Here is a 142,369-nt window from a genome sequence, read left to right on the forward strand (position 1 = left end):
ATTGGGAGAATGTCATATGGGCAGATGAAACCAAAATATAACTTTGGTAAAAACTCAACTCGCGTGTTTGGAGGACAAAGAATGCTAGGTTGCATCCAAAGAACACATACCTCACGTGAAGCATGGGGGTGGAAACATCATGCTTTGGCGGTGTTTTCTGCAAAGGGACCAGGACGACTGATCCGTGTAAAGGAAAGAATGAATGGGCCATGTACGTGAGATTTCGAGTGAAACCTCCTCTCCATCAGCAAGGGCATTGAAGATGAAACGTGGCTGGGTCTTTCAGCATGACAATGATTCCAAACACACCGCCCGGCAACGAAGAGTGCTTCATAAGAAGCATTTCAAGGTCCTGGAGTGGCTAGCCATCTCCAGATCTCAAACCCCATAGAAACCTTTGGAGGGAGTTGAAAGTCCGTGTTGCCCAGCAACAGCCCCCAAACATCCACTGCTCTAGAGGAGATCTGCATGGAGGAATGGGCCAAAAATACCCAGAACGTTGTGTGAAAACCTTGTGAAGACTTACAGAAAACCTTTGACCTCTGTCATTGCCAACAAAGGGTATATAACAAAGTATTGAGATAAACTTTGTTATTGACCAAATACTTATTTTCCACCATAATTTGCAAATAAATTCATTAAAAATCCTACAATGTGATTTTCTGGAGAGAAAAAATCTCATTTTGTCGGTCATAGTTGAAGTGTACCTATGATGAAAATTACAGGCCTCTCTCATCTTTTTAAGTGGGAGAACTTGCACAATTGGTGGCTGACTAAATACTTTTTTGCCCCACTGTATGTGACATAACAGTGTGACATAACCACCGATGTCAAATGTGACATAACCCACTATGTCAAATATAACATAAACCTGTGCTTTACAAAGGGTGGAATAAGCACCGCTTATACATCATATTAAATTGAGGCTTCAAAAAGCATTTATAACCTTGTCATGTATCTTGATATTTAACCTTTATTTGACGAGGCAAGTCAGTTAAAAACAAATTCTTACTTACAATGACGACCTACCCCAGACGACGCTGGGCCAATTGTGCACCATCCTATGGGACTCCCAATCACGGCCGGTTGTGATACAGCTTGGAATCGAACCAGGGTCTCTAGTGACGCCTCTAGCACTGAGATGCAGTACCTTAGACCGCTGCACCACTCGGGAGGCCATTGCAACTCCAGGATAGTGGGTTCGATTCCCGGGACCACCCATACGTAAACATTTATTCACGCATGACTGTTAGTCACTTTGGATAAAAGCGTCTTTAAATGTTATGTATTATATTATATTAATCCAAAATATTTCTAGGATGGCCAAACCTCTTTTTCTCTTGGGTGCATAGTTAATATTGGACCTGACCACAACCTTCCCCAAAATGCTGTGCAGCAGGATGACACATACTCTAAAGTGCAGTCATACACAATAAAAAACAATGGTAGGGACTTTTAAAATCCATTTAAATTCTTTGCCTACTTCTGTTGTTTTTTTCCCAAAAATTTTCCCAGAACTCTGGACCACCTATACTCCACACACAGAGATGCATGCAAAGCTATCCCTCGCCCTCCATTTGGCAAATCTGACCATTATTCCATCCTCCTGATTCCTGATTACATGCTAAACTTAAAGCAGGAAGCACCAGTGACTAGATCAATAAAAAAGTGGTCAGATGAAGCAGATGCTAAGCTACAGGACTGTTTTGCTAGAACAGACTGGAACGTGTTCTTGGATTCCTCCAATGACATTGAGGAGTACACCACATCTGTCATTGGCTTCATCAATAAATGCATCGATGACGTCGTCCCCACAGTGACCGTACGTACATACCCCAACCAGAAGCCATGGATTACAGGCAGCATCCACACTTAGCTAAAAGCTAGAGCTGCCGCTTTCAAGGAGCGGGACCCTAACCTGGAAGCTTATAAGAAATCCCGCTATGCCCTCCGATGAACCGTCAAACAGCCAAAGAGTCAATACAGGACTAAGATCGAGTCGTACTACACCGGCTCTGATGCTCGTCGGATGTGGCAGGGCCTGCAAACCGTTACAGACTACAAAGGGAAGCACAGTCGAGAGCTGCCCAGTGACACAAGCCTACCGGACGAGCTAAACTACTTCTATGCTCGCTTTGACGCAAATAACACTGAAACATGCTTGAGAGCACCAGCTGTACCGGAAGACTGTGTGATCACACTCTCCGCAGCCGATGTGAGTAAGACCTTTAGACAGGTCAACATTCACAAGGCCGCAGGGCCAGACGGATTACCAGGACGTGTACTGTGAGCATGCGCTGACCAACTAGCAAATGTCTTCACTGACATTTTCAACCTCTCCCTGTCCGAGTCTGTAATAGCAACATGTTTTAAGCAGACCACCATAGTGTCTGTGCCCAAGAACACTAAGGTAACCTGTCTAAATGACAACCTACCTGTAGCACTCACATCTGTAGCCATGAAGTGCTTTGAAAGGCTGGTCATGGCTCACATCAACACCATCATCCCAGAAACCCTAGTCCAGCTCCAATTTGCATACCGCTCCAACAGATCCACAGATGATGCAGTATCTATTGCACTCCACACTGCCCTTTCCCAACTGGACAAAAGGAACACCCTTGTGAGAATGCTATTCATTGACTACAGCTCAGCGTTCAACACCATAGTGCCCTCAAAGCTCATCAATAAGCTAAGGATCCTGGGACTAAACACCTCCCTCTGCAACTGGATCCTGGACTTCCTGACGGGCCGCCCCAGGTGGTAAGGGTAGGTAACAACACATCCGCCATGCTGATCCTCAACACAGGGGCCGCTCAGGGGTGTGTGCTCAGCCCCATCCTGTACTCCCTGTTCACTCATGACTGCACGGCCAGGCACGACTCCAACACCATCATTAAATTTGCCGATGACACAACAGTGGCAGGCCTGATCACCAACAACAATGAGACAGCCTATAGGGAGGAGGTCAGAGATCTGGCCGTGTGGTGCCAGGACAACAACCTCTCCCTCAACGTGATCAAGACAAAGGAGATGATTGTGGACTACAGGAAAAATAGGACCCGAGCACACCCCTATTCTCATCGACGGGGCTGCAGAAAGCACACCATGACAGTCATGAAGCGGGCACGACAAAACCTATTCCCCCTCAGGAGACTGAAAAGATTTGGCATGGGTCCTCAGATCTTCAAAAGGTTCTACAGCTGAACCATCGAGAGCATCCTGACTGGTTGCATCACGGCCTGGTATGGCAACTTCTCGGCCTCCGTCCGCAAGGCACTACAGAGGGTAGTGCGAGCGGCCCAGTACATCACTGGGGCCAAGCTTCCTGCCATCCAGGACCTCTATACCAGGCGGTGTCAGAGGAAGGCCCTAAAACTTGTCTGACTCCAGCCACCCTAGTCATAGACTGTTCTCTCTGCTACCACACGGCAAGCGGTACTGGAGCGCCAATTCTAGGTCCAATAGGCTTCTAAACAGCTTCTACCCCCAAGTCATAAGACTCCTGAACGTCTAGTCAAATGGCTACCTAGACTATTTGCAATCCCACCCTCCACACCACTGCCACTCTCTGTTGTCATCTATGCATAGTCACTTTAATTAACTCTACCTACATGTACATACTACCTCAACTAACCGGTGCCCCCGCACATTGACTCTGTACCGGCACCCCCCTGTATATATTGTTATTTTTTACTGCTGTTCTTTAATTACTTGTTATATTTATCTCTTCTTCTTATCCGTATCTTTTGAAACTGCATTGTTGGTTAGGGGCTCGTAAGTAAGCATTTCACTCTAAGGTCTACACCTGTTGTATTCGGCGCATGTGATTAATACAATTTGATTTGATTTGATGTACTGTATGCGTTATGAATGACCGAAGGTGTCTTACTTTACAGTAAGTACAGCATGATACGATACAATGCATTTATGTATGTGTCATAAATGACCAAAGGGATCTGACTTTAAATTAAGTACAGTGTTATGCGATATAGAGTCTTTATTGATGTGTTATGAATGACCGAAGGTGTCTCACTTCAAACTAAGTATTACAGGATAGTACATAAAGTGTCAATAAATAGGTTCATATTGTTTTGCTGATTTATGAAGGTTCTCTCATGATCCACAATTACTGTAGGGTGTGAGAGGTATTTAAATAGGTTGATGGACCTGCAAAGCTTGCGTTTGTGTGTATGTGTCAGAACCAAGATGATTTGGAGTAGTCCAGCCTGAGACTACCGCACCAAGTATTCCTCTTTCATTCCCATGCTGGAGACCAGGGCTTGATTACAACCTGTTACAGTGGTGCCAACATGTTGTGGCTGATCTTTCAGTGGGGGAGAGGGTGAATGTGTCAAAGACCTGACTGGGCCCAGCACCGCACAGTATGGCTGGTTTTTGTTGTGTCAAAGACCTGACTGGGCCCAGCACCGCACAGTATGGCTGGTTTTTGTTGTGTCAAAGACCTGACTGGGCCCAGCACCGCACAGTATGGCTGGTTTTTGTTGTGTGCTTGTTTGTGTACTGAGGAACATGTAACTTGGTACCAGAAGAAAGCCACTTTCAATGTGTTTAGGTCGGGGGCTTTCATGAAGGTAAGTGTTTCTTTGTGTAACGTCGTCTCCAGGCTATTGCACATATAAGCCTGGGATATCAACCATTCAGAGTTGGCCTTAGTGGGAGTGACCATATAATTCTATATGAGTGACCTTACTAAAGTATTTGTCATCATCACTAGTTAAGACAGTCAAAAAGTCACACTTATGGTTAAACCCTGCCCATTTCCACAATTTATCTTCTTAAAATTGTATTTTAAACCTAACCTTAACTAATGAAGGCCAAGTTGGGCAGAAGTGTCTGGGAATGAGATTAGGTGTAATGTGACTAACATGACTTTACTTTAGAGAGTATGCCGTCCTTCAGCATAACAGTTCACCCTTTATAAAGCACATGTTTATATCATATTCAACATGGTGGGTTATGTCACTTTTGACATAGGTGATTATGTCGCACACTTATGCCACATTTATGAACCCTTTATAAAGCATGACATATGGTTATAGAGGCTTTGTAACACTTATGTAGTCCTTATGAAAGTATTATGAAGGCTTTATGAAGCCTTTATAAGCTGAACGTCATTTAAAGCGGGACCAAGATATATGCATATTGTACAGAAAAACACATTTGAGAATGTCTATAGGAGCTGGACCAGGTTATTCAATGGCTCCTTTAATTATGGTGGTTTGCGTTTTGTGTGGCTGACAACTAAAATGTAAAAGGTCTTTTTTTCCCCCCTTGCTCTAATCTGCTTGTCTATGCTTATGTATTTAATAAGTCCATTTACAGTATGTGATGTGAACGCCTTGTACAAACACTGCACAAACTGCTTCCAGATGTCCAAACAAAGGCCAGTGTTCCCCTGGGACTCTCCTCTCTGCAATATGATAGCAATTAGGTCATTAAATTATATGGAGGCTTCTGGAGGAATAGCATGTTGTTGCATTAAAAAGCGAACCTCGATTGTTAATAACAAGACTCTGGTAGAACGTGCAAAAGGGTGGTGGGGACTCCTTTGAGGTTTGTCCCCTTGACCAGAGTCCTTTCTGGTGCCTGACAGTATCGTAATGAGAGCTATAAAAAATACCAGAGGTTATTAGAAGGTTGATAGTAAATGTATACATGGTGGCAAGTAGCATAGCGGTTAAGAGCTTTGGGGCAGTAACCAAAAGGTTGCTGGTTCAATTCCCTGAGCTGACTAGGTGCAAAAACTGTTCATCTGTCCTTGAGCAAGGCACTTAACCCTAATTTCTCCTGTAAATTGCTCTGGATAAGACTGTCTGCTAAATTACTAAACTGTAAAATATGTATGTCTAGTGTAAAGCAATAGATTGAGCTTTTCAGGACTTTAAAATGCTTCATGATTGTCATTATCTCATTGCTTCAGAGGTCAAAGCAGAGTGTTTACTATGTTGAAATTCACCCATACGTACATTGGCACTGTTGAGCCTGACATACGTACATTGGCACTGTTGAGTCTGAATAAAAGGGAAACTTTGCCATGGCCAAATGCAGAAACCTGTCATGCTGCCACTCTGTTTAATGTCCCGAGGAGGCCCAGCCAAGATTCACAACTCAAACCAGTCAAGGCTGGAAAACATTTAGCAAGGATTCTGTTAGCCTTGCTTGAGCCATAAAAAGCAGCACTAAAGTCGAAGGCAGAAGAAATGTTCAACTAAAAGTTGATCCTCTTGGACCATTTTTGTAATCGTTTGATTTAGACCCTGTTTCTTTCCGTTGGACGTACTGGTCTAAATGAGAGCAGACGAGTAACCCCTCTGCTTCACTGATGTTGATAATGCATCCCATCCCAGCCACAAGTTCTGGATCTCCAGGCCTTCCCTTGCTGTATCCTCATGCTCTGTGGTTGAGGGCTAGCCCAACGCGTGACAAGTCAAAATTTGACATGGACTCCTGGCTCAGATGTTGCTCTAAATGGGTCTATTCGTGAACGCTTCTATTTCAAGCTGTCTCCTGTCTTCTCTCTGGCCACTGGAGTGCTGCTAGCTGTCTGGAAAAGGAGGAAAAGCTAGGATTTCTCTTTTTCCTCCTCAGAGGGATCAATTTAATACTGAAGTCAACCAGGAATTAAAAACAAGAATGAAAGAAAGGTTTGACTAAGACTAAAATAAGACTAAAATAAGTATGAACTTTAAGAGAGTATCAAGTCTTACCGCCAATCACATGCTTTAAAAAAAAGTGTGTTCTGAGAAATGTTTTTAATTCTTTACTTTAAATGTTGTGCTGAGCATCCTATAGCTGTTGTGTCTACTGTAGTGGCCTTGTGAATGAAGTTTAATTTTCTATCTATCGTCTAACTTTTAAGTTGATCTTTACAGACTGCTGCCATTACACATTTGGAGCAGTGTGATTGACTCACACCTATGGTGAGAAATTGTAACCACTATAACGTCGTTATCTCACCATGCAATCAAATTTTACAGTTACTTTTGGTCAGAAGGTTACATAAATACAATTTGCACAAATATACATGAAAAAGTATTTGAGACTCCGCAATCAAGCTATCTGCAATCACCAACAATATACAAGCCATCATGAAATGAGTTTGTGGCGCGAATTTTCACTGTAGGGTGCAGATGGTCTTGTTACGATGATTATCATGCAATTATAAAATGGATTTAACCCTTAATGTTGCCTAAAATTGCTTATATTTGAAGGGAAAGGCATCATCAAACTATACTCATACCATATATCTAGGGGGTTTTCACATGCAGTTAACCCCAGAATGAGTAATCAGAGACTGGGAATTGATTGTGTGCCTCTCTCAAAGTCAACAGGCTCAATTTAAACAGAGAAACAGCCTATGGATTTGTTTCCAGGACAAACATCTACTTTCAAAGGTCTTTTTAATCTTACAAAATGACCAAGTTGCAGATTTATGTTGATATCAAAGGAATCAGTTTTATTGGCCAAAGATCTATGCATTCCCAGCCCGGGTATTTGGATGGTTGGAAACCTGATAACAAATATAAAATGAGAAAAATCACAAAAAACAGAATATATTACATCACTGTGCTGGAACCATTTAAGCTGTCAGTGCTGTCATTCAAAATGAGTAATCTACCTCTTACTGTAGGGCAGTTTTGCATTTATACATATACATGCAGATTTCAAAGTTGTAATATAATGCAAAGCCCAGATAATCAATCCATTCTGGCATGGTTCAGACTTGGACGCAAGCCCAGCAAATGTACCAACTAAATTAAACAAGCCATTTCCTACAATACACAGGATCCAGGGGAAAGACTGCCAGTGACCCAATATAAATACCCTCTGCACTGTGGAGGTTCTTTGGGACAAAATGAGACACCCTGAACTCTGGAACAGAAAGCCTAAATATGCTGAATACTATTTAAGCTACCAGGCAAGAAACTTTTTATATCCCCTGTTCAGCAATTTGAGGGGATGGCTGAGTTGACCTCATTTAATTTCCTCCAATAATTTGCCTTCATGGACACCAATATTGCCATCCCATACTGGGGTACTGCCTTAGCAGTGAGGGAAAGATGGGTATTCTTTCCCTCATTGAGGTCAGGGTTATGCGAAGATTAACATTAGGATTATGCCAAATTCGGGGTAGGGTTATGTCAAGATTAGGGTAAATGTTATGCCAAATCAGGGTTAGGGTTAGTGTTATGGTTAGGGTTATGGCTAGCGTGTCTGCTGTAAGTGTAATGTACAACCAATCTAGGGTTAGGGTTAGGGATAGTGGACCGCTCTTCGCCACCATTCAAAATCTGACGGTTGAATGTACACTACCTATTCTTCAAGGCGTTTTGGGATGTAATTGTAACAACTGACAGAGAAAGTATACTTGCAAATTACCAATCAATAACATAACGTTAGTTGTAATACATTTATTTATAATCATCCATTCAGGTGTAGCTCCACGGTTGACACTTTCTGTATTGTGATAACAAACACCGCACAATTGTCTGTGGTGAGCTCTAAATAGAAAAAAAGAATCCAGTTCCATCTAGTGGCAGAGTAAGTAAAGCACTCATTTCTTTTACAGTAACACTAAATTCCTTGGTTACTAAATGAAACAAAATCACTATTGTTACCATTATCAACATGTAATTCATTACAGTTGGGATGTCAGAGGGATGTCTGAGTGTGTCCCCTCCTCGGATGTTGTGGTTGGTGGTCTCTCTATAGGTTGGTCTGTATAACCTTGATGTAGTCATTGTGTGCTATGAATATGGGACCAAATACAAAACTTTTTTCTACCTTAATACACATATAAGTGAATCTGTCCAAATACGTTTGGTCCCCTAAAATGGGGGGACTATATACAAAAACTGCTATCATGTCTAAAGGGTTTACCAGACATGGATGGAAACTCCTGTCACGATCGCTGTCTTCAAACTCCCTGTCATAAATGAGCCAAGGCGCAGCGTGCATGTAATTCCACATCTTTAATCGGAGTGAAACCTTCACAAAAAACAGGTAAACAGAAACCGAACGTGACGCAACCGTGGCGCACACAAACACTCACAGAACATAAATAATACCCACAAACGCAGGTGGGAAAAAGGCTGCCTAAGTATGATTCCCAATCAGAGACAACGATAGACAGCTGCCTCTGATTGGGAACCATACCCGGCCAACAAAGAAACAGACAAACTAGAATGCCCACCCACATCACACCCTGACCTAACCACATAGAGAAATAAAAAGGCTCTCTAAGGTCAGGACGTGACAATACCCTCAAATGAAAGATGACAGGCTCTTTAACCTCATAGTCATTGTATTATTTCAAATCCAAAGGGATGGAGCACAAAGCCAAAACAATAAAACAATAAAGCACTGTCCCAATACTTTTGGAGCTCACTGTATATAAAGTGCCTTCGGAAAGTATTCAGATCCCTTGACTTTTTCCACATTTGTTACGCTATTGTAAAAGGGAATAAATATAACATTTTCCTCAACAATCTACCAACAATACCTCATAATGACAAAACGAAAACAGGTTTATAGACATTGAAAGTTTTAACTCCCGAGTGGCGCAGCGGTCTAAGGCACTGCGTGCAAGAGGCGTCACTACAGTCCCTGGTTCGAATCCAGGCTGTATCACATCCGGCCGTGATTAGAAGTCCCATAGGGCGGCGCACAATTGGCCCAGCGTCGTCCGGTTTGGCCGGAGCAGGCCATCATTGTAAATAACAATTTGTTCTTAACGGACTTGCCTAGTTAAAATTGAAAAAAAGGTCCCCAAGAACACAGTGGCCATCATTCTTAAATGGAAGTAGTTTGGAACCACCAAGACTCTTCCTAGAGCTGGCTGGCCACCTGGCCAAACTGAGCAATAGGGGGAGAATGGCCTTGGTCAGGGAGATGACCAAGAACCTGATGGTCACTCTGACAGTGCTCCAGAGTTCCTCTGTGTAGATGGGAGAAACTTCCAGAAGGACAACCATCTCTGCAGCACTCCACCAATCAGGCCTTTATGGTAGAGTGGCCAGACTCTCACTCCTCAGTAAAAGCCTCATGACTGCCCACTTGGAGTTTGCCAAAAGGCTCCTAAAGGACTCTCAGACCATGAGAAACAAGATTCTCTAGTCTGATGAAACCAAGATTGAACTCTTTGGCCTGAATGCCAAGTGTCAGGTCTGAAGGAAACCTGGCACCATCCCTAGGCTGAAGCATAGTGGCATGGTGGTGGCAGAATCATGCTGTGGGGATGTTTTTCAGCGGCAGGGACTGGGAGACTAGTCGGGATTGAGGGAAAGATGAACGGAGCAAAGTACAGAGAGACCCTTGATGAAAACCTGCTCCAGAGTGCTCAGGACCTCAGACTGGGGCGAAGCTTCAACTTCCAACAAGGCAACGGCCCTAAGCAAACAGCCAAGTCAACGCAGAAGTGGCTTCGCTCCCCATCCAACCTTACAGAGCTTGAGAGGATCTGCGGAGAAGAATAGAAGAAACTCCCCAAATACAGGTGTGCCAAGCTTGTAGCATCATACCCAAGAAGAATCAAGGCTGTAATTGCTGCCAAAAGTGCATCAACAAATGAGTAAAGGGTCAGAATACTTATGTAAGTGTGATATTTACATTTTTTGTTTGTAATAAAATTGAAAAAAATAAAAACTGTTTTTGCTTTGTCATTATAGGGGTATTGTGTGTAGATTGATGAGGGAGAAAAACAATTTATTACATTTTATAATAAGGTAACAAAATGTGTAAAAAGTGAAGGAGTCTGAATAGTTTCTGAATGCACTGTATAAAACACAGACAAATTATGTTTTTGAATATACGGGGCCTTTAAACACAGTACATTGCATCAATATCTAGTGTGATTGATGATCGTTTGACTTACCGTTTGGCTTACCGCTGTGGGTCTGGTTTACACAAACAGCCAGTAATAAGCAGACCAGGAGACTTTTGTGGAGAGACATTATTAATCCTTATTTATCCCAGGAGGCCTCTGAGGTCTGTGTTGTTTGGAACCTGTTCACTGTTATGATGCTAATTCTGGACTGTTAACATCGTATGAGGTCAAAGTGCTGAATACACCACAGAGAGCAACCAGATTGCGCTATGTTGTCAATGATACTAACAGCTTTTATTGCCTTATTAAAGGTGTGTCTACTCCAAACTCCAAACTTTTTTTTATGAAACCAGCTTTCAGTTAATATCATGCCATGTGGTTACTGGAGAAAAAAAGAAAGTCCAAGAATCTGTAATAAATGTAAAATAATGTGTAATAAATAGAACACAGTTAAAAAAACCTGTAATAAATGTAAAATAAATGTGCAATAAATAAAACACAGATAAAACGTATAATATGTTAAAAAACCTGTAATAAATGTAAAATAAATGTAAAATAAATAAAACACAGTTAAAAACTGTAATAAATGTAAAATAAATGTAAAATAAATAGAACACAGTTTAAAAAATCTGTAATAAATGTAAAATAATGTGTAATAAATAAAACACTGTTAAAAAACCTGTAATAATTGTAAAATAAATGTAAAATAAATAAAACACAGTTAAGAAATCTGTAATAATGTTAAATAAATGTGCAATAAATAAAACACAGTTAAAAAACCTGTAATAAATGTAAAATAAATGTGCAATAAATAGAACACAGTTAAAAAAACTGTAATAAATGTAAAATAAATGTGCAATAAATAAAACACAGTTAAAAAATCTGTAATAAATGTAAAATAAATGTAAAATAAATAAAACACAGTTAAAAACTGTAATAAATGTAAAATAAATGTAAAATAAATAGAACACAGTTTAAAAAATCTGTAATAAATGTAAAATAATGTGTAATAAATAAAACACTGTTAAAAAACTGTAATAAATGTAAAATAAATGTAAAATAAATAAAACACAGTTAAGAAATCTGTAATAAATGTTAAATAAATGTGCAATAAATAAACACAGTTAAAAAACCTGTAATAAATGTAAAATAAATGTGCAATAAATAGAACACAGTTTAAAAAAACTGTAATAAATGTAAAATAAGTCAATAGAGATAAAGACACAGTTAAAAAATCTGTAATAAATGTAAAATAAATGTGCAATAAATAAAATACAGTTAGAAAACCTGTAATAAATGTAAAATAAATGTAAAATAAATAGAACACAGTTTAAAAAATCTGTAATAAATGTAAAATAAATGTTCAATAAATAGAACACACAATCTATAATAAATGTAAAATAAATGTAAAACAAATAGAACACAGTTAAAAAATCTGAAACCATAGCATTTTATTTTATGTATATGTCACGTTCGTCATATGAATGGACCAAGGCGCAGCGTGGTATGCATACATTCTTTATTATAATAAGAATGAACACTGAACAAACAAACCAAAATAACAAAACAACACGTGAAGCTATACAAAATAGTGCTGACAGGCAACTACACATAGACAAGAACCCACGAACACCAAAGGGAAAATGGCTACCTAAATATGATCCCCAATCAGAGACAACGATAAACAGCTGCCTCTGATTGGGAACCATATCAGGGCACCATAGACATACAAATCACCTAGACCTACAAAAACCCTAGACAAACAAAAAACCCTAGACAATACAAAAATGAACGTACCCACCCTAGTCACACCCTGACCTAACCAAAATATAAAGAAAACAGAGCTATCTCAGGTCAGGGCGTGACAATATACATGTGTTCAACAACATAGCTCACAGTTGAAAGTTTTGAAAGCATTTCCTCTTCATATGGTCAAGAAAAGGTCAAAAGGCCTAGTCTAAACAGTAACAATACAACAAGGACTGGTCACTTATGAAGCTCTTGTCATTCTGACATCATGTGGAGATTATTGTGTAATGCAGTTATAAGTACATGAATACAACACAGTATATCTCATTTGGCATACTGTTTACAGTGCATCTGCCACATGTTACTGTGTACCCTGCCTTGTCCCAAGCAATATGAGTCTGTGTCTGCTCCTTTGTAACTAGCTCATCCGGCCGAAGGCGACCCTGGGGCTGGTGCGTGGGGGCCATGGCTCACGTGGATCTCCTCCGCCTTGACCATGGCCTCCAGCTCAGCGTTGGTCTCTGGACACCAGTCCACCTGGAACTTGTCCCTAAACTCCCAGGGGTTAACCACCTCCTTGTCAGGCTGCAGCCCAAACAGGTAGTCTATACAGGGAGGGTGGGGGACACAATATGGAAGAAATGATGATACTATAAGACATTACAATATAAAGGGTTTTTGAAATGTTGTTTTGAAATTTAGATATTCACTTGTGAAATCCAAATCCAGACTATATCAGTAACTTTGTAGTCAGATACAGAATTATCATCTCTAATAATTTGATACAGTGATATTTTAATAATAATTTTGTAATTTCATTGCTGACTGACACAAGACAAACATAGTGCAGCCAGTTGGCTTTTGTGTGCTGTGGGAGTATAGTGGTAGCTGTACCTGCTAGGTCCTGAATCAGGACTTTGATGAGGTGCCTGATAATGGTGTACGTGGCAATCAGAGCCACCCCTGATGATAGGAACAGGTAGATAACATAGTTGGGCAGGGTGACAGCATCTCGAGAGGGAGGCTTGCAGTTCTCAAAGAACACCTCCTCCTCTTGTGATTCCCCATAGTACAGGTGATTGGGCCATAGCCTCTTCACCCCTCACTCTACTCTACCTCCCCTCTTCTTCAAGGGGAGTGTGGCAGCCACATTACCGTTGCCATTTGGTCTACCTGTCCACAAAGAAAGACGTGCTTAAAGTAGTACGCTGAGTATATTGGCAGTCAATTCAGTACAATGTATTCATTATATACTGAACAAAAATATAAATGCAACATGCAACAATTTCAAAATAAGGAAATCAGTCAATTGAAATAAATTCATTAGGCCCTAATCTATGGATTTCACATGACTGGGCAGGGGCGGATCCATGGGTGGGCCTAGGAGGGCATAAACCCACCCACTGGGGAGCCAGGCCCAGCCAATCGGGAATTAGTTTTTCCCCACAAAGGGGCTTTATTACAGACAGAAATACTCCTCAGTTTCATCAGCTGTCCGGGTGACTGGTCTCATACGATCCCGCAAGTGAATAAGCCAGATGTGGAGTTCCTGGGTTGGCGTGGTTACAGGTGGTTAGACGTACTGCTAAATTCTCTAAAACAACGTTGGAGGCGACTGATGGTAGCGAAATTAACATTAAATTATCTGGCAACAGCTTATGGTGGACATTCCTGCAGTCAGCATGCCAATTGCATGCTCCTTCAAAACTTGAGAAATCTGTGGCATTGTGTTGTATGACAAAATGTATATTTTTGTTCAGTGCAGCATAGCGTGTATCAAAGAGTTTTTCAAATAAGAACAACTTGTGTACCTACCAGTACCAGTGTTTTCTTTCTCCGCTTCCTAATTTGGCAGGCTGTAGTAATTACCAACAGTAATCTCCAATCTTGAGGAATTTCGGGAACAACTATGCATCAATCAATCGCGTTCATCAATCTTCTCTCCACCACTGAGAATCTGTTGTTTTAGATGTACTGTATTACATGACAAGCCACTGCAGCCCTTGTGCTGTGTCCCACCCCACAGCAGTGTGAGGTTGCCATAGCTGCAGGAGTGCTCTAGTCCTAGATTGCATTGACTGCAAAGAGAAAAAGAGACTCACACATGCTAATGTACTTAGTGTCTTAAGGGCCAGGTCAAGATCAGTTCTCTGTGCCTGGATTGGATTTAGGATTGGATTGGAAAACAAAGAGAAGTACATCATGCTTGAAGATTCCACCCACATCTCCAACAGAGAGATAGGGGATAGTGTCACTGGATATGTTTTTTATCCATATCTCCAAAAGAGAGATAGGAGATAGTGTCACTGGATATGTTTTTTATCCATATCTCCAAAAGAGAGATAGGGGATAGAGTCACTGGATATGTTTTCTTTAATCCATATCTCCAAAAGAGAGATAGGGGATAGAGTCACTGGATTTTAAAAAAAAAATCCATATCTCCAAAAGAGAGATAGAGGATAGAGTCACTGGAAATGTTTTTTTTATCCATATCTCCAAAAGAGAGATAGGGGTAGCATCTTGCTTTATGGTACCTTTATTTGTTCCATTTGTGTATGTTTTGTCAGTAAATATTAATGTTTGAGTGTTGAGGGTTAAGCATGTTCGACAATAATCTCTTTACCAAGTCCCCTCTGTCAACTCACTGTTAAATCTGGGAGCTTTAATCATCATGTCTTTCATTGTGCAATGGAAGAATTACAATCTTATAAACTTTCCTAAAGCCAAACCATATCGCTTTGTATCAGATGCCTGTAGAGAATAGAGACCTTATAGTGAGTGACCTTACCATATGCTCAGGTCTTGTGTGACCTTGTGTGTCATTGCTAAATCCCTGAGTCGCCACTGCTGAGGCCTTAGTCCCCCGTGCCCTGTCTCTTAGTAAGACTGGCTTAGCTTAACCCCACATGATAATGAAAGATCGGGATAAGGAGATAAAGAAACAGATATACACATTCAGACAGACAGACAGACAGACAGGTCCAGTCTTTCCTTTATTGGAACAAGGGTCATCCTCTTTGGCCACCTTAGCCACAAGCAAACAGATGTATTTACGTCTACAGCGTTACAGCAGCTCATAAAGCTCAACACTAGCAAAAGTGATGAGTGTTGTGTGTGTTTGTCCAGGTGCTGCTCAGTCCCATGCTATTAATGTGAGCTGACATCTTATAGTAAAGATCCAACTGTTATTTCTACGGGAGTCAAAAGGAAATAGAACCTTTCAGGGAGCACTGCCACAAATGAATGTTTCTGCACCATTGGATTGTTCAAATTGTCTACATTTGTCATCCTATACAGTACAGAAAATTATAAAACAGTAACATTGTTTGTATATACAGTAACTTAGTTTATACTATGCCTCTGATGCTAGAATTACATTGTGTAAATACATTGGGTTGCAGATTCATTTAATTTGTATCAAAGCAGGATTAGTTTAGAAGTAACAGAAATGGGATTTGGCTGCTTGGGAGCCAACCTGGGAGGAATTGAGGACAGAGCGGAGAGCAGAATAGAGTGGACGGTGTATTGCTATCAAGGGAACTTAGTCAATTGGGGTCAGAATAACATTTAGCCTAATAGAGATGTGAGTCTGTTTTCTGGAGAGGAAAGTTGAGTCTTTGTTTTTTACATGCTGGGAGACTTGACTAATGGAAGGACCCCCTTCCTCTCCTCTTCTATTTTGATGGTCATCCACCTCTTCGCCTCGACGGCAGTCTTCCACCTCTCCTCCTTCTCCACTCCTGTAGGCTCACACGCACCTTCCTCTTCATCTGGGTCTGGGCCTAGGACCCAGTCTATGTGCACAAAATGACAGCTTTAGTGTTTGGCATGTACACATTCCTCATACTGTATAGCAATATAAGGTCAAGCTCATTTCGACACCTGTTACATTACAGCCTTATTCTAAAATTGATTCAATACATTTTTTCCCCTCATCAATCTCCACACAATACCCCATAATGACAAAGCAAAAACTGAAATACCTTATTTACATAAGTATTCAGACCCTTTGCTATGAGACTTGAAATTTATGTCAGGTGCATCCTGTTTCCATTGATCATCCTTGATTGAAGTCCACCTGTGGTAAATTCAATTGATTGGACATGATTTGGAAAGGCACACACCTGTCTATATAATGTCCCACAGTTGACAGTGCATTTCAGAGCAAAAACCAAGCCATGAGGTCAAAGGATTTGTCCGTAGAGCTCTGAGACAGGATTGTGTCGAGGCACAGATCTGGGGAAGAGTACCAAAACATGTCTGCAGCATTGAAGGTCCCCAATAGAAGAAGATTGGAACCACCAAGACTCTTCCTAGAGCTGGCCGCCCGGTCAAACTGAGCAATCTGGGGAGAAGAACCAATGGTCACTTTGACAGAGCTCCAGAGGACCTCTGTGAAGATGGGAGAACATTCCAGAAGGACAACCATCTCTGCAGCACTCCACCAATCAGGCCTTTATGGCCAGACGAAAGCCACTCCTCAGTAAAAGGTACATGACAGCCCGCTTGGAGTTTGCCAAAAGGCACCTAAAGGACTCTCAGACCATGAGAAACAAGATTGAACTCTTTGGCCTGAACGCCAAGCATCCCATCTGGAGGAAACCTGGCACCAACCCTACAGTGTAGCTTGGTGGAGGCAGCATCAACCTGTGGGGATGTTTTTCAGCGGCAGGAACTGGGAGACTATGAAGTACAGAGCGCTCAGGACCTCAGACTGGGGTGAAGGTTCACCTTCCAACAGGATCACGACCCTAAGCACACATCCAAGACAACGCAGGAGTGGCTTCTGGACAAGTCTCTGAATGTCCTTGAGTGGCCCAGCCAGAGCCCGGACTTGAACCCGATCAAACATTTCTGGAGAGACCTGAAAATAGCTGTGTAGCGACGCTCCCCATCAACCCTAACAGAGCTTGAGAGGATCTGCAGAGAAGAATGGGAGAAACTCTCCAAAAACCGGTTGTGCCAAGCTTGTAGCGTCATACCAAAGAAGACTCAAGGCTTTAATCGCTACCAAAGGCGCTTCAACAAAGTACTGAGTAAAAGGTCTGATTACGTATGTAAATGTGATATTTCGGGGGGGGGGGGTATTGTGTGTAGATTGATGAGGGGAAAAAACGATTTAATCCATTTTAGAATAAGGCAGTAACGTAACAAAATGTGGAAAAGTCAATGGGTCTGAATACTTTCCGAATGTACTGTATGTGTTTGTTTTGACTGTGAAGTAGCCTTAACTAGCCCTCTTAATCCACAGATCCAGCTGACGTGCCTGTTCCATGGCTTCTAATTGAGGCTATGAGGTGTGAAGGTCAAAGCTGATCAGTATCAATGGGTGCCACAGTGAAAGGACACTAATCTGATTAGTCCTACCAAAGATGTCTGTCTGTCTAGTATCTGGGTCAGCGAACAGATGTTTGTGATTGGGGGGCACATTGCAGTGTCATGTAATAAAGGGGATTCTAAAAACATTTGGTTCTAACAATGACTATCAAGCTCTACAACCTAAGCCTCATACTCATAGATGGCAACCCTCACGTACTCTCATGATTAACAGCATGCAGAATACCACAGAGGTCTGACATCCGTCAAGATCATTGGAACATGATTAGCAAGAACACACAAAATGATGGAATTCACCACAATAAAAATAAATATGTTTTATTTTCACGTACACCGGATAGGTGCAGTGAAATGTGCTGTTTCACAGGGTCAGCCATAGTAGTACATCACCCCTGGAGCAAATTAGTGTTAAGTGCCTTGCTCAAGAGCACATCGACAGATTTTTCACCTTATCGGCTCAGGCAATTAAAACAGCGACCTTTGAGTTACTGTCCCAATGCTCTAACCTCTAGGCTACCTGCCGTCCTAAGATCTATGGTGACATTCTCGATGACCAGGGATGCGTCCTTTGACATGTGATCACCCCACTTTACCTGCCAGGTCATGGTACAGATCATTGATCAGGTGTCCTAGGATGCCGTAGCAGGCCACTACTACCACTATCACTCCCATTATGACATAGAGCACATGAGGAGGCATGTGGAAGGCATCACGGGAGGAGGGTACATAGTCAACAAAGTAGAGATCATCCTCCTTCTCCATGGCCTGTAGAAGCTGCCTTGGGTTATATGTCCTGGGGCGGTTCCACACCTCTCCCCACTCAGCAGTAGGCTGGGTCTGGGCCCCTGGAGGCTCCATGGTACAGTTAGCCATAGCGTTCCGGTCTGTGGGGAATCCATCCACAAATTGAATTAGTAGAAAGGGGAAGTTGATTAAGGGTATATGAGAATGAATTGACCTTGTTGGTTAAAAACACCATCATGGAATGATTCTGGAGGAAAGACTCTGAACAGGTGAACCAAACCGTCTGTGCGGCTCATGCCCGGTATATTCTTCATATTAAGCGAGCCTTATGGCTGATAAGACAAGATAGAATAAGGGAGTTAGCAGTATCCTTTTGAAGGCAAAAACTCCCAAAATACAGTACATCTGTTGTGAAGGACAACTTCATTCCCCTAATAAACTTCCCTGAAGTCTGTTGTGATTTAAGGGGTAAGGAACGGACGTGGGGGTGATCTGACAATTGTCTGATTTTCAGAGAATATGTTGCTATTTGTGATGTTGAACTTCAATCAGCCTGGATTTTCAGTTTGAAGGAAAGGATTTGTTCTGACTTCAGTTACGGACAAAGAGGCTTAATAAAGTGCTATTAATCAGCTCAACTCTTTCATTCACGCTCCAGCCCATCCCACCATTCAGTTGTGCATTCCTCCTTTGTCCAGAAATATCATCGTGTTACACTGTCCTGTCTTTACAGAGACCAACTCCCCTCCAGATGTGTCTCAATGAGGTGGGAGAGATGGAATGAAGGAATGAAGAAACAAACACAGGAATGAGACAGTTACTGTAAGATGAAATGTGGAGGTGTCTAAGTACATGTAAAAACCCCTTTGAAGTTTGCTCATGCAACCAAAGTGCAGAAAAAGTTATCTCAGACAGATGAGACGGAGCAGCTGTATCAGCACTGCCTAGCGTACTACATGAGCCACTCTCCCAGTGTAAAAGCAGAACACTCACAACAAAAGCACTAGCAAAGCCTAGAAATTAACCTAAAGCTTTATTTCTCTAGTCTAGTCAGTGAAGAGATTGCTCACTCAGACTGGGACGACCTCCTCAGGGTTGGGTGCATCCTTGATCTTCCTGCAGAAAACTTGAGACAACAGGAAGTTCCAGAGGACGATAGCTAGGGAGGTGTTGGCAGTGACAATGCCAACCATGATGGGGTGAACCATGCTGTCTGTCTGCTGTGTGAGGCTGGTCTGACAGGGAGGACTGGAGCCCCTCTATAGTCAGCAGCAGGTAAGTAGCTCTACTGCTCCTGAGCTTTGAGTGAAACTGGACTGAAGGGTCAAGAGTCCCTCCTCTGTGTCTAACTCTATATAAGTCTCTGTGTCCATCATAACCTTCAACACCTAGATCTAATTAATCCTCAAGGGTGTTCCCTGTCAGACTAGGATGATGGTTGTGGATGACGCAGGACAGCACGAGTGAATGAGTATGACCATGAGTACACAGGAGGTTGTTGGCACCTTAATTGAGGAAGACAGGCTTGTGGTATTGGCTGGAACGGGATAGGTGGAATGGTATCGAATTCATCTAACACATGGTTTCCATATGTTTGATGCCATTTCATTCACTCTGAACCGGCCATTATTATGAGTTGTCCTCCCCTCAGCAGCCTCCTGTGCATGAGTAGTCGATGACATCCTTTCTCTCTGACAGATCATTTATGGTGACAACTCTTCTTTGTCCATAGAAGTATGATAGATTATAATCCTGGTTTCTGCCAAATCATGATTAGGTTGGAAAGTCTTTTAGATGTGTCAAAAAAGATAGATATCAATTTGGTAGGACATTCTCCATATATATAGGCCACACTTTCAATTACTGATTACCAGATCATATAATTGCCAGAGTATAAAGGATACAATTAGAAATAATTTAAAACATATTGAATGATGTGCAATGAACACAAAAGTACTTTCCTGCATCATACATATAATCAACAGGCTATGTTGAGCACACAAATTTAGCAACCAGTAAACAAATCACAAATGTTGACACTAGAATGAGGAAAAGAGATAGCAAAATACCTTGCTGGGTTGAGCTGCAAACAAAGAATCCTTTGGTTGAGTTTGCCCTTCTGTCCATTCATTTCCCTGATCTAAGGCTGCATTTGATGTATTTTCCTCTCCTTATGTGAGCAGTAGTAAGGAATCGTCTGGTGTCCATAAGATGACACATCAAGCAGAACAAAGGGAGGGTTCAGGAGAGTTCAATCTGCTAAAACCTGGAATCTGCACACAAGATATCGGATTTTTTTCACTCAGCAATGTGTGTATGATTTAATCTCTTCCCAATCTGGAGATAAGCTTCAATACTGTAATGCCACAGAGTCAAGACAAGGTCATAGCATTTCCTGTATGAATGTGAGTCAGAAAACCCTTTGTAAAATAACTTATGTTAGAAATACAGCTAATCATATACAGAAATATATTTATTGATCAGTTTCAAAGAGATGCACTACCTGTGTGTAAAACTGTGCTCCAATGGCAGGAGCACTGTGCTGAAGCTGTGGAGGACTGAGCAGTTCCACCAGACAAAACAGGACACACAGAAGCACTAAAAGCTATCTACTCTGAGCAGGACCTGTAAGGTTAGTCATTTAGGCAGGGTTATCCTTAGGTTTGTCCTCTTCCTCTATCTTCCTATGGAAGGCCTCTGTGAGGATGAAGATCCAGTAGATGACGGTGATGGAGGTGTTGACGACAATGATGCCGATCATGATGGGGTGCATCATGGTGACGGAGATGTTGGCAGGTTGAGGGAAGGCTAGGTACTGTTTCCACGGCTCTGTGTTAAGCTAAGTGTAGTGTACAGGAGTGGGTCCTTCAACCCCATTTTACTATAGCGGTCGCCCTCCCTCTCAGCATGCTGCTAATTCTCTATCCCACCACAGAGCTGACAGCTGCCTTTCTGTCCCCACTCTCTGCAGAGCTCACAACTGAAGATGTAAACACGTCACACCACACTTACAAAGTGTTCCCCTGATCAGGGTTACAAAAGGGGTCTGTTTGTACTGTTAAGTGGTCCTGTTTAGCTCAGTCGGTAGACTCTAGCAGGAATGTATCCCAAGACCCTTGGCATTGCAAACGCCATACATTACTGGGTAGAGCAGACTAGGCAACCCTGCCCTAGACTTCCGCAGGCACTTCATGTTTTTGATTTAACAAAACTAGAAGACCGGGTGTGTTGAATTTATCACTGAACTGCTCAATTAGCTGTTGGTCAGGTATGGTGCCTAGTTGGATCAAAATCCTGCAGTATCTGCGGAACTCCAGGAAAAGTGTTGCCTACCTCTGCGGTAGAGTATGGTGCTTGCAACACCTAGGGTCGTGGGTTCAATTCCCACTGGGTCCACCCATACATAAAAATGTATGCACGCATGACTAAGTTGCCTTGGATAAAAGCATCTGCTAAATGGCATATGTGAAAATGTATTTGTTAAAACAGAGGATAGCAATGTGTTTCAGTGGGAATGAGAAAGCTGAAAAGAACTAGTAAAGTATTTATAATTTTATATATCCCTATTATTCATTTCTCTGATGGCGGAGTCTGCGTGGATTAGCCATCTTGATCCAACACCTCCTTGAGCCATCATGATCCCACATCTGACTGGAATAGCACACAGGCAAGCTTACGGAAAGCCTACGTACTACTACCATGATAGCGCTAAGTGACAGCATTGAGACAATACAGAATCATTTTGTTATCTAAGCCTTTATTTCCGACAAGATAAAAATCTATGCGAATATGACACAGCAGAAAAGTGGATTAACAATCTTCGACAATCAGGTTTCCTGATTTCAGATGCTTATGATCAGATCACTCGGAATACAAAATACATGTGAATGGTTCACTGAGCTTGGGGGGGGGGTATTGAACCATTGACCATTTAATCATATAGATTCCATGAAAACAATAAATAAATTAACCACAACATGGCTTTAGATGTACTGTAATACAATTATTATACTGCCTTGTCTCATAAAGGCTAATAATGACAGGCGAGAGTCAGATAGTTTTAATAAGTGAAAATGGGTATAAGTGATCACGAGTTATGACCTCTGTAGAAAGCTCTTTTGGTGCTGTATAGCAGTTCTCCTGGTGTCCATGCTTACTGCTCCCCCTGCAGTCGTAGTAGTCCGTCAGCGTACTGGAACTGTGTGCCGTTCTCATACTCCAGCATGTCCAGGGCTACCTCACAGCTCTCCTTCACCACGCGCTCTGTGTCTTTCCTGTAGCGCTCCAGGATCTTCATACACTCCTCCTTGCCGATGGATCCGAGGGCCTCGGCACACTCGTGTCTCACCATGGCGTTCTCCCCGTCCAGCTCCAAGGCTGCCTGCAGCTGGGGGATGCTGGCTGGGTGCTGGATCTGACCCAGGACGTAGCCAATCTCATGGCGGAACAAGGCACTGCTACACTGAAGACCTGGGTGGCAGGACAACAAAGGGTTGAGTGAGTGTTGGTGTTCGGAGGACGCTGATAGTGGAGGGTTATGCAATGCCAATGATTCAGGAAAATAAAATGTACTTATGCGAATAACAATTATGTGGCTGGTTGCACGTTTGGCAGAAAATAAGCCCCTCTGCATGTTACTAATTTGATCCTTTATTGCCAACTGCCATAGACCGCATAGTTTAAGAATGACTGCCAGTCTCTCACCATCTCCTAGAGCCAGGACAGCCTCCTCGGTGCCCAGGTTGCGGAGGGCGAACATGGCCCTGTAGCGCTCAAACAGCGGCAGGCTCTCATCCAGGAGCTGTGTTCTCAGCTCAGGGACAGTCTTCCTCTGGGCTGGGGGAGCAGGGTCCACAGAACAGTAGGGGTTTCCATCGGTGACCTCCTCTCCTTTCTGGTCCCCACCAGATATCAGCCACTCCAGCCGCCTAACAGCCAACTGGCACGTCTCTGCCACCTGGTGGAGAAGGACAGTCATGTCATAACCACTATACAGGCACTGTACTGGTCATAGTGAATATGACTAACTTTCCACATATTCTCTACTCTACTTCTATTTCCCTCGTTTTACCATACCTCGATGACTGGGTCCTCTGAGTACTCTTTCAGCAAGTCAAGGACCTTGAGGTTCCCAATAGCTCCTAATGCTTCACCTAAAATAAAAATAAATAAATAGTTAACTGTTTAGATAAGCACTATTATCATCATTATCTCTGAACATGTATATCAATAAGGTATGAATGAATGAGAGTGAACTCTAGTGATCTGGCATACTGACCTGCTTCATGCCTGACCATAGGCTCCTGTGTTGTGTCTTTTAGAACAGTCTCTAGCGTGGGTATGGCCCTCTCATCCTGCATTTGGCCCAGGCAGTATGCCAGCTCATGTTTCAACAGAGCAGAGTCATCAACAAAAGCCTGACTGATCCATTCGATGGCCTCTGGTCCGCCCAGGTTACGCAAGGTGAAGAGAGCTCTGAACCGTGTTGTCAGGTCCTGCTTTGGGTTGACCAGAATCTTGCCAACTGCTGCTACCTCCTGCTCACTTGCCATGCTGAGTATAATGATGTAGCTACTAGATCTGAAAAGGGAAGATCAGATACAGTGAGGATGTGAATGAACTGAATATGTAGCTAGCTAGCTATTGGACATATCTGGTAATAAACACTGAATCCAATTCATAAAATATTTTCCTTACAAGGCTAGAGAGCTGCGTTGTTGGTTCACATTAGCTAGGAGTCTCAGGCTTGCCATTATCATGACTCCAATTCCATACCATTGGGTTCTCAAGAGCTAGTCTCAGGCTAGCAGCTTAGTTAGCATCACAGTTACAAAACTAGCAGAGAAAGGGGTAGCTGCAATCCAATATGGCGACCGGAGTGTGGGCGTGTGGAAAGGAGTGGGTGTGTGGAAAGGTTGAGCGTTTTTCTTCCCTTTCATACCAGGCACCGCCGTACATTGAGCTACAATACCACAAGAGTTTGGACTCGGAGTCCGAGTCATTTTTCACTGTTAGTTTTACAAACAACTGTACATTTTCAGTTATAAAACTGATGATTGTTGGTTTTTGATTCAAAGTATTGATGATGGGTATACTGTTGCTTCATGTGATGTATGCATGTGCTTACTGTGACTGTCACCCTGATATTGGCTACTCGGTAGCTATTTCCCGCACCGTTGCTGGACAGTCTTGTCAAGTGGGAGCGAAGGGCACTGTCCCGGTGTTGTTGCCTATCATGCTCTCGCCATTGAGTAGTAGACTGTATGTATCAAGGTGACATCTATACTGAATAAAAATATAAAACGTCACATGCAACAATTTCAAAGATTTTACTAAGTTACAGTTCATAGATTTCAATTTACTTTTTTCTTTCTATGGATTTCACATAACTGAGCAGGGGCACAGCCATGGGTAGGCCTGGGGGGGGGGCATAGGCGCCAGGTCCACCCACTGGGGAGCCAGGCACAGCCAATATGAATTAGTTTTTACCCACAAAAGGTTTTTTATTACAGACAGAAATGCCCTCCCAGGCCAACCCATGGCTGCACCCCTGACCAGTCATGTGAAATCCATAGATTAGGGCCTAATGGATTTATTTAAATTTACTGATTTCCTTCTATGAACTGTAACTCTAAAATCTTCAACATTTTGCATTCATATTTTTTTTTCTGTACATTATTATATTCAACCCAAGGGCACAATGGCCACAAAAGGCATGGATTTTCTTAGGGGGCATTACGGCCACAAAAGGGGGATGCTACCGGGAAATTTGATGCATTATCAAGTGCTTGTCGAATTGTGAACGAGAGACTGATGAAGTGTGTAGCCTGCACACAAAAAAAACAAAGCAGAGCTCATCCCTTTCAATGGTACTTTTTTCAAATCATCATTAAAGTAGCATTATGCAGCCTTAGAATGTATTAAAAATCAAAACATATAACCCAACGTTTGTATCACAACTAAAGTTGCATAAATAACTCTAAATTAAGCATATAGGAGGACCTGTTTCTTTAACCGCACCAACACAGAATAGACACGTGCGCACTCCCTTAGAAATCGTTTGAGAAAATATCCTTTCTATTTTATTTTTCTATGTTCAATTGTATTGTTAATACTAAAGATGCAGGAATGACCACATACAAGAACACACCGAATTGCAGCGTTCATGCAGTAACCAATGGGGTGCTCGAGGGGGGGGATGTTCATGAAGGAACCAATTTTTTGCAGAGAGAATGTGCTGGGAGGTATTTTGTCAACATGTACTTAGGCATATTAAAACACTTCCGTATTTTCCAATCACGAGTATCACCTGTCAATTTACGGATACGACGACTATGGCCATATCGGCACACCCCTAGGCTGTGGTCCAAACACTTAAGACACCCTCGCCATCTTGGCGAGGTCCAGCCCCTTAGCCCTCGTTTTTAGTCGGCTTTGTAAGTGTACAATTATGTTCACTCAGGGGTCTGAAACTCCCCATATTTCAATTCGCGATGATTGTACATCCGCTAAGAAAAGGATGCGAAAAATTAAAAACAACATACAAGTGTAAGTAAAAACAAATGCAAATAAGTTAGAAATTGTGCTACTACTGCACATGACAGCGCAAACGTCTCATAAAAAGTAAATCTGTTTTTGTTTGGTTATCTTTTGGAAATTTTAGAAATTAAACATTTTTCCTTCTTCAGAAGTTCCAGCTAGGCAGCCAATTAATTTGCTAGCTATCATACAGTAGGCGTATATTAATAATTATATATTTTAAATAAGTAGACATGCACTCCTATTTGACTGTAGCGCATATAAAGCACCCACAAGCTACCTGTGGCTAAAACACAATCATCGCGGGATGAACGCGTGACGAATTTCCGGCCAAAGGTGGTCTATTTAAAAATCATTACTTCCTCGCCCTGCAAGTGTATACTCGTCAGACGTCATCAGAAGTGTCCACTTAATTTGAGAGATGAGGGAATCGTGTGTGTCTTTTAAGTGTTTGGTCCGCAACCCTAGTTTTTGGGCTATACATTTGAGCTAGACATGGCAATCCTGGCTGCTACCCATACTTGAACTAGCAACCTAACGTTCGCTAACTAGTAAAGATGTTTGATAACATAGCTGGCTAGCTAGCTTGCTAATATAATGACTATCATATCCAAGCTGAACCTTGCTTAGTAAAATACTTAGAATTCATAAACAGGTCAAAGATGGACTGACAATTACAGTAAATCATACTCACTTCGCCTACTTTTCTGTAACAGTTCGCTACAATCAGCACTTCATCTTTTCCACATGGACAAGTTCCTCAGTCGCTGTGCGTGACCGAGAAACACTACAACCTTATACTTCCGGGGTACAGTTTAGTTTACCATCTGGATACTGGAAAAATGTATATAATGTAAAGTAAAAAAGTATAATAATCACTCACATCGGTAATCAATTGTTTTTATTGTAATTTTATTGGAAAATATTGAAGAGTTAATTATCTAGTAGGTCTATCTCAGAAGAATAATGCATTGTATCAAGTATGGGTAACTGCATAGGTGTGTGTGTCTGAAAGTCCTTGGTATATTCTTTATATAATCATTTGTGTCCCCCCAGGTACTTTTTGTATTGATTTGTTTATTAAAAAATAAAAATAAAGTGTGTGTCTGAAAGTGGACGTGTCAACAGAAATGGGAGGATCAACCGCGAAATGCGTTACACCAGCACTTTGTAATTGGTTAGATATATTTGATTGAAGCGGGTTGTTTTTCCATTTCTTAACACGTTTTTATTGGTCAGTTCAAGACGGTGTGAAACAACACTTGGAGAGCTAAAAGCCACTCTTTTCTTGATAGAGAATCATACTGTGCCATTTGAATGTTAACAAAACACACAACAAATATGGAGTCGACAGAGATGGTTGCCTCGCTTCGAGTCCTTAGGAATCTATGCAGTATTTCGTTTTTTATGTATTATTGAGCAGAGGAGAAAATATTTAAGGAAATAACTGAATAAGGGGTTATTTTTTCTAAATTGCTGGAGCACAACCATTCCATTGAACCCTGACATACAGACGTATCATAGGCCACTAATCAGCAGTGGAAGAAAAGGTATCTCATATTCATGCTTGAGTAAAAGTAAAGATACCTTAAAAGAAAATTACTCCAGTAAAAGTGAAAGTCACCCAGTAAAATCCTACTTGAGAAAAAGTCTAAAAGTATTTGGTTTAAAATGTGCTTAAGTATCAAAAGAAAAAGTATAAATCATTTAAAATTTCTTATATTAAGCAAACCAGACAACACGATTTTCTTGTTTTTTTTATTTACGGATAGCCAGGGGCACAGTTCAACACTCAGACAAAATTCACAAACAAAGCATTTGTGTTTAGTGAGTCTGCCAGATCAGAGGCAGTAGGGATGTCCAGGGATGTTCTCTTGATAAGTGTGTGAATTAGACAATTTTCCTGTCCTGCTAACCATTCAAAATATAACGAGTACTTTTGGGTGTCAGGGAAAATGTAAGTAGTAATAAGTACATTATTTTCTTTAGGAATGTAGTGGAGTAAGAGTTAAAGTTGTCAAAAATATAAATAGTAAAGTGCAGAAACCCCCAAAATACGACTTAAGTACTTTACACCACTGCTAATCAGATCTATCTCCTTTACACAGCCGTCGTGTTGTCTGAAAACTTAATGATGGTGTTGGAGTTGTGAGCGGACACGCAGTCATGGGTGAACATGGAGTACAGGGAGGGACTAAGCACAGCTGCTCGAGGTTCGACTGTCTGCTGCCCTGGAACCTTAAACCACAAAGTCTCCATCTGCCTCTCCCGCTCCAAGTCCGGAGCCCAATCCAGCGGTGGATCCTTCATCTGCTCCTAGGATGGAGCCACAGCCTGCAGCTATTACAGATGCCAAGTGCAGCCAGAACTTTGGGGCCTCTCCAGCCACGCCTGCCAGCACCGTACTAGTTCCAGACCAGAAGGTCCTTCTACCTTTAGACCTTTCAGACCTCTACTCAGGAGACCTGCCAGACATCACCTCGGGTGACCCAACAGAAGGCACCCCTGATGCTCCCTGCCACCACAGTAGGGTCAGTTCCCTGCCCCCACCATAGGGTAAGTGTCCCCTTTCTCCCGGATATGGGCAGAGTCAGAGTTTCCTTCCCCCACGGTAGGGTAAGAGTCAGAGTCAGAGTTCCCTTCCTTCCTGGTAAGGTCAAAGTTCCCTTTCCTCCTGGTAGGGTCAGAGTTTCAGTTTCCTGTGTACCTGGCATGTGTAAAGTGTCCTGTCCCTCAAGTTGGTCCAGTGTATCCTGCCCAATGGTAGGTCTAGAGTTCCCCGCCTTCCTGGTAGGTCCAGTCTACCATGACTACCCGGTAGGCTCGCAGTTTCCATTCATACCCGACCCTCAGTCTCTGGCAATAGTTTCAAGTTAAAACTTTTCTGACCTACAGTTGAAGTCGGAAGTTTACATACACCTTAGCCAAATACATTTAAACTCAGTTTTTCACAATTCCTGACATTTAATCCTAGTAAAAAAAAAATTATCTGTCTTAGGTCAGTTAGATCACCCTCTATTTTAAGAATGTGAAATGTCAGAATGATAGTAGAGAGAATGATTTATTTCAGCTTTTATCTTCACAATCCCAGTGGGTGAGAAGTTTACATACACTCAATTAGTATTTGTTGTAGCATTGCCTTTAAATTGTTTAACTTGGGTCAAATGTTTCGGGTAGCCTTCCACAAGCTTCCCACAATAAGTTGGGTGAATTTTGGCCCATCTTCCTGACAGAGCTGGTGTAAGAGTCAAGTTTGTAGGCCTCCTTGCTCACACACACTTTTTCAGTCTGCCCACACATTTTCTATAGGATTGAGGTCAGGGCTTTGTGATGACCACTCCAATACTTTGATTTTGTTGTCCTTAAGCCATTTTGCCACAACTTTGGAAGTGTGCTTGGGTCATTGTCCATTTGGAAGACCCATTTGCGACCAAGCTTTAACTTCCTGCTGATGTCTTGAGACGTTGCTTTCAATATATCCACATAATTTTCCTGCCTCATGATGACATCTATTTGTGAAGTACACCAGTCCCTCCTGCAGCAAAGCACCCCCACAACATGATGCTGACACCCCTGTGCTTCACGGTTGGGATGTGTTCTTCAGCTTGCAAGCCTCCCCCTTTTTCCTCCAAGCATAATGATGGTCATTATGGCCAAACAGTTCTTTTTTGTTCATCAGACCAGAGGACATTTCTCCAAAAAGTACAATCTTTTTTATGGCGGTTTTGGAGCAGTGCCTTCTTCCTTGCTGAGCGGCCTTTCAGGTTATGTCGATATAGGACTCGTTTTACTGTGGATATAGATACTTTGTACCTGTTTCCTCCAGCATCTTCACAAGGTCCTTTGCTGTTGTTCTGGATTGATTTGCACTTTTCTCACCAAAGTACGTTCATCCTAGGAGACAGAACGCGTCTCCTTTCTGAGCGGTATGACGCTGCGTGGTCCCATGGTGTTTAATTTGCGTACTATTGTTTGTTACAGATGAACGTGGTACCTTCAGGCGTTTGGAAATTGCTTCCAAGGATGAACCAGACTTGTGGAGGTCTACAATTTTTTTATGAGGTCTTGGCGGATTTCTTTAGATTTTCCATGAGTTCAAGCAGAGGCACTGAGTTTGAAGGTAGACCTTGAAATACATCCATAGCTACACCTTCAATTGACTCAAATTATGCCAATTAGCTATCAGAAGCTTCTAAAGCCAAGACATCATTTTCTGGAATTTCCAAGCTGTTTAAAGGCACAGTAAACTTAGTGTATGTAAATTTTGGCCCACTGGAATTTTTTTGATACAGTGAATTATGAGTGAAATAATCTGTCTGTAAACAATTGTTGGAAAAATGACTTGTGTCATGCACACAGTAGATGTCCTAGCCGACTTGCAAAAACTATACTTTGTAAACAGACATTGTGGAGTGGTTGAAAAATGAGTTTAATGACTCCAACCTAAGTGTATGTAAACTTCCGACTTCAACTGTAGGTTCCAGGACTTCAGCCTTTGGTGCTTGGCCCCAAGTCCTCTGCCGTTCTAGGTCCACAGTCTCCTGCACTAGTAGCCACTAAGTTTGTGTTGGGAATGTTATTGCGCTAATAGGGGTGCAATAGTAGTGAGTTATGGTTACATTATTGTGCAATGTAACTGTGTAGATAAGTTTGCAATTAAGAAGTTGCAATGTTTGCTACCTCTCGGGTAATGCTAGCTCTACTGTTTGTTTGTACCCCATGCATGCTACTTGTTCTAGTATCATTATTATTATTCAAGTATGTTTATTGAGTTCACTATTTATTATTATTCATTATTCATGTGTGTTTATTGAGTTTGACTAATCTAGCAATGTTTATATTATATGCATGCTACTGCTGCAATATGTTTATATCTGCAATATGTATAGCCTGTTGTTACTTGTGTAGTAGCTGTGCCCTTCTACAGATTCTAAAAGTTTCCAGAATGTTCAGCACATGCGCGGTAGCCCTAAATTAAGATATCACCTAGGCCAGAGAGATAGCCAAAACATCCATGGCTTAGCCTTCTATTTCTCTCTCTCTAGCCATGTGTATTCTTTAATTATGTCTAGATGCTATACTATTGCATTCATTCATTGTTATATTATGCCACAGTTTGCTCATCTACTTATTGTTATATTGCACGTGTATAATTTATCTTTGTATCTTCAAATGGATAATGATTGTATTGTTTCAGAACCACACACAAGTGCATATAAACCTCTTTAAATGGAAGCAGCTGTGTCCACATGTGTGTGTGTGGTGACTATCAAGAGTATAGCTATGGGCCTCAACATCACATTCTAACCAGATAGCACTGTAGTGGGCAGATCTTAGTGAATCAGTTGAAGTTTACTAGCGGATGAGGGCATTCACAACTGACCTCTCTGGTGAGCTCCAGCTAGTCCTTTTTTCATGGTCCTAGTTTTTGCCGGATATAGCGACCAAAGTTTTTTCAATTAGGCTATTAATGAGTAAGCCAATGACTAAGCTATTTTACATTGTGCCAGTGAATTGAAGTTGAACATCGTCAAATCCGTCCTTTTAATTAGGCTTAATTGCGCCAAATATAGCTTATTTAATTTGATGTCCTAGCTAGGCAATAGATCGCAAAGCGAGGCACCCACATTCCCCACTTGTCACGCCCTGACCTTAGAGATCCTTTTTATGTCTCTATGTGTTATGTTGTTGGTCAGGGTGTGATTTGGGGTGGGTATTCTATGTTCTTTCGTTCTATTATTTGTATTTCTATGTTTTGGCCGGGTAGGGTTCTCAATCAGGGACAGCTGTCTATCGTTGTCTCTGATTGAGAACCATACTTAGGTAGCCCTTTTTCCCACTGCTCTTTTGTGAGAAACGCGTCACGTTGGTTTGGTATTGTTTATTGTTTTGTCGCGTCATCACCTAATAAAAGGGAATATGTACGCTCACCACGCTGCGCTTTGGTCAAGTTCTTTCAACGGTCGTGACACCACTGAGCTAAACTTTTTGAAATGGCAAATTCCCTTTCTCCTCCATGTACGCTTCTCAAGTGCAAATACTACAGCAGTTCAAATCACCAGGCATTTTTGTTAATAGGAGAGGTCTACCATAATTATGATCACACTTCCTCAATTTAAATATTATGGGGACACCTATACATTGGCAGCCAACCACAAGTTATCTGTAGTCTATTGTATTTTTGTGATTTATTATGGATCCTCATTAGCTAAGGCAGCAGCTACTCTTCCTGGGGTCCAGAAAAATTAAGGCAATTATACAATTTTAAAAAACATTAAATACAGTCACAACAGATTTTACAACAAATTAAGTGTCTACTACCACATATCTACAACACAAAATCCATGTGTAGGTGTGTGTATCTGGGTATTTGTGTTTGTATTTATTATGGATCCCCCATTAGCTGCTGCCAAGCTACAGCTACTCTTCATGGGGTCCGGCAATATCTACAACAAAAATCCATGTGTAGGTGTGTGTATCTGGGTTTTTGTGTTGTATTTATTATGGATCCCCATTAGCTGCTGCCAAGCTACAGCTACTCTTCATGGGGTCCGGCAATATCTACAACAAAATCCAGTGTAGGTGTGTGTATCTGGGTTTTTGTGTTTGTATTTATTATGGATCCCCATTAGCTGCTGCCAAGGCTACAGCTACTCTTCATGGGGTCCGACAATATCTACAACAAAAAATCCATGTGTAGGTGTGTGTATCTGGTTTTTGTGTTTGTATTTATTATGGATCCCCATTAGCTGCTGCCAAGGCTACAGCTACTCTTCATGGGGTCCGGCAAAATTAATGCAGTTATACAATTTTAAATACAATAAAATACATTCATAACAGATTACATAACACACTGTGTGCCCTCAGGCCCACCCTACCCACTACCACCAACATCTACAACAAAAAATCCATGTGTAGGTGTGTGTATCTGGGTATTTGTGTTTGTATTTATTATGGATCCCATTAGCTGCTGCCAAGGCTACAGCTACTCTTCATGGGTCCGACAATATCTACAAACAAAAAATCCATGTGTAGGTGTTTATCTGGTTTTTGTGTTTGTATTTATTATGGATCCCCATTAGCTGCTGCCAAGGCTACAGCTACTCTTCATGGGTCCGCAATATCTACAACAAAAAATCCATTGTGAGGTGTGTGTATCTGGTTTTTGTGTTTGTATTTATTATGATCCCCATTAGCTGCTGCCAAGCTACAGCTACTCTTCATGGGTCCGACAATATCTAACACAAAAATCCATGTGTAAGGGTGTGTATCTGGGTTTTTGGTTGTATTTATTATGGTCCCCATTAGCTGCTGCCAAGCTACAGACTACTCTCATGGGTCCGCAATATCTACAAAAAAATCATGTGTAGGTGTGTTGATCTGGTTTTTGTGTGTATTTATTATGGATCACCCCATTAGCTGCTGCCAAGCTACAGCTACTCTTCATGGGGTCCGGCCAATATCTACAACAAAAAATCCATATGGTAGGTGTGTGTATCTGGGTTTTTGTGTTTGTATATTTTATGGATCCCCATTAGCTGCTGCCAAGGCTACAAGCTACTCTTCATGGGGTCCGACAAATATCTACAACAAAAAAAAATCCATGTGTAGTGTGTGTATCTGGGTTTTTGTGTTTGTATTTATTATGGATCCCCATCCTAGACGGCTCCCAAGGCTACAAAGCTAACCTCTTCATAGGGTCCGCAAAATTTAAGTGCAGATTATTACCAATTCTTAACATACAATAAAATACATTCATAACAGATTACATAACACACTGTGTGCCCTCAGGCCCCTACTCCACTACCACATATCTACCACACAAAATCCCTGTGTACGTGTGTATAGTGCGTATGTTATCATTTGTGTGTATGCATGTGTCTGGCCTATGTTTGTGTTGCTTCACAGTCCCCGCTGTTCGATAAGGTGTATTTTTATATGTTTTTTAAATCTGATTCTACTGCTTGCATCAGTTAACTGATGTGGAATAAAGTTCCATGTAGTCATTGCTCTATGTAGTACTGTGCGCCTCCCATAGTCTGTTCTGGACTTGGGTACTGTGAAGAGACCTTTGGTGGTATGTCTTGTCGGGTATGTATGGGTGTCTGAGCTGTGTGCTAGTCTTTAAACAGACAGCTCGGTGCTTTCAACATGTCAATACCTCTCACGAATACAAGTAGTGATGAAGTCAATCTCATCTCCACTTTGAGCCAGAAGAGATTGACATGGATATTATTCATGTTTGCTCTCTGTGTACATCCAAGGGCCAGCCGTGCTGCCTCGTTCTGAGCCAATTGCAATTTTCCTAAGTCCCTCTTTGTGGCACCTGACCACACGACTGAACAGTAGTCCAGGTGTGACAAAACTGGAGCCTGTAGGATCTGCCCTGTTGATAGTGCTGTTAAGAAGGTAGAGCAGCGCTTTATTATGGATAGACTTCTCCCCATGTTAGCTACTGTTGTATCAATATGTTTTGACCATGACAGTTTACAATCCAGGGTTACTCCATGCAGTTTAGTCACCTCAACTTGCTCAATTTCCACATGATTTATTACAAGATTTAATTGAGGTTTAGGGTTTAGTGAATGATTAGTCCCAAATACAATGCTTTTAGTTTTTGAAATATTTAGGATGAACTTATTCCTTGTCACCCATTCTGAAATTACCTGCAGCTCTGCGTTAAGTGTTGCAGTCATTTCAGTCACTGTAGTAGCTGACGTGTATAGTGTTGAGTGATCCTCGTACATAGACACACTGGCTGTCCTCAAAGCCTGTGGCATGTCGTTAGTAAAGATTGAAAAAAGTAAGGGGCCTAGACAGCTGCCCTGGAGAATTCCCGATTCTACCTGGATTATGTTTGAGAGGCTGCCATTAAAGAACACCCTCTGTGTTAGACAGGCAACTCTTTATCCACAATGTAGCGTGGGATGTAAAACCATAACACATACGTTTTTTCAGCAGCAGACTATGATCGATAATGTCAAAAGCCGCACTGAAGTCTAACAAAACAGCTCCTACAATATGTTTATCATCAATTTCTCTCAGCCAATCATCAGTCAGTTGTTTAAGTGCTGTGATTATTGAATGTCCCTCCCTATAAGTGTGCTAAAAGTTTGTTGTCAATTTGTTTACTATAAAATAGCATTGTATTTGGTCAAACACAATTTTTTCCAAAAGTTTACTAAGGGTTGGTTGTTCGGCTATTTGAGCCAGTAAAGGGGGCTTTACTATTCTTAGGTAGTGGAATGACTTTTGCTTCCCTCCAGGCCTGAGGGCACACACTTTCTAGTAGGCTTAAGTTGAAGATATGGCAAATAGGAGTGGCAATATCGTCCGCTATTATCCTCAGTAATTTTCCATCCAAGTTGTCAGACCCGGGTGGCTTGTCATTGTTGATAGACAACAATAATTTTTTCACCTCTTCAACACTCACTTTTACGGAAATCAAAATTACAATTCTTGTCTTTCCTAATTTGGTCAGATATACTTTGAATGTGTATTGTTAGCGTTTTTTTGATGGCATGTCATGCCTAAGTGCTAATCTTGCCAATGAAAAAATCATTAAAGTAGTTGGCAATATCAGTCGGTTTTGTGATGAATGAGCCATCTGATTCAATGAATGATGGAGCTGAGTTTGCCTTTTTACCCAAATTTTCATTGAAGGTACTCCAAAGCTTTTTACTATCATTCTTTATGCCATTTATCTTTGTTTATCAGTGTAGTATCTCCTTCTTTTTATTCAGTTTAGTCACATGATTTCTCAATTTGCAGTACGTTTGCCAATTGGTTGAGCAGCCATTCCTTTCCTCTCAACCATACCATTTTTCAATTCCTCATCAATCAACAGGGATTTAACAGTTTTAACAGTCATTTTTTAATGGGTGGATGCTTATTAGTAACTGGGATAAGCAATTGTGCTAATGTGTCAATGTAGCGTTTGGTTGCTCCTCATTACACACCACGGACCATCAAATATTCTTTACATCAACAACATAGGAATCACTACAAAACTTATTGTATGACCTCTTATACACTATATTAGGCGCAGCCTTTGGAATTTTGGTTTTCCTAGCTATGGCTACTATATTGTGGTCACTACATCTGATGGACTTGGATACTGCTTTAAATGTATTTTATTTATATTTATTTAACCTTTATTTAACCAGGAAGGGCTCATTGGGATTTAAAATCTCTTTTTCAAGAGTGTCCTGGCCAAGATAGGCAGCACCAAGTCATTACAAAAATTACAGACAAACAACATGAAAAACTACAAGTAATCTAGTAAAAAACATAACATTCACAAGAGTTTAACAAAAATCAAAAACAGCAAATTACAAAATTAAATTTAAAAAAACATTGACAGGTCAGGGAATCAGTCTCAAGATCATTCATCAGTGATTTTAAAATACCAATCGGGACAAGTTCTTCCAGTTTAAAAGTATTTTGTAAGGCGTTCCAAGACGATGGCGCAGAGTACATAAAAGCCCTTTTACCAAATTCAGTTCGGACATTTGGAACAGTTAGCAGGATAAAGTCCAGCGAACGAAGAGAGTACCCACCACATTTCTGAACAATAAAAATGCCCAAATAAAAAGGTAGTAAACCCAAAATGGCTTTATAAATAAAAAATGTACCAGTGACTGAGCCTACGAGTGACTAGAGAAGGCCAGCCAACCCTGGTATACAAAGTGCAGTGGTGCGTAAGGGTTTTGCAGTATAAAATAAATCTCAAAGTGCCATGGTAAAGGGTCTCAATTGATCTCAAACACTGAGCGGAAGCATTCATATATAAAATATCCCCATAGACTAGTAAAGGCATAAAAGCACATTTATGCAGCATTAGTTAAGATTTGATCAATAGATGTTGATGAATTCATTCCTGTGCTTTTTTTAACTACCCTGGTAGGTTGACCGATAACCTGAACCAGGTTGCAGGCACTAGTTACAGTTTTAAGCTTTCTCTTGAGTGGACAGCCTGATGAAAGCGTGTCAATATTTAAATCCCCCAGAAAATAAACCTCTCTGTTGATATCACATACATTATCAAGCATTTCACACAGGTTATCCAGATGCAGACTGTTAGCGCTTGATGGTCTATAGCAGCTACCCACCTGAATGGGCTTTAGGTGAGGCAGATGAACCTGTAGCCATATTACTTCAACAGTATTTAACATGAGATCCTCTCTAAGCTTTACAGGAATGTGGTTCTGAATATAAACGGCAACATCTCCAACTTTGGCATTTCTGTATTTTCTGTAGATGTTATAACCATGTATTGCTACCACTATATCATCTAAGTGAGTTTCAGAGATTGTCAGAATATGAATGTCATCTGTTACTAACAAATTATTGATTTCATGAACCTTGTTTCTTAAGCTACATGTTTTTTCATTGCTTTACTGGGAAGCTTAGCAGAGGTAGACATGCTCATGTTATTTATGTTAGTACAGGGTGATCTGCACACAGTGGACTTCCTACTAGGGCACACTGTCTCAGTGCTAACAGTATAACTCTGGTTCATAGGCACATGATTACTGCATACAATAGCTGTGGGATCAGCAGAGGCATTCAGGGCAGTAAGAGGGACATAAATGAGGTCTTCCAATGCCCCTGGGATAATGTACATTTGCTGAAGCATTATGACAACTCAGAGATACAATGGTAGGGATTAACTGAACTGAGCTTGGGTCATTGATAAGTCATTGACTCAACGCAGCCTTATAATGCTGTGAAAGGATCCAGGAACCCAAATGATTTGGGTGGATCCCATCCTCCTCATAAAACGAGCTTTGTTTACAGAATGTATCGAAATTGTCAAAACACTTTACACCCACAGAACTGCAGTTGTCTCGTAGACAGTTATGGAGGCTAAAAGTCTGCTGAACCGTTCAATGCCACCATTTTGGGAGAGCAGAGGGCCAGATATTATGGGGAGTTTGTTGGTGTCAAGGTGTGACCCAATAAGTTATTTAAAACCCATCTTCCGCTGTTCTGAGCTGCCCTTCATAATGTCATTGAATCTCATATGAACTATGATAAACTCTATTTCCTGATCCTGGTTTAAAATGTTTGGGAGCAGCTTATTTATGTCCTGTACTCGTGCTCCTTGATAGCACAACGTTTTTGCTCCAGGGACTGAGACATTTCTCACATTTGAACTGCCCAATACAACGGCCTGAGAGGGGAATGGAGAAATTTGCCCATTCCTACCCCTCAAACAATTTGTTGAACCCTTCACGGGCCTAAGGGGAGGAGGATAGCGTACTTTCGTTGCTCCCAGTAATAGGTCTAGACCTCCCACAGCAGGCAGTACCCCGTCAGATCCAGAGAGAGGGAAAGGAGCCGGAACTTAATGACAAAGCCGCTGCTGGAGTCAGCGTCGCAGACACAGGCAATCCCAACGATGAAGGTGCAGACATGACTAGACATGACGTTGACTTGAAATATCTTCACGTCCAGAATAAAAACCAGGCTTCTGTCATAAGTCAATTTAATGAAAAAATATATAAAGAATTACAGGGGGCAGTTTGGAAAAGCGAATCCCGTATGAATCATCCTCTGGAATAAGGCACATGCTAGGATAGTAATTACATAACAAACATCTATGAATAGGGAGTTTGTTCCCCAATGGTGGAACAAACTCCCCCACGACGCCAGGTCAGCGGAGTCAATCACCACCTTCCGGAAACACCTGAAACACCACCTCTTTAAGGAATACCTAGGATAGGATAAAGTAATCCTTCTAACCGCCTCCCCCCCTTAAAAGAGTTAGATGCACTATTGTAAAGTGGTTGTTCCACTGGATATCATAAGGTGAATGCACCAACTTGTAAGTCGCTCTGGATAAGAGCGTCTGCTAAATGACTTAAATGTTAAATGTAAATGTAAATATAATGCGGCAAAGAATACACTGAGTGTACAAAACATTAAGAACACCTTCCTAATATTGAGTTGCARCCCRCCCTCAGAACAGCCTCATTTAGTCGGGGCATGGACTCTACAAGGTGTTGAACGCGTTCTACAGGGATGCTGGCCCATGTTGACGCCAATGCTTCCCACAGTTGTGTCAAGTCGGCTGGATGTCCTTTGGGTGGTGGACCATTCTTGATACACAAGGGAAACTGTTGAGCATGAAAAACCCAGCAGCGTTGCAGTTCTTGACACAAACCAGTGCGCCTGATACCTACTACCTCACCCTGTTCAAAGGCACTTAAATATTTTGTCTTGCTCATTCACCCTCTGAATGGCACACACACAATCCATGTCTCAATTGTCTCAAGGCTTAAAAACCCTTATTTAACATGTCTCCTCCCCTTCATCTACACTGATATGAAGTGGATTTAAGAAGTGACATCAATAAGGGATCATAGCTTTCACCTGGATTCACCTGGTCAGTCTATGCCATGGAAAGAGCAGGTGTTCTTAATGTTTTGTACACTCAGTGTAGGCTTATAGGGTTAGAGAGTACATCACATCAACCCATGGGATCTGTCAAGGCTACGCACAGCAGAAATATGACTGAAATATTCTAGTTCCTACACCACCTTCTATATTCAAACTATAGGCCTTTTATAACTTGATGAACAAATATGCAGCACTTTGCTCATGCCAGTCCTCTCTCGAAGGCAAAATTAGTCTTCCTAGTCGGACTCTGCAATAATGAGGCAATGTGTATGTGTGTGCGCAGCTGTTTCAGCGTGTTGTGGAAGTCGAGCAAGAGTAGACTCCAAAAATCCTGGAGTCGTTCATCCCTATAGCCATCTAGCTTGCTAGTAATTCTAGCTTTATGTTAGCTATAATTATTTTGTATGGGAACATCTGAACAGTACGACACACCTGGTTAGTTTYCTAACCTTAAACATTAGCTAGCAACCCATCTAGAACATAGATGGCTAGCTAGCTCACTACCAGAGCTGGCAATTTAATTAACGTTAGTAAAAAAGCTAAGTTACGCTGTCCATGGGGCTGAAGCTACTGTGATATAGACCTGGTGTCTCTGGCGCTGTCCGTGGAACTGGAAGTTGACTGGCTGACTTCGATTGCTAGCTATCTAGCTAACCAGCTGACAGCTGTACAGCAACGTGACTGACGGGCCAGTGTGAGACAAATAACTTGTGTTAAATTATTAACACAAATACTTCAACAAAATGAATCTCAGTATTCTTATTACATAAAAAGAGCACCAGTTTTTCTTTCATTTCAAAGAGGTGGGCCCGCTTAATGATGGACCAGGAAAGTTAATCTGTTTCATTCCATAGTAGCCCCAGTCTTTCATCAAGGCGGCAACAGTTCATTGACATCTGTGTCTAAAGGGGAAGTCTGAGATTTAGGGCACACGACCACCAATCACCAAACAGAAAGTAAAAACCAAGGAGGATAAAAATGACATCTCAACTGACACAAAATCGGACAATGAAACCAGAGAAGATTGAGAAACAGACTGCAGGTAACCTTGCCATTTCCAAAGGCATTGAAAAGGCCAAACTGCTTCTGAAATGTAACACTGCTGAAAATCTAGAGTTGGCAGGACTACCTATCAACATGGATAGCGTTCCTTAGGGCACCCCAGGAAGCCACAGGAAACCCCTCTGCGATGTAAACCCAGCAATACCCACCCTACCAGGGGACTGTGTTCCAGAACAGCTCCTAGATGAGTCATAGCAGGCTCAACAGGCCCCAGAGCACATACCCAGTACTGGCAAATGCCAGCTCCAGACATGGCCACGGGCCGATGTTTACCCCGTTGCCTCAGTGCAAAGAGCCACAATGTTTCCCCAGACCATGTCCCAACAGGCAACAGATGATGTCCAATAGCCATTGACCGGTATGGGGCAGGCTCATGGGGAAGGCTACCCAACCATGTCTTTGTTCCAAGTAAGATTGATTTAGAAATAGTTTATCTCATCAGTAACATTTCACCCCAACTAAGTATGGTGCAGTCCTTTACATATTTTATTAGAATGGAATATTGTTGTTTTAATCTATAACATGTAGCAATGGGCAGCACCCATGGAAGATCTAACACCCGCTTAAATTGAGTATGTCACTCATTCAGGAGAAGAGGTTCTTCCACCATGAGGGAATGCTTCACCCATCCTCAAGACTCCTTTTTCTAGAATTTAATCAACTTTTCCTTGACAAATAATGTAGTTTTGTCTGGTGTCCATTATAAACTATAAAGAGTAGCTAGGTTACGTCCACAGAACCACAGCGCTGTCGATTTTCACAATGACGCTGTCCTTGGTGTTGACGTTAAATGTGTCCGCCTGTGCGGCGGGTCTTATTTTCTATTTCTAATTCAAAACTTTAACTATGAATGATCATATTTCACCACAATCTAGCCATATTTTGTTTGTAGTAGCGTTGACAACATTGAACTGTGACATGCACTCAAAATTATATTTCAGAATGGTAGCGTATATGAAGTTATTATGACATAACTGCAGATCGAACTGTAGAAGTCTGGCGAGCTATAGATATGTAGTCTGGCGGTCTCAAAAGTAACAACGTGTGTTTGATGTCTGCAGAACATAGCTAAATAACATTGAATGCGTCATTTATCTGGATTTGCATGTAATTCTTGACTAATCTGTGGCTGGACTATTTTCAGGTGAGCTCAAATTTGTACTTTAGATCAGTGGCTGTGGAAGATCAGTGGCTGTGGAAAATAGGCTATGTCTTCGTGTGTATCTAATAGCAACCCCTACCAATATTTATTCTGAATCTTTGAGGCTTTGGCGACCCATAAGCATGTCAAGGGGGCAATATGATGTCATCCTTCCTTATGGTCTGACTACCATGCTGGAGGGTTTGTCCCGGGCTGTACTGAAAAAGAGACCAGACAACATTAAACTCTTCGCTCTTTACTATCTGACAGAGCTGAAGAAATTCAAAAATGGTAGGAACAAATGGACTACACCATTATGCATTGCATGGATTATGCATTGACAATAATTGAGATGTTTTTCTTGCATCTAGAGAACCCGTCCTTTGGGATAAAGAAGCTTGTGGTAGATTTCCACAAAGATAGGGGTAAGGAACAAGGCAGGAATCACATTTCATTATACCAAGAATGCCTTTGTCACATGATTAAATTGACGTGTAGTACAATCACTAGCCTATAACATCAAATACAAAAGTACTTCCATACAATTCCATATAGATTTATTGGATCTCTGTGAGTAGACTTCTCTAACGTGCATAGGTTCTTTCTTTTTAGCCGAGAGTTTACACGACGATGGTTTTGAGGAAGAATTGAAAATGATTGGTTTCGAAGGCATACGACCAGAGCTCTCGAGATTAACCAGGGAGGAACCGACATCACCATCACGTTCAATTCCAGATAGGGTCAATAGGATTCCGTCCACAGCGAAGGGGGACGCAGTCCTAGCTACACTTATAACGGAGAGCAATGTACAGATCAACGGTCGCCAAGATAATTACGCACGACCCAAATCTGCCCTCGTGGTAAGTCAACCGGGTATTTCGCCTGTTACAATTGACTGGAGACTTAAATCAAGCAGTGTAAAACATCAGTCGGTGAACGCACGAGGGCAAGAAGTTGAAGTCAAACGAGGTGGAGCCCCCAACAAGCCCGCCAATACACGATCAAGCGGAGGTTCAGAAAACGGGACGGTCGGAGACGCACCTGTCCAGGCGGCCAGTAATCCATGCACTGAGAACAAGGTAACTCTAATCACACCAAATTACAAAGAAACACGCGACACACCATGTAAACATGTCGACGAGATAAGAGAGTTAGTCCACGACCTCAGCAAAGCCCCAGAACAACGTGAAACAATACTAATGACCGAAGGGCTTCCATCTCCAAGAGGAGATGCTTCCACAATTCCACATTCACGGTCTCCCGGTGGACAAAGAGCTGCAGCAACAACGACCGGACATAAGAGGGAAAGCCACGGTGTCAAAACACAGGTCATTGCGACCACTAACCGACGAAGAGTTCGGATCGATGCATGGGCACAAGTGCCAGGGAAATCCTTCACCCGGAGCTCAGCCGCTAGACCTTCAGGGTGCACGGATGAGAGACGCTCACTCAACGCTGCAGCAGTTGTGCATTCTGGACAAGGTATTTCGAAAAATGTATTTAAGTGTCTTCTTGCCATGAATGATCAATTAAACATGTTTTTTAAATACATAAATCAGAGCAGCAGTATAAAAAGATGGCATAATAAAATGGGTTGGTGATGTTTCCTCTTTGTTTTTGTCTGTCAGGCTATCAAGATACTGAGCACCCAAGAGATTATGAAGTGTCACCAGAAACAAACCATGACTACAGCCATGACAACGAAGCATGGAGAGGTCAAAATATCAGTAAGGGCGAGAGTCATGGAAAAGTAATCGTTCCAATACAATATCATGCGCCATGCTGTTGCGCTCAGCGAAGGTATCCTCAAGAGTGCGCCTGCCACTATTCTACGTCACAAGACTACAGTTATTGCCCCGGATTACCGACCCACCACCCAGGTTTACTGCACAATCAGTGCGCATACGACTACTCGCCTGTTTGTCAACCTCAAATAAACCTGTGCCACTGCGCCGCAGAGAGCACCGTGCCTCTTGCCATACATGTGCCACGGTGCGTAAGGGTCAGGCCTCACACTACTGGTCGTTTGAAGCAGCAGACGCAAATCAAATCCTGTCGGACTTCGACAACAACTAATTGCTGGAATGAGAGCCCTGCAGTGACCAGGCGACGATGCGCTTACCCTACCCTGATGTCAAGCAGCTACTATCCAACAGACAGTGATTCCTATTGTCTGCCTTTGCAGCCGAGGTCAACGATGAAATACGTTCCTGTCTATGTACCGATGGATGACCATTCCGTGCAAAAAGCCCTGACACCTGCTCACCTCGCAGCCTACGTACCATTCAGCCACGTGATGGAAGCTGAGGAAGGAAGGAGGGCGCGTCCTAGTGTCCCCTTCAAAAGGGTCACTTTAAGTAAACCTTGTGGTGGCTTGCACTAACGTGGGTCAGCCAACTTGTGATGGCTACATGGATTTTTGTCATCAATAAAACATGTGAACAAAACACTCTTCTTAATGATCTGTATGGAACATAGATTCATTTAAAACTCGTGACCACCAGGCCAGAGCCATGCCAAAAGTAAAATGCATTTCATATTGTAGAGAACATTTTTATTTAAAAGTTACATGTTATAGGGGTATTTTTTTATTTACTAAATTAAAGCGTCAGATTAATCATTTGATTGTACTACCTTGCCATACATTTTGTCATATTCCATATATCATACACATTCTTGGAGACGTTTTGACCTCAAACTACCAGAAACCCTGTTACCAAGTTTTTTTTCTTCCGTGACAATGACACAATATATCTCTACCATACACTAGCCCTATTGTTAAAATCATATCAACAGTCCATACCTTTGATCACTCTTTATTATGACCCATGTCCTATATGGGAACTCTTCACAGTTGAATAGAGGAATGTAAAAGGAAAGCTGTTGGAGAATAGACCGGGATACACTTCTGTTTAGCTTGTACATACAGCGTCCCTTCAGATAGTTGCATAGCTGAGTTCATAGCTTACTGCTCTACAAAATGTAACTACCATAACCAGTGGAGAAGTGGGACCTTGAGTTCATTTTCTCCCGCAATGATTGACATGAGAAGATTTTGAAGTAGTGTAGATCAAATCATCTAAGCAGCATTGTAACATTCAATAGTATGCATTGTACAGGTATTTTTTGATCCTACAATCAATAGAGCAATAGACCTTGATGTTCATAAAAATATTAACAATTCACCATGTTAATGCGCATGGATGGACTAAACAACAAAATAAAATACAAGTAGTCAGAATGATAGATCAGTAACAGTAGGACTGTGGGATAACACATTCAAATATCAGAAATTAAGTGTTATAAACTAATAAATCCCAACCACATGTACAGTGGGGAGAACAAATATTTGACACACTGACGATTTTGCAGGTTTTCCTACTTACAAAGCATGTAGAGGTCTGTAATTTTTATCATAGGTACACTTCAACTGTGAGAGACAAAAATCCAGAAAATCACATTGTATGATTTTTAAGTAATTAATTTGCATTTTATTGCATGTCATAAGTATTTGATACATCAGAAAAGCAGAACTTAATATTTGGTACAGAAACCTTTGTTTCATAAGTTTCCTGTAGTTCTTGACCAGGTTTGCACACACTGCAGCAGGGATTTTGGCCCACTCCTCCATACAGACCTTGTCCAGATTCTTCAGGTTTTGGGGCTGTCGCTGAGCAATACGGACTTTCAGCTCCCTCCAAAGATTTTCTATTGGGTTCAGGTCTGGAGACTGGCTAGGCCACTCCAGGACCTTGAGATGCTTCTTACGGAGCCACTCCTTAGTTGCCCTGGCTGTGTGTTTCGGGTCGTTGTCATGCTGGAAGACCCAGCCACGACCCATCTTCAATGCTCTTACTGAGGGAAGGAGGTTGTTGGCCAAGATCTCGCGATACATGGCCCCATCCATCCTYCCCTCAATACGGTGCAGTCGTCCTGTCCCCTTTGCAGAAAAGCATCCCCAAAGAATGATGTTTCCACCTCCATGCTTCACGGTTGGGATGGTGTTCTTGGGGTTGTACTCATCCTTCTTCTTCCTCCAAACACGGCGAGTGGAGTTTAGACCAAAAAACTCAATTTTTGTCTCATCAGACCACATGACCTTCTCCCATTCCTCCTCTGGATCATCCAGATGGTCATTGGCAAACTTCAGACGGGCCTGGACATGCGCTCGCTTGAACAGGGGGACATTGCGTGCGCTGCAGGATTTTAATCCATGACGGCGTAGTGTGTTACTAATGGTTTTCTTTGAGACTGTGGTCCCAGCTCTCTTCAGGTCATTGACCAGGTCCTGCCGTGTAGTTCTGGGCTTATCCCTCACCTTCCTCATGATCATTGATGCCCCACGAGGTGAGATCTTGCATGGAGCCCCAGACCGAGACAGGTAATGAGTGGAGAACAGGAGGGCTTCTTAAAGAAAAACTAACAGGTCTGTGAGAGCCGGAATTCTTACTGGTTGGTAGGTGATCAAATACTTATGTCATGCAATAAACTGCAAATTAATTACTTAAAAATCATACAATGTGATTTTCTGGATTTTTTATTTTATTTTTTAGATTCCGTCTCTCACAGTTGAAGTGTACCTATGATAAAAATGACAGACCTCTACATGCTTTGTAAGTAGGAAAACCTGCAAAATCGGCAGTGTATCAAATACTTGTTCTCCCCACTGTATATGTGAGTGCAGTTATTTTTTTGTAACAGAAAAATTAAATAAAGTTGTGGGCACAAAACAGCTGTACATTACATTAGGAGCAACAGATTGAATGTGTGGATACTGTGTGTTCCTATAGTATCAAGGGAGCAAGGTTGTGCAAATGTCACACAGTAATGATGGATTACAGCATTCACAATCAAAACACAATTAGAAACTGGGTGGTTCAAGCCCTGAATGCTGATTGGCTGACAGCCATCGTATATCAGACCGTATACCATGGGTATGACAAATGTATTTTTACTGCTCTAATTACATTGGTAACCAGTTTATAATAGCAATAAGGCACCTCGGGGGTTTGTGACATATGGCCAATATACCACGGCTAAGGGCTGTGTCCTTGCACTCCACGTTGCGTCGTGCAAGGACACAGCCCATAGCCATATACCACACCCCCTCGTGCCATATTGCTTAATTAGAACACACAGATCCATTTATGCTAAAAAGTAATAATAAAATGATGGCTGCATGGAACATGTGACCTAATATAGATGCTACATTCATATCAAGCATGTTTAACAGCTGAACATTTTGTATCACAAATACATCTATTATTGCTATTTTCATACACAGTGTATTCATTGTAATAAATTAAGGCTTTAATGTATTCATGATAGATAAGGAAGTTGACGTGGATAAGAATCAATCTCACTATTCAAGGAATTAATGTCCATCAGTAAATATCAGGTAACAGGGGATAGTTGCGGTTCCAGTACCCAGTGGAGAACAACCAGTCCTGGGAGCCATTGTGGGGATTCTGGCCCTGTTGAAACCACCTGGAGACACAGGAGGGATAACGTGAGCATGGGCGGGGTTCAGGCTTTCATCCTGTCATTCTATGGATGAGAGTTAGTATCTACATAACATAAAGTACTGCATGCATGCATAAACATTAAGTCTAAAAAGAAAATAATACGTTGGTTATGTGCAATAAATGGACAGTGGGTATGTATGCACTTATTTTCATTTGGGCCACTAACTGAATTTCAGAGATCAGAACCGATGCATGCACAGTATGTATTAGCACCAGTAGATGGAGCTACCACACAACATTGTGACAGTGGAGAGCACATGTAAGGCACACAATAGAAGAGCAAGCAACTAATACCTGGGGCCGAGGGAAGGGTTTCTTCACATCAATGCAAAGGTGCAACACAGAGAACAAGACAATGGAAGAGAAAAGTAGGACTTTGCATTATTATAAAGCAGTAAACCAAATACAAATAATGACATGGATTAAATGAAGGGATACCTTTTTTTTTTTTTTTTATACACTTGCTTAATTTCAAAATATATGGGTGTATTGATATACAATACACAGAGAGTATAACATAACTGAAATTGTCAAAACATAACCGTATTTCTCTCATTGTCTTACTTTGTTTTCCACTCGTCATCAGATTTGGAATGGGTTTTACATGCAGCTCTCTGTTTCTCTTCTAGTCTCTTCTTCTCCTCACTTGCAAGATCTACAGCAAGGAGAAAACACACAGGGTTTTCACTGATCTATCTTAGATCAACTGTGTGTTCAAAGAAAGTGTTTGCATATGAGGCACAAGCATTTATCATGATTCGTACCAATATCTCCGTTCTCCATGGCTCGTATGTCTGGCCTAAGCCTGCAGTCTGTCTTTGGGATGAGCCCATCCATATCTTTATCCAGCTCGTTCAGTTGCATGGCAAACGACGTGAAGCTGTACATCTACAAATACACACAAAAAACGTTTCCAGGACTGAATATTTAAATACAAAGCTGTGAAGAAGATTATGCAAAATATGCTTTATGATCGTGAAGTTTCTGAGCCTCTGCATTTCTATGTGCTTGAGTAAACCATACATCTAAATAGGAGGGTTTCCGATGCGACTAACCTCTGTAGAGTTGACTGGTCTGGGGGCTATCCTCCAAAGGAGATAGCTGCCTGGGATGACCTTGACTGTGTCAGCCTCTGGTAGGGGGATCTCCTCCAATTCCTCACGAGAGCCCTGGACAACAGGACACACAACAAGATCACATGAGAAGTTTCCACTAGTTACCACAGCCACAAAGTCAAAATTGTCTACATGGACAAATGTAAGGTTAGGGTTAGAAATAAAGTTAGCAATGTGGTTCAAGTTAGGGATAGGTTTAAAATCACATTGGAAGAGAAATTGTAGAAATAGGCAGGGTTTATGGTTTTGTGGCTGTGGCTGTGGCGACCCACATGAGGGGAGCTCTGCACTGAAGCTCTTCTATCTACAACCATAAGCTGTCATCACAGCGACGGGAACACCCGCAGCCAAAATCAACTGACAATACCAAAGTCGAGAACTGAACAGTATAGAAAAGGTCACCCTTTTTTTTTTGCTGGACCCTTTTTGATGTATTTTATATATATATATAAAAACTGTCGTTCTCTCCATCCATATATTGTATGCTCGTGGATTTCAGTTTGTATTGACTGCTATATGAGTATAATAAAAAACTTGAAATTGAAAATACCACAGTGAAAGTGGTTGGAATTTACACTTCTTGTAACACCAGCACATGACATTCTTTGCAGTATAAAACAAGCCTCAGGGATGGAGAACTCAAAGCATGTGTTCACCATGTAATGGACTACATGATTTGATGGGGTACATACCGGTGTGCTGCTTTTCTTTTCCGCTGTCCCCTTCCCACTTCTCTTATGTGCCTCCAATGCAGCATAATCCACAATGTACATACACTCTGTCCACTTTCCGTAGAGAGAACAGACCTTCTTTTTGCTGTGCCAAACACACACATACTGTCAGTTAAAGCACTGCAGACATCACTGACTTCCGTCAAGATGGCAACATAATGGATAAATACATTACAAACGTGAGATACATTGATAGGCTGGCTAAATCAAAGCTGCCTACCTTTTGTCCAGAATGTAGCCTTCAACTTTGTGCAATTCCTTGCCAAAAAGGCCACAGGGTTTGAAATTCAAACAGCATCTTTCTCCAGTTCTGTGAAAAAAACAGAAATACCATCAAATCATTTTCCTTTTAATTTATTTTAGTCATGCTTCCCCATTCACATATTGCACTTCCTTCTTAGTCAGAGCATGTGACAGTATTTTTCACATACTTGTGGTTGAGCACCTCCACGTTGCCATACTGCTCAATCCACAGCTGCCCCACGATGATGTTGTGGACACAACATGTAGGGTTTGTCCATGTGTAGGCCTCATTGTACCTGGAAGTACAAATAATAACTCTATAACAACATGTCGTGGAAAAATACATTTTGGTTTCACACAGGCAACATGAGAAAACATCACACATAACTGTTGTGTTGTTTGAATGTGGTGTGAAAGTTGCTTACTTGGGAAGCTCCAGTGTGATGATGCCTTTGGGTTCAGCCTCCACGCTCTTGCCCCAGAACTTGAGTTTGGGGTAGATGGAGCCATGGAACACAAAGTCTTTCTTCAGGCCTTCGGCGTGGAACGCACTGACTGGTGGATGGTGGCTCACCTGCTCTGAGATCAACCTGAACCCCAGGTCCTCTCTGTCAGAGAAAAGGGGTGAGCTCAACACTTGTCTTTTACCACATCCAAATCCATCACCAGTGTTAGAGATGAACTCCTCCCTCCCTCTTACCTGACCAGTTCGTAGGTCTCTCCCAGTAGCGGGTTGAAAGGTTTCCCAGTTCTCTCCCACTGCGAAGCCACAGCAGACACAGCAAACGCTGCCACACACTGCCCATGCAAAACAGACAAATGACTTGATGTGGAGATGTAATGTACAATTTCTTAGCTCTTTTTTTTCTACATACAGTATTTATTATACGTTTCTATGCTTGTCTCTCTCAATTCAAGTGGACAAAAAAATGACAAAAAAAAATCTATAATTAAACCCATTTTCCAGATTATTTTTCAAATGTGGGTGTACCTTCATCCTCTCTATGGAGTCAGAGGAGGCGTTGGCCTGGTGGATGAGGTACGTGTGCTCCATGTACTCTGTCAGACGCTGAAGGAAGCTCAGGGGCTCATTAAAAATCACTGGCATGGTAATTTTAGACAGCTCCTAAAAGAGAGAGAACAAGAGAAGTAATGAATGAGAGAGAAAAGGAGAGAGCGCAAGTTAGTTCACAAGTAGTTGTACTATGTGATTCCCATCTATCAACCATTAAATAATCAAGTCTCTAGATTTTACAGGAATGAGCAGTTATTGCATGAGCAGTTATCTCATAGGCCCATCATGATATGCTATAGATTTTTTTTTATGTACATACTGTGTGTGTGTGTGTGTTAGAATTCACACACAAATCCATCAAGCATCAATTAGTCCATACCGAACCCACATCACTGACATTTAATCGCTTTACAGTACTGGGCCATGGCCAAACATGTCTAAGTAGAATTATGTTTTTAGACATTTTAACAAATGTATTAAAAAAGAAAAGTCAATAGGTATTCAACCCCTTTGTTGTGGCAAGCCTAAATTCAGGATTTCAGGAGTAAAAATGTGCTAAACGGGCCTCCCGAGTGGTGCAGCGGTCTAGGGCACTGCATCACAGTGCTTGAGGCATCACTACAGACCCGGGTTCCATCCCAGGCTGTGTCACAGCCGGCTGTGACTGGGAGAACCATGAGGCGGCGCACAATTGGCCCAGCGTCGCACAATTGGCCCAGAGTTTGGCCCGGCCGGGATGTCCTTGTCCCATCGCGCATAAGCGATTCCTTGTGACGGGCTGGGTGCAGTGCACGCTGACTTCGGTCGCCAGTTGTACGGTGTTTCCGCCGACACGTTGGTGCGGCTGGCGTCCGGGTTAAGCAAGCAGTGTGTCAAGAAGCAGTGCGGCTTGGCATGGTCGTGGTTCGGGAGGACGCATGGCTCTCGACCTTCGCCTCTCCCGAGTCCATACGGGAGTTATGGTGATGGGACAAGACTGTAACTACCAATTGGATATCACATGAAAGGGGTAAAAGTAAAAAAAAACTAACAAGTCACATAATAAGTTGCACAGACTCACTCTGTGTGAAATAATAGTGTTTAACATGCTAATTGAATGACTACCCCATCTCTGTACCCCACACATATTATCTGTAAAGTCCCCAGATTCAACCACGAAGCCCAGGGAGGTTTTCCAATGCCTCGCAAAGAAGGGCACCTATTGGTAGATTAGTACAAATAAAATAAAAAGCAAACATTGAATATCCCTTTGAGCATGGTGAAGTTATTAACTGCACTTTGGATGGTGTCTCAATACACCCAGTCACTACAAAGATAAAGGCGTCCTTCCTAACTCAGTTGCCAGAGAGGAAGGAAACCACTCAGGGATTTCACCATGAGGCCAATGGTGACTTTAAAACAGTTACAGAGTTTAATGGCTGTGATGGGAGAAAACTGAGGATGAATCAACAACACTGTTGTTCCTACACAATACTAACCTAGTTGACAGAGTCAAAAGAAGGAAGCCCTTACAGAATAAAAATATTCCAAAACATGCATCCTGTTTGCATGTCACGATCGTCTTGCGGTGAGAGAGAGGACCAAGGCGCAGCGTGTGCAAAATACATTCTCTTTTATTTAGAGAAGGGAAAATCACGAAACGAACACTGAATACAAACTAAACAAAACAACAAACGACCGTGAAGCTAACGACGTAAGTTTTTCCCTTCTCTAAATAAAAGAGAATGTATTTTGCACACGCTGCGCCTTGGTCCTCTCTCTCACCGCAAGACGATCGTGACATTGCAACAAGGCACTAAAATAATACTGCAAAAAATGTGGCAAAGCAATTAACTTTTTGCCCTGAATACAAAGTGTTATGTTTGGGTAAAATCCAATACAACACATTCCAGAGTACCACTCTCCATATCTTCAAGCATAGTAGCGGCTGCATCGTGTTATGTGTATGCTTGAAACTGGGGAGTTTTTCAGGATAGAAAAAGAAACTGAATGGCACTAAGCACAGGAAAAATCTACCAAATACTGGGAGATGAATAACACCTTTCACCAGGACAATAACCTAAAACACAAGGCCAAATCTACACTGGAGTTGCTTACCAAGAAGACAGTGAATGTTCCTGAGAGGCTGAGTTACAGTTTTGACTATGGCAAGACCTGAACATTTTTGTCTAGCAAATATTAACAACCATTTTTTGTCTAGCAATGATTAACAACCAAAAGCAAATTATGCACAATCCAGGTGTGGAAACATACCCAGAAAGAGAAACAGCTGTAATCGCTACCAAAGTTGATGCTAACATGCATTGACAGAGGGATGAATACTTATCTAATCAAGCTATATTAAAAAATACATATATATTGTATTTACAAATGTTAGAATTTTTCTTCTACTTTGATATTACAAAGTATTTTGTGTAGATCATATTTTTTTTTTATTAATAGGAAACTTTGTAACACCACAAAATGTGGATAAAGTCAAGGGATGTGAATACTTTGTATAGGCATTGTACATTACCACTCCCCGGCTACTGAACCACATTCCACATCAGGATTATGACATGCTAGATCCTTTATATACATGCTCTAGGCTGTAGCTAAAGAAAAGCTCCACACAGAATTGTATAGATGTGGGTTACTTACTGCGCAGTACATCAGTATTGGATTGACTGATCTACAATACAGGCACTATTATGGCCAGGAAGGTTCCCATTATTCATCATGTTACGGGGGTTTGGACAGGAACAATAAAGCTGAGTGCTTCTGGTTGATAGCTCACCATGCCAATGCATTTCCTCAGGATACTCCAGATGCTGAAGTCATTTCTGGAGAACATGGATGCTGGTAAACTTGTTCTGGAGTGAGGGATATACAGACGCACAAACATAGAATCTGGTAAATGTACAAATGACACAAGTATCACACTCTGCTCTGTGGACTTTGACACTACCCTTACCGTACAGTGATCTGCATTTCTTTCGATGAGATGTGCCAGGCATGTAACACATACTTTATATCTAATGCAGGAGTCATATCTTATTCAGGCGAATATAGTCTGCTGAGTGCAACAAAAGCCTTCAGTTTAGTTTCAGGCATGTGTAGAGCTGACATATTGGACCAAGGCCCAGGTCTACAATCAACACCGCTACACCACTACTGTCCAGGAGCTTCCATGGAAATAGCTGCTCCCTGAGGCCTTCACTTCTTTAAGGCAAGAGTAATCTTACCAACAAATGTACGTTGGCACCATGAACACCTACGTATATTTAACACAAATGCTTGCTCACACAAAGATATGTGAAGAAGATAAAAACCTGTGGATACACTAGTTTGCACATCCCATTAATCAAATATGCCATTTGATTCCCTTCCTAACTATGCCATTTGATTCCCTTCCTAACTATGCCATTTGATTCCCTTCCTAACTATGCCATTTGATTCCCTTCCTAACTACCACTGTCAGTCAGTCAGGTTGGGCTTGACCATTTGGCTCACCACAGGTTTTTATGTTTTTAATGTTTTTTCTTACTAAAATGTATGGCCTCCACTTCTACGCCCTGATCAGCGTTCAGATCAGTCAACATAAGGTCCTACCGAGTTCCAATTATTGCATGACACTGTGACCTCATCAATGTTTAACTGGTTTTACACAGCGCTCAGCCTTCTCAATGAGAGCCTTTCTCCTGCCTGGACCAGCCTAGCTGCCTTGCTAAATTATTCACACACTGACTCTGAAAACACACAAATAATACACCATATGTAGTCTAGGAACACAACAAGAAAACAAACAGTAGGGTAAACAACAAGATTCTGATAGTTAGGGGCTGGAAGAAACTCCACCTCTGTATTAACTTGGTCCTAAGAACCACTCATTTCCAACACTGGTCTAAAGTAGGAGATTGCATAAACCACAGGATGTTTCTTTGCCTTTTCCACTGCTCTACTATAGGCTTATTTTTACAGAAAGGGTTCTCTCAAACAGAAAGGGAGTAACAAAAGTTTATTTGACAAACAACAAAATAAATATGACTTTAAAAGGTACAGGTTACTGCCAAAATAAAGAAAAAGTGACAAAGTGTCTTAACAGGGTGTTGTGCCACCATGAGCCGCCAGAACAGCTTCAATGCGCCTTGGCATAGATTCTACAAGTGTCTGGAACTCTATTAGAGGGATGCAACACCATTCTTCCACAGGAAATTCCATATTTTGGTGCCTTAATTTAAATGTTAAATTGGGTTGAGATCTGGTGACTGAGACACACACCCTTTAAACCTCTATATGCTCATTTGAGACCCCTCTTTCAAAGTCACTGAGATCTCTTCTTCTAGCCATGCTAGTCAAAATAATAGGCAACTGCGCATTCTTATAGATGACCCTAAGCATGATGGGATATTTTAATTGCGTAATTAACTCAGTGGAAGTACCTGCTTTCAATGTACTTTGTATACCTCCTTTACTCTTGTTTCCTTTATTTTTGCAGTTAACTGTAACTTATTGTGCAAAGAGGCAAAGTGGCTTTTCTTCCCAGGTTTAATCCCAATCTGAAGCTTCTACCTTCTAAAACAGCTGTGTACTGTAAACAGGACCGTTCCCTGTGTGTGCTTGGATGTAGGGTGGATGGGAGAGACACTGGGTGGGTAGGAGGGGGTGTGTCGGGGGGGCACTTGGCTCAGCTCACCTGTGCCTCACAATCCCATTGGGTTGGGACTCCTCCTCATTGCCATGGTGATTCTCCAGAGACATGCTGGTTGGGCTGCTGCGCTTGCTGCTGAACAGGACAGAGCCTTTCTCCTCGTCCTTGTCAAACGAATGACTGGCCACCCCCTCAAAGACGCTCAGAGAGTGCTCCGAGTCCGAATCTTGAGATGAAAGGGAGTAAGCAGTCATGTTGTAAAGGCAGGGACTGGATATATGAGTGACAGTGCTATGAATGACTGTGTCGCTATCAACAACTGACACCTTTCCCTGAGCCTCACTAAAGCCCTGACGGGAGAAACCAGATCTGTGGATAGAGTTGTATTTAAAGAGCCCTGAACCAACCTCTGAAGGCTGAAGGCATCAGTCAATCGATCATTGCAAAAATCATCATAACCATTATCATAGGCCATCTTGTGAATAAAAAAGCATTTTCAAAGTGAAATAGTAGTTTGTAGGTATTGCTCAATTGTGACTAAATTGGTGCACACAATAGCAAGCAAGTCATCTTAGCATAACATTGTAAACATCTAGACCAGGGGTAGTCAACTCTTACCCTATGTGGTTCGGAGCCTGCTGGTTGTCTGTTCTACCTGATAATTAATTGCACCCACCTAGTGTGCCAGGTCTAAATCAGTCCCTGATTAGAGGGGAACAATTAAAACAAGCTGTGGAACTGGCTTAGAGGTCCAGAGTTGAGTTTATAAAATGCATGAACAGCTATAGGCATCAATAAAATAATCATACTGTCAAACAAGACACCAGTTTTTTATCTCAAGCTCTCTCACTTCAATTCCAATCTGATCGTAAATAAAAACAAGCCATACTCACCAGACACAGCATCGTAGAAATCATCATCACTGAGCGCGCTCCGTGGAGAGGAGCCCTTGACAACGGACTGCTCTAGTTTGTGCTGCTCTGTAGCCAGAGTCTGAAGCTCTTCAGACAGGATATTATTCTTCTCAACCTCCTGCTCCAATTTCAGACTGCGCACCTGAGCCCCAAACCCCCACACACACACACACACACGCCACAAAACAACCACACACGCACAGACACATAAGTGGGCACACACATGCACGCAGTATAATTAATAATCATACAGTATACGTTTGATGGCACTTCATGGCCTACATAGATTATCTATTTATACTAAATATCAACACTGAAAAGCAAGTTACAGTATACAGTGAATAGAGTATAGATATCAGCAGAGATCTCTGTACGGCTGTGAGGACCTGTGTTGTGTAGGTCTGTAGACTACAAGAGCAGCATACTGACTGATCTTCTCTTGTTACTGTGCTCAGATCAGCAGACAGACATCACAGGGCCAGAGTGAAGCTGTGCTGAGAGGAACAATACATGTTTAGCTGTAGTGGAGGACAGGTGCCTTAAACCTGCCGTCTCAAATGGCCATCCAGAGAACGATCCTCATGGCGCAGAGGAGATCAGATAACTACAATGGGCAAGGACATTTCCAAATAGACTACTTGATCTTCTGTAGAAATATATAAAGATATACAGTACCAATCAAAAGTTTGGACACAACTACTCATTCAAGGGTTTTTCTTTATTTGTACTATTTTCTACATTGTAGAATAATAGCGAAGACATCAACACTATGAAATAACACATATGGAATCATGAAAAAGTGTTAAACAAATCAAAATATATTTTATATTTGAGATTCTTCAAAATAGCTACCCTTTGCCTTGATGACAGCTTTGCACACTCCTGGCATTTTCTCAACCAGCTTCACCTGGAATGCTTTTCCAACAGTCTTGAAGGATTTCCCACATGCTGAGCATATCTTGACTGCTTTTCATTCACTCTGCGGCCCAAATCATCCCAAACCATCTCAATTGGGTTGAGGTCGGGTGATTGTGGAGACCAGGTCATCTAATGCAGCACTCCACCAGGCACTCACTCTCCTTCTTGGTCAAATATCCCTTACACAGCCTGGAGGTATGTTGGGTTATTGTCCTGTTGAAAAACAAATGATATTCCGACTAAGCGCAAAGTAGATGGGATGGCGTATCGCTGCAGAATGCTGTGGTAGCCATGCTGGTTAAGCGTACCTTGAATTCCAAATAAGTCACTGACAGTGTCACCAGACACCATCACACCTCTTCCTCCATGCTTCATGGTGGGAACCACACATTGCGGAAATAATGCGTTCACCTACTCTGCATATCACAATTTGGACTCATCAGACCAGGACAGATTTCCACCGGCCTAATGTCCATTGCTCGTCTTTCTTGGCCCAAGCAAGTCTCTTCTTCTTATTGGTGTCCTTTAGTAGTGGTTTCTTTGCAGCAATTCAACCATGAAGGCCTGATTCACACAGTCTCCTCTGAACAGTTGATGATGAGATGTGTCTGTTACTTGAACTCTGTGAAGCATTTATTTGGGCTGCAATTTCTTAGGCTGGTTACTCTAATGAACTTATCCTCTGCAGCAGAGGCAACTCTGGGTCTTCCTTTCCTGTGGTGGTCCTCATGAGAGCCAGTTTCATCATAACGCTTGATGGTTTTTGCGACTGCACTTGAAGAAGCTTTCAAAGTTAGAACTTTTCCAGATTGACTGACCTTCATGTCTAAAGTAACGATGGACTGTTGTTTCTCTTTGCTTATTTGAGCGGTTCTTGCCATAATATGGACTTGGTCTTTTACCAAATAGGGATATCTTCTATATACCACCCCTACCTTGTCACAACACAACTGATTGGCTCAAACACATTTAGAAGGAAAGAAATTCCACAAATTAACTTTTATCAAGGCACACCTGTTAAGTGGAATTAATTCCAGGTGACTACCTCATGAAGCTGGTTGAGAGAATGCCAAAAGTGTGCAAAGCTGTTATAAGGCAACGGGTGGCTACTTTGAAAAATCTCAAATATATAATATATTTTGATTTGTTTAACACTTTTTTGGTTACTACATGATTCCATACGTGTTATTTCATAGTTTTGATGTCTTCACTATTATTCTGCAATGTAGAAAATAGTACAAATAAAGAAAAATCCTGGAATGAGTAGGTGTGTCCAATCCTTTGACTGGTACTGTACCTCATAACCACACGCCTTCTCCTTTCCAAAAGCTGCATTTCTTTCATCCATTGAAACACTGTGGATTAGCCAGTTCTTCTCTGCATAAAGCCAGATATTTGAACCCAAAAAGTGTATTCATTTTCAACAGACATGGTTTCTGGTGAGGGCAGCTCAAAGTCATGAAGGTGCAGTATGCACAGTACAGCTTACCTGTAAGGTTGGGAATAGAGGAAGGGAGCGGAAGCAGACCTGTATTATGATTCATTCACCTTTCTTACAGATGACGTAAGGTATCATATAGACAAACACCCAGATGTCTCTGAGGACTTTGTAGAAAACAAGCGTACATTTCTAGACCTCCACTGAGATCCACTGAAACATTCAGCGTCAATAACTAAAGGCCTGCATGTAATGGATTAATTAAGAGTAACAACACAGACAGTAACTACAGTAGGACCAATCTGCTGAACAGTTTTATAACGGGAGATTGTGCAATCATCAGAGCCACATCCTGTGCAACCTTAGAATATTTATAAATAGCATATTCAACATCATATGATAACCAGGGGTCTTATGTTATTATGATCCCTCACTTTGGTGAGGGTTGATGAGGGTTCACCAGTAAATGGAGACAAAATTCAAGCTGAAGTAATAAAACTGCAGATTCATCCACAAAATCATACGAAATGTCTGTCCAACAGCTATTGTCATCGTTAGTCCCTTTAACACTGTAATAGCATTACTAATTCCCAATCACATATGAAGTTATACTGAAATGACAGTATCATCCTTGTCATCATACTACAACATCTACAACCATAAGATGCAGTAGCAGTAAGACACAGTGAAACAGTTACACTTCAAACCAGGAACCAACTACAATAACACACTCACTACACAATCACAGAAAAGCTCATTGCACCAGAGCTGCAAATAAACTCACAATAAATCCAGCCTCTTCCATTTGCTTTGCTGGTAAAGAGTTTCTCCCACAGCATAGGCCTGCACAGTGGGACACTGGCATTCGTCTGTGAGCTCACAAAACATAGCACTATTGAGGAGCCGGCAGCAACGGCAGCAGTAGTAGAATCGTCCCTCAGGAGATGCTATGTTATAAACAGCAGATGATGGTACTGTAGTAGCACTTATCAATAGTAGTAACATTTGCCTTTCCAGTAGTTTGAATTGGAGTATGACTCTGAGTAATGGCAGATGTAGTTCTACAGAGAATTACTATCAGACAGTCACTATTGTCACATTGACAAAGTTGTTGTGAAGATGGGGAGAGGTATGTCTGTTATAAAAATATGTTCTGCATTTTTGGCACAAAGATCAACTGTACTAGTTCAGGCTTTTATCTTGTCCCATCTTGATGTCCGGTAATATGGTCAGGTGCAGCAAAGAAAGACCTAGCAAAGCTGAAGTTGGCTCAAAACAAAGCACCACACCTTGCCCTTAACTGCACACAAAGAACTAACATCAACAATATGCATGACAGTCTTTCATGGTTGAGGGTTGAGGAGAAATTGACCACTTCTCTTGTAGTCTTTTTAAAAAACATTTGTGTGTTGAAAATGCCTAACCCCTTGTATAATCTATTTGCATGCAGTGTCATACAGACATACATACCCCACCTGACACGCCACCTCACACAAACACAAACAGTTTGCGAATCAAAACATCAGATATAATCTACAGTATGATGTAAATGCATTTGGACACATTAGTATATCAAACTGTGCCTCATTAATAGTTCACCTTCAGGTCCATGTACACTATTGTATGAGAGAGCAGCATCTACCAAGGTCATGACTGCTGGTCAGTTTCATGCTGTACAGTGGCTCAACAACCTCCTCCACTCAAGGGGCAGTTAGCTAACGCTGCTAGGCTGTAGAGCCAATCTCAAGTGGAAGAAAGCTAATTCTGCAAGGCTGTAGAGCCCCTCTCAAAGGGAAGCTAGTGTCATGACGTTGTCCTGTTGTAATGAGCCCCCATAAATATCTTTCCCCCTTTTCTCTCCACCCTACAGAATGGACTCTTGGAAAGCCTTTTGTTAACATAGAGAGAGCATGGTAACATCAAAAGGTTGGGGATAGGTACAACATTTCTGTAATCCAACCAGTTGAAAGTGTCCGTTGGTACTTAAAGAATATGATGTCAGATCAGTTGGTGTATGGGACACTATATCTGATGATATGACGACAAAAATTACATTGAAATTCTGCACATTCTACTTATCAGATTCACATGGAATTGTTGTGCAATTGAAATGTTTAAATATGAAACTATTTGTGAAAAGATTAAATGTAATTTTAGCTTCTAAATGAGAGAATTGTTTTCATAAAGTAAACTATGCTCACTCAGTGGCCACGTGGCCAAGTGAACAGACATTGATTGAGAACTATGAAACAAGCCCTTCTCTCCCCCACTACAAAAGCCCGTCGACGCAAGTCAACTTTAGTTCCCGACGACATGAGGACTGGTGTCTATACATTTAAAAGGGCTAATATCAACTACAACCTAATGAAATTAACTTTAATTCCCAACAACATGAGGACTGGTGTCCATACGTTTAAAACGGCTAATTTCAACGTGGAGGTGACAATCACCATGCTGGAAGGAAGAATTTCTACTAGACCAGCCAGAATTCAGTGCGAGCTGATTATGGCAAAATGGTATGAACTTTGAACTCTTATTCACAAAAGAAGAAGTGATACATCCTAGAAGTCGAGTTATCAGCTGCAGCAGATTCACAATTCCATGTGAATCTGACTTTGTGAATATATGAGTTACTGTTTGTTCGTCTTTACATTCTTGTGTGTTGGAGAGATTTCCCAGCTGATTGTAAACATCACCATAAAAAACACTTCTCACGGCTCCATCCCTTTTCCGTCCCCTTTGTCTCCCATAAACCCTCTGCATTAATAAACTACCTGCCAACGGCACAGCCTTGCTCAGTATGTGTGTTTGTGTGTATCGGTAGTAAAGAATAAGTCTATGGCGAATTTCCACTGAGGATTTTACCTGCGTTTTTACAAAAGCCTCAGGCTTCTGTGTTTCCACCGCCACGGCCCGGCTCTAGCGACTCACTGGGCCATGAACTCGATGGACCTGCTCTGATTTGGGGCCAAGGCGAAGCCGCTGGGACTTTCAGGGCTGCATTTGCATAACAATGGCTAACTGTGAACATGGGTTAACACCTTCTGTGGTTAATACCGTCTCACAAAGCAACTCTTTTGATTTTGCAGAGGTTGCTGGTTCTGCTCTTCACAAGTCATCAGTGTCAGCCATAGCAATGAAAACACACTTCCCAAAAACTAACACTAGCGCAACATTAACATAATCACTGGAGACAGTAGTGTTGCTGTGGAAAAAAGGCATCAGTAGACACAGAAGAGAAGTGACAAACCCCATCCTGTCTGGAGAAGAGGCTGAGGCAGTGGTTGAGATTCGAGCAAGTTTCACTGGACAGCTCACACACCTCCCTCATCTTCTGCAGCATCATGGGCGGTAGCTCTGAGGGGACAAACACAGCCACGGGATATTTTAGCTTTGTTCTGAGAGAAGAGTTAAATAGTGTTTGTAACGGTAACATCAAATTTACCACTAAAGCCTTGTGGTCTGAATTCAGACTAAATTCAAGCCACTATCACACCATCCTAGTCTTCCCCTGGAGATACACTGAGTGTACAAAACATTAGGAACACCTTCCTAATATTGAGTTGCACCCCTTTTTGCCCTCGGAACAGCTTCAATTTGTCAGTGCATGGATTCTACAAAGTGTCCAAAGCGTTCCACAGGAATGCTGGCCCATGTTGACTCCAATGCTTTCCCCATTCAAAGGCACTTAAATCTTTTGTCTTGCCCATTCATCCTCTGAATGGCACACAATCCATGTCTCAATTGTCTCAAGGCTTAAACGTCCTTCTTTAACCTGTCTCCTCCCCTTCTTCTACACTGATTGAAGTGGATTTAACAAGTGACATCAATAAGGGATAATAGCTTTCAGCTGTATTAACCTGGTCAGTCTATGTCATGGAAAGAGCAGGTATTCCTAATGTTTTGTACACTCAGTGTAGGTCAATAGGGTTTAGGCACGAGCTTCTGTTGTAAGTGCAATATATTAAAAAGCACAATTACATTTAACATTTATGCTATGAATGAGGGTATTGTACTACACATCTGTGGAAATTGAGTTCCTATGAAAGAAAAGGCTTTACTCTCTGGAAGTCCATCTTCCTTCACCAAGGAGAGGAATGCTCTAACCTCCTTCTCCAGCTTCTGGTGACAAGCTTCAGCTGACTGCCAGGGAGGAGGAGGGAGAGGGAGAAAACATGACCTCCATACATACACTACGGTTCAAAAGTTTGGGGTCACTTAGAAATGTCATTGTTTTTGAAAGAAAAGCAAAAATAATTGTCCATTAAAATAACATCAAATTGATCAGAAATACAGTGTAGACATTGTTAATGTTGTAAATGACTATTGTAGCTGGAAACGGCAGATTTTTTAATGGAATATCTACATAGGCGTACAGAGGCCCATTATCAGCAATCATCACTCCTGTGTTCCAATGGCACGTTGTGTTAGCTAATACAAGTTTATAATTTTAAAAGGCTAATTGATCCTTAGAAAACCCTTTTGCAATTATGTTAGCGCAGCTGACAACTGTTGTCCTAATTATTAAAGAAGCAATAAACTGTCAGACGAGTTGAGTATCTGGAGCATCAGCATTTGTGGGTTCGATTACAGGCTCAAAATGGCCAGAAACAAAGTACTTTCTTCTGAAACTCGTCAGTCTATCTTGTTCTGAGAAATGAAGGCTATTCACTGCGAGAAATTGCCAAGAAACTGGAGATCTCGTACAACGCTGTGCACTACTCCCTTCACAGAACAGCGCAAACTGTCTCTAACCAGAATGGAAAGAGGAGTGAGACGCCTCACAAGTCCTCAACTGGCAGCTTCATTAAATAGTACCCACAAAACACCCGTCTCAACGTCAACAGTGAAGAGGCGACTCCGGGATTCTGGCCTTCTAAGCAGAGTTCCTCTGTCCAGTGTCTGTGCTCTTTTGCCCATCTTAATCTTTTATTTTTATTGGCCAGTCTGAGATAGGGCTTTTTCTTTGCAACTCTGCCTAGAAGGCCAGCATCCCAGAGTCGCCTCTTCACTGTTGACGTTGAGACTGGTGTTTTTGCGGGTACTATTTAATGAAGCTGCCAGTTGAGAACTTGTGAGGCTTCTGTTTCTCAAACTATACACTCTAATGTACTTGTCCTCTTGCTCAGTTGTGCACCGGGGCCTCCCACTCCTCTTTCTGTTCTGGTTAGAACCAGTTTGCGCTGTTCTGTGAAGGGAGTAGTACACAGTATTGTACAAGATCTTTAGTTTCTTGGCAATTTCTCGCATGGAATAGCCTTAATTTCTCAGAACAAGAATAGACTGACGAGTTTCAGAAGAAAGTACTTTGTTTCTGGCCATTTTGAGCCTGTAATCAAACCCACAAATGCTGATGCTCCAGATACTCAACTAGTCTGAAGAAGGACAGTTTATTGCTTCTTTAATCAGGACAACCGTTTTCAGCTGTGCTAACATAAATTGCTTTTCTTTCAAAAACAAGGACATTTCTAAGTGACCCCAAACTTTTGAACGGTAGTGTAAGTTAACCATGAATTTTAAGGATCTTAAAATTCCCTGTTACATGTGAAAGAATAAGAGAGAATACACAGCTCTATTGCAGAAGGAGAACATTCAAGAACATTCAGGGGGATGGAGAAGGTTGAGAAGAACATTCAGGGGGATGGAGAAGGTTGAGAAGAACATTCAGGGGGATGGGGAAGGTTGAGGAGAACATTCAGGGGGATGGGGAAGGTTGAGAAGAACATTCAGGGGGATGGGGAAGGTTGAGGAGAGATACCAGATGAAGGTAAAGAAGTTGCAGACTGGTATGTCACCTGTAGTGATTCTGTCAGCTCTCCCACACTCATGACTCCTTCCTCGTCCTCCTCGCTGCCCTGCACCCGAGAGCAGTAGTGTGTGCTGTAGGCAGAGTATTCCTCCATAGCGTCCAGCCACACTCATCTGAGCTGCATGATGTACTGCACTGTACTGTGCTGCTTCATGTTCTGCTCTTAGGCTAATAACTGGGCTCTCACATGACTCATGACAGGAAGCAAATGAGAAGTTATGAGAATAGCGTTGTGTGTGTGTGTGTGTGTGTGTGTGTGTGTGTGTGTGTGTGTGTGTGTGTGTGTGTGTGTGTGTGTGTGTGTGTGTGTGTGTGTGTGTGTTAGAAAGAGAGTGTTTGTAGGTTTGTTCAAATGTAGGCTATGTTCATCAACTGGTTGGTGTTTTTTTAACAGAAAACAATATGTTTTTGTTCTAACAAAAAAGGATGTTCCTTAGCTTTTGTACATATGACAGCTATAGAAAAAAACAGAAGCAATGAAAAACAGTATTGTTGATATGCAACAATAATTCAGAAAAACAAACCACATCTCACTTTTCTTGTTGTCATTCATGGGGGACTCTTTGAAATTATGCACTTGAGGGTGAAAAAGCAGCTGTCTCTGACTTTGATCTGAAAAATAAATAGTAAAACACAATTTGTCCAGTAGAGGCTGCTGAGGGGAGGATGGCTCATAATAATGGCTGGAATGGAGTCAATGGAGTGGTATCAACCACACGGAAACGACATCTTTGATATGTAGGATGCCATTCCATTGATTCCACTCCAGCTATTATTATGAGCCGTCCTCCCCAGCAGCCTCTACTGAATTTGTCGTATTCTACACTAATATTCCAGTAAATACTGCCCCAATGTTAAATCTGATGAGAGAAAAATCATGGCCTACCAAACAGTGGGCTTGGGTTAGAGGCTTACGGCCTTGTCTTTGGACATTGGCAGCTGCATCCAACCTTATGAGGCAGAGAGAGAGAGAGACACACTAGGTATAATAATCTAGTGTGGGTCTAGGGCAGGGCTTCTCAAATTCTGTTTGTCAATAGGGTTTTTGAGAATGTCCGGTCATACACATTTCCAAGGTGGCAAACGTCTGGATGGATATTGTCATTTATCGGCGTAGTAAAGAATCCCCACCTCGCAAACCATGTGACCCCAAACTATTCACACCCCTTTCGTTGGCGGAGAGAACATTTAGCAGTGTGACTTTTTTTCTGCATTTCTACATGTGTTGCCATGTATTATGTGTGTTTATAGGATACCAGGGTTCTAGGCCCGACTAAGCCCCACCACCCCAAAAAATATAATGCAACATTTATTCGATTTTTTGTTGCGACAGTATTGACCGCATTCTGGGTCTGGATCTGGCCTGCAGTCGGCCTATTGAGTATGGGGGATCTAGGGTGTCCTTAATTTTATTTTTATTTAACCTTCATTTAACTAGGCAAATCAGTTAAGAACAAATTCTTCTTTACAATGAGGGCCTACCAAAAGGCAAAAGACCTCCTGCGGGGATGGGGGTTGGGATTAAACATTTTATTTTTTAAAAACATATAAATATAGAACAAAACACACATCACGACAAGAGAGACACCACAACACTACATAAAGAGAGACCTAAGACAACAACACAGCAAGGCAGCAACACATGACAACACTACATGGTAGCAACACAACATGACAACAACATTGTAGCAACACAACATGGTAGCAGCACAAAACATGGTACAAACATTGTTGGGCACAGACAACAGCACAAAAGGCAAGAAGGTAGCGACAACAATACATCACGGAAAGCAGCCACAACTGTCAGTAAGTGTGTCCATGATTGAGTATTTGAATGAAGAGATTGAGATTAAATTGTCCAGTTTGAGTGTTTGTTGCAGCTCGTTCCAGTCGCTAGCTGCAGCGAACTGAAAAGACGAGCGACCCAGGGATGTGTGTGCTTTGGGGACATTGAACAGAATGTGACTGGCAGAACAGGTGTTGTATGTGGAGGATGAGGGCTGCAGTAGATATCTCAGATTGGGGGGAGTGAGGCCTAAAAGGGTTTAATAAATAAGCATCAACCAGTGGGTCTTGCGACAGGTATACAGATATGACCAGTTTACAGAGGAGTATAGAGTGCAGTGATGTGTCCTATAAGAAGCATTGGTGGCAAATCTGTTGGCCGAATGGTAAAGAACATCTTGCCGCTCGAGAGCACCCTTACCTGCTGATCTATAAATGATGTCTCAGTAATCTAGCATGGGTATGATGGTCATCTGAATCAGGGTTAGTTTGGCAGCTGGGGTGAAAGAGGAGCGATTACGATAGAGGAAACCAAGTCTAGATTTAACTTTAGCCTGCAGCTTTTATATGTGCTGAGAGAAGGACAGTGCACCGTCTAGCCATACTCCCAAGTACTTGTATGAGGTGACTACCTCAAGCTCTAAACCCTCAGAGGTAGTAATCACACCTGTGGGGAGAGGGGCATTCTTCTTACCAAACCACATTGCCTTTGTTTTGGAGGTGTTCAGAACAAGGTTAAGGGTAGAGAAAGCTTGTTGGACACTAAGAAAGCTTTGTTGTAGAGCATTTAACACAAAATCCAGGGAGGGGCCAGCAGAGTATAAGACTGTATCATCTGCATACAAATAAAAATTGATTTGATTTGAGAGCTTCCTACTGACTGAGCTATGTTGTTTATGTAAATTGAGAAGAGTGTGGGGCCTAGGATTGAGCCTTGGAGTACTCCCTTGGTGACAGGTAGTGGCTGAGACAGCAGATTTTCTGACTTTATACACTGCACTCTTTGAGAGAGGTAGTTAGCAAACCAGGCAAAAGACCCCTCAAAGACACCAATATTCCTTAACCGTGTAACGACTCTCCTCCTCCTCTTCATCCGAAGAGGAGGAGCAGGGATTAAACCAAGGTGCAGCGGGTTGTGAATACATATAGATTTATTTGCTGACGAAGACGAACACAAAAAACTTATACTTGCATAAACTACAAAACAACAAACGACGTTAAACAGACCTGAACTGGTAACATAAAAAACAATGCACTCATGAACAGGAAAGAACGAACGAGAGACGAGACAGTACCGTGTGGTGCAATAAACACAGACACAGCGACAACCACCCACGACAAACAATGTGAAACAACCTCCCTATGTATGTCTCTCAATCAGAGGAAAACGAAAACACCTGCCTCTGATTGAGAGCCATACAAGGTCAATTAAACCTGACACTTAACATAGAACAACACAGACTGCCACCCATCTCACGTCCTGACCCACAAAACACAACAATACAAAAGGAAAACAAGGTCAGGAACGTGACAGAACCCCCCCCTTAAGGTGCGAACTCCGGACGCACCATAAAAAAAAGTCTAGGGGAGGGTCTGGGTGGAATCTGTCCGCGGCGGCGGCTTCGGCGCAGGACGTGGATCCCATCCCACCATAATAAATCCCCGCTTCTGTGGCCTCCTCAAGGTGGCGACCCTCGCCACCGACCTTGGACTGGGAACCCTAGACATGGGTCCCGCTGGATTTAGGGGCAGCCCCGGACTGAGGGACGGCAGCTCCGGACTGAGGGACAACACCGGACTGGCTGGCGGATCCTGGCTGGCTGGCTCTGGCGGATCCTGGCTAGCTGGCTCTGGCTGGTCCTGGCTGGACGGCTCTGGCTGGTCCTGGCTGGACGGCTCTGGCTGGTGGCTGGCGCTCTGGCTGGTCTGGCTGGCGGAAAGCTCTGGCTGGTCCTGGCTGGCGGAAAGCTCTGGCTGGTCCTGGCTGGCGAAGGCTCTGGCTGATCCGGTCTGGCGGAAGGCTCTGGCTGATCCGGTCTGGCGGAAGGCTCTGGCTGATCCGGTCTGGCGGAAGGCTCTGGCTGATCCGGTCTGGCGGAAGGCTCTGGCTGATCCGGTCTGGCGGAAGGCTCTGGCTGATCCGGTCTGGCGGAAGGCTCTGGCTGATCCGGTCTGGCGGAAGCTCTGGCTGATCCGGTCTGGCGGAAGGCTCTAGCGGCTCCTGTCTGGCGGACGGCTCTGTAGGCTCCTGTCTGGCGGACGGCTCTGTAGGCTCTTGGCAGACGGGCGGCTTTGCAGGCTCATGGCAGACGGGCGGCTTTGCAGGCTCATGACAGACGGGCAGCTTTGCAGGCTCTATGACAGACGGGCAGTTCAGGCGCCGTTGGGCAGACGGGCAGTTCAGGCGCCGCTGGGCAGACGGGCAGTTCAGGCGCCGCTGGGCAGACGGGCAGTTCAGGCGCCGCTGGGCAGACGGGCAGTTCAGGCGCCGCTGGGCAGACGGGCAGTTCAGGCGCCGCTGGGCAGACGGGCAGTTCAGGCGCCGCTGGGCAGATGGGCACACCTGTAGGGAGGAGACGGAGAGACAGCCTGGTGCGTGGGGCTGCCACAGGACCCACCAGGCTGGAGAGACCTACAGGAGGCTTGATGTTACGAGGCACCTGAAGGACCGGGCTGTGGGGGAGTACTGGAGCTCTGGTGCGCAGCCTTGGCACCACTCCCCCAGGCTGGAATACTACACCAGCCCGTACCCTCCAGAGTGCAGGCACAGGTTGAACCGGGCTGTGGATGAGCACTGGAGATCTAGTGCCTACTACGCGCACTTCTCTCTTAGGCTCCACTACCACATTTGCCCGGTACGAGCGGAGTGTAGGCATAGGACGCACTGCACCCTCCCAGCGCTCCGGAGCACAGCACGCAGAGCCGGCGCAGGATACCCTGGACCGAAACTGCGTACGGAGACCAGACGCGCTGTGCAGGCACAATACGCCCCGGCTGGATGCCCACACTCACATGACACTTTCGGGGGCTGCTCTGTAGCGCACAGGGCTATGGGCACGCACTGGCGACACCGTGCGCTTAACCGCATAACACGGTGCCTGACCAGTGACGCGTTGCTTATAATAAGCACGAGGAGTGCGCTCAGGTCTGCTACCTGGCTTAGCCACACTCTCTTCTAGCCCCCCCCCAAAAAAAATTCTGGGGTTGCCTCTCGTACCTGTCCCGCTGCCGTGCTGCCTCTCATATCGCCCGCGGCTCAGCTTTCGCTTCCTCCAGCTCAGCTTTGGGGCGGCAATACTCCCCAGCCTGTGCCCAGGGTCCTTCTCCGTTCAACTCGTCCTCCCAAGTCCACAAGTCCTGGTTGCTCTGTTGAGCTCTCCCTTTTCCCCGCTGCTTGGTTCTGGTAATTTGGTGGGTGGTTCTGTAACGACTCTCCTCCTCCTCTTCATCCGAAGAGGAGGAGCAGGGATTAAACCAAGGTGCAGCGGGTTGTGAATACATATAGATTTATTTGCTGACGAAGACGAACACAAAAACTTATACTTGCATAAACTACAAAACAACAAACGACGTTAAACAGACCTGAACTGGTGAACATAAAAAACAATGCACTCATGAACAGGAAAGAACGAACGAGAGACGAGACAGTACCGTGTGGTGCAATAAACACAGACACAGCGACAACCACCCACGACAAACAATGTGAAACACCTCCCTATGTATGTCTCTCAATCAGAGGAAAACGAAAACACCTGCCTCTGATTGAGAGCCATACAAGGTCAATTAAACCTGACACTTAACATAGAACAAACACAGACTGCCCACCATCTCACGTCCTGACCACAAAAACACAACAATACAAAAGGAAAACAAGTAGGGAAACGTGACAAACCGGCCCACAATAATTGAATGGTCTACTGTATCAAAAGCTTTGGCCAAGTCAATAAAAATGGCAGCACAACATTGCTTAGAATAAAGGACAATGGTGACATCATTGAGGACCTTTAAGGTTGCAGTGACATATCCATAACCAGAGCAGAAACCAGATTGCATACCAGAGAGAATACTATAGACATCAAGAAAGCCAGTCAGTTGATTATTGACAAGTTTTTCCAACACTTTTGATAAACAGGGCAAAATAGAAATAGGCCTATAACAGTTAGGATCAGCTTGACCTCCCCCTTTAAATAAAGGACGAACCATGGCTGCCTTCCAAGCAATGGGAACCCACTTACTGAAAATTGCCTTCCAGGATCTGCTTAATCTCTGTGTCGTTGGTGCACAAGTCAGAGAAAAGGAGTCGTCATACAGAACACTACACTAGGACATTGATGTTAAAACAAATAGCATGTAGCTTCTAAGCAACCCATCTCATGCACACCCTGTCATTCATTGATTCTGAGCCCATCTTTACCATTCTTGTTCTTGATTTGGGGCTAGCACAATTGTTTAGCAGTTTCAGGGCACATAGCTTTTGACCACGTTAGGCAGAACAGTGCAGTAGGGTAATACCCAAGAGGTCACAGCAGTCAATGTCTGGAGGCTTTTTCCTGTTAAGCTAAAACAAATAGAGCATGTTGGGTAAAAATACAAAACCATGAAGGATAAATGTTTTTAAGCATACACTGAGAGAAAAGTTATTCTTTCCAAGTAGGTAAAGTAACAGATATTGTGTGAAACTAAACTTTGCTCACCAGCTGTGACAGGGTAGAACGGTCTCCTTCTCTCGCTGCCTCCAAAAGCTCTTCTTCTAGTTCTTCTCTGTCCTCTCCATCGCTGAATGGATTTATCGTGAAACCTTTCATCTCCACCTTTCAATCTCTAATTGGCTTTGAATTGTAATTGTTTATACATATTCAGATGGAGTTATCTTTCTAAAATGTGTATAGTATGCCAAGTTATTTAGCTACATGTATTTCCCATCATAGTGTGGAGAAAGTCAAGAGGAAGCAGTGTGAGTTGAACATGCGTGAAGGAGATTACAGGCTACAAAGGCATTATGACGACCAACCAATGTTTAAGGTACATCAAGCACGATCCAAAACACACTTTTGGATTGTATGTATGAAGTGTACAGAGAAGCTATAGCTAAGGAGGTGTCTGAGACTCATTTTGCGTCTGTACAGGCAGACGAGACAACTGACGTCTCCTGTAAATCACAGATGGTAATAGTGCTATGCTACATGTTTCCAGACAACAGTGTGCTCGGGAGGCTCCCATGCCACAGCTGGCTTGCCAGGCTCTGGCACGTCAGGCAGCTCGTCAGGTTCCCGCGCTTCAGCAGAGGTGACCGGTCCGCTCCTGATCCCAGGGATCTCTCTTTTGTCGGCATCCTGCGGCTGGAGCAGCGCATCTGGGAGAGGTTACTGTGTCATGTATATTTCCTCTCCGGCCTCTAGGTCACCAGGCTGCTGACTATTATGCACACGTGTCACGCGCACCAGCGCTTCATGACAATCACCTGGACTCCATCACCTCCTTGATTACCTTCCCTATACCTGTCACTCCACTTGGTTCTTTCCTCAGGTGTTATTGACTCTGCTCCATGTCAGTGCGTTGTTTGTGGTTTATGTTCTGTTTATTTATTAAACACTCACTCCCTGTACTTAATTCCCGACTCTCAGCGCATTCGTTACAAACTGAAATTAAGCTAACTATTAGAACTTTAGCAACCAGGAAATGGCAGAGAAATGTCTGCATAGTGCATCTTTAAGCAGATGTAAACCAATGCATGATTCCAAAGATTATGAATATACTGACAAGATACATCTCTCCGCCCTAACAATGGGAGTCATTGTCCACAAAGCAGCACAGCGGGCTGTCTTGCTCCTGCCTATCTATTCTTTGGATTGGTGGATACATCTAACTATTGTAATCCTCTATTGAATATTCGATGAGGGTTGTTGACGTCAAGCGCCTGTATTCAATGGAGAGAGACGCTATGCTACTAGTCTCACAACATTAATATGCATAGCGATCTCAACAACTCAGATATAGTGTTTTTTTCTCAAAGTGGCAGGGATGTCACATGTCCTACTTATATCAGTACACCCGTAAGAACGTAAGCATTACAAAACTTATATTAGATCAAATAAACCTCACGTAGCAAATAAGCCATACATTTTTTGGGTTACCAAATTCAACACTCATTGACCTCCATGCAAAAACTCCTTGCTTGGTGGGCGAAACAACGCCACCTGCTGGAGGGAGACTTTCCGCCACGTTGTGTCTCTCCCTTTTCTTCCTCTCTGATAATGCTCACCCCACGCAGCGTTGCAGTCACACTTGCAGCTCATTTTGGGTTTCAGTTACGAGGTGAAAACACCTGCTGCCACTAAAATCCAGAGTCCAATTCCTGAAGGGGAGATATGAAAAATGGCCTCCACCCAGTGATATTTAAGTTCTACTGTTTGTGTCTCATCATAGATTTAGTGAACAAAATCAAACTACCTAGCTAAGTTATCTAGCTAGGCTTTCATTACCCTTGTTTTAGTAAATAAAATCCAAAGGGGTTGCCAAGGGAATCTTTTTCAGTTGGTGACAATAATTCATAACATTGTAGCTTGGTAAAGGTAGCTAATATTTGATCAGTTATTTTACCAGGAACATTGATGTTTATTTCAAAATGTTTAGTCCATCCTCATGAAATTGCATTTATATGAATAGGCCTACAGAAAATATATTTGAATTCTAGTTCTGGTGATTAAATTCTAGTTCTTCTAATTCTACTAGTTCAATGGGTGCAACTGTAGAGCATGACATCACAACTCAGAATATTTCATAAGATAGCTATGTTTATTGCGGAATGTTGAAGGTGTTCAGTATGTTTTCAGGAACAAATTAAACAAGTTGTTCATTCCTGGCGATGTGCTGTCATTAACCTGGAATTTAGACAAGAATGAGCTGAATAAATTAGAGATAAAATGAAAATCTGAACAAAATGTCACACTTATTCCAAGACACATTCTAACAAATGACAGAGACATAAAGTTTTTATATACCAGAATAATTCTGCTCATTTGGATTTTCACCCATTGGCATATTACTGGGCTCTCTGCAGTGTTCTGTTGTCCCTTGCTGGTGGACTGCATGGGCGCTCACATTGAAGGTGGATGACATTGCATTTACAGTTTCACTGTGGGGACCATACATGTGGACAGAATCATAGGCAAAACCCTGGGGCTGCATGGATGATGGAGTAGGGCAAAGATAAGAAGCAACACCGTGAGTTGGACTGTTGATCAGTGTATAGTGTGGAAGGACCACATCAGGGGCAGCCTGGCAGCAGCGATGGTCTGGGGGTTTGACTGGCATGTAGGCACCACTCATGGGGCAGAGGGTTTGAAACAAGTTGGCACCACACATATGTATGTGATGGGAGCTGAACCGGGGCCCAAAGTCCTGGTGCATTGGCAAGTTGGCCTGGTCAGGGAGGTAGCCTTGCTCTTGCCCACGGCCAATCACAGTCCTAGATCCTCCTGGGCAAGCCACAGCTGTTGGCATCCCGGCCATAAACTCAGGGCGTGCCAGGTGGCAGAGTCTCCAGCTGCTACCACATGCTTCAGGTCTAACATACTGGAACTCTGGCATGGCCGCAGTAGGCGCTGTGTCACATGGCCTTTGTGAATCTACAGGGATGATAATAAGAGGAGATGTGTTAGGGGGGTTAATGTCACACAATATTAATTTTAACTTAAAAGAAAATAAATAACAACATGAAGTGATGAACTACAATTGATACATTAGGGTCAGTATGATATAAAAAAAGAGCATTCTATATTATCCTTTCACAGCTATCTGCTATTCTACTTACCTGCTTCTCTGGACCAGCTGTGAATGAACTGGGGTTGTTGTGGTTGAACATACATCTGTGTCACTCCCATAATGCTTTGGGAGACCAATGGAATCATATATGGTGTTCTTCTGCTCTCCTCATTCACATGGAATGCTAGTGCATTTTGACCAGTGCACTGATGCATGTGGGCAACTGGGGCCTGGGGGAGTGGCAATGAAGTGGGTCTTGTTTCCACCTGGGCCAAAAATGGGGGATGAAGCAGAGTGGCTGTTGTTTCCTGTGGAGCTGGTACAGATGGGTTTGGTAAACTGGGTGGCACAATAGGAGGGTACATTGATCGGACGGCCTCTATTTCCTCTGCCTTGGAGGTCTTTATTTCCTCTGGTTGTGAGATGGCTGGGCACATCCCACTGGGGACTGTAATGGCTTGTGGCATTGAGATAGATGGTGGGCTAAGCAACGGGAGTGCTCCACTTTCTTGAGCAATGGAAATCGTCGGGAGCACCAAACAGAGTGTATTAGCCTCCTGTCCAACTGAAATCGGAGGATACACTAAACTAGAAGCACTTATTTCTTCTGCTGCTGAAACACGTGGTGGCATGAAGGTGGGTGGGCCCATAACATTGAAGCATGTCATCTCATCTGACACCTTGGGTAAAATACCAAAGTTCACCTCATTCATTTCATCCACTATCATTTCATTCATGTAGGGGTTGTAGGCATTTTCATCAGGTAATGCTGTATTTATGTCCATGTGCTCGTAGAAAAAATTGTCTCCAGGTGAAAGTGGATTCCAACCAAGTTGGGTTAAGACAGCCCTATTTCCGCCGCCAAAAAGCTGAGGGTCCTCAGTCACCACTAAGGGCGTGACCAATTTGGTGGCTGGCTGATCTTTGACCATTTGTGATGGGGCTGTAGGCAGGGTCAAACAGGGTGTGCAGTCAGACTGGGCGTTGCCCGGTGCACCAGTGGCAGCACCACCAGCTGCTGCTCGAGCATTCCTCATTTTCTTACTGACTGATGAGTCTCTCTGAAACACTATGGTCTCCGGGACGTTGTCTGACTGCACCACAATCATGTACTCACAGGGCACAGAAGGTGTCCTGATCAGAACAGCATTGGATATGAGATCGATCTCACTCAGTGGGACCCTCTCGAAGAGAGCTGACTCGGTTCGCCGGGTCCGGTCTGAAGCAGCAGAGTTGATGTCACAGTCAGCCGTCATGCAGTCGGTGCTGGATTTCCTGCGGAAGACAACTACATCATCGGTCTGCTCTGCTGAGATGGGGTGAGGGGAGACGTTAGAGATAACTGTCTGCAGAAGGCTCTGAAGGCCATTGTCATTGAGGTATTGGCTTGCTAGGGAGGTTACTTCTGAAGCTTCATTGGAGTCTGATAGACCAGGCAATGTTGAGACGGTGTACAGAATGTCCTGGCTGTGGATCCAGGGCTGCTCAGCACCCTGCTCCTCCACTCCTGGAATACTGGGAATGGTTGGGAAAATCCCGACCGGAGGGTAAACTCCACATGGTTGGACATATGGACTACCAGAAGAGACTGCTGTGGCACTTTCATTCTGAACTGCCAGTGGAGCAATCTCAGTTCCAATGCCATGACTTGGTAACTTAGGCACTATAAAATTAAAATAAATATGATTGACTTGTCAGGTGTTAAATCGTAATTTCTTAAAAAAACTGATTTGTGATAGTCACATTTATTAATGTCTTTATTACAGTACTTTTCAGGTAAATGTTTTGGTACCTGGGCATGGCCTTATCATTATATACTATTATCTAGTTAGGCCTACCTTTAGTTGCATTGAATTCTCTCACGAGGGCTTTGATATCAAGAGTTGGATTTTCTGTATACAACATAGCAAGAAAATATGTTACTTCAGTTTTCGCAACAGATTTCATCCTATGTTGAAAAAAAACGAATGCTATTCTCCACAACATGTGTACCTGTCCTGAAGCGCAAGAGCTCAGCAAAGTACAACTGAGCAAACTGTGAGATGTAATCTGGACGCCTTTTCACTACTGCCCGACTGAGGCCTTCCAAAAGCGTCCTCAAGCCCGGAGGCACGTTGACTTTGGCGGGATAGCTGTAGGACATCTCGGCTTTAATGGAGCATCACCTCAGAGAGAATTCTATGATGGAAATACTATATCAATTAAATCAATCAAATACATCTGCCTATATTAACGTATATAAAGAACCCGTCAGCGTCAGATACTTTTTTATGTAGGTTGACTGTGTTTCAACTTTTGTCTGAAAAGTAAATGAACTTACTCTGCGAAGAAACTGTCCTCTTTTAAATTCCCGTATTACAAACGCAAAACAATATGATGTCAAATGATTTTACCAATAGGTAACAATGTAATAAAACGGTAAAACGAATTTCGAAATAAGCAGTTCGTCATAATAACGGGCGTGGTCCACATAGGAAAGGCATTATTATGCGTCAGCTTTAGATCACAATGCATGGCATCTGAACTTGCCTCCCGCCTCCTCCATATGGTGCCAACTGCCAACTAATCAAAGAAAGTATTTTTTTCTTCATATGGGCATAAATTAAACCACAAGACCGATGTTATCGGCATTACAATATACTGAACAAAAATATAAACACAACATACAACAATTTCAAACATTTTACTGAGTTACAGTTCATATAAGGAAATCAGTCAGTTGAAATAAATTCATTAGGCCCTAATCAATGGATTCCACATGACTGGACAGGCAGGGGTGCAGCCATGGGTGGGTCTGGGAGGGCATAGGCCCACCCACTGGAGAGCCAGGCCCAGCCAATCAGAATTCGTTTTTACCCACAAAAAGGCTTTATTACAGACAGAAATAGTCCTTAGAAAATTACTCCTCAGAAAATATCTGGGATTTTTTATTTCAGTTCATGAAACCTGGGACCAACACTTTACATGTTGCGTTCATATTTTTTGTTCAGTGTAGAAACAGCTCATTTGAAATGCTGGATTAATTGACAATCCTTTATTGAACAGTTTGTAGATCTCTTTAGACACCACACAGGACCACCCTGTTACAATTGAACAATCTCCACATCATCTTCTACAACCTCACAACAAAGTGGATAGAGCACATTTCTAAGACAGAAATGTCCCCTTTTTTTTTTGTTGGTATACATATAATGACGTTTAACTCATACTTGATGTCATTATAAGATACTTTGCTCTTACAGCTGTGGACTTACTTTATACCAGCACTTTATGATCACACTCAGTAGTCAACACTTTTACATCACACCAAATCTTACATCCCTTTACACAATCACAGGAGAAGATAGGAGGTCACTGACTGACTTGTGTAGATTTAAAAAAAAAAGTGTTCATACCCATCCTTGAACATGAAAAAAAGAGTCCCACTTTAAATGAAACACATCATATTGAAGCTTTCACAAGCCGTTTACACTAAGGCCTATCTATATAGATTCTTCAGAAATCATTCATAAGAATATGCCATTTTATATGAAGGGTGGAAAATAGTTATTCTTAATTTAGCACGCACAAGATGTAAAGACTGTTTATATCACCCTTCACATGATTGGGGAATCCCATTGGGCGGCACACAATTGGCCCAGCGTCGTCCGGTATTGGCCGTCATTGTAAATATGAATTTGTTCTTAACTTACTTGCCTAGTTAAATAAAGGTACATATAAACATTTTAAAAATGAATCTAGTATGAATTAAAGACAATTTATATCACCCTTCATGTAGTATGAATTAAAGACCATTTATATCACCCTTCATGTAGTATGAATTAAAGACCGTTTATATCACCCTTCATGTAGTATGAATTCGATACCGTTTAAATCATACTTCATGTAGTATGAATTAAAGACCGTTTATATCACCCTTTATGTAGTATGAATTCGATACCGTTTAAATCATACTTCATGTAGTATGAATTAAAGACCGTTTATATCACCCTTCATGTAGTATGAATTTGCTAATGAAAGATTTGTGCTATGTAGTGCTTGTACAAGTAGTTAAGCAGTTGTTATTCATTTGAAGTGGGACAAAAAAAATGTAAACAAAGTTTGTGACAGCTAATCAAACTTCCAGTGTAAAATGAGCACTCTTCTTGCTTGCTTTTTATTGCTTGGAGACCATACCTCAGAATGATTATAAAAACAGTGATATAATACCCTGCACTTTCAATTTAGTTTGTGACTGTCTTGAATGTTTCACTCATCATCAGTGTGGCCTGATAGAAAAGCCTGATCAAACTAAAACGACAGAATATCAAGCTTTAATGTCCAGTTTGTACAGTAACCTAAAACCTACCATTATTATTACAATGCCTGTAGTTAATAAGGACCTTGTTGGATTTTGTTAAAAACCAGAGTAAATATTAATATAAATGTGTTCTGTTGTCATCCAAAGTATCTCAGGAAAAAAACGTTCCGATTCATAGTACACAGCTGTAGAAAAGGATCTTTCAGGTCCTTGGGTCACTAATAATACCCCTGCCATTGCATGCATAGTGTGCAGATCAATGCCCACTGCTTGTAAACTAAAATAAATAATCTAGAACATTGTTTGGATATTGCATTGTGCAAAAATGTCACAAAACATTTTAGAAGTGCATGTTATTTGTAAGCCAATATGTGAATGTCAGAATGTAAAAGCAATTTCATACTATTCAGAATTCAAGGTACCTGACACTAATATTACAAGTTTTCACTGCATGGTATAGTACACTCTGTATGGCACGCTGCGTAATACAATACTACAATGTAGCAGGCCACTAAGTTCTTGTCCAATCATTTAGGGGGTTGTTGTCACCATAAAATTTCACTAATACTTTCTCATTGCAGAAAAATGATCTATGTTTGTTGGCATCATGACAAGCAAAGTAGGGCCATTTAATCTAGGACACATTTCTGAAAAACCAGAGGCGATAATTGTATGGATATTGGTCAATAAGAGGGTACTACAGCAGCGACAACTAATACAATCAAGAACCTTTGTCTTGCCTTATCACACGAGGCAAACACAAAGACAAACAATTGGCAAATAACTATTTGACCACTTGATTATGGGTTGTAATCGAACATCTCTTGTACATGTCTTCCCAAGAACATGACAAGAACACAAAAGACAATGTTACTTACTGTTTAACTGTACTGTTACTACCTGTGGTCAAGAAAACCTGACAATGAGAATAAGGTGTGCATCTTCAAGAAGTTACTTGTATCCTATGTACCATTCTGTATGGTCCAAAGAATGGAAGGAAGGTTTGCAGAGCTAAAACCCTCCACTAGAAGAAAATGGTATTGACTATGAAATTGTTGGTTTATTGTATTTGGATGTGTAAAACATCTATCAGAAAAAGGGGGGGGGAACAATTTTGTCTGATGAGTGTCATACTGTGGTTTTGAATAGTAAAAGCCATGCTTCCCATATCATCAAGTGCACAGCTGGAGACAGAGTCGTTGCCTCATCATTATTCCTCCAGTGGTGGGCGGGGTCATTGGGGTACCACTTCCTTCAGCGAGGCCATGGCTGAGTGGATGCGCACGTGAAGTCTGTTCTCAAAGTCATAGCCTGCATAATCCTCCTGAGAGGCAGAGCACAGAACAAATGATGACTTCACAATCAGAATGGACTGTGTTACGTAGTCATTTCAAACCCAAGAGGAAAACCCTAACCATTCATATACATGTCATCTGATAACTGTACCTTTGCCTGAAGCAGAAATGCTCTCCCTTTTCCCACCGTCTGGATAGAAACACAATGCAAAAAAACATCTCATTAGTCCATCGAGATAAATACTTTAATACAATTTTGGACACAGACACCCACATACACATACACGCACAGATGGTCTGAGTTGACATATTCTCACCTCTGGCTGGGCAAGCAGGACACATCCAAGCTCATAGCAGGAGTATGGCTGCACATAAGAGTTGGTTTGTCGACCAAACTCATCTCTGGCAGCCAGCTGGAACGACTAGATGGGAGGAGAAAGACCAAAGGAAAATCGAATTATATAATTGACCACAAATACATAGTGAGTTACATAATTGATTGTACTGACATAAGATAATGTAATCAAGGTAAAATAATGTGCTCGGAAACAAATTACCTGGATGGCATCTTTATTATTTCCATGACATTTGTGGATGGAACCGAGAAGGAGGTTTTTCAGACCTTTGCACGATGCGTCATCCACACTCTGTAACACTGAAAAGAGAGGAGACAACGGACTCTATTTAATCTGTATTGTAAAAGTTCAGCGCTAAAGCCCAATTGAAATATAAAGGCAGTGTTCCGACGTTGGCCGAGACTGCATTCAGGATGTCAGCGCAATCGAAATCCCCTTTAAATTTCTATCGCTCAATCTGAAAGCGATATTCAGCGATACAGACTGAACAAAGCCCAATGTCTCAAAGACAGAAATGGTCAAATACTTCACAACATTGGTCAGAAATTTTCAAATACTTCACAACATTTAGTACAGTGGTTTGCACCCCATTGTGTCAAAGGAAACTCCTTGACTTGGAGATCCCCCTCTGATAAAGGTCCAGCCCTTACACTGATTCATGAGCTGCAGTTTGGAGGAGGAGCAGTTGGGCAGAGCCTTCCACAGGTACAGCACCTCTATGACCCCCAGAATGCACAGCTCTCTGGTGGGAGACATCTTCCTCAGTCTCTCTGCCTGCAGTAGGGTGGGGGCAGAGAGGCCATGGTAGAGAAAGGGAGGGTTCATGGTTATTAGTTTCACAAAGAGTGGATAAAGATATGGTAAACACATCTGGATGAAAATGACCCACCCGCTTGAGGGCAAACTGCTCAATCTGGTTGTTCTTCCTCTTGAACAGTTTCTGGACATCTTTGAAGACACACTTGGCACCATCCAAGTCCCCTGCAGCTCCCTGACATACTTTACAGGGGGGGGGGGGGTGTTAGAGTGTGAGATCATTTTGAGAAGATGATGAAGACGATGACAATCAATGGTCCACATGTTCCTGGGACAGTGGCTCTCTCACCTCCAGTCAGGTAGGCATAGTAACACTGTGACCATCGGGACTCATTCTTCAGCCTCTCAAACGACCTAAACGCATCCTCAAAGTTCATCTCGATCATACTGCACCAGCCTGAAGTCAAGACAAGACAAATAGGTACAACAGAGGGATTTGGCTCTCAGCAACTGTAAACTGAATGTACATGAGTGTATGCATGTGTGGGTGCTCATTTGAAAGTTGGCATGAATGTCAGGGAAACATACCGATTTCATAGAGACACACGTGCTGGATCTCTCTTTGGTCTGATGCCAGCTCTAGTGCATCATGGAAGGACACCAGAGCACTGTTAATTTGGCACTGGAGATAGATGGGATAGAGATAGCATCACTTTACACAATTACGAGCTACTAGGGTCCTATAAAATCCGCAACGAGGAGAATGCGGATGGAATCACGGAATCCCGACATGCATTGAACTTAGTAGGGAATCAACTAAATCTATTGAACATGTATTCATTTGCCCAGGTTTATCATAACACAAAGAGAATGCAACTTTCTAAATAGGCAAAGAGAATTCCCCGTCGGTGTATGTGCGGGGCACGCCACTTTGTGCAGCCGTTAGCGACGATGCTAATGAAAAGTATTTTGGTAGATGGAAAGGCTTTCCCGAAATCTACAAAGTACCTGTCAGAATTACCTGTCAGAATTATATCATGATTATCTGTATAAATCCAGTGGGTACTTGTTTTGCAAACTCTACCATCACTCTACCAAACAACATTCTCTTGCAAGGTGAGTGCTGGAATTAAAGGGGCAACTATCTACATATCAACAAAAAAAAATCAAAAAAAATCCAAGACCTCAAAAGTAGTCTCCTGATGTGGTTTAAGCATGGTTGTGGACTTAGAATATCAAATGTAGCTGTTTTTCTATTAAAAAAGTGTGATTTTGAGAGTGAAAACCAGGGGGAAATGGAAACCCGGAAAAACAAAACGGAGAAAACAAAATTTGGGAAAAAACTAAATGTAATTAGGCAAAAAATGTAATGGATTTTAGAGCCCTAAGCTACTAAGAGCTACAACAACTTACTGTATTGTACAACGCTAAGCGGCAACAGACTGTTATTTCACAGTCAGATGACCCCATCATGCTCACCTCTAACCTCTGAACCCGTCCTTTAAAGAACATGAAGAGGGAGGAATTGGGGTAGACCACAGCCTTCCTCTGGAGAATGGCCTTGGCCTCCTCCAGGCCTGCCTGAGTGTCAGAACCATCCAGAGCAAAGAAAGGCAGCACTACTGTGTGGTACCACAGGAGGGCCAATCTGGGCAGAGGAAAGAGGAAACAATCACGTTTATTTGTGAGACAATTCAAGATGTTTTTATTAAATATCGATTACTGTACATTCAAGTTTGCTAGATAGTTAATATGAAACATTGACTTTCTTGACAAAGAAAAGCTTTGTAAAGATGGCATATAGAACAAAATTGTACCCCACTGCAGTAATTTGGTAAAACACCATCTCAATTTCATAAATAGCAAATGGTAGTTTCTGTCTCAGGGCCTTTTTTCACCACTAGCCATTCTAATAAGCATGTACGTGATTACCGCTATTCTTAGGTCTACCTACTTCTTACGTCACGAGTATTCACCATTCAACTTCCACTGACAGCATGTAATTGTATTTAATGTGTCCTCAATTCTCTATGACTTCAGATATTCCCATTTGACATATTTTACAACTAACACCTGTCCCTGGTTTCATGTATTATACAATTAATAAATACCCTATGATTATAATATGCCATTATGATACTTAGGAGATATTACAGAACAGATGGCCATGTATGAGACAACAGGAACAAGCACTGTGCCAAGAGCTGGGAAAGAGATGAGCTGGAACACGTCAGCAGAAGCTGATCATGCAGAATAACACAACACGTCACCCCCAATCAAATCAACATCAAGACCTGTGCTCTGCTTTTCTATCAAACGATGACATCATATCTACGTATAGCAGCTCATTCAAGCAGTAAAAAGAACTGACAGTGACCTGAACATTATGAACTGTTGGGAACTGACTTTTAAACTTGAAAATATGAAATATCCTTATTCATGGCACCGATGCAGAGAGGGGAATGTATGATGTTTACATTCTACCAGGATATGTTATTGTCAGACATTAGGGATCCTACGGGAGGAGAAGAGACACAGTCTGGTACAAGTCAACATGACAGACGTGAGTTGGGGAGGAGTGAGCAATTTGGGGCCGAAGTGAGGTCAGATGAAGTGAGGAAGAACATATATCACTAATCTTCTGGTTAGCAACAGAGGTGTATTGGCTGTTCAGACGTGTAGGAGGAGACTCAGTATAGGAGAACGGGTTAAATATCAGTGCTTGTGTGAATATGTATTTTGTCTAATGCAGCTGTTTTACTAGGTTCATTTAGAACCTAACAGGGTTCAGCACGATTTATAGTCATACCAGAGAATCCAGATCAGTGGAGCAGGAGCTGGCAGCAAGGTAGGCACAGTTCCTACACCTTGGGGAGATGAGAATTGTGGGCTGAAAAATTATAGGAGTTTAGGAGGAGTCTGAGTTTATTCAGTCGGCCCATTGTGTAATGACCGGTCGTAAATATATGTTGTAGGGTAGGTTCTGTTAAGAATAGGTCCCGATTGGAGATTTTCCTCTGCGAGATCCAGGTAAATATATGGTGTAGGGTAGGTTCCTTTAAGGATAGGTCCCATGAGTGACACTACAGTGTAGGGTAGGTTCCGTATAGCATAGGTCCCTAGTGGGGCTATTCCCCTGCGAGATCTGTAAGAGGGATGAAAGTCCCAGCCACAGTGGCAGCGAGGCCGTAGAGTGTATGTGGATAGTGATAAAAAGTTGTCTATAAGTTCTGGAGGAGACCTTCATCCATGGTGAGAAAATAAAGAAACTGTGAGGACAGACGCTGGGAGAAGAGAAGCAAGTACAGGGAGTGAATATTTTATAAATAACCGACATAAAACAAAACAAGGACAGTGTCTGGACAGGGGAAACAAAACAACATTAATGATGACACGGGGATCAGACTGAGGAACAAAGTGAAGGAGTCCAGGTGAGTCCAATGAAGCGCTGATGTGCGTAATGATGGTGACAGGTGTGCGTAATGGGCAGCCTGACACCCCTCAAGCACCAGAGAGGGGGAGTGGGAGCAGGCGTGACAACCCCCCCTCCCATCTAGGGGCGCCACCCGGCATCCCACCTGGGTGAGCCTGTCGGGCTGGCCAAGGCATGGGAGCCGGACAAGCCGGCTGAGGCGTGGAAGCATGCCGAGACGGCTGAGCCCGACGAGCCAGCTGAGGCGTGGGAGCCCGACGACCTGGCTGAGGCGTGGGAGCCCGACGAGCCGGCTGAGGCGTGGGAGCCTGACGAGCCAGCTGAGGCGTGGGAGCCTGACGAGCCAGCTGAGGCGTGGGAGCCTGACGAGCCGGCTGAGGCATGGAGTGGGATTGGAGCATGCTGAGCCCACTGAGGTGTGGAAGCCTGACGAGCCGGCCGAGGCGCGGGAGCCTGATGAGCCGGCTGAAGCGTGGGAGCCTGACGAGCCTGCTGAGGCGTGGGAGCCTGACGAGCCGGCTGAGGCATGAAGTGGGATTGGAGCCTGCTGAGCCCACTGAGGTGTGGAAGCCTGACGAGCATGCTGAAGCGCGGGAGCCTGATGAGCCGGGCTGAGGCGAGGGAGCCCGACGAGCCAGCTGAGGCGTGGGAGTCCGACGACCAGGCTGAGGCGTGGGAGCCTGACGAGCCAGCTGAGGCGTGGGAGCCTGACGAGACGGCTGAGGCATGAAGTGGGATTGGAGCATGCTGAGCCCACTGAGGTGTGGAAGCCTGACGATCCGGGTTGAGGCGTGGGAGCCTGACGAGCCGGCTGAGGCATGAAGTGGGATTGGAGCATGCTGAGCCCACTGAGGTGTGGAAGCCTGACGATCCGGGTTGAGGCGCGGGAGCCTGATGAGCCGGCTGAGGCATGAAGTGGGATTGGAGCATGCTGAGCCCACTGAGGTGTGGAAGCCTGACGAGCGGGTTGAGGCGTGGGAGCCTGACGAGCCGGCTGAGGCGCGGGAGCCTGACGAGCCGGCTGAGGCTTGACGTGGGATGGGAGCAATTAACAAATAAACAATTTATTAATTTTTTATTTAACATGCAGTGTTGTTGTTCGTTTATGAATCATGAGTCGTGTTCAAAGGGGAAATGACTAGTTCTCTGGGTCCCTGGTCCTTTGGTAAATATGCAAATGTACTTTGTTCAGACTGCATATAGAAGGAAAAATATATGTTATTAATAAGGTTTGACATTTACTCCAAATGGATTGTGATATGTGTATTGCTGATTTCGTTTTTGTCTTTGTTTCAATACAAATTTCACCAGATTGGGTCTGCTGGATTGTTGGGATTTCCCCGATGGGTTAGAGTTCTAACTCCCTGATCTGGTAACTCTTCGGGGAGGTCGGCAGTAAAATAAAGGAGTATGAACCAATTTTGGAAATGGTTTCAACAGTAAAAGTATGTTGTTATGCTCTTTGACATTTGTCTTAGAGATAATGGTATTAAGAAAATGTATCATACGGTGAATGGATAGTCTGGATTTCCAGATTCAGAAGTGTCTTAAAAACTGTTGTTTTGCTCTCTCCTCTCTCAAGTAATGGCAAGGTGGCATCAGATGGTGTCTTAATGCATGCATGCAAGGGATAATTTGACCATGAACAGTGTGTGAACCTCAAAACCCTCCCTAACCGGCTGAAGAAAGAGTGACAAAGGTGTTCAATACGACAGTGACTTTTAACACTCCTATCTGTGACCTGAGTCCGAGCCATCAACCTGGGTACGGGCGGCAGGAGTGTGCCATCAGTCCTGAGACCGCGCATGTGGAGTGAGCATGGAGAGAGATAACGTTCAAACTTCTCTTATGCTGCTGGTGTACTGGTGGGAAAAATGGACCAGACAGAATGAACTGTACAGAATGGTGGTGGCACCTCAGGCGAGAGACTTATAAGAACTTATAAGAAATTATACATTTCTTTGATAATTGAAATCGGGACTGTCACGCCCTGGCCTTAGTATTCTTTGTTTTCTTTATTATTTGAGTTAGGTCAGGGTGTGACATGGGGAATGTTTGTGTTTTGTCTCGTCTTGGGTGGTTATATGGTAAAGGGGGTGTTGGGTTTAGTGTATGGGGTTGTGTTTAGTGAATGTGTCTAGGTATGTCTATGGTTGCCTGAGTGGTTCTCAATCAGAGACAGCTGTCTTTCATTTGTCTCTGATTGGGAGCCATATTTAAGGCAGCCATAGGCATTATGCGTTTGTGGGTAATTGTCTATGTAGAACGTTTGTAGCTTTTGTATTGCACTTACGTTTGTAGCTTCACGGTCGTTTGTTGTTTTGTTTAGTTTTGTTTTAAGTGTTCGTTTCGTGTTTCACTCATCTCAAATAAAAGAGAACGTATTTTTCACACGCTGCGCCTTGGTCCACTCATTATCCTCAAGACGATCGTGACAGGGACATTATCAAGAGCCATCAACTGTGACAGACACGAGTTATATATGTGCCATTGGGAAGATGAACTATAACACTATCTGAAGAGGAATCAATGAAGACACACTAGAAAGATAAGTGTCGGGAGAAGAGGGAGGGGGTCAACCGTGCCCGTAATTGTTAGGGTGATTATGGAGGTCTGCACACTGCAAAATTCATAGTAATTTAGACTAAGAATGCATTGAGATTAGAGGTCGACCGATTATGGCCGATTCATTAGGGCCGATTTCAAGTTTTCATAACAATTGGTAATCGCCATTTTTGGACGCCGATTATGGCCGATTACATTGCATTGCACGAGGAAACTGCGTGGCAGGCTGTCCACCTGTTACGCAAGTGCAGCAAGGAGCCAAGTTAAGTTGCTAGCTAGCATTAAACTTATAAAAAACAATCAATCTTCAACATAATCACTAGTTAACTACACATGGTTGATGATATTACTAGGTTAACTAGCTTGTCATGCGTTGCATAGAATCAATGCGTTGCCTGTTAATTTATTATCGAATCACAGCCTACTTCGCCAAACGGGGGATGATTTAACAAAAGTGCATTCGCGAAAAAAGCACAATCGTTGCACGAATGTACCTAACCATAAACCCCAATGCCTTTCTTAAAATCAATACACAGAAGTATATTTTTTTTTAAACCTGCATATTTAGTTAAAAGAAATTCATGTTAGCAGGCAATAATAACTAGGGAAATCGTGTCACTTCTCTTGCGTTCATTACACGCAGAGTCAGGGTATATGCAACAGTTTGGGCCGCCTGGCTCGTTGCGAACTAATTTGCCAGAATTTTACATAATTATGACATAACATTGAAGGTTGTGCAATGTAACAGCAATTTTAAACTTAGGGTTGCCACCCGTTCGATAAAATACGGAACGGTTCCGTATTTCACTGAAAGAATAAACGTTTTGTTTTCAAAATGATCGTTTCCAGATTTGACCATATTAATGACCAAAGGCTCGTATTTCTGTGTTTATTATAATTAAGTCTATGATTTGATATTTGATAGAGCAGTCTGACTGAGCGGTGGTAGGCAGCAGCAGGCTGGTAAGCATTCATTCAAACTTTACTGCGTTTGCCAGCAGCTCTTAGCAATGCTTGAATCACAGCGCTGTTTATGACTTCAAGCCTATCAACTCCTGAGATTAGGCTGGCAATACTAAAGTGCCTATTAAAACATCCAATAGTCAAAGGTATATGAAATACAAATGGTATAGAGAGAAATAGTTGACGCGTCATAATTCCTATAATAACTACAACCTAAAACTTCTTAACTGGGAATATTGAAGAACTAGGAATATTGAACCACCAGCTTTCATATGTTCTGAGCAAGGAACTTAAACGTTAGCTTTTTTACATGGCACATTTTGCACTTTTACTTTCTTCTCCAACACTGTGTTTTTGCATTATTTAAACCAAATTGAGCATGTTTCATTATTTATTTGCGACTAAATAGATTTTATTTATGTATTATATTAAGTTAAAATAAAAGTGTTCATTGTTCATTCAGTATTGTTGTAATTGTCATTATTACAAATATATATATATATATATATATAAAAAAATCGTCCGATTAATCGATATCGCCTTTTTTTGGTCCTCCAATAATCGGTATCGTATCGGCGTTGACAAATCATAATCAGTCGACCTCTAATTGAGATACCAATCTGTCATTACCATGCCACTCGCGACAGTAAAAACAGAGACAAACGGGGCTGTAATGAGAAGAGTTATTACCGGTAATATATGGTCCCGTTTATAAATGTACATTCTAACCGTGATGATGTGTGCTAGGTTGAGAAGTTTGAATTCGAGTGATAGACTCAAAGTACAGCACTAAGGACTGTCGTTTCAAATTTTGGTTGGATAATTGATCAAATGTTTTAACTATGATTCGGATAAAGCGAGAGAGTGCGCTATTCTCAAACTGCGACTGTATCTAAGGAAGGTTTTTCTCTCTAGAAGCCTCATCTTTAAGTGTCCTCCGAAAGGGAGGTTATTAGAGAACTCACTGGATGACAGCTTGACTCAACCATGAAGGGGTTTTTGTTTTACAATGTCACCATAATCCTAATGTTAAAGCATATCAATACATATGGATTGCTGGATGATACGGTAAAATTAATTGCATACAAGTCTCATAGTCTGTGTCTTGTGTTAACACCCAAGGATGAAAATGAAGGATACGGGCATGGAAACTAGCATTCCATGGGCATAGAACGGAAAGAATGGACGGTTCTTTACCCAGTCTTAGTCGCATCAAGGGTGGTGTGAAATGATTAAACATGTATTTTCTCTCTTCCCTGTTCAAGTCAATATGTTTTTAGGTGTCGTGGGATATAAAAGTGATCATTGTTCCAGATGAGGAATTGGTGGAAATTGAAAAATTGAGTTGAAAATGTTTTAGTATGGTGATAACAATAGTAGTGACTAATGTGTTATAGGTTAGATTAAATGATTTATGTGCAAATGTATTTGTAGCAGAAGGTGAGGTACATATGAGGCCTGTGTTTGAGACAGAATGTTTACATAAGGGTGTAAGCAGAAGGCAATGTGACTGGGGGAGATCTGTGGGGCTCATAAATGAAGGTCGGGGTGATAGTCTCTGGGGATGACACCACTCTATGTATATTGTTACAGGAGATAGCTCGTAGGAGAGGGAGACAGCTAACTGTGCACAATATAAAGACTATTATGATGTTAAATTGAACGTTACTCATACCCAGATCATGGTGAGAGTAGCAGAGATAGTGTTGGCATTTCAGACATTATTGTCAACTTTCAAGAAACCTGTGACTCAGAGTTTTGTTAGGTTGGATATTCTTCCAAAGTCATTAATCTCTTCCCCATTTCTAAAAGCCAGCAAACACTTGACATATCTCCCAGAAGATTGTGACCAATCTAACCTGAGCACAAGAGAGTATTATCCACAGGTACAGACTGTAGCAGAATACAGAAGGTCATTGGAGATGTTGGTGGCTAGGGGACCGGATATGAGTTGGGAAACAGGTAGAGTATCTGAAAGGGTCCGTCCTAGATCTATCAGTGAACCACGACAATAGAAGAGCAGGAGACAGATTCCAGGCAGTAGCTATTCTCACAGCAGTCGCTGTAGGGACAGTAAGTGAAGGAGGCTATAGTAACAGCATGGAATTAGAGTACGGAGCAAATGGGGGATTTTGAGGTATGAGTCATGAGCAGTGTTAGTAGTAGCAGGGGTTACTTTAGTAGCAATGTTGGGACATCATTTTCTGAGGGCATTGATGTTGAAACGTGTATACAGTGCTGAATTACCTCAAGAAGAGGTAAAGTTGATTAAGGCCACTGCACGTATAAATCGGGTGGCTATGGAGGAAGAAGGAGAAGGGGAGCAAAGTGAGAATGACATGGCTTGGAAACACCTCTTGAGAGCCTGTGGTCTGGGGGGGAAGACTGGGTGAAAGCATGAGGAGGTTTTTAAGGGCTTTCATTTTTGTGGAACCCAGCAGAAAAGTAGCAGCAGAAAAGTAGCAGCAGAAAAGTATCCTGAAGGCAAAGTCAGGCAAAGAGAGAGTGGGAATTGGGAATGTTCTCAAACTTTGATTTTATGTTGCTATATATAATTATGCATAGTTTCACACATTATTAATACTGTTATGTTTTGTGTTTGTTTTTGCTTTTCAAGTCTTGTGCTATCACTCTCTAAGGAACCAGAAGTTGAAATGGAGAAAGTCAAAACCTACAGCTAAAATGGAGGAAGCCAAAAGCTCCAGCTGTCATTCTGTTGTCCGACAAGAAATGGGAATAGGAGTGTGCAGAGTGTGATTATAGAAGAGAGGTCATAAGTCTTGGATTTGTAAACATAATAAACAACTGTGAATGTTAATCATGTTTTATTTTTTTGTTAATGTCTTATCATTGTTTGTTAATTTATAAGTAATTTCCTAGTTTATATAATGATGAACTGTATGGAGTTAATGTTCAACAGGGGGAACTGTTGGGAACTGACTTTTAAACTTGAAAATATGAAATATCCTTATTCATGGCACCGATGCAGAGAGGGGAATATATGATGTTTACATTCTACCAGGATATGTTATTGTCAGACATTAGGGATCCTACGGGAGGAGAAGAGACACAGTCTGGTACAAGTCAACATGACAGACGTGAGTTGGGGAGGAGTGAGCAATTTGGGGCCGAAGTGAGGTCAGATGAAGTGAGGAAGAACATATATCACTAATCTTCTGGTTAGCAACAGAGGTGTATTGGCTGTTCAGACGTGTAGGAGGAGACTCAGTATAGGAGAACGGGTTAAATATCAGTGCTTGTGTGAATATGTATTTTGTCTAATGCAGCTGGGTGAATAAACTTGGTTTAAACTTGACTAATCGTCTGTGAGTTTTACTTGGTTAATTTAGAACCAAACAGAACATAATCCTTTCCTTCTCTCATTACATGAAAGTCATTCCCTTCAGTTATGAGAAAGGGCTCTATTCAATCCGACGCGCTTCAGTTCAGCGTTATAACGCGATTGAAATGTAAAGGTCATTTCCGATTGAGCTGAAGCATATGAGAGTACCAGCTGTTCTGGATGACTGTGTGATAACACTCTCGGTAGCCGATGTGAACAAGACCTTTAAACAGGTCAACATTCACAAAGCCGCAGGGCCAGACGGATTACCAGGATGTGTACTCAAAGCATGGGCGGACCAACTGGCGAGTGTCTTCACTGACATTTTCAACCTCTTCCTGACGAGTCTGTAATAGCTACATGTTTCAAGCAAACTACCATAGTCCCTTTGCCCAAGGAAGCAAAGGTAACCTGCATAAATGAGATCCACAGATGACGCAATCTCAAATCGCACTCCACACTTCCCTTTCCCACCTGGACAAAAGGAACACCTATGTGAGAATGCTGTTCATTGACTACAGCTCAGCGTTCAACACCATAGTGCCCACAAAGCTCATCACTAAGCTAAGGACCCTGGGACTAAACACCTCCCTCTACAACTGGATCCTGGACTTCCTAACTGGCCATCCCCAGGTGGTAAGGGTAGGCAACAACACGTCTGCCACGCTGATAATCAACACGGGGGCCCCTCAGGGGTGCATGCTCAGTCCCCTCCTGTACTCCCTGTTCACCCATGACTGTGTGGCCAAATATGACTCCAACACCATCATTACGTTTGCTGATGACACAACAATGGTAGGCCTGATTACCGACAACAATGAGACAGCCTATAGGGAGGAGGTCAGAAACCTGGCTGTGTGGTGACAGAACAACAACCTCTCCTTTAATGTGAGCAAGACAAAGGAGCTGATCGTGGACTACAGGAAAAGGTGGGCCGAACAGGCCCCCATCAACATCAACAGGGCTGTAATGGAGCGGGTCGAGAGTTTCAAGTTCCTTGGTGTCCACATCACCAACGAACTATCATGGTCCAAACACACCAAGACAGTCGTGAAGAGGGCACGACAAAACTTTTTCCCCCTCAGGAGACTGAAAAGATTTGGCATGTGCCCCCAGATCCTCAAAAAGTTCTACAGCTGCACCATCGACAGCATCCTGTTGCATCACCGCCCGGTATGGCAACTGCTCGGCATCTGACCATAATGCGCTACAGAGGGTAGTGCGTATGGCCCAGTACATCACTGGGGCCAAACTTCCTGCCATCCAGGACCTATATATTAGGAAGTGTCAAAGGAAAGCCCAAAAAATTGTCATAGAAGTCATAGACGCACGGCAAGCGGTACCGGAGTGCCAAGTCTAATACCAAAAGGCTCCTTAACAGCTTCTACCCCCGAGCCATAAGGCTGCTGAACAGTTAATCAAATGGCCAGCGGACTATTTACATTGACCCCCCCCATCCATTTATTTTGTACATTGCTGCTACTCGCTGTTTATTATCTATGCATAGTCACTTCACCCCTACCTACCCCCACCCCTATGTGCAAATTACCTCAACTAACCTGTAGCCCTGCACACTGACTCAGTACTGGTACAACTTGTATATAGCCTCATTATTGTTATGTTAGTGTGTTACTTTTTATTATTTCTTACTTTAGTTTATTTGGTAAATATTTTCTTAACTCTTCTTGAACTGCACTGTTGGTTAAGGGCTTGTAAGTCAGCATTTCACGGTAAGGTCTACACTCGTTGTATTCGGCGCATGTGACAAATCAAATTTGATTTGGGAACATTGCCTTTAAATGTCAATCGCACTACAACGCAGATCTTCAGCGCTACGGATTGAATCGAACCCTAAGTCTCTCTCTCTCTCTCTGTCTTTCCTTGCACTTCAGCCCTCTAAGAAGTGATTTAATACTCATACTCACGTAGCTAGCGGGGCCTTCATGTCCTTACTCTCACTGGCATACATGAGGGAGGACAGACCCTGGAGACGATCGCCAGGGAAACCCAGCAGGTTGATGATCTTGAGCAGGTGTGGTGGTACCATGGAGATGCAGAGATGGAAGAGGCCGTATCCGAAGCTGACGGAGCCCTTGAGTCGGTCCAGGGCCTCTGCAGTCACAGCACCCTCCACTGGGGTGTTGTGGTTGGCCTGGTCTGAGGATAGATCCTCCTCATGGGAGGAACAGCGCCTCACACAGGTCTCCTGCAGCTGACTGATGTCACTGTGGCACTTATTGTACATCTTCCAGGCCTTACGGAGGATCCAGCCTCCTTTGATGTACGCTGTTGAAGAGAAGATACTGTAAGAGTCAGTCCAGTCAAATCCAGTTAACTCTCATGATTCCTATTTTACTTGCAGATGTTTCCAAAAATTTGTAGACTGGATATAATCATATTACATATAATTGAATAGAAAATGTATGAAAACAATATATACTGCATTGCCATCAAGCAAGCTATAGTACATCAGTAATTGAATGATTGTGGATTCAACAAATTATACATTACATGAGAGCTCCTGCTTGATGAAGGAGAGCACAGCGAGGTAGACCTGGCAGTCGGCCACAATGATCTGTCGCTGCAGGCGGTCCACAACCACGACCCCTGACCTCTGGGACTCCAACTGACAGACAGAAACACACAGTAGTCTGGTAATTCTCTGATCAACACTCAGCTAAACCATCAGCCAGTCCAGCTACGTAATAAAGAAGCCCCCTGTGTTGATCATAAACAGGTTGTAACGATTATCTTCCTCTTCTGATGAGGAGTAAGAAAGATCGGACCAAAACGCAGCGTGGTAAGTGTCCATGTTACTTTAATAGAACAGAACACGAAAATACAAAAATAACAAAGTGAAATAACAACGAAAATCGAAACAGTCCTGAATGGTGAAAACAAACACAAAACAGGAAGCAACTACCCACAAACTCAAGTGGGAACAGGCTACCTAAGTATGGTTCTCAATCAGAGACAACCATAGACAGCTGCCTCTGATTGAGAACCACACACGGCCAAACACAAAGAGAGACAACATAGAACACCAGACATAGAATGCCCACCCCAACTCACGCCCTGACCAAACCAAAATAAAGACATAAAAAAGGAACTAAGGTCAGAACGTGACACAGGTCTCCATTCTATTCCTTCGTTCTATTTCAGAGTTACAAATTACATTGAGTGTGGGATTGACATGATCTCATAGTTGCCAATATCATTAAGCTCAATATAGAAGATCTTGACTTTGATTCTTGATACTGATACAGCTGGAAACAATGTGATGGTGTATAACCAGCAGAAATCAAGACAGAATTATGCATGTTACATGACCAATCCCACTGGGCACGTCCCAATGTCTATTTCACATCGGTTCAATGTAATTTCCTTGAAATAACGTGGAAACAGCGTTGATTCAACCAGTGTGTGCCCAGTGGAATGCTGGGATATCCTAAACATAAATGCTCCATGTAAACAAAACCTCTGCCTGTCTGTTGGTCTGTAATCAGTCACCCACTCACACTCTTCTTGATCTTGTTCCTGATTGTCTCTATGACGCCAACGTTGTCACTCTCACACAGCTTCTCCGTGGTCCTCAGGTCGTCACACGCCGTCTGCATCTTCTCCTCCTCAAAGGTCATCATGGCATTCTGCAACATCACACACACAACAACAACAAACACATTGAAGCTTTTCAGCTAATGCTGGCACAGAGAAAACACTCATGCAAGTAATTAAAGAAATAAGTACCCGATTTTAATTTGGATTTCATTGGGGTGTATTGTGAACAAATGTGCGGTAATCGGATTGAAGGAGGGTTATAACACAGGGGTTACGCAATGGTATCACAAAGCAGGCTCAGGACAAAGAGCTCTTTCTAGGCCACAGCACACGGAGAAACACTGTGACAACCAGAACCTATTGTGTGGCTTGGTCAAGAATCTCTTTGTTCAGTTGCCTTTTATCAAACTGTCAGTCAAAGATATGCAATGTATGCCCTCATCCTTATATAAATATGTGGTTTTAATGTCAGATGAATTGAATGCTTTTTCAGTGAGGCCCTCTATGCATCAGTTTGTGTTGTCATTGACCCATCCCCACACAGTCCTTCCAAGCGTTTTTTATTGCATGGGAGGGCAGAGGAGGATGACATTATCTCTCGCTTCATGGTGCTCCAACTCTGACATGAGGGGCAGTGACGGGGTCTGTTTCGTGACCATGCTGCAGAAAATCTCTGTCTCCCCCCCCCCCCCAGGGAGACAAACACATCACTGCAGCAGAGAGATAGCGAGAGTATCCACATCAAAATGCCTTTGATGAGCTGAAGATGCATCCATTATGGTAATGTATAAATGAGGGGAAATGGACAATAGTGGTCACGATGATGTAATCCATTACACAAATTGGGTCACGTCAAGTCCTGACACCTCATCTAACTTACGCAGTGCATTGTATGGTTTATGATGGTGTAACGTTGCACACTAACATTGTTAGGATGAGTAATTACATTTGCCCTGTCTCTCGTAGCTTGCATGCTTGTAGTGATGTCATGAGAGAGAATGTCAGTAGAGGTAGGACGTGAACCACCAACAGGGAAGTAAGCTAGAGGTTATGGCAACCAAGGGGTCATGACAAAACACCTGTCCTGCAGTCAAGATGCAGTCTGAGGAAACTCACCAGGAAGCTGACAAAACTGGCCCCAAAGCTCATCAGTGGACTGTGAGTCCTGAAGAGAAAGGACAACATAGAGTTCATTTTATTTATTTTATTTCACCTTTATTTAACCAGGTAGGCTAGTTGAGAACAAGTTCTAATTTACAACTGCGACCTGGCCAAGATAAAGCAAAGCAGTGCAACACAAACAACAACACAGAGTTACACATGGAATAAACAAACATACAGTCAATAATACAATAAAAAAAGTCTATATACAGTGTGTGCAAATGAGGTAGGATAACGGAGGTAAGGCAATAAATTGGCCATAGTGGCGAAATAATTACAATATAGCAATTAAACACTGGAGTGATAGATGTGCATTAGATGAGTGTACAAGTAGAGATACTCGGTTGCAAAGGAGCAAAATAAATAAAATAGATAACAGTATGGGGATGAGGTAGTTGGATAGGCTAATTACAGATGGGCTATGTACAGGTGCAGTGATCTATGAGCTGCTCTGACAGCTGGTGCTTAATAAAGCTAGTGAGGGAGATATGAGTCTCCAGCTTCAGTGATTTTTGTAGTTCGTTCCAGTCATTTGCAGCAGAGAACTGGAAGGAAAGGCGGCCAAAGGAGGAATTGGCTTTGGGGGTAACCAGTGAAATATACCTGCTGGAGCGCGTGCTATGGGTGGGTGCTGCTATGGAAGGGAGCGATAGACACAGAAGCTGCATTTAGACAGGCAGCCCAATTCTGAAAATTATTTGATGTGAAAAGATCTGTTGACCAATTAGTGGGGGGAAAAAATCTGAATTTGGCTGCCTGTGTAAACGCAGCCAGAGAGACTTACTTCTGCCTCATACCGAACATAATTCAATAAAGCAGAGAAAAGATAACCAGTGACACTTGAGTATCGACTAGGTAAAGGTTGTTACTAATGATAACTAACTAAAGGTAACAATATCATAATTGATTATCAATAATCATTACTGAAATTGTTATAACAATAACCATGCACATCTTCGCCACTACTAAGAACCAGATCTGTTTCACACATAGTGCTTTACAGAGAGACATTCAGTCCGTTCCCCTGTCTCAACATCATCAGCGACTCATGGAGGGAGAAAGGCTTGATTAACCAGAAAGCTAAAATTAGCACAGTAAGTGTCATTTTCTCCCGTTGGCACAAACAGAGCTGGATTGCAGTGAGTGCAGTGTACTACCCTTCCATTTCTCAGTCACCATTATCCATTCAACTGTTGTTTGGAATGTCAGGGCCAGGCTGGAGTGCAGAGACTACTATTTAATTTCTTGTTTTGGGGTTAGGCTATGAATGGGGATAGTTTCAAGAGACAAGGATAGATTTACATTTAGACTCAAATGTAGATTTTCAATATGTTAAACCAACTCAGTAGCATTAATCTGCAGATTTAAGAGGAAATAGCGGGTAAAGCAAATAATACATAATCATAGCCACAGGTGCAAACATAATTTAAAGGACAATTATGCCTAACCATGGTCATACCCTGTTTGGCACCAGTGAGTTCTGCCAAAGAGAACAATAATGGTCTTTGTGTTGGACTTGGTCAGTGTGTTTGGGGAATTACTGATGGCCACTGTGTTACGTCCTGATCATAGAGAGCCTTTATTTTCTATGGTGGAGTAGGTCAGGGCGTGACTGCGGGGGTTTCTAATTTATTATTTCTATGTGGAGTTCTAGGTTTAATTTTCTATGTTGGTGATTTGTATGATTCACAATTAGAGGCAGCTGGTAATCGTTGTCTCTAATTGGGGATCATATTTAAGTAGTGTTTGTTCCCACCTGTGTTTGTGGGATATTGAATTTTGTATTTTGAGTTAGTGTATGTGTCACTGTTTGTTTTGTTGTTTTTGCTAAGTTTCACTATTAATAAATTATGTGGAACTCAACATTCGCTGCTCCTTGGTCCGTCTCTACAAACAGCCGTGACACACTGAGACTATAATGCTGTAATGGTACCGAAGCCTTGTATAGGCCTAGAATGTAAATTACTGGAAGGCTCTGACGGATACCGACTCTAAGGAAATATGCTGAGCTCTGATGTTTTATCAATATTTCTGTCCAACCTTCAATTTGCCGGGGGGTAAATTTGTATTAACTACCATGGAAATCCTTAACAATGCCTCAAGGTGATCATGCAGAGCTATCTGTCATGATTGCATAGGTAAAGAAATATGATGCACCTATACCTACATACTGTAGGATCAGTGATCACCTCAAGTTGGGAGGGTTATTACAAGTATTTGAACAGGGCCTTGAAAACAGGTTGGTACAGTTAATCTGATGTTTGAGCACACAAAGGCACACCCTTTAAATTAATCACCTGTGCAATTCAAATAATTATGTAGACTAATACAGGGTTTCCCAAACTCGGTCCTGGGTGCAAGTTTAGTTTTTTCCCCTAGGACTACTCAGCTTATTCAAATAACCAAAGCTTGATGATGAGTTGGTTATTTGAATGAGCGCTGTAGCGCTAGGGCAAAAACCAAAACCAAAACCAAAACCAAAACGGGGGGGCGAGTTTGGGAAAGTCTGGACGAATAGGCCTGCTGTGGGCAATGATATCTGATGATCAAATATTACTATAGGCTACATTTTATGAAATTATGAAGAGCAGGAAAACTATCTCACCTGTATTTTCTGAAAAGCTCGTCGCTCTCCTTGAATCCGTTGTTAAGAAGCATGTTGATACCTTGAAGAGCGAGCTCAGCGTCGTCTATGTGCTCAGCTTTCTCCTCTACCTGCTGCTGCTTGGACTGCTCTGGGCCCGCCATTGTTTATGCCTGTCGTCTGCTGAATATAATGAATCAATTCAACACAGGCCAAAATGTGGTTTCAAAATGATTCTTCCCCGTAGACTATCCCACATTGGTTATTGATGATGGGACTGAGCCGACATATCCTTGCAAATGAGGTAAGAGACGCGTCTTTTCGGGCAAAATTCTGAAGCTGTAACACCGGTAAATTACTAATCGGCGCGCATCCAAGGTTCGTCCAAATGCACCAAAGGCACTATTTACATGCTATTTCTATGATTAAACTAGGTGTACATTCATCCAGACGTTTTGCTGTCTTGTCTGCCGCACGCTATGGTCGTCGTCAGTCGAAAAAATGGTTGTCGTCATAACGTAGGCTATAGCTTTGGGCTAGGTATGTATAGGCTCTGGGAGGTTCCAAAGATGAAACCTGCTGTGGCAAATCAGCATCCTGCCATTGCACCGTCTGCTAGCCCTGCCAGCGACTGCTTCCCATTTCCTCTCATCAGTACCTTTTCCAAATATGTCCTGCTCTGCCTCCAGAGTCCAGTCCTCAGAGCAGATTTGACGACAGCAACAACCTTTCACCTCACAGCCAGCCAATACGCGCGCACTTGGCTGCGAGCTTCAGAACAACAGCAGTGGACTGTCACATTAGAGCAGACGCCTACAAACCTCATCGTTGAAAGGAAAAAATGTCATATTTAGCAAGAAGGCATGCAGCTTGCAGAAACTAGGAAAGATATCTTCAGCATAATGTTCAAACGTGCATAACTTCAGTTTATTTCAATTCCCAGGCTTGAGTTTAGAGTAAGATATGTAATAAAATATATATATACAGTATATATATATAGCCACCTTTCTCCCAGAATTGCAAGCACAGACTGGTGCTGGTGTGATGTGCAGTGAGGTATGTGACAAGGGTGTATCCCCAACTAGGAGAATAATAAACCAACTGAAAGGGATCCAGTATATTGAAGCATTTCATTATGTTTTATATGATGTGCAAGATGTAGATGAAGACAGAGTGGAGAGAGAGAGAGAGGATGTTGTCTGGACTCTGCAGTCCATGGTCACAGTATGAGCTAAGCCCAGACGTGCATTAGACACACATTTTTGCACCCTGCATGAATAAAGGATGTGTGCCATGCCAGGGGGTCCTAGCTTTGTGCAGAACTAACCTCAGTAGACTGTTGCAGTCAGCCTGGGAGGAGAGCCTAGAACCCCATAATAACATCTTCTCACTCCTAGTATTAATGATGACTACATGGCATGCCAATGGGAGTAGTCCAATCATAATATTGGCAAAATTGTTCAGGTGTTAAGTTTGGTATTCCTTTTATTGGATTTGACAAGCATTTGGTTAAACCTTAACTTTTAGTATATTGAAACGAATTGTGCAATTGCAGTTAAATTTTTACAGCAGCAACCCACTGGACACAAAAATCAATTCACGTCTATTCCACATTGGTAATTTCATTGAAATGAAAACTGTAGACTGATCAACGTGAGACATGGTTTTTGAAATAATATCAATTATATTTTAGCCTCACTAGGGATAACATTTGTGTGCCAGCTCATCTTGAGAGGTATTTCTTCCTGTTAATTCATAGAATACATCAAAGTCACTGTCACTGTAATTTAAAAGGTGTGAATGTTCAATTCATGAAACACTTTGAAAACATTGCCTTAAACCCCAACAGTGTGAATTACCTTGCAAAGCCAACAACACAGTTATAAGAGCACTGCAGTGCCCTCCAGTGGTATAATTTGCACATGAAGAGGTGAGTGTCTATCTATTACACATATTTGCAGCCGTTTACCGCTGAGTCATAGACAGATAATCTCAGTGGTTCAGCGAATTAGGTAATCTGGGGCAACACTCATTGATTTCATCCCCTTAGTCTGCTGGGCATTCATTGACGTTCACAGGGCCGACCACACTGGAGGCTGTCTTAAAAACAACAGGCTTTTTATTGACCTTTATGTTCCGCAAGCAGCCAACAAACGAAGAAGAGACTGGCACTCCTTTATGCTTTGATGTGCCTGTATAGGGGGGAAAGCATTAAAGTCATATTCATGTGTTTATAGAACTGTCAGAAGCTGTTCATCAAGGTTTGACATGCTCTACCAATTTTTGGAAAGTGTTTTGATTCAGAGAGGATTTTTTAATGAGATGCAATGGGTAGTGTTGCTGAAGGAATTTACCGGACATGCCACCAATGTAGAAGGAATCCTTAGTCATTGTGTAGGAGGAGTGGGAAGGCCCGACCGTACGCTGAGACTCTGAGTCCACGTTCAGTTGGACTACATTGTTCTGTTTGGACACTGAGGAATACAGTAGATGGACTGGCTATTAGAAGATCCTTCCAAGTCCTTGTAAAAAATATGCTGGTTTAAATGTATCTGTACTGTATGAGGATGAATCAATGGTTGATGTGAGAGGGATATGTACCTGCAATAACATGGAATGTGCCATCACACAGGTTTTGTTGAGGTGTCACAGATGCACTGTAGTCACCTAACCCATCATTCACGTGGACCTCCACCTGAGATTCAGAGCAAAAATTATATTCCAAAGTTTTCCACACATTTCAATATACTTCAGGCTACACTGTATCCAACTCCACAGTCCCATATACATGTTGATGAGGTTTAAAAGAACCTTGTTTTTCCTCATGAAGACACTTAAGCTGTTCCTACGACGACCCCTGGCATGGAAGAGGAGGCCTGTAGTGTTCCGTGGACGAGCCTCAAAGGTCAGCTCAAAACGGGAGCCCACAGTAAAGAACTTATCTAAAACACAAAGTATCTTTGTCAGAGTTACTGGATGAATGAGATGATTAGTTTTAAGCAATAATGCTCACAACTAAGACACCACAATTGTAGTATTTTTTGTTATGACTATATAAAGTCCACACCTAAGACCACATGCCCTGTGCCAGCAAAGTATGCCCCCGTCTCTGTTGCCCCATCAAAGCAGGGCGGGGCCCCGTGATTGGCGGCTGGTTCACCAACCAGAACATTGTACACTTTGAAATGGCGTATACAGCCAATCACACTCTTCTTGGGAAGAGAGCCACCCTGAGAGAGATACAGATGGACATAATTTTAAAACCAAGCACACATTTTCCAGGATGTAAATATAGATGTCATAGTAAATATGGCAGTTATGCACCAGATACAAACCTACAGGAGAATCACAATCCCACCCTCACATTGTGTTGTGTCTGGTTTGTTTAGACGCCGTTACAGTCTGTGTCTGCTTGCTTACCTGACCCCAAGAGGTTTTGGAGGCAGGGTCACTGCCCAGATAGACCGGGTTCTGCAGGGCTAAGGAGGAACCCTCCTCTGCAGGTAGAATACCATCAGGCACACGGAAACCATCCACGACCAGGTGGAAAGTGTTCTTCTCCACACTGACCATTACCTGCACACACACAGGCAGGCGCTGATCAGCTGCTTTACACTTATAAATCTCTCAGCTGTGGCTGTGAGGTACAGTGTACATTTTGCACTATTTAGAATGACCTGAAACTAACAATGATTATTATGACTTCATTTAATTATCCTAATATTGAGACCTGATATCTCAACAGTTATTAGACAGCTTACTGTATGCCATCTTCCATCGTTGCTCTTTTTCTTGTTGTAGATGACTCTGTCCTTCCCCAGTGAGAGTTTGATCTTGCCGTTGGTCATGTACAGAGAGACTTGGGAGATGTCCCCGTTCCCTGAGACATGGAGCAACAGCCCCTCAGATGACCTGGTTCTGATCTCCAGGGAGAAGTGAGGCCTAGCAAGAGGAACAAGCAAGCCACAGATTTAGAATTGGATTGTCTGTTTTCATAGGTCTTATAACGGTTAAATAATAGAAAAATAAATGTGCAGAGAATGTTTTTTTTAATGGAATGTGGATACGAGGACCAGCATTTGACCTGCTGTACCTGAAATTAAGTTCTTCAGGTGCGATGATGTAACTGAGCCAACTAGCAGCCCCAGTTAGCTGGTATGCCTGGGGGTCAGACACTTTGGGCAGTCTGCACTCAGTATGCACAGCACCAGATCTCTTCAGCCAGATAGAGGGGGGTGGGGGAGAGGATACACATTAGTAATGAACCAATACAGTAATACTTTACCTTAAGTTGCTCTATTCTTGTGTAGTTACTTTGTAATTACTGTATTATACGATTGTATTATTTTAGACGTTTGTGCTGGAAGACCAAACCAAAGTTACACCCCTGTCGCTTGAGTGAGAGCCTAAAACTTTACAGGAAAATGAAAAGAGCCAACATATCCCTTACTGCATACTTTTACCATGAATAGCCTGATGGTTAACATACTCTTGAATCAACTTTGGGAAATATTCCCATACTCACTGGTTTGAGTTTCTTGGGCCTCTCTTGAAGGCTTGCTGGCTCCCATATGGCCTGAGGAGGGGGCTGTAGTCTGCACATCCCCAGGATCACATCTCCCTTCTGGGTGAATGAGCTGAAGTCAGCAGGAATAAAGCTTTCTTCAGGCCTGTGTCAGAGCACAAACAGATAGAATGACAAAAAGAACATCATCAGTTATTTTTACTTTCCACAACTGACTTAATTAATTAGAGAAAACACTGTAGCTAATAATAATTTAAACACATTTACATTTCTTTCTTTTTTTAAAACATTTTAGTCATTTAGCAGACGCTCTTATCCAGAGTGACTTACAGTCTGTGCATTGATCTTAACTTAGCTAGATGAGACAACCACATATCTCAGTCGTAGTAAGGACATTTTTCCTCAAATTGTCACGAATTGGAATGACCACAATGTTGAATCATAATATCACCTCATAGAAGTTGACTTTTTCACATGTTTTACCGTTATAACTATAGTGTTGCATTTTAGAATCAGACCTCCTGATATGAAGGTTAGCCAGGCAGCCCCTGAAGGTCTCTCCTCCCAACACAACCTGCTGTTCATTGGGCTTGTCTTGGGGGGAGGTTTGATGCTGACCCAAATCACCATTATCAACCCTCAACTCCAATCTGAGGAAATCACAGCGCTTTTGTTATGTCTGTCTGTGGGTGTGTGGAACAAACCAACAATAACATTGTAGAGTTTATTTCAATTTCAGATGAGAAACATCTCTGCACAGCTTGACCAATGAAAATAAAAATGCCTTACTGTGTGCCATTCCTTAATGCAGTCAAGTAGTGCCATCTTCCATCGTTGTATGTCTTGGTAGACTTCAAGGCATTTTCATCAAAGTTAAACATCACATAGCCATCAACCAATGAGAGCTGGTATCCATGACGCTGATCGATAAAGAAATGGTGTGATGATATTGTTTACAAAAAGTGTATAATTCTAAAACAAAACTGTTAAATTCATTTTGATAACTCATTTTTATCCTTTTACTAGTGTTTAAGGTTAAAATATGACACACGGAGAGCAACCATTATTGAATAGTGGACTGACCTCTTCGCTGGTCCTGAGAAGAACACCTTTATTCTCCATGGTCCTGAACCCCAAAGAAACCATGGCCGCAGGGGTGGTCCAGAAATCCTGTGGGTCCACTGAGAGGGAGCCACCAGGGTGGAAAGTAGCTTCACGAACACCCTGAAAAGAAAATACACTGTACATGAAAATTCTAGAACTAGAACATCCTCCACATTGTGCAGTCTGAAATGTATTTACAAAATAAGAGACGGTTTACCAAAAGCGAGGTTGGGCATCCAACACTGACACCAATTGTCGTGTTAAACTCAATCTCCTTAGATTGTAAAATCACATTATCTATACATCCTCTGAATGGTGGGGTTGTGACATTATCTCTGAAAGAAAAGACATGACATGGATAATTGTATAATTGACATTCCAGGAAAATGCATGTATCCCTTGCAAGAGATGACAGAAAGCCTATTTATAGAGTTTGTACCTTTCTCTTAATGACGCTGGTAGACCCCCAATGTAGAAATGTTTGAAACCTTCCATGATGTTGTCTATTTTGACAATCTCAGTTGGTACTCCAGCCACATGTACTTTAAATGTTGTATCCATGACTATTACAAATTGTTCATTCTAAGAGAGAAAGCAGAACTTTAAAAAAAGTTTATGCAGATAAAACTAAACCGTACAGTAAGTCCCTGACACTATCTTACATTGAGTGAAACTTTTCTAGTACTCTTGGCATTGAGGACTTGGGTGCCGTGTCTTCCCTGCAGCACAACATACCCTCTCTCCACAGTAACACTAGTGTACGAATCCTGTGAAATACAACAAACATATTTATGAAGACATTGCTCTACACACACCAACCATAAAATCTCAATAAGGACTACATTTATTCATGTCCAACTGCAATACATTGATGTTCCTGTATCTACTTGATGAAATTGTAAGCTTGATTGATTACACGACTTACAATGTAAACCAGGTATTTAATTAATTTACTTGAACTAATTATTCAATCGTTTCTGTGTGTGATTCTGAATTAATATTTTTAACTGATATCAGATATATGAATGGACAAAATATACATACCTCATTTCCTTTATAAAACAGTAATGCATTCTCCACCTGGCTGTTTGTGTGGAACTTGAGCACTCCTCTTTTCGGGGTTTCAATTTCTTTAATGGCCGTAACCAAACCGTAACCAGTGCCGTCAAAATAATAAGGCACTGTTGACTGTAGACTAACACTAACCCTGAAAGAAGGAAGGAATTGCATGATACATTCTGACACTGAAGCAGAAAGATGTTTTTTCATGTATGGTCATGGTACAGAGCATAACAGGCTAAATGAGAAAATGTGGACAGCATTCACCATTCCGTACAGTATGGCATCTTTTATAGATTTATAATCAAGGTGATGGTCCCTTTTGTTGGTTCTTACTTTATATAGGACTGTTTGTCTACGTTGATGGCATTCTTGAAGTTGTACAGACTAAAGAATTGATCATTGATAGTAGACAGTTTGATGGCTCCACAGTATTTGGGGTAGCGCAGCTCCACTGGAGGCTAATGAGAGAAGGGCATAATGAAATAAAACAATACTTGAATAGGGAGAATAAGACTGGTCTGGTCCCGCTGATGTCTACAGTGTACTTCTGTATTCAACAATCAACAATGAGCATGATGCAGAAGCACAGAACACCTGGGAGGCAAAGGGATAGAGGAATGTAATTACAGTGAAGGCATCAGGATAACCGCCTACGTAGAAGACCACACTGTTGGTGTCCAGGTTGAGGAGGCCAACTGTCGTGTTGGGCCGGTTACTCTCCTTAGAAACTTCGACAGACTGTGATGGGAACCTGTGTGTGAGACTGAGCTCAGCATCTTGGTAAACTCTAGAGAAATAGGAGACAAACACAGTGGGGATTACAAGGGAGCTGTTTCCATCATGGGCAAACTGTCCCATGTCATCAAGTTAGTATGCAATCCAGAACAATTCCTCAGAGGTGTACCTGTTAAAGACGACCTTGTCAAAAACAGTGGAGTTCACTTTGGTTCTGGTTATGTGGTCGGTGTTCAACTCATGTACGACTCCACCCAGCTTGTATACACAGCGGAGAGTGTTATTCTTTACAGCCATTCCAATGAAGTCTTTGGATGACTGGAACGGGGGAAACAAGCCATAAATTAAAAGTTTAAAAAATACTGAGCATCTTCGATACAAAATGTATCAAAATAGTTAGGGAATCAATTGAAATTCCAAGATTAACGCTCTAGGATATTATGACTACACTATTTACTCAGATGGCACACTTACGTCCTTGTTGCCGAGATAGAGCACAAAGAGGTTTCTGTCATCCTGTGTGTTCTGTCTGCGCCTACGGCTGCGGTCCCCCCTAGTGGGCTTGGTCTCCTGGCGGTTGAGAAGAAGTTCAGCAGCTGTAAACGCCTTCAAATCCTCAACATTGGTGGGGGGGCGGAGCTCAATGTGACCCTTCCCATTGAAGGTCATGCCGATAGAGAGCTGGGGAGACACCAAGAGAGGAATAATGGACATTCAATATGACAGACAGCCAGGTACAGCCAGTCTAAAAGACCTAAGAAAAACAGTGTAATGGTTGGAGTGATCACGTTTGGTCAAGAAAGGACAAAATGTAAGGACTAAGGTTCACAGGAAAACAATCAAAATAGAATGAAGAATCTATAGTGTTTTAGGTTAGATGTGGTGTCACCCTTTTGACAATGTCTCTGGCCTCCTCTATCACGTCCTTGATTCTCCTGATGCTGTCTGTCATACTGACACTAGGAGGAGCCTGGGAGCACAGGTTTTGCACCCTGCTGAGGGTGTCTTCCAAAGTAGGCCATGTCTCGTTCAATTTCTTCACTGTACCAGTCAGGAGAGAAAGAAAAACAGCTCCAACCAACTACTTTCTTTTCACTTTCCCTTTGTATCATTAATTCAAATTCAATTCAAGAATCTGAAGTTGGATTTGAATTTACAGAGTAGAGGCAGAGTTTAGATTAGAATTAGAGGACGGTTCATTTCAATACCATGACAGGATATATGTACTGTGTGTCTGACATGAGTACTTACATTCATTGCCAGCCTCATCGAGCACACTGCCAATGTTTGAACTGACATTAGGAAGCCTTATATGTCCCAAGCTGATATTATTTAGTCTGTCTGTTACGTCATTGACTGTGTTATTGGCAGCGTTGACAGTTGCTTTGGCAGAGTCTATGAGCTTCCCAATGTCATCTGAAACACAAACAAATAGTGTACGTGAATAACATAAGTATGGTCATGTTGTGGCACAGAATGTGTAAACTGTCTTTCTCATCGATTCCATGGTGTGTTATTAAAACACAAGCATAATCTTTCATCTTGTATACACAAACCTCTTTGAATCTCTTTAAGATTCTCTGTAACTGCAAGAGCATCTTTTCTCAGCATCTCTCTTTTGTTCTTGGTCTGACCAACACGTTGCTTGTGGTTGTCAACTTTGGCTGAGGTCTCTGTGTGTAAATTTTTTTGGGGGGGGGATAAGTGGTAATATATGATAAGATAATATCAGAAGGAGATATAAAAGGAGACAACGGAATGTGTTTTATCGAGGGTATACAGTATACTGCAGTGTGTTTTGGCCTCCAACAAAACCGTTAACAAGTTCAAAGTGCATAGCTTTCTTCAACATCATAAAACAAAGCCTTTGCCTCATATAATGTCCTGGAAGGATTGAGAAGGGGTCAATAACATGATACATTCTTGTTTCTATTGTAGCTTTAGTGTCGTTAGAAAAGCAAATATTGGGATGATTATTACACCTCTGAGGTCCTTCTCAGCATTCATGGCCTCGGTCAGTAAGCTACTTGCATTATGCTTTAGTTCCTCAGACCTGTTGGTCAGACCTTGCTCCTCCACATCCTGAAACATATAAAAGTTACTGGAGATATGTGAAATACTTATTGATTGTATGTTAACTGTATTTTCAATGTTGTTGTGAATTTGAAGTTAACGGTGGCTGTAGCATCCAGACCAGTATAATAATCACCTTCAGAGCTTTGTCGGATGCCTCTTTGGATTGGTTGGCCTCCATCTCTGCCTCTTCAATGGCTTTTATGATGCTGCTGTAGGCTCTGATGCTTTCTGAGGCATGCTGCAGGTCAGAGCTGTTGGTGGCATTATGCACTGCCCTGCAATAACAAGGAATACAGTGCTCACAGTGGCCCATACTAGCCAATAAAGACACGAACACACAAAGGTATAAAGAAGTAGGCCCCCAACCTAATGACCTTACTCTGTCAACCTACATGTGTAGTTCCATTGCCAGTCTGTTTAGTTCCTCTGCATGCTCCTCTGCCATGACGACAATGCCCTCCTTCTGTTTTGCTTTAGCGATATCATTCAGCCTCTTGGTTAGATTGGGCTTGGCTCCGTCTATCTCGGCTGCAAGGTGCTCGTATTCCTGAAAGATTTAAATGATATTTTGAATGCCTCCTTCACAACAAGAGAGATAGGAATTTCCACTGGAAACGATTTGAATTCATCTGCTTCATACCTTTTTCATCTCCTTCATCATTTCCACAAGGCCTGTGATATTCTTCAGTTTATCTTTGGTCATATTCATTTCAGGAAGCACTGAATCACGTTTCCTCTCCAGCTCACCTCTTAGTTGCTAGAAAATGTACATATAGAGAGAAAACAGTGATTACCCCTTGTCAAACACAGAAACTTGAGACATGATTTGGTATTTGTCATGTTCAGAAAAAGGAGAGAACATTTTTTGTATTGTATCTGAGATCTACAACATATTTAATAGATTTTACACCTCAGTGTTTGACATTACCGTCAGGATTCTTAGGAAGTCAGTACTGTTGAAGTTGAGGCTCCGTGTCCTGTTAACCATATTGTTTGCTTCTGCCACAGCCGCTGCCAGATCACTCAACGCAGATACCGACGTCATCAGGGACTCTGCCGTCTCATTGGCTACAGCCTGGTTGTCATCTAATGGAGCTGCCACATTGTTCTTGATGAAGTCCAAGACTGAGAGAGACACATGCATTACACTTTGCATTGTGAATCATATCTATCATACACAGTGAGTCAAGAATTTGTGTCATATTGATAATGTATAACATTTATTATTCAATAGTGTGATCATTTAAGTGCTGCCCTGTACTTTAAGTGACTATAGACTAAGCCAAAAGCCCCCTGTCTCACGTTTGTGAGCGTCCTCTTGCTCCCTGGCAGCCGTCACTGTCTGGTTACTGCAGCCAAGCTGTCTCATCTCCTTCACCATGCGCTGCACCACCTTCATCATCCTGGCTACCTCCTCCACTCCCACAGTGATGTTGGTTACACTAGAATTAGCCTCACTCAGCTGTTGAAGGAGATCTGAGAGGGAAAAAAGAGAGGTGGGGATTATCATGACAATGACGTTGTCACGCCCTGACCTTAGAGATCCTGTTTATGTCTCTATTTTGGTTTGGTCGGAGTGTGAGTTGGGGTGGGTATTCTATATTCCATTATTTGTATTTCTATGTTTTGGCCGGATAGGGTTCTCAATCAGGGACAGCTGATTCTCTGATTGAGAACCATACTTAGGTACCCCTTTTTTCCACCTGTCTTTGTGGGAAGTTGTCTTTGTTTGTTGGCACTATAGCCTTTAGCTTCACGGTTGTTTTTTCATTTGTTGTTTTGTTGGAGTCATTTTTTATAATAAAATAAAATGTACGCTCACCACGCTGCACCTTGGTCCACTTCCTTCAACAGCCGTGACAGACGTATCATTATATTATCATATTAAAACACTTTCAATAACAGTTTACCTTCTATATTCATTAGAAGATCTTGAGCTTCAGGGATAAAATCCTCGGCTCTCTGTTTGGTTTGGATCACTTTCACCAAGACATTCTCAGCATCTGAGAGAGAGTAACTTGCCTAGAGAGAGTAAGATCACACAAGTAAAAAGGATATAGTTTTTCTGGAAAATAACGGATTACATCTGACATCTGATTATGGATAGCAGGCCTCAGACACCTTGTCTTCCAGTAGGCTTATGTCCTGACCCAGACTCATAACTTCTGCTTCCAGCAGATTGACCTTTGGGCCCTGAGCATCCACAGTAGTGCTGTACCTTCCAACCAGAGCCTGCAAGAGTATACCAGAGGGGAGTGATCATCTTGTTAAATTGTGTACATTATACACCATTTGGTGTTCAATATAGAGCGCCTCAGTAAGACCGTGTTAAATTACCTTTGTTTCATTAATGGCACCTTCCAGCTGGTTAAGGTTGGCTGGTGAGCTGTTGGAACCAATGCCCTGAAGCTGCTGCCTTAGCAATTCCAGCCCATCATCCATATTTTCCAAATCATTCAGTAAGGCCTGAGTACAGCTGTCACACTCTGACCACAAAGAGAGGAAGAGCAGATCGTTTAGTTAGGTCTAATAGGATGAGAGGAAATGCAATATGAATCATGCTGGCAATAACGGACAATAGCTCACTATACAGTGGGAATGTGTATTACTGTGTGCTTCACAAACCTATGCATTGGTCATCTGTGCCGGGATCATCAGGCTTCTTACACTCTAGAGACAGAAGACACAGTGAGCAACAGTTACACCAAATCTACAATAAGACAAACTATTATCAGCATGACATTTCTTGCAGGCATTTCTTCAATCTATAGCCTATAGCTTTATCGTTATATAGGAGGCATCCTGTTTTAATTCATAGATCATTTTCTCTATTCTTGTACGGCTGAAGTGGGTCCTGAGCTTACTTCCAGTCAGATGGTCACAGGTACTGGTAGCATCACAGTGGCATCGCTGGCACCTGCCTCCATATATCATTGGGTTACCATAGTAATCAGGGGCACACCTGCCAGATTGGAGGAGGAAGAGGAGAGGACAGTTATAGACTTGTTTTAAATACTTTTACGGTAAGATGACATTGACATTTTTATATGTACTGTAAAAAGCACATAAACACACCTCTCACATCTGGTTCCAGTGTAGCCAGGTTTGCACAAACATTCGATTTCATTTGCACCAATATCCAGACATGCTACTGCAAAACTACACAAAGAGAAAAAAATGCTTTTGAGTACCAAATAGTAATTATATGTTTTCATCCAATATTTTATCTGGGGAACGTAAAACCAAGTGTGCTCACATAGCTACCTGTACATTGACAGAGTGTATGGACATATAGAAACTGACTTGTTGGCTCTGAAGGGACATGGACACCCACGACAGGTCTTTTGGGCAGCATTGCCGTAGTAACCTTCCTTGCAGCGCTCACATCGATCCCCATCAGTATTGTACTGACAGTTCTGGAAAATAAAGTGTCCTCTCTGTTTATGACTGAAGCAGGCTTGTGGAATGTTAGGGGTATGGTTCATGATGTCATAGCACAGTACTGAGAGTTAGTCAAGTCTGGCATAAAAACGAATCTGTGGATATGACTTATATCCATCTGGATCAGCATGGGTTAGAAAAAGTGCATATGTTTACCTAACTGGTGAGTCAGGAGGAACCTATCCTGCTATGTGTGTGTGCGTATGTACTCCACTGGGTACAGACATCATTTCAAGGTCTAGTTTTGATTTACATTTAGTTGAGTTGTCAACTAACGTGAATTCAATTTGATATCAACAAAAAAATTCACCATGTCATTGGATTTAGGTTAAAAGGTGGGTGAAAAAAAAGACGAAATTCCTTTACGTTGATTCAACATCATCACATTGGATTTTGTTGTTGAAATGGCGTGGGAAAAAAGTTGATTTAACCTGTTTTTGCCCAGTGGGACCAATTAAGGCTGCTGTGTGTGCTGCAGCACCCCTGATAAATCACTTTTTTTATAGACACAGAGAGAGAGAAACCCACCAGACATCTCCCTGTTTGCTCGTCACATTCATTAGACAGGCTGTTACAGTTGCAGGGTACACACTGGCCCCTATGAGGCCCTGTCCTCTCTCTGTAGTATCCAGGGCCACACCTCTGTATGGAGGGGAAAAGTCAGATTAGGTAAGGCAGCCTTTTGATTGCAAAAGTGTCTTATCAAAAAAGTTAAAATAGAAAATATAGATCCGTTTTAGTCAATAATAACAGTACTATAGTGCTACGTGTTTCGGCCCATCCTGGACTTCTTATTTAGCACATTCTTCAAGTGAAGAAGGCTTGGACTGGCAGAAAAAAAAGAAAAAAGAAAGAAAGGTAAAACAAGACCCTAGTCAGGAGGACATACACTGTTAATCTGCTATCTTGCTATCCATAATAATTAATTAAATGTAAATATGGACCTGCAAAGCAACCCATTTTGTGTAAGTTGCTCAGACACATTTGTGTTGTGAAAATTCCAGAGATTTCAATACAAAACCATTGCTTGTTTGAGTTGTAAATCAAGGTGTGGTATATTCTACCACTAAATCAACACATGAGCAAAGAACAATGGGGAACATTTGAGGACACAAGACCTGGGTTCAAGTACTATTTCATATATTTCAATTACTTTTCAATTAATTTGAAAACAAGTTTTTGGATAACCTGTATTTGAAAAAACAAGTAGTTGAATATTGGAATGCATTTGGAAATACTCAAATACACTGACTCAAATACACTCCCATACATTTAACTCAGGTATTTGAAAATAGTATTTGAAATAAGTATTTGAAAATACTTTCGATTGCAATTTGGTCTACTATTTGTTTTGCTTTCAAATAACCATTAAAATACTAAAATAAAAGTATTATTTTGGGATGTGTATTTGAACATAGTCAAATACACAGAAAAAAGTGTTTACAGTGCCTTGAGAAAGTATTAAACTGAGATTTTTTGTCAATGGCCTACACACTGTTGGAAACTGACTTTTTTTTTTTTTTGGTTTGGTCAGGGTGTGATTTGGGTGGGCATTCTATGTTCATTTTCTATGTTTTGTATTTCTTTGGTTTTGGCCGGGAGTGGTTCTCAATCAGAGGCAGCTGTCTATCGTTGTCTCTGATTGAGAACCATACTTAGGTAGCTTTTCCCCACCGATGCTTTGTGGGTAGTTGTTTTCTGTTTTTGTGTCTTCACCAGACAGAACTGTTTCATGTTGTTACATTTTGTTATTTTGTCTCAGTGTTCAGTTTTTTTAATAAATAATCATGAACACTTCCCACGCTGCGCTTTGGTCTACACCTTCTTCATACGACGGCCGTTACAGTGCAATGGTATTTGGCCATAGGGAAAGTAAACAGGGGGCCTGTCCATAAGGGTGGGATAGGAGACACATGCTAGAGCTGATAGATCACAAATTACTGTCCTATAACACTGTCTTATATCTTAATATGTTTTCTATCATTATATTTTATCAATATTTTTTATATCATTATATTATCTTAGTATGAATAAATGGCTAATTTCATAGAATAGAAAGAAGTGTTGGCTCTGTGTATGAGAACAGCAATTATGTAGTGGACTGACTCCCTAACCTCAAGGCCTCTCCTGACTGATAAGAAGAACGGTGAGCTCCGTGGAGGAGTGCCAGGGTTCTGGAGTGATAACACCACCTGCCCAGCAACATCCTAGACACAGAAGGGGGGTCTGTTTGGGAAGGAGGTTATAAATATATGTGCTTGTGACTTCATATGTTGTCTTTGCAGCTGTATGCTTTCTCCTGAGTCTTAGAACATAACAACACAATACCCCATAATGTCAAAGTCGAATTATGTTTAATGTTTTATTTTTTACAAATGAATAAGAAATGTAATGCTGAAATGTCTTGAGTCAATAAGTATTCAAATGAGCTTAAGAAGTCGCATAATAAGTTGCATGGACTCACTCTGTTTGCAATAATAGTTTTTAACATGATTTTTAAAATACTAGCTCATCTCTGTACCCTACACATACAATTCTCTGTAAGGTCCATCAGTCAAGCAGTGAATTTCAAACACAGATTCAAGCACAAAGACCAGGGAGGTTTTCAAATGCCTCGCAAAGGGCACATATTGGTAGATATGTAAAAAAACAAAAAAGCAGACATTAAATATCCATTTGAGCATGGTGAAGTTATTAATTACACTTTGGATGGTGTATCAATACACCCAGTCACTACAAAGATGCAGGCGTCCTTCATAACTCAGTTGCCGGAGGGAAACCGCTCAGGGATTTCACCATGAGGCCAATGGCGGCTTTAAAACAGTTACAGAATTGAATGGCTGTGATAGGAGAAGACTGAGGATGGATCAACAACATTGTAGGTACTCCACAATACTAGCCTAGTTGACAAAGTGAAAAGATGGAAGCCTGTACAGAATACAAATATTCCAAAACTTGCAACAAGGCACTAAAGTAATACTGCAAAAAAATGTGGTAAAGCAATTAACTTTTTGACCTGAATAAAAAGTGTTATTGTAACGTCTGCTTCCAACTCACACTCTCAAACACATAGATCCCCTGAACGCAGCTCACTTTCCAGCCCACTTTCCAGCTCACACTCTCAAACACATAGATCCCCTAAACGCAGCTCACTCTCCAGATCCCAATGACCTGAATTCTGAACACCTGTTCACACACCTCTATGTCATTATCACACACTATTTAGTTCAGTTCTTTGCACCCCATCATTGTGAGGTGTTGTTTGTTTTGTGACACACTTCTATTCGGAGCGCTGGTTTTCCCGTAATTTACTCCTCCCGTGTATGATAGTTTTTGCCTGCCTCACTAACGAAGCTTTTTGCCTATTCCCTGCCTGTACTTTAGCCTATTGGATTTCCTGTTATCAACCTATTGCCTGATCTCCCGGACGACGTTACTAACCTTGTCCCTGCCTGTACTGTTGCCTTTTTGGATCCCCTGTGTATGGCCTTCTGCCTGCCCCTGGACCCAGCTACCTGCCTCCTGCTGTGGTCCTTTACAATAAACACCTGCTGTGCCCTGCGCTTGAAACCAGCTCTCTGTCTCCCATTGTGTTCATTACAGTTATGTTTGGGGCAAATCAAATCCAACACATTACTGAGTACCACTCCCAATATTTTCAAGCATAGTGGTGGCTGCATCATGTTATGGGTATGCTTGTAATTGGTTAAGGACTGGAGAGTTTCTCAGGATAAAAAAGGAAATAGAGCTAAGCACAGGCAAAATCCTAGAGAAAAACCTGGTTCACTCTGCCTTCTACCAGACACTGGAAGATTAATTCACCTTTCAGCAGGACAATAACCTAAAACACAAGGCCAAATCTACACTGGAGACATTGAATGTTCTTGGGTAGCCGAATTACAGTTTTATACTTAAATCTGCTGGAAAATCTATGGCAAGACCTGAAAATGGTTGTCTAGCAATGATTAACAACCAGAGCTTGAACAATTTTGAAAAGAATAATGAGCAAATGTTGCACAATCCAGGTGTGGAAATCTCTTAGAGACTTACCCAGAAAGACTGACAGCTGTAATGTCTGCCAAAGGTGATTCTAGCATGTATTGGATGAATACTTATCTAATCAAGACATATTAGTGTTTTATTTTTCATATAATTTTTTTCTAATGTTAAAACGTTTCTTCCACTTTGACATTAAAGAGGATTTTGTGTACATTGTTGACAAAAAATGACAATTAAATCCATTTTAATCCCACTTTGTAACTCAACAAAATTTGTAAAAAGTCAAGGGGGGTGAATACTTCCTGAAGGCACAGTAAATAACAAATACTCAAACACAGCTTCCGTGTCTAGACCAGCCTATTATCACCAGACAGAATGTGTTTGATATTATATTGTAGGATAATGTAATATTGTGTACAGTATGGATCTTTTAAATGCATTATAGTATGTACTGTGTTGTGAATGTACACTACCTTTGAAAAGTTTGGGGTCACTTTGAAATGTTCTTGTTTTTGAAAGAAAAGCTCATTTTTTGTCCGTTAAAATAACATAAAATTGATCAGTAATACAGTGTAGACATTGTTAATGTTGTAAATGACTATTGTAGCTGGAAACGGCAGATTTTTTAATGGAATATCTACATAGGCGTACAGAGGCCCATTATCAGCAACCATCACTCCTGTGTTCCAATTGCACATTGTGTTAGCTAATCCAAGTTTATAATTTTAAAAGGCAAATTTATCATTAGAAAACCCTTTTGCAATTATGTTAGCATAGCTGAAAACTGTTGTTCTGATTAAAGAAGCAATAAAACTGGCCTTCTTTAGACTAGTTGAGTATCTGGAGCATCAGCATTTGTGGGTTTGATTACAGGCTCAAAATGGCCAGAAACAAAGACCTTTCTTCTGAAACTTGTCAGTCTATTCTTGATCTGAGAAATGAAGGCTATTCTATGCGAGAAATTGCCAAGAAACTGAAGATCTCGTACAACGCTGTGTACTACTCCCTTCACAGAAGAGCGCAAACTAGCTCTAACCAGAATGGAAAGAGGAGTGGGAGACCCCGGTGCACAACTGAGCAAGAGGACAAGTACATTAGAGTGTCTAGGTTGAGAAACAGACGCCTCACAAGTCCTCAACTGGCAGCTTCATTAAATAGTATCCGCAAAACACCAGTCTCAACATCAACAGTGAAGAGGCGAGTCTGGGATGCTGGCCTTCTACGCAGAGTTCCTCTGTCCAGTGTCTGTGTTCTCTTGCCCATCTTAATCTTTTATTTTTATTGGCCAGTCTGATATATGGCTTTTTCTTTGCAACTCTGCCTAGAAGGCCAGCATCCCGGAGTCGCCTGTTAACATTGAGACTAGTGTTTTGACCACAAACTTTTGAACGGTAGTGTATGTTTGGATATTTCATGTGTCATAATGATTATATTCCAAAGTACGGTACTGCTGTAACCCTGTGATAAGAACCTATGACATTCTTGTGTGAGAAAACACAATAAAGTACATATCATAACTGCATTTWAAAAAATACTCAAATAGACATGTATTTGAACCCAGATCTGGAGAACGCGCCACCTGAAGACTGAAGTATAAAAGTGCTGTCGTCTGGACCTTTTGCTCCCTTTTGAGAGGAATCAATAAATCTTTTTTGAAGTCACTCTCCCTTTGTCTGTGTACCCTGTGATCTCTGTGTGCATCGCATTAATACATTTTTCGATTTTTGTTGTTCGACACAAACTTAAACCTCCATTAGTAGTTGAAAATAGCAGGCAAATTGGTTTATTTTGCAAAGCTCTATTATTTAGCCCTGCATTACCTGGGTGATGGCGCCAGCTGACTGGTTGTTGAATGAGGTGTCACAGTACTTCCTAGGGATCCTGGGGTGCCCTTTGTGCCAAGGATCCTTACCACTCTGGTGGTTCTGAGGCAGATAGTCATACCTACAGTTTGGATGTCTCTGTGGTGCTCTCTGGCCATCTGTGCAGGGGCCAAATAAAGCACACCACAACAATAATCCCCATACTCCTCCAAACCAGCAAACAGTCCCTTGTGTCATTTTCATACGTCTGCAGGACAGCAAAACTATCTCCCTCACTGTTGAGGAGCTTGGCTGTGGGAACTATGAGAGCTAAATACCTAGGAGCTCCTCCCTCTGTAAGCCCAGGGCCAGATAGAATGCCCCTATAAAGATAGACTGGTATACATAAAGGAAGACTGAGCATATCAGTGTGTTTAGTTTGGTGTGAACATGTTGAGGTTCAAAGATCACCTGGGTACCACTCCCTTTTCTTCAAATGTGTTTGTGGAGCAGTAAGTTGGCATGGCATAGATACTATTTGTACTCTGTACCACAGGTCCCGTTTAACAATTGTAAAACTATGGAAGGTGTAAACCTATGAACCAGGTGAACTGGATAACAGTATAATACAAGGAACTCAAAGACAATCTTCAGTCTAGCGTTGCTTACACACTGATTATGTTCCCACGCCTATGTTGCCTCCTGCAGACTGTTTGACATTCTGGCAGATTGAAAGGGCTTTCTCAAGATGCCTCGCTGTGCAAGGAAATACCTTCAAATTCAACACAAGCCGTCAGATACCTTGATGCCTCGCTGTGCAAGGAAATATCTTCAAATTCAACACAAACCGTCAGATACCTTGATGCACAATATCTAGTGCTATATCCAGTCCTGTATTCAATCCAAAATGTTCAAAGGAACATGAAATTCTAGACCAGCCTGACACATTCGGTCGAAATCTAAAAACAATCGCAGTCAAATGTCAATTCAATTGAACTTTATTCTCTATCACAGTGCAATACAGGCATAGCATTGCTCAGAGTAATACAGTATAGAATACAGAATACTTGGTACCATCACCCCCACAAATAAACCAAATCAATACTTTTTATTAACCTCTGACAACCTATCCAACACCAAGATGATATGTTCTGTCTCTGACACTTTATCACTTATGTGGTTCATAAAATAGGATACAGAGCGTAACTTGCGATGCCACAAGTGTTACTGCCATTCCGGATCATTCGCATGTAGCCACCCTCTCCCCATGCAGTACCCCAGCTGGGAAGAAAAGGAAAACATGCATACATTCATGTACAACAAATGTCTTACATATATGTATATGAAAAAGTAACCAATTTATTATATTTTGTTAGAATGTAAACCATGTTACTCCCACCAGTGATTCACCCACCTGTTTTTGATTATCCAATAGTCTTGCCCCCCTTCAGAGCCATAGCCAACCAGCAGCACCGCATGACTGAGGTTGTTGGGGTTACAGCTTGGCTCCTCATATATTCCTGTTAGACCAATAATAGCCCTGGTTACAATGAGGCAAACTCAGACAGGGCAAATGCATTTTTAAAAATTGAATAAAAAACCTTTATCAAAGTTAATATGTACAGTCATGGGAAACAAAACACTACATTTAGCTGTCCACCACCGTCAAAGAATTCAGTGAAGACCAACCTGAACTGTAGAACATGAAGCTTGGGTTATCTGCATCCACAGCGATGGTGATTGGGCCAATGGTTGCCACAGCGTCAGCCAGGGCCTGCTCATCTCCAGAGGGTATGAACCTGTAATCAGTGATGCTGGCAACCAACTGACTGCTGTCGTAGAAACAGGGTTGGGTGTCCTAGAAATACAGAAATGTGTTTTATCCTCAGCCATTGTACTTCTTAAATCATGTTGCTATTAACATTATGTAACATTGGTGTACATGGTCAGGAATGTCCCCAGTCAGACACTTACCACTGATGTGTAGGGGTAGGTGTCTGTGGACTGAAGCCCATTTTGAACCACATAATTATAGGCATTAGCCATCCAGGCCCCACTGCAGCCATATGTGCCGTAGGGCTTGGAGCAGTCCACAAGGTTCTGCTCACTCAAGGAAACCAGTTGACCTGTCCTCTTGAACATTTGTCCCTCGATGGCCCCCGTAGTGCTAAAGGCCCAGCAGGAGCCACAATAACCCTGTGATGAGAAATCAATAGACAGCATGGATTTAAAATCACTTCCTAGTTTGCACTGAAATTCTACTTACAGAATTTTCTAAAGCAAAGCCTCACCTGGTCTTTGACCTCAGTGACATAGCCCATGGCTCTGTAGTCAACGGTAACAGACCCTAACTTCTGAGCACTGGCACGGAGCTTTCGAGCTGATGCATTCTTCCCTCTTTTCTTTATTTTGCTATTTATCATGGCACCTTGCAAACGCTTGTATTCGTGCCTTGTCTACGCATTGAAGAGAGAGAAATTCCAAAGTGATTTAGTATGAAATGTATGAAGGAATCAATGAATAATGGGAAAATACTGTTTCAATACACTGCAATACGAACAATCTCTCATAATGTATACAAATGGACAGAAATGAGAACTTAAATGGGAATGTTGCAGCTCTCAGTGAAAATTGCTCAAAGTGGACCATTATAAGTAACTCATAGAAGTACCTTGGACTATAACATCCTGTACTAAAGAGAAGTGAAGATGATGATGGTCACTTACCAGGTCCCCATATTTATTCATGGCCATGGTGAACATCTTTGTCCCTCTGAGAAAACTGTTATTATTCTCATCAATCACTCTCATGTTGTCCTCCCATATGGCCTTCCTCTCAATGTCATCCCGCTTCAGGAAAGAACAGAATGAACAAACAAATAAAGTAGTTGATTATTGTTAAGGTGTGTGTCTGGGAGGGAGGGAATGACTTCCTAAATATTTACAATGTGTCTTCCTGTAGGCCAATATGCAGATTACTAGCCTACAGTAACTATTGGGATGTGTTTTTTATACAGTCTGTGTGTATGAGTATGTGTATAAAATAACATCTAACCTTCTCGTCGTAGGATACACCGTTGCTCCTCTTCCATGTTTGCCACTCTGATGGCTCTTGCACCTCCTCGTCTGAGTCTGACGCCACGTGGAGAGGATCAGACAGGAGGAGAGAGAGCAGCACAGCTCTCCCCATGAGGCTGGCCCATTGGACTGGAAGGATGGATGATCAGAGTAAAGTGTTTCACCAAATGTATTGTGTTCTGTTGTAAATTACTTTGCTGCAATTTATACCATATTAGATAGAGAATTATATGGAAACACTATAAACGCTCTGCGATTCTGAATGTTATGTTATTAAAACAATGCAATCATGATAAGAAATTAGGCTAAATGAATGTAAATAACCTGGCACTCACCTGATGGAAAGTTGGGCTGTCTTGTCTTCATGTTCTGAGACTAACTCTACACTCTGACCATGACTGGTCATCACCCCCTCTTTTATTGCCTGTGATGAAGGGTGTCCTCCCCTTGGGCCTGTCTGAAACCCCATCACCTACACACAAGAGGGAGGTGGCAACAGGGGACAGAAACCCTCTTATTAGACAATGTCAGGCCACAGAGTGTAAACACAGCATGTCACTATTCAAAGTAGCCCATATCAGTTTTTTGGCACTCATCACAAAAACAGCTTAGCGGTGCCAAGAAAATATGATAGCCTACTCTATATACAGCTCATCTCTAAAAACCTGCCAATTACAAGCTTGCAACTAAATAGTAATCAAAACAACTTCTCCTTACACAGGTTACCTGCAATTATGCACCCTGATATTTAAGTGTTACACTCTTAGAAAAAAGCTTTCCAAAAGGGTTCCTTGGCTGTTCACATAGGAGAACCCTTTTCGATTCCAGGTATAACTGTTTTTGGTTCTATGTGCTACCTAAAGGTTATGGAAAATGTGCTCTTTTAGTATTTCTCCAGTAGGTATCCTGGAGGAGAACACCTCCACTTCTATGTCAAAGATAATAAAGCAAAAACACTATAGTAAATAATAAAGTTGTAACGTCCTGACCAGAGTTATTATGTGTTTTGCTTGTTTAGTGTTGGTCAGGACGTGAGCTGGGTGGGAATTCTATGTTGTGTGTCTAGTTTGTCTGTTTCTGTGTCCAGCCTAATATGGTTCTCAATCAGAGGCAGCTGGTAATCGTTGTCCCTGATTGAGAATCATATATAGGAGGCTTGTTTTGTGTTGGGATTTTGTGGGTGATTGTTTCCTGTCTCTGTGTTTGTGTTCTGCACCAGATAGGACTGTCTCGGCTTTACGTTTGTTGTTTTTGTATGGTTGTAAGTGTTCACCGTTTATTGTCTAATTAAATATGTTGAACACTAACCGGCTGCATTTTGGTCCTCTCCTTCATCCAGGAAGAAAGTTGTTACAGAATCACCCACCAAACCCGGACCAAGCAGCGTGGCAACGGGCAGCAGCGACAGCAGCAGCGGTACCAGGAGGAATGGTCATGGGAGCAAATTATGAACGGAGAAGGACCCTGGGCTAAGGTTGGAAAGGATCACCTCCCATGGGAACGCTGGAGGCAACCGGAGAGAGGAACTGGCGTTATGAAGGTACACGGCTAGCACGGAAACCCGAGAAAGAAATCCCAAAAATTTCTTGGGGGGGTGGGCTAAAGGGTAGTGTGGCAAGGCATGTAGGAACCTGCGCCACTTCCCATGCTTACCGTGGAGAGCGGGAGTACGGGCAGACACCGTGTTATGCGGAAGAGCGCTCGGTGTCTCCTGTACGTGTGCATAGCCGGTGCGGGTTATTCCCACTCCCCGCACGGGCCGGGCTAGAGTGAGCATTGAGCCAAGTGCCATGAAGCCGGCTCTACATATCTGGCCTCCAGTACGTCTCCTCGGGCCGGTGTACATGGCACCACCCTTACGCATGGTGTCCCCGATTCGCCTACACAGCCCAGTGCGGGTTATTCCACCTCCCGCATTGGTCGGGCTACGGGAGCATGCAACCAGGTAAGGTTGGGCAGGCTCAGTGCTCAAGGGAGCCAGTACGCCTGCACGGTCCGGTATATCCGGCGCCACCTTCCCGCCCCAGCCCGTACCTCCAGTTCCAGCACCCCGCACTCACCTTATGGTGCGTGTCTCCAGCCCAGTGCCTCCAGTTCCGGCACCACGCACCAGGCCTACTGTGCGCCTCAAGCAGGTCAGAGTCGGCCGTCTGCCCACGCGCGCCTGCACTGCTCGTCTGCCCAGCGCCGTCTGAGCCATCCGTCTGCCCAGCCCGTCTGAGCCATCCGCCTGCCCAGCGCCGTCTGAGCCATCCGTCTGCCCAGCGCCGTCTGAGCCATCCGTCTGCCAGCGCCGTCTGAGCCGTCCGTCTGTCCAGCGCCGTCTGAGCCGTCCGTCTGCCCAGCGCCGTCTGAGCCGTCGTCTGCCAGCGCCGTCTGAGCCGTCCGTCTGCCCAGCGCCGTCTGAGCCGTCCGTCTGCCCAGGCGCCGTCTGAGCCGTCCGTCTGCCCAGCGCCGTCTGAGCGTCCCGTCTGCCCAGCGCCGTCTGAGCCGTCCGTCTGCCCAGCGCGTTCTGAGCCGTCCGTCTGCCAGCCGCCGTCTGAGCGTCCGTCTGCCCAGGCCGTCTGAGCCGTCCGTGCTGCCCAGCGCCGTCTGAGCGCCGTCTGCCAGGCCGTCTGAGCGTCCGTCTGCCCAGCGCCGTCTGAGCCGTCCGTCTGCCCAGCGCCGTCTGAGCCGTCGTCTGCCCAGCGCGGTCTGAGCCGTCCGTCTGCCCAGCGCCATCTGAGCCGTCCGTCTGTCCGAGCCATCTGAGCCGTCCGTCTGTCCCGAGCCATTCTGAGCCGCCACGCAGTCAGGAGCCGCCAGAGCCGCTCAGCCAGTCAGGAGCCGCCAGAGCCGCCAGCCAGTCAGGAGCCGCCAGCGTCAGGAGCCGCCAGAGGCCGCCAGCCAGTCAGGAGCCGCCAAGAGCCCGCCGCAGTCAGGAGCCGCCAGAGCGCGCCAGCCAGTCAGGAGCCGCCAGAGCGCCAGCCAGTCAGGAGCCGCCAAGCGCCAGCCAGTCAGGAGCCGCCAGAGCCGCCAGCCAGTCAGGAGCCGCAGAGCCGCCAGCCAGCAGCGCCCAGAGCGCAGCTCAGGAGCCGCCAGAGCCGCCAGCCAGTCAGGAGCCGCAGAGCCGCCAGCCAGTCAGGAGCCGCAGCCAGTCAGGAGCCGCCCTCCAGTCATGAGCCGCCCTCAGTCATGAGCCCCTCCAGTCTGAGCCGCCCTCCAGTCATGAGCTACCTCTCTGTCCTGAGCTACCTCTCTGTCCTGAGCTACCTCTCTGTCCTGAGCTACCTCTCTGTCCTGAGCTACCTCTCTGTCCTGAGCTACCTCCTAAATCATGTGGGGGCTTGGGGAGGATTCTTAGGCCAAGGTCGTGGGCGAGGGTCGCCACTCAAAGGACGCTAAGGAGGGGGACAAAGACAGTGGTGGAGTGGTGTCCTCGTCCTGCGCCGGAGCCGCTACCGCGGACAGATGCCCACCCAGACCCTCCACTTGAGTTGCGTTCGGAGTCCGCACCTCAGGAGGGGGTACTGTAACGTCCTGACCAGAGTTATTATGTGTTTTGCTTGTTTAGTGTTGGTCAGGACGTGAGCTGGGTGGGAATTCTATGTTGTGTGTCTAGTTTGTCTGTTTCTGTGTCCAGCCTAATATGGTTCTCAATCAGAGGCAGCTGGTAATCGTTGTCCTGATTGAGAATCATATATAGAGGCTTGTTTGTTGTTTGGGATTTTGTGGGTGATTGTTTCCTGTCTCTGTGTTTGTGTCTGCACCAGAATAGGACTGTCTCGGCTTTCACGTTTGTTGTTTTTGTATGGTTGTAAGTGTTCACCGTTTATTGTCTAATTAAACATGTTGAACACTAACCGCGCTGCATTTTGGTCCTCTCCTTCATCCCAGGAAGAAAGTCGTTACAAAAGTAATGTCCGCAAAAACACTACAGTAAATACTACAGTATACTATAGACGCAAAAACACTACTGTAAATTCTACAGTATACAACAATCTGCAAAAACACTATATTAATTACTATAGCATGTACTATAGTTTTGTTATACTACAGTATTTATACTATAGTTAACTGCGAATACTGCAGGGAATACTATAGTAATGTCAGCAAAAACACTACATTAAATACTATAGTATTTATACCAGTCATGTTTCTTCTCCAGTCCCAAATTTTGGCACAAACTAATAATACCTTTGAAACAGCTGCTCAACATCCAAGAATACAGGGTAGCCTGTGTCACAGCACAGACACAGTAGGGGAGAGCCAAAGGGGTAAATTGAGCCACCGTTGTTTCTAGGAAACCATACACACAATTGACAATTTGACCACATACTTAGGAAGAGGTCTTCATTTGTGAAGGAAGAAACCACATGGAAAAAGTGTTAAGCAAGTTAGGTCCAAAAAACTGATTTTCACCAAGTCAAATTAATTTGTTAGAGGTATCATTATGCTTGCATCTAAACCAAAGTAGAAAGATCATTTTAAGATTGTTCTATATGTCAGTTGCGGTCTCTATACGGTTCAAAATGAGGTCCTAAACCTAAAGAAATATAACCACAGCTGTGTGGGCTAATACAGTGGTATAGTGGTGCCTGGAGAAATGGGTATACTCTACTTTTGCCACACAAAAAAAACATCCAAACAGCTCCACAACAATGTCTCCACATCAGGAGACATTTTTTTTGGTCTGGGAAAAATCCCCCAAAAATGTGGAGGGTGTAGTTGCCCTTTTATTCAGAACGTTACCTGGGGTAAATTGTTCTCCCCATACCCATACCCACTATCCCCTAATACAGTTGTATGGCTGACTTTCTGGAGTTTAGGGGCATTAGGAGCAAGGACTGGATTATGTGTAACAAAAAAATATATATATAAAATAACAGTCTATTTTTCCTCAGGATAAATAAACTACTACCGCCAAAATGAAACTGTAACCAAATCGAACTCGTTTCATTTGGTTGAACAAACGACTCCAAGAAATCGAATCAGACATAGCTGCAGCGGTCGTGACTCGTGCGCCTGTCTGTGTGGCTGGAGCGGCACTGCAGAGGATTTGCTGCGTGTTGTTTTTTCAACAGCGCGCCGACACCCTTGGAGCAGTCAGTGTGGTAAAACGAATTACAGCCGTTATTACAGTTAAACCCATCGGGACGTTAGCAGCAACAACCCATTCGCAAGAAATATGAGTCACGAATGAGGTCCACAGGATGTCGTTCAAGGTAATCTCAACGTTCTCCTGCATATGTAGCTGAGTTGACTCAACTCCACTATATATAGATATCCATATTACAGGGATCTAAACTAGAGCTACAGCTACTACTGCATAGGCTACTGTAACCATGCTTGGAATGAAGAGAGAGTAGTCTAATATAATCTACTCACTACGAATGCTTACTTATTTTGCGTACATGGCTTCTAATCTGTGCTGTTATGAATAGGCCTGTGGTGAGTTATGCGCACGTAATAAATTAATACATCGCAGGGGGTTTGCGGGCAATAATAACATCGTAATGGAAATTAGATATGCTGCTTTACCTTCGTGGTCATGGTTTTCCTGGACATATGCCGCGTTCAAAACAACTGGTAACTCGGAAATAAACAAGCTCCGACAGGGAAAAATCGATTTGAATGGTCATCCAACTCGAAATTCCAATTCGATAACTCGGCCCACTTTCTAGAGTTCAGACTTTCAGACCTGAAGATCACTGACATCATGATTTGACCTGCATTTTTCCAAGTTTCCAGTTGTTCTGACTAACATTAGCCACCTAGCCAACGTTAGCAACAACAAATTGGAATTCGTAACATATCATACGTTTTGGTAATTCATAACATATTGTACGTTTTTGCAATTCATAACATATACGAATTGTAATTTATCATAAGAAATGGATGGACATCCACAAATTAAAACATACCATACGAAACTTAGCATGTCTCAGATTTTTTTTTAAATGTAACCTTCATTTAACTGGGTTAGTCAGTTAAAAACAAATTCTTATTTACAACGACGGCCGAGAGTGGATTAACTGCCTTGTTCAGGGGCAGAATGACAGATTTATACCTTGTCAGCTCGGGGATTCGATCCAGCAACCTTTCGGGAACTGGCCCAACGTGCTAACCACTAGGCTACTGCCGCATACAGGATAATACGAAAATGCTATGAGACCAGGTGGCAGCGACATGACAATTTAATCTCAGCTAGGCTAGGGTTTAAGGTTAAAGGGTTAATTAAGGTTAGGGGTAACATGCTAAGTAGTTGCAAAGTAGCTAAGAACGTAGTATGTAGTTGAACATTTGCTAAAATGATATGGTGATGAAATTCAAACACAACTTTTGGGTTGCTAGATGTTTGCGTTTTTTCTTGTCTGTTAAATATACCCAGATTCATTTGGACCTACATAAGTGGGTGGGAGCTGGACTCTTAGAGATCACACACAACCAGACCAGAGACCATATAACCACACCATACCCAATGCAAGAGCATAATCAACGTGCGTGTGCAAAGAACCTCTGTCCATATTGATTCTCATATTGATTGTGAACAGGAAGAGCATGACTGCAACTCATTTTAAATGGTTTTCTCTATAACCTCCATTGTCTGACCAATACCAGCAAAGAAATTGCTTGCCAAGACTTCTGGGATGATACTGTAGATAGTGTCTTTTAGTCTGGTTACAGGTCTGTTATCTGACACTTGTGTCTGTTCGATGTTGTATCGTGTGTGTTTGTCCTACAGAAGGAGACGCCCCTGGCTAATGCTGTGTTTTGGGCAGCTCGGAAGGGGAACTTGGCCCTGCTTCAGTTACTGCTCAACAGTGGCCGTGTGGATGCCGACTGCAGAGACAGTGTACGGACGCTGCATGCCCTGGCGGCTCAGCTGCACGCTTTACCCATAAACCACCTGTGGTAGGAGAGAAAGAGAGAGCTACAACTCGTGTGTGTGTGTGTGTGTGTGTGGTGTGTGTGTGTGTGTGTTGTGTGTGTGTGTGTGTGTGTGTGTGTGTGTGTGTGTTGTGTGTTGTGTGTGTGTGTGTGTGTGTGTGTGTGTGTGTGTGCAGGTGTATGTATGTCTCAATATGTTGTGTCAGTCTGCTCATGTTCAGGTGCTTGCAGCTTCCATGTGTGTCACATCTAATTGTTTATTGTTGTGTGGTATTTGAAATGTAATGCTATGTCAAGTCTCCGCTGATAAGTTCAAGTATGTTTCAGCAACTTTCTCTAGAGGTTAGGGAATGTGAATGATTGGGTGGAGCATCAGACAAGGGGTGGTACTTTGGAGGGCTGTGTGTGCAATTATGTTGTCTGGAGGAGAATCAAAACACAAAACAAAACAAAAACAAAAAAATCTAGACCCCCAGGTTTCTTTCATGTGCAGTTTGAATGACATGTAGACAATGATCTGACTGAACTGAGGTGTTGATTGATTGTGATCCCTCGGTCTCTTTACAGTTTCGCACCACAGCCCTGATGGTGGCGTCCTACAATGGCCACAGTGACTGTGCCAGTGAGCTGATCATGCAGGGAGCTGACATTAACCTGCAGAGAGAGGTAAAGTATACTCCCACTTTTGTACACTGGTGTCATTAGACGAAATACCTTGGTTTTAGTGCTGCTCCTTGATAAACTGCAACCATCTGCTTTTCCGTAGTACAGCGCCTGAAATTAGCGTTGCATTATTGATGTTGCTTTGAGACCAATGTGGTCAAAGTAGAAACAATAAGCAGTAAAGATGTTTGAAGCGTTGAGAAAATGTGTATGTCCTTTTTAAGGTCTTCCTGACATTGAATGCATGTTTCCACCCTCAGACAGGCTCCACTGCCCTCTTCTTCGCTTCCCAGCAGGGACACAATGAAGTAGTGAAGCTCCTCTTTGAATTTGGTGCCTCAACTGAATTCCAGACAAAGGTATGCCGTGTCACCTACTTAGCGAGAGAGAGAACATCACAGGGAGGCAGACAAAATATGCTAACAGCAGTGATCCAGTGTTGGATGCCTGCTGTGTATAGTCATATTCCATGTGCCAGTCACTGCAGGATATGTTGCTAATCTGTGTTCTCATGGTTTGGCAGGACGGTGGCACAGCCCTCTCTGCAGCCTGTCAGTATGGCCACTCTAAGGTGGTAGACACTCTTCTGAAGAATGGAGCCAATGTTCATGACCAGCTGCATGTGAGCATCCCTAACACCTATCTCATCTCACTATGTCTGTCCTTTTCCCTCACTCCTGCAGAGCCCCACAGTGTCCAATGCTGTAGTCCACAACACACCAAAATCCCACTGGAAGACCCTCTCAGGTTACCGCTGAGTCAGACATGAGATGTATTTTGTTTTATGCAACACATAGAAGGGATTGGATTACTCAGTGTAACCAAGTTACATGTTTGTATGAAAACAATTGATTTTGACACAGTGATTCTCTGCTCACTACTAGTTCTGATATTGGTGATTGACAATAGTGGTTTTTGCATCATCAAAACATCAGCCTCTTTCTCTCCTTTCTATAAGATCCATTGTACCCACAACAGTGCCATTCTATGTGTTACTATTCATGAACAAGCCATACATTGCATAACTTTGTCATGCAGTTGCTTTGCTGTTGTGACATGTTTCTAATATCATGTTTCAGGATGGTGCCACCCCACTCTTCCTTGCTTCCCAGGAGGGTCATGTGACTGTCATACGTCAACTGTTGTCATCTGGAGCCAAAGTTAACCACCCTAGGGAGGTGAGGCCACTCCCCCATACAATAATAGAGGACTTCAATAGAGGGACTGACTTCTTCATTTTTCTTCTCACCCTCTTCCTCCTTGTATTTTGTCTCCATTTTCTTTCTCTCACCCCCCTCCCTCACTATCCCTCCTCTCCAGGATGGCACAGCCCCCCTGTGGATGGCAGCCCAGATGGGACACAGTGAAGTAGTGAAGGTTTTACTTCTGCGTGGTGCAGATCGGGATGCTGACAGAAAAGTATGTTGTCCTTTAGCAACCCAGTGGTTACACAGTGGGTTGACAAAGACAAGATGATTGTCTTCCATCAATATATTCAATCAAGTAATTTATTGAAATGCATTTCTTTGTGTAAGGCATATTATATATTGAATGGGGAATTAAAATGTTAATGTCTCATGTTTCTTTTGATCTTATTGAAGGACGGGTCAACTGCATTATTCAAGGCAGCTTTCAAAGGACACAACAGTGTCATTGAGGAGCTCCTCAAGTTTTCCCCTTCAATGGGCCTTCTCAAGGTAAGATATCTAGGCAGTGATGCTTGCTCTTTGCCGTCTCCTGTCTCGCCATGACCCAGAGGAGTAGTTTTTATTCAGAAGTATATTGTGAAACATTGTATTGTAAAACATCAGTGTTTTAGTGATAAGAACCAGCCGTTAGTTAAGTGGCTTCACCATTCCATTTCTCCAGAATGGTTCCACAGTCCTCCACGCTGCTGTCATGGGTGGCAATCATAAAAGTGTAAACCTTCTGCTCGGGGCCAATGCAGACCCCACACTACCCAACAAGGTAAATCACTGCAGTGTGTACAGGGGAGAAGAAGCAAAGCAGAGGAGAAGGATGCATTTTAGGATGTCGCTCTGGTTGATTATTTTTTCATGACTGGTTTTGTTTTCTTTGCAGAACAATGAACTGCCAGCAGATCTTACAAAGAGTGATCGCATCCTGAGTGCTCTGCGACCACAAATCTTAAATGGAAGTAGTTGATGACAATCCTAGTTCCCACCTTAGACCATGGTTGTTTTATGGAGAGAAATGCACTGAGGGCTCCGAACAACAGAGAACAAACAAACAGGATTCAGTCACACTACAATACTTATATGGTGCTTGCTTTCAATTGCAGCTTCAGAAAATACAATGCTATTTGGAGTAAATGTAACTGGACATATCAATATGTAGCCTACTACCAAAATGCATCTGTTTGTGGCTAGAGTTATTTTGCCATGTACATCCTTTCGTTTGAGGTGTTGTTCTAACTTTGCTGTATAGTTTTAGTTTCTAAAATATTGTATCCTGGTGCTGTGATATTTCTAAATATTTTGCATTTTTTTTATTTCTGCAATTTTAGTAAATGCAATACTGTACATTGGGTTAAATAAAAGATGAATGTGGAAGAAGAAAAAAACATTTATCCTGTGACCAAGTCAATAACATGTGCTATAATAACAAGTCACTAGAGGTCAGTGTACTTGCCGTTGGTACCAATGATCTATATAAACTCTGGATATTTAGATGCTCAGTTTGGCCATTGAGAGACTTTGAAGCCACCGGTCGGCCATATTGGCACTCCAGTAGGAGCAGTCCTCCATAGCAATGAATGGAATTCTACGGTTTTTCAATTAAATGTTTCAATGACAAAATTACACGTATTTAAGCATTTTTTGTTGTAGTGGGGACAGTAACATTAGTCATCTCAAAAAATTATACAACCAATGTTTTTAGATATTTTAAATGTTTATGTTTAGCTCACATAATATAATTTAAAAGTATGCGTTAAGGTGTCTGTAATAGAGTAAATGTGGCAAAAACGAATGTAGACGTTAATTAATGCATTTTTATAGCTTCCCCCAAGAAATTACCACAGTGGGGAGTGCCAAGATGGAGGCACGGTGGCTTCAACACAGCGCCCTTAAATAGTCATCTAGTGTATATATAAATCACCAAGAAACTGAATCCATGCAAATGTGTCTGATGCTCTTTGTCTGACCTTATTTATCGCATATGCAATGCACATAGATTTTAAGAATAGGCTGTGAAATTGACCGCAGTAAATTGACAACGATAGGTCAGAAAAAGCTCTCGTCTCTTTTTGTGCTGATGTCACATGTAAACCATAGGCGGAAGTGACACTCGACATCTTGATGCGGAAGAGATTCCGAAGAATTAAAGAACTGTCACCAAAATGACAACAACACACTAACCAGAGCTATTAACGTCGTATTATAGCTATTGCACGTTGATTTACTGAGACGAGTGAAATTCTACGGTGGGTTATTTTGACCATCGTACGTAACCAGCACCCATGGCTAATAACAATTTACAGGTGAGTGAATCTCCAGCCAGAGACAAAATAAACAAGTTAGCTAACTACTGTAGCTAACACAGGATTGTATCGTTAGTCTACTGTGGGTTCAGATGGCGTTAATATACGTTTGTCTAGTTAATGTCTCTCTTGACCCAAAGTATTTAATGAATTCGCATCAACTAAGTGTGTATGATTACTGATTTTCCATTTACTAATGCCATTTTGACATACCTTTGTGACATCTTGCGGAACAAGATCATAACGTCATGCTAATGCCCTACCCTCTCTTGTTATGGTTCTTCTTTAACATAGCCCCCGCAAGATCATGACGTCATGCTAATGCTCTACCCTCTCTTGTTATGGTTCTCCTTTAACATAGCCCATGCATTGCGTTACAGAAAGCAATAGATCTTGCAAGCAAGGCTGCAGAGGAGGATAAGGCTAAAAACTACGAGGAAGCTCTCCGGTTGTACCAGCATTCCATTCAATACTTCCTTCATGTTGTTAAATGTGAGTTGTCTCTTATCTCAGTTCAACTTCCTGTTACTTCTTTTTTCAAGTTCTTAATTTGCATTTATACTGCAAACACAGAACATCTACATAGGCTACTTTGTTTTTCTGTTTCCTTTCATTTACTGATATATGTGTGACTGACATGATTATGAACTGTGCACCTTTGACCTTAAAGTTTGGAATGAACTTTGAATGACCCCATTAGGAGCTATGGATCAACATTAACAATTTCTTCAGGAAACAGCTTTAACAGTTTTGTTTCACTTTCACATTGAATGACCCACGTGTGACGATTACCCAGCCTTGGACATAATGTGATGCCAATCTGTTACATTTCCTCTTCCTGCAGATGAGGCCCAGGGAGACAAGGCCAAGCAGAGCATCAGGGCAAAGTGTGCAGAGTACCTGGACCGAGCAGAGAAGCTGAAGGAATACTTGAAGAAGAAGGATAAGGCCCCTCCAGCCAAGCCTGTCAAGGAGTCCGGCTCTGATGACAAAGGGTGAGGGAGCATAAGAAATCCTGAGATGTGTTATTATCCTCACCAATCCTTCATTCTGATCTGATTCTTGGTTCTTTTGAACTGTGCTTATACTTTTTGTGTGGCATAAAGGTGGGCCACCTTATCAGTACAGTGATCTCAAACTACTTTTCTTTTTCTTTTGCAGGAATGACAGTGATGAAGGTGAAGGTGACCCAGAGAAAAATAAGTTTAAAAATCAACTCTCAGGTGAGTTATATCATCAGCTACTTCACTGTTCAGCATTTTTAGTGTGGCTCATACAAAGCTTTGATGCAGTCTTGTGGCACTGAATCTGTATTTGATTTGAATGATAAAAAGCGCTATTTGCCGTTAGGGGTGTGAACGTTTAAACTAAATTGGGATCTTTAACGTTTGCAAAAATCTTAAACCGAAAAAACGATGTTCACAGTGCAGTTATCACAAAACTACCACTAACAGGTCCCGATCATCTTCATAAATGGAAAAATACAAATTAAACGAATACTTAACCCAACAATGCTGTAAAGTTAGTAGGAGGAGAAATGCTTCTTTCAAATTATTTCCCACAGATATAAAGGGCTCCACACATCATCATTGTTAGCAGTTGGAAAAAATGTCAGAGAGTGAGACAGGGAAGCGACAGCAGCGAAGTCCTTTATGGCAATACTTTAAGAAGTTAAATGAGAAGGTGGTGAATTGAGCTAGTGCAGAGGCAGAACAGGTGCAACAATAAAACATCTGAAAGGGAGACACCATGACCGTGAGCCCCAACCCATTGCTGGCAACAGCGCAGGCCCCCAACAACAGACATTAAACAAGCTCATCACACGAAAGAAGTGCGATAAGGGATGGAGTGAGAAAATCACAGCGCTGATTACAGAAATCGTTGCAGCTGATATGCAGCTATTGTTAAGGGTAGAGAATGTCGGCGGCAATGTCCTAATGGCATATCTAGAACCAGACTACAAGATTGTACAGTGAAATTGTAAAAAAAAAATTGTACAGAAATTGTACAATGATTGCTCTGGAAGTACAACGGTCAAGATCTCAAACACCATACGTGACACGCTGTCATACATCACCGCAACGAGCCATCACATTGATGAGAAGTGGGACATGAAGTCCCATGTACTAACCACTGAGGACATGGATGAGAGGCACACCACAGAGAACCTAAAGATAGCATTAACTACCTTCGTTGCTGAGTGGGTGGGGGACAGCAGTAAGGTGAGCGCCATCTGGTAGCCATGACTGTGGTAGATTGAACTGCATTGCCCCCTAGTGGTCAGACGCAGGACCATGTCTGCATTGTGAATTCACATGTCTTTTTCTTCTCTCAGTTGAAGCAGAAAAAAATGGCACTTTAAACGTTAAGAACATTTTAACATTTGTTACGTCCCTATTTGCCGTACTACATTTCACCGACTTCTATCTATGTTACAGGGGCCATCGTCATGGAAAAGCCAAACATCAAGTGGAATGATGTAGCTGGGCTTGAGGGTGCAAAGGAGGCCCTTAAAGAAGCTGTCATCTTGCCCATCAAATTCCCTCACCTCTTCACCGGTATGGATTATGGAATTCAAGAAACACATAACATTCTAGATATTAACAGATGTATTATGACTTGCAGCAGTGCATCTGAAGAGTAAATCGTTTTCAATAAAGAATACCTAAGTATATTTGTCTTTGGTGTCCAGGAAAGCGAACTCCATGGAGAGGGATCCTGCTGTTTGGCCCTCCTGGTACAGGGAAGTCTTATCTGGCCAAGGCTGTGGCCACAGAAGCCAACAACTCTACCTTCTTCTCTATCTCCTCCTCTGACCTGGTGTCCAAGTGGCTGGGGGAGAGTGAAAAGTGAGTAATGGGGCAAGGAGGGTTGGCAGGTTGCTGTGCAATCAAATCAATATAGTATTTAAAAGGATATTGCTCATACATACCTATCTCTCTCCTTCTCCTCTGTATTTTTCTCCTTTGGTCTCATATTCACTCTCCACAACTCTTTCTGTCTTCAGGTTGGTGAAGAACCTGTTCAGCCTGGCCAGGGAGAACAGGCCCTCCATCATCTTCATCGACGAGATAGACTCTCTGTGTGGCTCCAGGAGTGAGAATGAGAGTGAAGCAGCCCGCCGCATCAAGACTGAGTTCCTCGTCCAGATGCAGGGTGAGAGAGCCAGCCACTGGGCTGACAGACTGTACAGTTTACACAAAGCCTGGCCTCAGATCCTGATTACCTTGTACCTTGAGTATTGACACAACTGCTTTGGCCACTATGTCGTTTGGCACTGAACCTTTTTGTTGGTACGGTGTCACCAGAACAACTAAACAACAATTGTTTTTGCTAGATTTTGGCTTTCCTTTTGACTGAATCAGCTGTATATTTAAATAATTATCTCTCTTCTCTGAGGTGTTGGAAATGACAATGAGGGAGTCCTGGTTCTAGGAGCCACAAACATCCCCTGGACACTGGACTCTGCTATTAGGAGAAGGTCAGTGTATATTTATTTTCTGATGATCTCAAGTCCTTTATCTTATTGTGAAGATGTATTATTCACAATGTTTGGACCAAGTGACTCTTATTAAACAGATTGTTAAACATTAGAGATAAATAATGGGATGACCCTTGCTGCATCTCCATATAAACATTCCCATATCAGATATCACAACTGTCGTGTTTCTGTGGCTCAGGTTTGAGAAGCGGATCTACATCCCTCTGCCTGAGGGGCACGCCCGCTCCTTCATGTTCAAGCTGCATCTGGGCTCCACCCCCAATGAGCTCACTGAATCAGACTATGTGACCCTGGGTAAGAAGACGGAAGGCTACTCTGGAGCAGACATCAGCGTCATCGTAAGGGACGCCCTCATGCAGCCAGTCAGGAAGGTGCAGTCGGCCACTCACTTCAAACGGGTATGTGACAGTCTGACATTCAACAGGGACAGGGCTCACCTAGGTGCAGTGAATCTTAATTCATTTAATTTTCCTCATCTGATAGTTGTGAAGGAAGCATTGAGTCATATGAATACACTGTCAATGAAACATCAGCTATCACAAATCAATGTCCCATTTCTGCCCATGCGTTCTTCTTCATACACCCAGGTCCAAGGGTCATCATGGAACCATCCCAACCTCGTGGTAGACGATCTCTTGACACCATGCTCACCAGGAGATCCAGACGCCATAGAGATGACCTGGATGGATGTTAATGGGGAGAAACTCATGGAGCCCATTGTTTGCATGGTGAGAAGAACCCCAAAAACATATATATTTTTGATTTTGAACACGAGGGAGCAAGTATGTGATGCTAACTGACCCTTGTGATGTGCTGTTCACAGGCTGATATGCTGAGGTCACTGCACAACACCAAGCCAACTGTGAACGAGCAGGACTTGGACAAACTCAAGAAGTTCACAGAGGACTTTGGTCAGGAAGGCTAATACTCAACCAAATAATGCGAACACAACTTTCCTTTCTCATATCCTTTTTCTTCACTGGTTCTCAGGCCTGCATTTGCTACTCTACTTTCTCTCCACAAGTAGCAAAGGGGCTTCATGTTTCATGTATGTTAATTTGTTGACTTACTTTGTTGCCAATACATACCCATAATAGTGTACCCATAGTATACAACTTTTCTTTTTACAAAGATAGATTGGTTGAAGATGGTGATGGTCTCAAATAATATGGATTCATGAAAAGTATTTATAATTTATGCTTTAAAACACTAAAGTGTCTGTTTTGGCCTTGATGGCATCAAACAAGCAATGCATGCAATTGTGCATTACAATAACTCCTCCAAAAGTCCTTTACTGCTTGAAGTGCATCTATGGTTTGACAAGATGGATGAGGATTGCCTGTTTTGTTGTACTGTAATGTGTTTGGACATTGTTTACCGATGTTTCTTTCTTTGTATTCATTTTTCTTACCAAGAAGGGCTACGCCTGTAATTTTGACTCTGCGTTGATGGAGCAGCACTCATTGAAGAGGACCATATCATGATTAACTACCAGCAAATTTAATGATTACAATTTTCTTTCATCAGTTTTTATGTTGAGTATTTTCATATTGTTTTTCTGTATGCTGTTTTTGAAAGAAGATGTTAGTTTGAGTGCCTTGCTGGTCAAAAGAAAGTAAAAGTACTTTGGAATGGGTTGGTGGGGGTATGTTATAATGTAATAAAACCCAATGATTATTGATCTTCAAGGGAAATCAGTAATTGAGTGAGCAATAATCCTTGGTAAAGTGTTTTTGACCCCTTAAATTGTACTTCCCACATCTTTGCAGACTTCAAATGTTTTGTACAAGTTGTGCCTTGACGAAGAATCAATGTGCAGTGCATTCGGAAAGTATTCAGACCCCTTGATTTTGTTAGCCTTATTCTAAAATGGATTCTTTTTTTATTCTCTCAATCTACACACAAAGTGAAAACTGGTTTTTAGACATTTTTGCAAATGTATTACAAATAAAAAACAGATACCTTATTTACATAAGTATTCAGACCCTTTGCTATTAGAAATTGAGCTCAGGTGCATCCTGATTCCATTAATCATCCTTGAGATGTTTTTACAACTTGATTGGAGTCTACCTGTGGTAAAGTCAATTGATTGGACATGATTTTGAAAGGCACATTTTGAAAAGGCACCTGTCTTTATAAGGTCCCACAGTTGACAGTGCAGAGCACTGCAGAGCAAAAAACAAGCCATGAGGTCGAAGGAATAGTCCGTAGAGCTCCGAGACAGGATTGTGTCGAGGCACACATCTGGGAAAGGGTACCAAAAAATGTCTGCAGCATTGAAGGTCCCCAAAAACACAGTGGCCTGCATCATTCTTAAATAGAAGAAGTTTGGAACCACCAAGACTCTTCCTAGAGCTGGCCGCCCAGCCAAACTGAGCAATCGGGGGAGAAGGGTCTTGGTCAGGGAGGTGACCAACTACACGAAAGTCACTCTGACAGAGCTCCAGAGTTCCTCTGTGGAGATGGGAGAACCTTACAGAAGGACAACCATTTCTGCAGCACTCCACCAATAAGGTCTTTATGGTAGAGTGACTAGATGGAGGCCACTCCTCAGTAAAAGCCACGACAGCCTGCTTGGAGTTTGCCAAATGGCACCTAAAAACTCTCAGACCAATAAAAACAAGATTCTTTGGCCTGATGAAAACAAAATGTAACACTTTGGCCTGAATGCCAAGCGTCACGTCTGGAGGAAACCTGGCACCATCCCTACGGTGAAGCATGGTGGTGGCAGCATCATGCTGTGGGGAAGTTTTTCAGCGGCAGGGACTGTGAGACTAGTCAGGATCGAGGGAAAGATGAACGGAGCAAAGTACAGATGAAAACCTTCATGAAAACCTGCTCCAGAGTGCTTTGGACCTCAGACTGGGGCAAAGGTTCACCTTCCAACAGGACAACGACCCTAAGCACACAGCCAAGACAACGCAGCAGTGGCTTCGGGACAAGTCTCTGAATGTCCTTCAGTGGCCCAGCCAGAGCCCAGACTTGAACCCAATCGAACATCTCTGGAGAGACCTGAAAATAGCTGTGCCGCGCCGCTCAACATCCAACCTGATAGAACTTGAGAGGATCTGCAGAGAAGAATGAGAGAAACTCTCCAAATACAGGTGCGCCAAGCTTGTAGCGTCGTACCCAAGAAGACTCGAGGCTGTAATCGCTGCCAAAGGTGCTTCAACAAAGTACTGAGTAAAGGATCTGAATACTTATGTAAATGTGATATTTTCGTTTTATATTTTTAATACATTTGCAAATATTTCTTAAAACCTGTTTTTGCTTTGTCATTATGGGGTATTGTGTGTAGATTGAAAAAGTCAAGGGGTCTGAATACTTTCCGAATGCACTGTATATCCTCTCTCACTTTCCACTATAGCCTATACCCTATTAAAAAAAGACGCATATTCAGATAGTTCCTTACTTGGTAATGATTATATACAGCTGTGTTTCTATAACTTCTGACTTTTCTTTTATAGAAAAAAAAGTATAAACCTCAATGTACAGTAGTCTTTTATTTTCTCATTTGAGCAGTTTACATATTGTCTGGTCACTGGGGTGAGGTGAATAGCATTGAACAATGCTAAGAAGGGAGGAGTTTGTCTTCATAAAAGAAGAAGAACGATCATTATGTATTCTTTTGGCAATACTGTTAACATGTATGACTGTGGGTTTTCTTATAATTATGTATTCAGGATTATTTTCTGGGATTTTCCAGAGGTATCCAGTTTGTTGTGTTCTGATCTTGAACATATATGTACATAAAACTATTACTTACTGAAATGACTGATGTTTGGTTTTACTTTAATTATCTTTGGATGTATGTATATTTCTATATATACACTACCGGTCGAAAGTTTTAGAACATCTACTCATTCAAGGGTTTTTCTTTATTTTACTATTTTCTACATTGTAGAATAATAGTGAAGACATCAACACTGTGAAATAACACACATGGAATCATGTAGTAACCAAAAAAGTGATAAAACAAATCAAAATATGTTTTAGATTCTTCAAAGTAACCACCTTTTGCTTTGATGACAGCTTTGCACACTCTTGGCATTCTCTCAACTAACTTCATGAGGAATGCTTTTCCACCAGTCTTTAAGGAGTTCCCACATATGCTGAGCACTTGTTGGCTGCTTTTCCTTCACAATGCGGTCCAACTCATCCCAAATCATCTCAATTGGGTTGAGGTCGGGTGATTGTGTACGCCAGGTCATCTGATGCAGCACTCCATCACTCCTTGGTCAGAGAGCCCTTACACAGCCTGGAAGTGTGTTTTGGGTCATTGTCCTGTTGAAAAACAAATGATAGTCCCACTAAGCGCAAACCAGATAGGATAGTCTATCGCTGCAGAATGCTGTGGTAGCCATGCTGATTAAGTGTGCCTTGAATTCTAAATAAATCACACTGTCACCAGTAAAGCACCCCCACACATCACACCTCCTCCATGCTTCACAGTGGGAACCACACATGCGGAGATCATTCGTTCACTTACTGTGTCTCACAAAGACACGGTGGTTGGAACCAAAAATCTCAAATTTGGACTTATCAGACCAAAGGACAGATTTCCACCGGTCAAATGTCCATTGCTCGTGTTTCTTGGCCCAAGCAAATCTCTTATTTGTGTACTTTAGCAGTGGTTTCTTTGCAGCAATTCGACCATGAAGGCCTGATTCACGCAGTCTCCTCTGAACAGTTGATGTTGAGATGTGTCTGTTACTTGACCTCTGTGAAGCATTTATTTTGGCTACAATCTGAGGTGCAGTTAACTCTAATGAACTTATCCTATGCAGCAGAGGTAACTCTGGGTTTTCCTTTCCTGTGGTGGTCCTCATGAGAGCCAGTTTCATCATAGCGCTTGATGGTTTTTGTGACTGCACTTGAAGAAACTTTCAAAGTTCTTGAAATTTTCTGGATTGACTGACCTTCATGTCTTAAAGTAATAATGGACTGTGGTTTCTCTTTGCTTATTTGAGCTGTTCTTTCCATAATATGGAGTTGGTCTTTTGCCAAATAGGGCTGTATTCTATATACCACCCCAACCTTGTCACAACACAACCGATTGGCTCAAATGCATTAAGGAAAGAAATTCCACAAATTAACATTTAACAAGGCACACCTGTTAATTGAAACGCATTCCAGGTGACTACCTCATGAAGCTGGTTGAGAGAATGCCAAGCATGCAAACCTGTCATCAAGGCAAAGGGTGGCTACTTTGAAGAATATCAAATATATTTTGATTTGTTTAACACTTTTTTGGTTACTAGATGATTCCATATGTGTTATTTCATAGTGTTGATGTCTTCACTATTATTCTACAATGTAGAAAATAGTAAAAATAAGGAATAACCCTTGAATGAGTAGGTGTGTCCAAACTTTTGACTGGTACTGTATATATATCCAACTGCAATTATAAACTGACATACAGCTTATCATTCACAAGAAACTGGGATGTAAACACAATGCATAGGAGAGTAATATTATGATACTAACAGTGATGTGAAATATAGGGAACGGTGTTAAGAGACAAGCAGTTTGTCCCCAGACCCAACACACACAGCACTGTCATGTCAAATGTGTAAATAATCTAAGGAATGTGCGTGTAGTCTACATTTCATACTAACTAAGCACTATTATTTATTTGCTCTCGACTGTCATATCAAAGTTAATTGTTTTTCAAACACCATGGCTGCGTTTACACAGGCAGCCCAATTCTGATATTTATTTTCAGTAATTGGTATTTTGACCAATCAGATATGGAAAAGATCTGATGTGATTGGTCAAATGACCAGTCAAAAGACCAATTACTGGAAAAGAGATCAGAATTGGGCTGTCTGTGTAAACGCAGCCCATGTGACATCAAGCGGCTTCCCTTGAGCCAAGGTGGAACTCAGAAGTTGCTAGGATTTACATATAGTTTCAAACGTGAATTGAATGATAATTTAATACATAATGGTTAAAATGTCATACATCACTGAAGAGCAATAAACAATTCATTAATTCTGCATAACAAAGCATGTTTCCCATTTGAAATGTAAGGTATAATGATTTTTACTTCATTTGATATCAAATAAATATCCTATATCATAAATTACTGTATACAACTTTCATGTCAAAAGAGGAAACAACCTAGTATTCCAAATGTCTATACAAGGTGGCATAACTTTGAATGAAATGTAAGACTTTGAAATTGAATATAAAAGGTTAATAGGTGAGAAACCAGTCTCTATGATGTGTTCAGTGATAAAAAACAATGAGGCCACTCAATTATTTAACTAGTAACTTATCCACTTAACCAAAGAGCACAATGTAATCAGTCAAATATGCCATTAATATCAGTAACAGGAAAAAGTTAAATATTAAAAAAAATCATTTTGGGAGTGTGAGTAAATTCAAAACAATTAAAATGTCAAAGAGTATCTTTCAGTTCTCTGTTGTAGCAGCGATTAAACTGATGATGCTTGTGCATACCCTAACAAACACATGCATCTCCTGAAAGTCCATTCAAACGTGAGATAAAATAAAATACATGGTTTAACGCTGACAATGGAGTAATAGGAAAACAAAACAATAAGGACTGTAGAAAAGAAGAAAACAAATCCCATGTTCACTTCCCATTAAATTATATCTAATATCCTACCATGTTAAAGGAATGACAATAATCAAGAAACATATGAAGGTGAGTAAAATTACAAAGATAAAGTGGAAAACCCTCACAAAAGCACATTGGATGTAAGACAGGTTTTAGGTGAAGAATCAGGATGCTCAACCCTCAAAGGAACAAAGAAATGTAGCCTACGCGCTCAGGCAGGTGCCACGACACTCTTTTCCACATTCTTATTGGCCACTCTACTACATGGGACATCAGAACACTTGAAATTTGCTAGACCTGAAAAGATATTTAATATCTCTCTCAAAACCTTTCCTTCAACTGTGCGTTAGAATATCCAATTATCATTTGCGTTTATTCAAAAGTACATTCGTGTTTCAAACAAAAGGACAGACAGTACAAACAAAAGAAGAGGCAAGCTGCATAATAGCTACTGTGCCTAATAGAAAGTGCTAGAGCATTAATACATCAAAAGTTTTGGTAAGGACACAAATGGAGTAATTTACTGGCACATCACAATCATGCGTCATAGGTGAACAAAGCCCAACCATCACATACATTTAACTCCTCCATCTCTGTCACATGGCTACAGAGATGAAGTTGCAGTGCTACCAACATGTGGGAACGGTGTGTGTCAGTTGGGGGTGGGTATCGTTGTAAGCGGTTCCTATGAAGACACTAGAAGACAGAGAAGAGAGAGCCAAGAGCCAATCCAGTCGCAGCTCCAGCAAGCATGCTGAGAGCCACGTCTCCTCCATCGTCACGTTGACGCTCGTGAACAATAACCTGATTCATCCCTTGGGGATTCCTCATAGGATATGCTCCTACAAATCATGGTGGGAAACATTAACTGCAGTTAGAATGGTGGAAAAAAGCTATATTGCAAAATAGTAACTGAAAGATTACATCCATTAAAAGAACAAAGGAACATTTAATTAAATGTGATTATCAACGTAACTTTGACATTCCTTCGGGAGCATGCAAACGAAAAAAAAGTGTGAATTCACCCTGTGCGTACCTTGGTATTGATAGGGGTATGCAACAGCATAGGGCTGCCCATCGGCTGAGTAAATTATCTGTGTGCCATGGACAGGAGGAGCTGGGGCATACCCTCCATAAGCGTCTGGAACATAAACCTGTTGGAAAGGCAGAAATCACTTGTGTCACTATTGGGGAGACTACCACTACTGCCCTGGTATCTAGAGAACTGATGCAAGCCATATACATTTATCCAAAACCACAATATATAGCATAAACACCATGTTACAGTGCCTTCAGAAAGTTCACACCCCTTTACTTTTTTCCATATTTGGTTGTGTTACAGCTTGAAGGTAAAATTGATTACATGTAGATTTGTTGTCACGGGCCAACACACAATACCCCA

General features: G+C 42.3%; 9 protein-coding genes and 1 long non-coding RNA gene across 16 annotated transcripts in view; 2 read left to right on the plus strand and 8 right to left on the minus strand.

Annotated features, from left to right (window-relative positions):
* Positions 1-12,351: 12,351 nt before the first annotated feature.
* On the minus strand, positions 12,352-14,658 carry LOC111972210 (uncharacterized). 2 transcript variants are annotated; one of them, XR_011480697.1, is made up of 3 exons: positions 14,407-14,658; positions 13,490-13,764; positions 12,352-13,200 (listed from the first exon to the last, which is right to left on the minus strand). It is a non-coding gene; the product is annotated as an uncharacterized lncRNA (long non-coding RNA). The 2 variants fall into 2 exon arrangements; XR_011480696.1 differs by having other exon boundaries at positions 12,352-13,764.
* Positions 14,659-22,413: 7,755 nt separating this feature from the next.
* Positions 22,414-27,020, minus strand: LOC111972168 (deoxyhypusine hydroxylase). 3 transcript variants are annotated; one of them, XM_023999059.2, is made up of 6 exons: positions 26,910-27,014; positions 24,804-24,961; positions 23,955-24,256; positions 23,753-23,829; positions 23,381-23,633; positions 22,414-23,146 (listed from the first exon to the last, which is right to left on the minus strand). In XM_023999059.2, exons 3-6 carry the CDS (start codon positions 24,226-24,228, stop codon positions 22,830-22,832), a joined length of 921 nt encoding a protein of 306 aa, XP_023854827.1. In that variant the 5' UTR covers positions 24,229-24,256; positions 24,804-24,961; positions 26,910-27,014; the 3' UTR covers positions 22,414-22,829. The 3 variants fall into 3 exon arrangements, with proteins under 3 accessions (XP_023854827.1, XP_023854828.1, XP_023854826.1); XM_023999060.2 differs by having other exon boundaries at positions 24,804-24,956; positions 26,910-27,008; XM_023999058.2 differs by lacking the exon at positions 24,804-24,961 and having other exon boundaries at positions 26,910-27,020.
* A 20,171-nt stretch (positions 27,021-47,191) lies between these two features.
* Positions 47,192-64,289, minus strand: LOC111971899 (oxysterol-binding protein-related protein 1-like). Its single transcript, XM_023998683.2, has 17 exons — positions 64,147-64,289; positions 62,413-62,494; positions 61,602-61,708; positions 55,975-56,137; positions 55,127-55,307; positions 53,228-53,303; positions 50,428-50,562; positions 50,137-50,234; positions 49,862-50,044; positions 49,625-49,732; positions 49,414-49,503; positions 49,155-49,278; positions 48,403-48,516; positions 48,112-48,235; positions 47,912-48,002; positions 47,642-47,662; positions 47,192-47,309 (listed from the first exon to the last, which is right to left on the minus strand). Exons 1-17 carry the CDS (start codon positions 64,252-64,254, stop codon positions 47,207-47,209), a joined length of 1,908 nt encoding a protein of 635 aa, XP_023854451.2. The 5' UTR covers positions 64,255-64,289; the 3' UTR covers positions 47,192-47,206.
* Positions 64,290-72,858: 8,569 nt separating this feature from the next.
* On the minus strand, positions 72,859-75,852 carry LOC111971842 (uncharacterized). The gene is made up of 3 exons (XM_023998645.2): positions 75,702-75,852; positions 73,759-75,372; positions 72,859-73,573 (listed from the first exon to the last, which is right to left on the minus strand). Exons 1-3 carry the CDS (start codon positions 75,850-75,852, stop codon positions 72,939-72,941), a joined length of 2,400 nt encoding a protein of 799 aa, XP_023854413.1. The 3' UTR covers positions 72,859-72,938.
* A 3,206-nt stretch (positions 75,853-79,058) lies between these two features.
* On the minus strand, positions 79,059-98,768 carry ttc39c (tetratricopeptide repeat domain 39C). 2 transcript variants are annotated; one of them, XM_023999061.2, is made up of 15 exons: positions 98,682-98,768; positions 98,045-98,206; positions 95,395-95,443; positions 94,239-94,367; positions 93,232-93,346; positions 92,646-93,006; positions 81,896-82,064; positions 81,005-81,098; positions 80,766-80,873; positions 80,550-80,659; positions 80,311-80,434; positions 79,862-79,959; positions 79,622-79,726; positions 79,456-79,494; positions 79,059-79,333 (listed from the first exon to the last, which is right to left on the minus strand). In XM_023999061.2, the coding sequence occupies exons 2-15, from the start codon at positions 98,185-98,187 to the stop codon at positions 79,244-79,246; spliced, it is 1,734 nt and encodes a 577-aa protein (XP_023854829.1). In that variant the 5' UTR covers positions 98,188-98,206; positions 98,682-98,768; the 3' UTR covers positions 79,059-79,243. The 2 variants fall into 2 exon arrangements, with proteins under 2 accessions (XP_023854829.1, XP_070302236.1); XM_070446135.1 differs by lacking the exon at positions 98,682-98,768 and having other exon boundaries at positions 98,045-98,680.
* A 267-nt stretch (positions 98,769-99,035) lies between these two features.
* On the minus strand, positions 99,036-117,129 carry lama3 (laminin, alpha 3). Its single transcript, XM_023997980.2, has 38 exons — positions 116,786-117,129; positions 111,495-111,608; positions 110,829-110,941; positions 110,601-110,684; positions 110,390-110,487; positions 110,151-110,195; positions 109,863-110,011; positions 109,647-109,757; positions 109,436-109,547; positions 108,828-109,001; positions 108,454-108,650; positions 108,166-108,282; positions 107,918-108,072; positions 107,659-107,800; positions 107,432-107,531; positions 107,006-107,122; positions 106,701-106,865; positions 106,339-106,490; positions 105,924-106,130; positions 105,619-105,767; positions 105,342-105,501; positions 105,048-105,172; positions 104,697-104,859; positions 104,315-104,419; positions 104,092-104,234; positions 103,870-103,987; positions 103,632-103,772; positions 103,338-103,468; positions 103,067-103,198; positions 102,549-102,693; positions 102,117-102,238; positions 101,785-101,965; positions 101,444-101,599; positions 101,091-101,253; positions 100,835-100,965; positions 100,625-100,718; positions 100,378-100,497; positions 99,036-100,215 (listed from the first exon to the last, which is right to left on the minus strand). Exons 1-38 carry the CDS (start codon positions 117,029-117,031, stop codon positions 100,070-100,072), a joined length of 5,223 nt encoding a protein of 1,740 aa, XP_023853748.1. The 5' UTR covers positions 117,032-117,129; the 3' UTR covers positions 99,036-100,069.
* A 620-nt stretch (positions 117,130-117,749) lies between these two features.
* cts12 (cathepsin 12) lies at positions 117,750-120,291 on the minus strand. Its single transcript, XM_023999378.2, has 8 exons — positions 120,180-120,291; positions 119,822-119,973; positions 119,494-119,616; positions 119,059-119,223; positions 118,742-118,963; positions 118,457-118,625; positions 118,182-118,287; positions 117,750-118,048 (listed from the first exon to the last, which is right to left on the minus strand). Exons 1-8 carry the CDS (start codon positions 120,208-120,210, stop codon positions 117,949-117,951), a joined length of 1,068 nt encoding a protein of 355 aa, XP_023855146.1. The 5' UTR covers positions 120,211-120,291; the 3' UTR covers positions 117,750-117,948.
* Positions 120,292-124,820: 4,529 nt separating this feature from the next.
* LOC111972356 (ankyrin repeat domain-containing protein 29) lies at positions 124,821-130,199 on the plus strand. 3 transcript variants are annotated; one of them, XM_023999380.2, is made up of 10 exons: positions 124,823-125,048; positions 126,569-126,679; positions 127,282-127,380; positions 127,638-127,736; positions 127,901-127,999; positions 128,457-128,555; positions 128,698-128,796; positions 128,979-129,074; positions 129,247-129,345; positions 129,460-130,199. In XM_023999380.2, the coding sequence occupies exons 1-10, from the start codon at positions 125,037-125,039 to the stop codon at positions 129,541-129,543; spliced, it is 897 nt and encodes a 298-aa protein (XP_023855148.1). In that variant the 5' UTR covers positions 124,823-125,036; the 3' UTR covers positions 129,544-130,199. The 3 variants fall into 3 exon arrangements, with proteins under 3 accessions (XP_023855147.1, XP_023855148.1, XP_070302249.1); XM_070446148.1 differs by having other exon boundaries at positions 124,824-125,048; positions 126,569-126,738; XM_023999379.2 differs by lacking the exon at positions 129,247-129,345 and having other exon boundaries at positions 124,821-125,048.
* Positions 130,200-130,678: 479 nt separating this feature from the next.
* LOC111972171 (vacuolar protein sorting-associated protein 4B) lies at positions 130,679-136,069 on the plus strand. Its single transcript, XM_023999062.2, has 11 exons — positions 130,679-130,879; positions 131,260-131,371; positions 131,724-131,874; positions 132,041-132,102; positions 133,318-133,437; positions 133,572-133,728; positions 133,887-134,035; positions 134,279-134,360; positions 134,560-134,779; positions 134,969-135,109; positions 135,205-136,069. The coding sequence occupies exons 1-11, from the start codon at positions 130,859-130,861 to the stop codon at positions 135,304-135,306; spliced, it is 1,317 nt and encodes a 438-aa protein (XP_023854830.1). The 5' UTR covers positions 130,679-130,858; the 3' UTR covers positions 135,307-136,069.
* Positions 136,070-141,150: 5,081 nt separating this feature from the next.
* Positions 141,151-142,369, minus strand: part of plekhb2 (pleckstrin homology domain containing, family B (evectins) member 2) — a 7,658-nt gene continuing 6,439 nt past the window's right edge. The window contains exons 7-8 of the mRNA XM_070446136.1: positions 142,004-142,121; positions 141,151-141,809 (exon numbers count right to left, since the gene is read on the minus strand). Of these exons, the coding sequence (XP_070302237.1) occupies positions 141,664-141,809; positions 142,004-142,121 (264 nt within the window). The 3' untranslated portion in view covers positions 141,151-141,663. The remainder of the gene's footprint in view (positions 141,810-142,003; positions 142,122-142,369) is intronic.

The sequence above is a fragment of the Salvelinus sp. IW2-2015 genome, linkage group LG13, assembly GCF_002910315.2.
Source record: "Salvelinus sp. IW2-2015 linkage group LG13, ASM291031v2, whole genome shotgun sequence".
Lineage (NCBI taxonomy): Eukaryota > Metazoa > Chordata > Actinopteri > Salmoniformes > Salmonidae > Salvelinus > Salvelinus sp. IW2-2015.

What these genes read in the sequence shown, in the direction of transcription:
- LOC111971899 (XM_023998683.2), bottom strand. Translation starts at nt 64,254, where the DNA reads ATGGAGGAATACTCTGCCTACAGCACACACTACTGCTCTCGGGTGCAG. An exon ending in AGCTGACAGAATCACTACAG is followed by an intron (nt 62,495 to 64,146) that starts GTGACATACCAG and finishes CCTCCCTGGCAG; the next exon opens with TCAGCTGAAGCTTGTCACCA. An exon ending in GGAAGATGGACTTCCAGAGA is followed by an intron (nt 61,709 to 62,412) that starts GTAAAGCCTTTT and finishes TTGTCCCCTCAG; the next exon opens with AGCTACCGCCCATGATGCTG.
- lama3 (XM_023997980.2), bottom strand. Translation starts at nt 117,031, where the DNA reads ATGAAAATGACACAAGGGACTGTTTGCTGGTTTGGAGGAGTATGGGGA. An exon ending in CTGGCAATGGAACTACACAT is followed by an intron (nt 107,801 to 107,917) that starts GTAGGTTGACAG and finishes TTGTTATTGCAG; the next exon opens with GGCAGTGCATAATGCCACCA. An exon ending in TGTTTTATAAAGGAAATGAG is followed by an intron (nt 104,420 to 104,696) that starts GTATGTATATTT and finishes TGTATTTCACAG; the next exon opens with GATTCGTACACTAGTGTTAC.
- LOC111972168 (XM_023999058.2), bottom strand. Translation starts at nt 24,228, where the DNA reads ATGGCAAGTGAGCAGGAGGTAGCAGCAGTTGGCAAGATTCTGGTCAAC. An exon ending in TATGGTCAGGCATGAAGCAG is followed by an intron (nt 23,830 to 23,954) that starts GTCAGTATGCCA and finishes TTTTTATTTTAG; the next exon opens with GTGAAGCATTAGGAGCTATT. An exon ending in TGTCCTGGCTCTAGGAGATG is followed by an intron (nt 23,147 to 23,380) that starts GTGAGAGACTGG and finishes CCTGCCACCCAG; the next exon opens with GTCTTCAGTGTAGCAGTGCC.
- LOC111972171 (XM_023999062.2), top strand. Translation starts at nt 130,859, where the DNA reads ATGGCTAATAACAATTTACAG. An exon ending in GTTTAAAAATCAACTCTCAG is followed by an intron (nt 132,103 to 133,317) that starts GTGAGTTATATC and finishes TCTATGTTACAG; the next exon opens with GGGCCATCGTCATGGAAAAG. An exon ending in GTTCCTCGTCCAGATGCAGG is followed by an intron (nt 134,036 to 134,278) that starts GTGAGAGAGCCA and finishes CTCTTCTCTGAG; the next exon opens with GTGTTGGAAATGACAATGAG.
- LOC111972356 (XM_023999380.2), top strand. An exon ending in ATGTTCATGACCAGCTGCAT is followed by an intron (nt 128,000 to 128,456) that starts GTGAGCATCCCT and finishes ATCATGTTTCAG; the next exon opens with GATGGTGCCACCCCACTCTT. An exon ending in ATCGGGATGCTGACAGAAAA is followed by an intron (nt 128,797 to 128,978) that starts GTATGTTGTCCT and finishes ATCTTATTGAAG; the next exon opens with GACGGGTCAACTGCATTATT.
- LOC111971842 (XM_023998645.2), bottom strand. Translation starts at nt 75,852, where the DNA reads ATGTCCTACAGCTATCCCGCCAAAGTCAACGTGCCTCCGGGCTTGAGG. An exon ending in GCTCTTGCGCTTCAGGACAG is followed by an intron (nt 75,373 to 75,701) that starts GTACACATGTTG and finishes TTAATTTTATAG; the next exon opens with TGCCTAAGTTACCAAGTCAT. An exon ending in CAGCTGGTCCAGAGAAGCAG is followed by an intron (nt 73,574 to 73,758) that starts GTAAGTAGAATA and finishes TCATCCCTGTAG; the next exon opens with ATTCACAAAGGCCATGTGAC.
- cts12 (XM_023999378.2), bottom strand. Translation starts at nt 120,210, where the DNA reads ATGAAGACAAGACAGCCCAACTTTCCATCAG. An exon ending in ACAGCCCAACTTTCCATCAG is followed by an intron (nt 119,974 to 120,179) that starts GTGAGTGCCAGG and finishes CCATCCTTCCAG; the next exon opens with TCCAATGGGCCAGCCTCATG. An exon ending in TCACTGAGGTCAAAGACCAG is followed by an intron (nt 118,964 to 119,058) that starts GTGAGGCTTTGC and finishes TTCTCATCACAG; the next exon opens with GGTTATTGTGGCTCCTGCTG.
- ttc39c (XM_023999061.2), bottom strand. Translation starts at nt 98,187, where the DNA reads ATGGCGGGCCCAGAGCAGTCCAAGCAGCAGCAGGTAGAGGAGAAAGCT. An exon ending in CCAGTTTTGTCAGCTTCCTG is followed by an intron (nt 94,368 to 95,394) that starts GTGAGTTTCCTC and finishes GTGATGTTGCAG; the next exon opens with AATGCCATGATGACCTTTGA. An exon ending in CGTGTGTCTCTATGAAATCG is followed by an intron (nt 80,874 to 81,004) that starts GTATGTTTCCCT and finishes TCTTGACTTCAG; the next exon opens with GCTGGTGCAGTATGATCGAG.